At 35.4% G+C, this 141612-nt stretch overlaps 12 protein-coding genes, 1 long non-coding RNA gene and 2 pseudogenes across 29 annotated transcripts; 7 read left to right on the top strand and 8 right to left on the bottom strand.

Annotated features, from left to right (window-relative positions):
- Positions 1–14248: 14248 nt before the first annotated feature.
- LOC144566273 (putative membrane protein At3g27390) lies at positions 14249–20575 on the top strand. 3 transcript variants are annotated; one of them, XM_078316259.1, is made up of 9 exons: positions 14249–14739; positions 15883–15991; positions 16079–16275; positions 16637–16773; positions 17393–17681; positions 18213–18455; positions 18906–19104; positions 19434–19674; positions 20109–20575. In XM_078316259.1, exons 3-9 carry the CDS (start codon positions 16216–16218, stop codon positions 20362–20364), a joined length of 1425 nt encoding a protein of 474 aa, XP_078172385.1. In that variant the 5' UTR covers positions 14249–14739; positions 15883–15991; positions 16079–16215; the 3' UTR covers positions 20365–20575. The 3 variants fall into 3 exon arrangements, with proteins under 3 accessions (XP_078172385.1, XP_078172383.1, XP_078172384.1); XM_078316257.1 differs by having other exon boundaries at positions 14255–14739; positions 16083–16275; XM_078316258.1 differs by lacking the exon at positions 18213–18455 and having other exon boundaries at positions 14482–14739; positions 16083–16275; positions 20109–20477.
- A 556-nt stretch (positions 20576–21131) lies between these two features.
- On the top strand, positions 21132–21987 carry LOC144566545 (translationally-controlled tumor protein homolog pseudogene; annotated as a pseudogene).
- A 2862-nt stretch (positions 21988–24849) lies between these two features.
- On the bottom strand, positions 24850–34061 carry LOC144566230 (uncharacterized). 8 transcript variants are annotated; one of them, XM_078316194.1, is made up of 13 exons: positions 33841–34061; positions 33379–33446; positions 32908–33295; positions 32215–32568; positions 31666–31770; positions 31261–31584; positions 30302–30691; positions 29439–29618; positions 28794–29087; positions 27904–28089; positions 26156–27388; positions 25773–25839; positions 24850–25202 (listed from the first exon to the last, which is right to left on the bottom strand). In XM_078316194.1, exons 1-13 carry the CDS (start codon positions 33938–33940, stop codon positions 25067–25069), a joined length of 3825 nt encoding a protein of 1274 aa, XP_078172320.1. In that variant the 5' UTR covers positions 33941–34061; the 3' UTR covers positions 24850–25066. The 8 variants fall into 8 exon arrangements, 7 of the variants coding, with proteins under 7 accessions (XP_078172320.1, XP_078172321.1, XP_078172316.1 ...); XM_078316195.1 differs by having other exon boundaries at positions 24850–25183; positions 25763–25839; positions 31261–31770; XM_078316190.1 differs by having other exon boundaries at positions 31261–31770.
- Positions 34062–43044: 8983 nt separating this feature from the next.
- Positions 43045–45673, top strand: LOC144566856 (very-long-chain 3-oxoacyl-CoA reductase 1-like). Its single transcript, XM_078316894.1, has 4 exons — positions 43045–43454; positions 44334–44597; positions 45052–45121; positions 45280–45673. The coding sequence occupies exons 1-4, from the start codon at positions 43087–43089 to the stop codon at positions 45559–45561; spliced, it is 984 nt and encodes a 327-aa protein (XP_078173020.1). The 5' UTR covers positions 43045–43086; the 3' UTR covers positions 45562–45673.
- Positions 45674–48987: 3314 nt separating this feature from the next.
- Positions 48988–60003, bottom strand: LOC144566734 (transcription elongation factor SPT6-like). The gene is made up of 18 exons (XM_078316754.1): positions 59680–60003; positions 59478–59570; positions 58684–58801; positions 58510–58597; positions 58274–58427; positions 58025–58175; positions 57152–57410; positions 56500–56688; positions 56163–56264; positions 54812–55204; positions 54531–54641; positions 54221–54445; positions 53215–53760; positions 52912–53047; positions 51594–52750; positions 51092–51301; positions 50260–50683; positions 48988–49622 (listed from the first exon to the last, which is right to left on the bottom strand). Exons 1-18 carry the CDS (start codon positions 59711–59713, stop codon positions 49201–49203), a joined length of 4812 nt encoding a protein of 1603 aa, XP_078172880.1. The 5' UTR covers positions 59714–60003; the 3' UTR covers positions 48988–49200.
- A 1754-nt stretch (positions 60004–61757) lies between these two features.
- Positions 61758–66754, bottom strand: LOC144566733 (uncharacterized). Its single transcript, XM_078316753.1, has 10 exons — positions 66429–66754; positions 65896–66012; positions 65234–65449; positions 64410–64592; positions 63686–63907; positions 63411–63527; positions 63115–63258; positions 62650–62751; positions 62468–62536; positions 61758–62201 (listed from the first exon to the last, which is right to left on the bottom strand). Exons 1-10 carry the CDS (start codon positions 66618–66620, stop codon positions 61968–61970), a joined length of 1596 nt encoding a protein of 531 aa, XP_078172879.1. The 5' UTR covers positions 66621–66754; the 3' UTR covers positions 61758–61967.
- A 5927-nt stretch (positions 66755–72681) lies between these two features.
- LOC144566159 (very-long-chain 3-oxoacyl-CoA reductase 1-like) lies at positions 72682–75856 on the top strand. Its single transcript, XM_078316068.1, has 4 exons — positions 72682–73288; positions 73747–73941; positions 75154–75223; positions 75408–75856. Exons 1-4 carry the CDS (start codon positions 72825–72827, stop codon positions 75663–75665), a joined length of 987 nt encoding a protein of 328 aa, XP_078172194.1. The 5' UTR covers positions 72682–72824; the 3' UTR covers positions 75666–75856.
- Positions 75857–78333: 2477 nt separating this feature from the next.
- Positions 78334–79355, bottom strand: LOC144566688 (zinc finger protein ZAT5-like). The gene has a single exon (XM_078316713.1). It carries the CDS (start codon positions 79269–79271, stop codon positions 78387–78389), a length of 885 nt encoding a protein of 294 aa, XP_078172839.1. The 5' UTR covers positions 79272–79355; the 3' UTR covers positions 78334–78386.
- A 9623-nt stretch (positions 79356–88978) lies between these two features.
- Positions 88979–97809, top strand: TNO1 (TGN-related, localized SYP41 interacting protein). Of its 3 annotated transcripts, none has more exons than XM_078315900.1 (8): positions 88979–89293; positions 90223–90423; positions 90899–94525; positions 95135–95669; positions 95960–96540; positions 96877–97012; positions 97273–97354; positions 97467–97809. In XM_078315900.1, exons 1-8 carry the CDS (start codon positions 89150–89152, stop codon positions 97570–97572), a joined length of 5412 nt encoding a protein of 1803 aa, XP_078172026.1. In that variant the 5' UTR covers positions 88979–89149; the 3' UTR covers positions 97573–97809. The 3 variants fall into 3 exon arrangements, with proteins under 3 accessions (XP_078172026.1, XP_078172025.1, XP_078172024.1); XM_078315899.1 differs by having other exon boundaries at positions 88991–89293; positions 90145–90423; positions 95984–96540; XM_078315898.1 differs by having other exon boundaries at positions 88992–89293; positions 90145–90423.
- Positions 97462–97965, bottom strand: LOC144566044 (uncharacterized). Its single transcript, XR_013515107.1, has 2 exons — positions 97853–97965; positions 97462–97821 (listed from the first exon to the last, which is right to left on the bottom strand). It is a non-coding gene; the product is annotated as an uncharacterized LOC144566044 (long non-coding RNA).
- A 530-nt stretch (positions 97966–98495) lies between these two features.
- Positions 98496–104990, bottom strand: LOC144566168 (Galactose oxidase/kelch repeat superfamily protein). Its single transcript, XM_078316078.1, has 20 exons — positions 104723–104990; positions 104421–104507; positions 104231–104299; positions 103654–103786; positions 103529–103575; positions 103342–103428; positions 103196–103257; positions 102882–102924; positions 102699–102779; positions 102235–102351; positions 101960–102065; positions 101772–101835; positions 101571–101607; positions 101246–101485; positions 100611–100772; positions 100298–100450; positions 99541–99687; positions 99175–99261; positions 98885–98953; positions 98496–98796 (listed from the first exon to the last, which is right to left on the bottom strand). Exons 1-20 carry the CDS (start codon positions 104852–104854, stop codon positions 98689–98691), a joined length of 2031 nt encoding a protein of 676 aa, XP_078172204.1. The 5' UTR covers positions 104855–104990; the 3' UTR covers positions 98496–98688.
- A 2187-nt stretch (positions 104991–107177) lies between these two features.
- Positions 107178–111584, top strand: LOC144565975 (C2H2-like zinc finger protein). Of its 2 annotated transcripts, none has more exons than XM_078315828.1 (10): positions 107178–107411; positions 107833–107858; positions 108001–108085; positions 108540–108749; positions 109137–109259; positions 109855–109912; positions 109999–110072; positions 110321–110409; positions 110517–110622; positions 111379–111584. In XM_078315828.1, the coding sequence occupies exons 1-9, from the start codon at positions 107328–107330 to the stop codon at positions 110584–110586; spliced, it is 819 nt and encodes a 272-aa protein (XP_078171954.1). In that variant the 5' UTR covers positions 107178–107327; the 3' UTR covers positions 110587–110622; positions 111379–111584. The 2 variants fall into 2 exon arrangements, with proteins under 2 accessions (XP_078171954.1, XP_078171955.1); XM_078315829.1 differs by having other exon boundaries at positions 107181–107411; positions 110517–110610; positions 111378–111584.
- A 123-nt stretch (positions 111585–111707) lies between these two features.
- On the bottom strand, positions 111708–120313 carry APC2 (anaphase-promoting complex/cyclosome 2). Of its 4 annotated transcripts, none has more exons than XR_013515090.1 (17): positions 119980–120313; positions 119613–119702; positions 119179–119410; positions 118280–118533; positions 117821–117892; positions 117040–117281; positions 116187–116603; positions 115515–115716; positions 115077–115191; positions 114892–114974; positions 114494–114613; positions 114326–114414; positions 114161–114242; positions 113174–113356; positions 112696–112764; positions 112390–112611; positions 111708–111862 (listed from the first exon to the last, which is right to left on the bottom strand). XR_013515090.1 is itself a non-coding variant. In XM_078315827.1 (16 exons), the coding sequence occupies exons 1-16, from the start codon at positions 120199–120201 to the stop codon at positions 112489–112491; spliced, it is 2595 nt and encodes an 864-aa protein (XP_078171953.1). In that variant the 5' UTR covers positions 120202–120313; the 3' UTR covers positions 112140–112488. The 4 variants fall into 4 exon arrangements, 1 of the variants encoding a protein (XP_078171953.1); XR_013515089.1 differs by having other exon boundaries at positions 112426–112611; XM_078315827.1 differs by lacking the exon at positions 111708–111862 and having other exon boundaries at positions 112140–112611.
- A 4612-nt stretch (positions 120314–124925) lies between these two features.
- On the bottom strand, positions 124926–127168 carry LOC144565943 (desmethyl-deoxy-podophyllotoxin synthase-like). Its single transcript, XM_078315791.1, has 3 exons — positions 126233–127168; positions 125580–125886; positions 124926–125346 (listed from the first exon to the last, which is right to left on the bottom strand). Exons 1-3 carry the CDS (start codon positions 127124–127126, stop codon positions 125009–125011), a joined length of 1539 nt encoding a protein of 512 aa, XP_078171917.1. The 5' UTR covers positions 127127–127168; the 3' UTR covers positions 124926–125008.
- A 9719-nt stretch (positions 127169–136887) lies between these two features.
- Positions 136888–139274, top strand: LOC144566407 (desmethyl-deoxy-podophyllotoxin synthase-like; annotated as a pseudogene). The gene is made up of 3 exons (XR_013515186.1): positions 136888–137811; positions 138281–138587; positions 138839–139274. The product of XR_013515186.1 is annotated as a desmethyl-deoxy-podophyllotoxin synthase-like (transcript).
- Positions 139275–141612: the final 2338 nt, after the last annotated feature.

The raw sequence follows: 141612 nt of genomic DNA, 5'->3' as shown, positions 1-141612 counted from the left end.
TTCTAAATGCCCTATTATCTTGCCATATAGAGTCACTACAAGAGTGCTTCACACACATTCAATTGGAGTGTTCTATTAGGGTTGTAAATGCCCTATTATCTTTTTATATGGAGACACTACTAGAGTGTTGCATTAGGGTTGTAAATGCCCTATTATCATGTTATAAGAAGACACTACTAGAGTGCTCTAAACACCTTCAATTGGAGTGTTGTATTAGGGTTGTAAATCCCCTATTATTTCGCTATATGGAGACACTACTAGAGTGCTCCAAACACCTTCAATTGGACTGCTTTATTAGGGTTGTAGATGCCCTATTATCTTGTCATATGAAGTCACTAATAGAGTGCTCCACACACATTCAATTGGAGTGTTCTATTAGGGTTGTAAATGCCCTATTATCTTTTTATATGGAGACACTACTAGAGTGTTGCATTAGGGTTGTAAATGCCCTATTTTCATGTTAGAAGAAGACACTACTAGAGTGCTCCAAACACCTTCAATTGGAGTGTTGTATTTGGGTTGTAATTGTCCTATTATCTTGCCATCTGGAGACACGACTAGAGTGCTCCAACCACCTTCAATTGTAGTGTTGTATTAGGGTTGTAAATGCCCTATTATCTTGCCATATGGAGACACTACTCTAGTGCACCAAACACCATCAATTGGAATGTTGTATTAGGGCTGTAAATGCCCTGTTATCTTGTCATATAGAGTCACTACTAGAGTACTCCGCACACCATTAATTGGAGTGTTGTATTAGGGTTGTAAATCCCCTATTATCTTTTCATATGTAGATACTACTAGAGTGCTCCAAACACATTCAATTGGATTGTTGTATTAGGGTTGTAAATGCCCTATTTTCATGCCACCTAGAGACACTACTAGAGTGCCCCAAATACCCTCAATTGGAGTGTTACATTAGGGTAGTAAATGCCATATTATTTTGCCATATAGAGTCACTATAAGAGTGCTGCACACACCTTCAATTGGAGTGTTGTATTAGGGTTGTAAAAGACCTATTATCTTTTTATATGGAGACACTACTAGAGTGCTGCAAACACATTCAATTGGAGTGTTGCATTAGGGTTGTAAATGCCCTATTATCATGTTATAAGGAGACACTACTAGAGTGCTCCAAACACCTTCAATTAGAGTGTTGTAAAAGAGTTGTAAATGCCTGATTATCTAGCCATCTAGAGATTCTACTCGAGTGCTCCAACCCTCATTAATTAGAGTGCTGCATTAGGGTTCTAAATGCACTATTATCTTGCTATCTGAGGACACTAATATTGTGCTCCAAACACTTTCAATTGGAGTGTTCTATTAGGGTTGTAAACATGATATTATCTTGCCATCTTGAAACACTACTAGAGAGCTCCAACCACCATCAATTGCAGTGTTGTCTTAGAGTTGTAAATGCCCTATCATCTTGCTATATAGAGACACTACTATAGTGCTCCAAACACCTTCAATTGGACTGATTTATTAGGATTGTAAATGCCGCATTATTTTGCCATTGAGAGACACAACTAGAGTGCTCCAAACTCCTTCAATTGAAGTGTTGTATTATGGTTGGAAATGACCTATAATCTTGCCAAATTGAGACATTACGAGAGTGCTCCAAACTCTTTCAATTGGAGTGTTGTATTAGAGTTGGAAATGCCCTACTATCTTGCCATCAGGAGACACTACTAGAGTGCTCCAAACACCTTCAATTGGAGTGTTGTATTAGGGTTGTAAATGCCCTATTTTCAAACCACCTAGAGACACTACTAGAGTGCTCCACACACCTTCAATTGGAGTGTTGTATTAGGGTTGTAAATGCCCTTTTATCTTTTTATAGGGAGACACTACTAGAGTGCTGCAAACACATTCAATTGGAGTGTTGCATTAGGGTTGTAAATGCCCTATTATCATGTTATATGGAGACACTACTAGAGTGCTCCAAACACCTTCAATTGGAGTGTTTTATTAGGGTTGTAAATGCCAGATTATCTAGCCATCTAGAGACTCTACTCGAGTGCTCCAACCACCATTAATTGGAGTGTTGCATTAGGGTTCTAAATGCACTATTATCTTGCCATCTGAGGACACTATTAAAGTGCTCCAAACACTTTCAATTGGAGTGTTCTAACATGATGTTATCTTTCCATCTAGAAACACTACTAGAGTGCTCCAAACACTTTCAATTGGAGTGTGTATTAGTATTATAAAATCCATATTATCTTGCCATCTGGAGATAGAACTAGAGTGCACCAAACAACATCAGTTAGAGTGTTGTATTAGGGTTATAAATACCCTATTCTCATGGCATCGAGAGACACTAGTATAATGCTCCAAACACCTTCAATTGGAGTGTTGTATTAGGGTTGTAAATGCCTGATTATAATGCCATATGGAGACACTACTAGAGTGCCCCGACCAACATCAATTGGAGTGCTGTATTAGGGTTCTAAATGCCTCATTATCTTGCCCGATAGAGTCACTACTAGAGCCCACCAAACACCTTCAATTGAAGTGTTGTATTAGGGTTGTAAATGCCCTATTATCTTGCCATATAGAGACTTTACTATAGTGCACCAAACACCATCAATTGGAGTGTTGTATTAGGGTTGTAAATGCCATATTATCTTGCCTTATAGAGTCACTACTAGAGTGCTCCTCGCACCTTCAATTGGAGTGTTGTATTATGGTTGTAAATGTCCTATTTTCATGCCACCTAGAGACACTACTAGAGTGCCCCAAACACCATCAATTGGAGTGTTACATTAGGGTTGTAAATGCCCTATTACCTTGCCATATAGAGTCACTACTAGAGTGCTCCACACACCTTCAATTGGAGTGTTGTAATAGAGTTGTAAATGCCCTATTTTCATGCCACCTAGAGACACTACTAGGGTGCCCCAAATACCATCAATTGGAGTGTTACATTAGGGTTCTAAATGCCCTATTATCTTGCCATATAGAGTCACTACAAGAGTGCTTCACACACATTCAATTGGAGTGTTCTATTAGGGTTGTAAATGCCCTATTATCTTTTTATATGGAGACACTACTAGAGTGTTGCATTAGGGTTGTAAATGCCCTATTATCATGTTATAAGAAGACACTACTAGAGTGCTCTAAACACCTTCAATTGGAGTGTTGTATTAGGGTTGTAAATCCCCTATTATTTCGCTATATGGAGACACTACTAGAGTGCTCCAAACACCTTCAATTGGACTGCTTTATTAGGGTTGTAGATGCCCTATTATCTTGTCATATGAAGTCACTAATAGAGTGCTCCACACACATTCAATTGGAGTGTTCTATTAGGGTTGTAAATGCCCTATTATCTTTTTATATGGAGACACTACTAGAGTGTTGCATTAGGGTTGTAAATGCCCTATTTTCATGTTAGAAGAAGACACTACTAGAGTGCTCCAAACACCTTCAATTGGAGTGTTGTATTTGGGTTGTAATTGTCCTATTATCTTGCCATCTGGAGACACGACTAGAGTGCTCCAACCACCTTCAATTGTAGTGTTGTATTAGGGTTGTAAATGCCCTATTATCTTGCCATATGGAGACACTACTCTAGTGCACCAAACACCATCAATTGGAATGTTGTATTAGGGCTGTAAATGCCCTGTTATCTTGTCATATAGAGTCACTACTAGAGTACTCCGCACACCATTAATTGGAGTGTTGTATTAGGGTTGTAAATCCCCTATTATCTTTTCATATGTAGATACTACTAGAGTGCTCCAAACACATTCAATTGGAGTATTGCATTAGGGATGTAAATACCTTATTATCATGTTATAAGGAGACACTACTAGAGTGCTCCAAACACCTTCAATTGGAATGTTGTATTATGGTTGTAAATGCCCTATTATTTCGCTGTATGGAGACACTACTAGAGTGCTCCAAACACCTTCAATTGGACTGCTTTATTAGGGTTGTAGATGCCCTATTATCTTGTCATATGAAGTCACTAATAGAGTGCTCCGCACACCATTAATTGGAGTGTTGTATTAGGGTTGTAAATGCCCTATTATCTTTTCATATACACTACTAGAGTGCTCCAAAGACATTCAATTGAAGTGTTGCATTAGGGTTGTAAATACCTTATTATCATGTTATAAGGAGTACTAGAGTGCTCCGCACACCTTCAATTTAAGTGTTGTATTAGGGTTGCAAATGCCTACTATCTTTTTATATTTAGACACTACTAAAGACTCCAAACACATTCAATTGGAGTGTTGCATTATGGTTGTAAATGTCCTATTATCTTGTTATAAGGAGACACTACTAGACTGCTCCAAACATATTTAATTGGAGTGTTGTATTAGAGTTGTAAATGCCATATTATCTTGTCGTTTGGAGACAACTACTCAAGTGCTCAAAAGACGATGAATTGGAGTGTTATATTAGGGTTATAAATGCCTTATTATCTTGCCATCTGGAGACACCACTCGAGTTCTCCAAACACCTTCTATTGGAGTGTTTTATAAGTGTTGTAAATGCCTTATTATCGTGCCATATGGAGATACTACTCTAGTGCTCCAAACACCTTCAATTGAAGTGTTGTATTAGGGTTGTAAATACCCTATTATCTTGCCATCTTGAGACATTACTATAGTGCTCCAAACAACTTCAATTGGAGTGTTGTAATAGGGTTGTAAATGCCATACTATCTTGTCATCTGGAGACACTACTCTAGTGCACCAAACACCATCAATTGGAATGTTGTATTAGGATTGTAAATGCCCTGTTATCTTGCCATATAGAGTCACTACTAGAGTGTCCCGCCCACCTTCAATTAGAGTGTTGTATTAGGGTTGTAAATACCCTGTTATATTTTCATATGGAGACACTACTAGGGTGCTCCAAACACCATCAATTGGAGTGTTGTATTAGGGTTGCAAATGCCCTATATCTTGCCATCTGGAGACTCTACTCGAGTGCTCCTAACACAATCAATTGGAGTGTTGTATTGGGGTTGTAAATGCCCTATTATCTTTCCATATAGAAATACTACAAGAGTGCTCCACACACCTTTAATTGGAGTGTTCTATTAGGGTTGTAAATGCCCTATTATCTTGCCATTTGGAGACAAAACTACAGTGCACCAAACTCCTTCAATTGTATTGTATTAGGTTTGTAAATGCCCTATTATCTTGCCATAGAGTGCTCCAGACACCTTCAATTGGAGTGTTGCATTATGGTTGTAAATGTCCTATTATCTTGCCCTATAGAATCACTACTAGAGTGCACCAAACACCTTCAATTGGAGTGTTGTAAATGCCATTTTATCTTTCCGTATAGAGTCACTACTAGAGTGCTCCACACACCTTCAATTGGAGTCTTGTATTAAGGTTGTAAATGCCCTATTATCTTGCCATCTGGAGACAGAACCAAACACCTTCAATTGGAGTGTTGTATCAGGGTTGTAAATGCCCTATTATCATGCCATCTAGAGACACTTCTAGAGTGCTCCAGACACCTGCAATTGGAGTGTTGCATTAGGGTTGTAAATGCACTATTATCTTGCCCTATAGAGTCACTACTAGAGTGGACCAAACACCTTCAATTGGAGTGTTGTATAAGGGTTGTAAATGCCCTATTATCTTACCATCTAGAGACACAACTAGAGTTCTCAAAACACCATCAATTTGAGTGTTGCATTAGGGTTGTAAATGCCCTATTATCTTGTCATCTAGAGACAACTAGAGTGCTCAAAACACCTTCAATTGTAATGTTGTATTAGGATTGTAAATCCCCTATTATCTTGCCATATAGAGTCACTACTAGAGTGCTCCACACACCTTCAATTGAAGTGTTAAATTGGGGTAGTAAATGCCCTATTATCTTTCCATCTGGAGACACTACTCGAGTACTCCATACACCTTCAATTGGAGTATTGTATTAGGGTTATAAATGCCCTATTATCTTGCCATCTTGAGACACCACTCGAGTTGACCAAACACCTTATATTGGAGTGTTGTATGAGGGTTGTAAACGCCCAATTATCTTGCCATATGGAGACATTACTAGAGTGCTTCAAACACCTTCAATTGGAGTGTTATATTAGGGTTGTAAGTGCCATGTTATCTTGCTTTCTGAAGACTCTACTCGAGTGCTCCAAACACCATTAATTGGAGTGTCGTATTATGGTTGTAAATGTCATATTATCTTGCCATATAGAGACACTACTAGAGTGCTCCAAATACCTTCAATTGGACTGTTTTATTAGGGTTGTAAACTCCCTATTATCATGCCATCTGGAGACACTACTAGAGTACTCCAAACACCTTCAATTGGAGTGTTGCATTAGGGTTATAAATGTCCTATTATCTTGTCATCTAGAGACACTACTAGAGTGCTCCAAATACAATCAGTTGGAGTGTTGTATTATGATAGGGGTCAAATAAGTCACTATTTTTCCTATCACTTAGCATATATTATTGTCATTTATCAAGTTACAATTGCTTATTTTATAGAGAATCAGATTTCTTTTTGTTATTTCACTTAATTTTAGAGAATTGCAGATTTTCAATGATATTGGAGCAAAAACAGGCATAAAACACGCAATTCTGATATCTCAGCTTCAAGCGCACGGATGCCTTCATCTGCATGCTACTCGAAAGAGCTTTCGCAGGAGGTTATAACCGCACGTGCAGATCTCAACCAAACCGCATTCTATTTCGGCATCCGGACGCGAAAACTGCCAAAACAACAGTCACAGATCTAACTTCCCAACCAAGGCCTATTTAACCAAATGGACGCCTGGGAAGAAGTCCCTCTCAAAATCTCTGGAATAATACACATATGAGAGCACTTAGAACTAGGGTTTCACTCTAGTGGAGGCTATGCAAAGGAGAAATCACTAAGGAATAGCAAGGTCTCTACTAGAAGAGGAGGAAGGAACAAGGCGTAAAGACGGCGTGTATGAGATAAAGGAGAAGCATAGGTGTTCTCCCTCCATCTCTCTTTATTGCTCTCTTTCTTTATGTCTTTTGTTTCTTCTTTTGTTGTTGAACCCGCCATGAGCGGCTAAGCAACCTTATTCTAGGGTGAAGACATGTAATCTTGAATTCTTATGAGTAATCTAGTTGTTCATTTATATTATCTTTGCACTATGATCTGAATTCTTACTGAGATTTTATGCCTTGTGTTCTTGTTTATTGTGTGCTTAAAGTGACCTCATATGGGTGGAGTGTGCAATCCATTCATACATAATTATGGTTAACCAATATCCGAAGAATATAAGTTATCCTAGATACAAGTAGAATAGACTGACTGGTTGACCGCTTGTATTCGAACCACAGTTAGGGACCTATTAGGAAGTGGTTTAGCAGACAAATATCGCATTTCATTACTAATAGTGGGCTAATCCTAATTATTATTATTACCAAAGGTTAGAGGAAGGACCGACCAAATGAACTTGACCCTTTTGTAATATTAGTAATTAGGACTTATCATTAATCTACATGCAATTATGTTAAGTACCCGACAAGTACTTACTCAGTTAGGGTGTTATGAGACTGACCAGAGATCAAAACTAAAATAGGATTAGCAGCTCTCATATCGCATTGATACTAGTATAGTACGGTTCAGGCCAAACCGTGTGCGATTCCAACTGGAGTTGAAACCAGACTTTGTACGGTTTACCCAGAACATGTGCGGATGGTGACAGAGCCGCATGCTACTGAGTAACTTTACAACTGACAAGTATTAGTAGTAGCATGCGGTTGGTGACAGACCGTGCGCAATTGCTATGATAACCAGAATCTAGATTAGATGAATAGGAATGATAAATAGCATAATCCCTAGAATCCTTTATTACCTTTAACCCTCTACTACTTTGATTGATCACCTTAAACACAACATAACTCAACCAAACAACCAAACAACCAAACAACCCTAGAATTAGTGAACAACTTAACCTTAATACACTATCCCTACGGATCGACACCCCAATCTACACTATACGATAGATTCATACGCTTGTGGATCGATAGTAGACTAGACATTAGAGTTATAAATATTATTAGCATTGATTTCTACCCTATCATATTAGGGTTGTAAATCCCTATCATCTTGCCATATAGAGACACTACTAGAGTACTCCACACACCTTCAACTAGAGTGTTGTAATAGGGTTGTAAATGCCCTACTATCTTGCTATCTAGAGACAGAACTAGAGCGCACCAAACACCTTCAATTGAAGTGTTGTATTAGGTTTGTAAATGCCCTATTATCATGGCATCTAGAGACACTACTAGAGTGCTCTAGACACTTTCAATTGGAGTGTTGTATTAGGGTTGTAAATGCCCTATCATCTTGCCATCTAAAGACACTACTAGAATGCTCCAGACACCATCAATTGGAGTATTGTATTAGGGTTGTAAATACCCTATCATCTTGCCATATAGAGATACTACTAGAATGCTCCAAACACCATCAATTGGAGTATTGTATTAGGGTTGTAAATGCCCTATCATCTTGCGATATAGAGACACTACGAGAGTTTGATAGGGTGAAAATCAGTGCTAATAAAATTTATAACCCTAATGTCTACTCTACTGTCAATTCACAAGCGCATGAATCTATCGTATAGTATATATTGGGGTGTCGATCCGTAGGGATGGTGTATTAAGAGATCTAAGATGTAAACTAAGGTCTAGGTTATCTGTTTCTTTAGGTTGGTTGATTGTGTTTTGGTTGTTTGATTGTTGGTTACTTGGTTGTAATGTTAGATTACAACAGAGGAGTAGTACTAGGTTAAGTGTTTAGAAGATGGGTTTCTACGGAATCAGACATTCTATCATTCAAACTCGTTTAATCTAGGTTCTGGTTGTCATAACAATTGCACACAGACTGTCACCAACCGCTTGCTATTGCTAATACCTGTTAGTTGCAAAGTTACTCAATAGCATGCGGCTCTGTCACCATCCACACATGTTTGGGTAAACCGTACAAAGTCTAGTTTCAACTCCAGTCAGAATCGCACACGGTTTGGCCTGAACCGTACACGCCCTACACTGGTATCTCTGTGATCTGAGAGCTGCTAATCCTATTCTAGTGTTGATCTCTGGTCAGTCTCACAACACCCTAACTGAGTAAGTACTTGTCTGGTACTTAGCACAATTGCATGTAGATTAATGATAAATCATAATTATTGATATTATAGAAGGGTCAAGTTCACTTGGTCGATCCTTCCTCTAGCCTTTGGTAATAGCAACAATTAAGATTACCCCACTATTAGTGATGGAATGTGACATTCGTTTGCTAAACCACTTCCTAATAGGTCCCTTAACTGTGGTTCGAAACAAGCGGTCAACTGGTCAGTCTATTCTACTTGTATATAAGATAACTTATATTCTTCAGATATTGGTTAACCCTAATTAGGTATGAGTGGATTGCGCACTCCATCATACAAGGTCACTTTAAGCACACAATAAACAAGAGCATAAGGCAAAAAAATCTCAATAAGAATTCAGATCATAGTGCAAATATAATAATAAATGAACAACTAGATTAAACTCATAAGAATTCAAGATTACATGTCTTCACCCTAGAATAGGGTTCCTTAGCCGCTCATTGCAGAATCAACAACAAAAGGAACAAAGTACATAAATAGAGAGAGCAATAGAGAGAGATGGAGGGAGAACACCTATGCTGCCCTTTATCTCATGCACGCCGTCTTTACGCCTTGTTCCTTCCTCCCATTCTAGTAGAGAACTTGCTATTCCTTATTGATTTATTCTTTGCATAGCCTCCACTAGAGTGAAACCCTAGTTCTAAGTGCTCTCAGATGTGTATTTTCTTATGTGGTTCGAGAGAGAGAGACCTTTCCCAGGCGTCCATTTGCTTAAATAGGCCTTGGTTGGAAAGTTAGATTTGTAACTGCTGTTCTGGTAGTTTATGCGTGCGGATGCCGGAATAGCATGCGGTTTGGCTGAGATCCGCATGGGCGGTTATAACCTCCTGCGATAGCACTTCCGAATAGCATGCAGATGAAGGCATCCGTGCGGCTGAGGCTGAGATGTCAAAATTGCGTGTTTTATGCCTGTTTTTGCTCCAATATCATTGAAAATCTGCAATTCTCTAAAATCAAGTGAAATAACAAAAAGGAATCTAATTCTCTAAAAAAATAAGCAATTGTAACTCGATAATAGAGGCTAAGTGATAAGGAAAATAGTAAGTTATTTGACCCATATCAGAGTGCTCCACACACCTTCAATTGGAGTGTCCACACACCTTCAATTGGAGTGTCCACACACCTTCAATTGGAGTGTTGTAATAGGGTTGTAAATGCCCTATTATTTTGCCATATAGAGACACTACTAGAGTGCTCCAGACACTTTCAATTGGAGTGTTGCATTAGAGTTGTCAATGCCCTATTATCTTGCCATATAGAGACGCTACTAGAGTACTCCACACACCTTCAATTGGAGTGTTGTAATAGGGTTGTAAATGACCTACTATCTTACCATCTGGAGACACTACTATAGTGCACGAAACACCATCAATTGGAGTGTTGTATTAGGGTTATAAATGCTCTATTATCTTCTCATATAGTGTCACTACTATAGTGCTCCACACACTTTCAATTGGAGTGTTGTATTATGGTTATAACTTATAAATGCCCTATTATCTTGTCATAGAGAGACACAATTAGAGTGTTCCAAACTCCTTCAATTGTAGTGTTGTATTAGGGTAGTAGTTGGAACGTAAATACAATACTCCGATTGAAGGTCTTTGCAGCACACTAGTAGTGTCTCATATAGCAAGAGAAAATGGTAGTTAGAGAGACGTTTGAATTTATATTTTGGTAATAATAATGATAGTAAACCTGAACCCTAGAGGCACTCTATTTAATAATTTAACTTAATACTTATATTCAATTAGCACCACAGCATCAAATCTAAAGAAAACATGTATAAACCAAACAACCTAACTAGTGAAATTGTTATAACCTACACTATCCCTGTGAATTGACACTTCAATCTATACTAAGCGGTGAGATTATACGCTTGTAATCTGCTAGCAAATAGAAATTAGAGTTAAAAGGTTTATACTAAAAGTAGCAGTCACGATTTTGACTCATCATCATGTCTTTGAAAAATCAATTATGTACGTATATTATAAAAAGATGAACTCTACAATGAATAAGATATGGATGCAATTTTTTAAATTATAGTCAGCATCTCTCAAAATGTTTACAGTTTTTTATGCCTCTCTCTCCACTGCATTTTGCTATATACACTTATATTATTTAAATCAGGCTTCCACTTATTTTACCTCTGCATGTGTTTTTCTCTCTTATTGTCTATGCTTAAATTTCAAATTTTAATATGGTTGGAATCTGAATGTCTGGCTTTTAGATGACAAGGCCGGACTTTATAAACTTTGGTTCACATTTTCAAATTTTTATAATTTCATTTTTCTAAGTCAATTCGTACAAATTTTAAATGTCGGCGATGGAATATTATATTTTTGAACATTATATTTCAATTTTTTTGGAAAGAGGGAAATTATTAAATAATACCGTTATTAAGGCATTCAATGGATGTGTTTCCAGACAGTTTGAACCAAATTGGAGCCATGTTCTCACGTGTTGATTTCGATTTTATGGCCCACTTGCTAATATAATATGATAAAAACGTAAGTGGATTTGGTGTCACTGTTTTGTACATGTACGCTGTAATCCGTATAAACAACGACAAGTTGTATCCATTTACTTGGTACATTGTCTTTACTTTAGTTTATTTGTAGAAAGGCTTGTTGTTGTGCTGTTAATGTTAAGTGAATTAATGAGCTGCAAAGCCTGCAGTTAGCATGGAATTAATAGTTTCATAGGTGAAGTTGCGGTAGACGGTAGTTAGGTAGTATTTTTTGAGGAGGGTTCAAATGTTTTTAATTTTTGTGTCTCTATTATGTCTCTATTTTTTGAAAGGTTCAAATGTCTTTAATTTGAGTTTTTATTTTTTAAAACTTTAATAACTCAAATTTAAAACTTAAAAGTTAAAATAAAACCGTTGGATATTATATATATTATTTTCTCTATGCGCTCAAAAAAATTATGACATTTCAATTTTATTTTAGTCGTCATCAAGAGCTTATAAAAAATGTACTAATGTGGATAATTTCTAGACGTTAATTTTCAACTTATTGATTCACATAAAAATAAAATTGAAATGTGATAATTTTTTTATGAGCACATAAAGAAAATAATCTAAGTATCTATCAGTTTTATTTTTGACTTTTAAGTTTTAAATTTTGAATTATAACAATTTTAAAAAATAAAGGCATGATGAAGACACAAAAAATGGAGGCATTGAACCCTCATTTTTTTTACTAACAAAAAAAAATTGCTATTTATTTTTTCGGAGTTATAATTATTATTTTTGAGATAGAAAAAATCTAGCATTCTAACTTTTATTTAATTTATATAAAAAATTAATCTGAATTTCAAACCCACGACTTCCTACATAAAATGTGTTGCACGGGCAGATTTGTTAAAGTCTAGGAGTAGACACTCTTACCTACTCCTGAATTTGAAACTTTTTGTTGACCCAGTGTATTTTAGTCCATGTGTCTACCCTAGAGAAGACACATGGATGCTTTGTTGTTACCTTTGGACTGCTTCGTATTTATAAAGTTAGACCTGTGTTACCGGGTCAAATCGTAGATCAGGCCATGTAATGCTATCCCGAGTAGAGAAGACACTGTATGGTAGTTAATAAGGGTCTCGATTCTCGAATCGTCACACCTTCTAATGTCTCGTAACTTCCATAGAAATTATATCTAAATACAATTTTTTTATTTAAAATGGAGGTCAATTGATCACCATATTACTTCAATCCACCTCTAAATAGATATGAACAGATGATTTAAATAAAATAAATAAGCAATCATTTGACATACACATCTAAATATGTATTCTAAAAGAGAGTGAGGCTATAATACTATGTATAGTACAGAATGGTCCGTAATACGGATTAATTATTATTTTTTTAAAGATCAAATAGTTAATGTGAATTTTTAATTTCTAAATGATCTCCATTCATATGAATATACTTGAAAACTAAATTTTATATTTTTAATTGTTTTTTACTATAAAAGACACTACTTTGAATGATCTAGAATCATTAAATTAAGTGAATCGCCCAGAGCTGCACCTACTGTCATAGTCGAATTCAGGCAGGATAATAATATTCTTAGATAATTACATTCCTTAGAAAATATCATTATAGTTAGTGAAGTAAAGACACATGTCACACGTCTATTAAAAAGTTAAAAAGGACAGATGATAGCATTAAATGTTGAATTTAACGTTAAAAAAAAATATAAAATTGTTGGATGATGTAAAAGAATTGCTTCCTAGTTCCTATACATTGGATTGATGCGCAATTGACTACCAACTCCACATCCGCTTGCTTCAAAGCAACAATTTAGAAGCGACGTGCCTAACATTTGGGGGTTTTATTAAGTGCCAGATGTCATAAACAAGGAGCTGAACCAAATAAAGAAGTGATTGCCACATTGCCACTTATGCTAATTAGAGTGTTACAGAGAATCCAAGCATTTAATTATTGTACTCTTTTTTGAATCTTTCCCATCAGTTCCCAAATTTCCTCTTTTTACTTCAAAGTTTGTGTATGGAATTTTTGATAACTGAGATCTGATAATGGACGGCGGTCCTTTTTAGTCCAATTAGATCAACTGTCGTGACATCTGGTGCAATGGTTTTGGTTCTTTACGACGCATACTTTGTAAATACCATGTGTCATATCACTGACATATGCAACTATTATGGTTCCCGTCTTCCCGATCTCAGTCATTGCAATGTCATACAGTTTTGCCACATAAGATCAGAAACTTGTCGGCCAGATTAATAGATAATAACTGCTCAGAAAAAGCAGGAAATAAATCTGCTGTGATTCTAAATGGATCGCAGGAGTCAGGACCCTGTTATTCCATATCCATTCATTTATCTGTTTAGAGATTCGTGCAAAAATAAGTATTATTGAGATTTGTGCATTTCAAAAAGTTAAAGGTTAGATTTGGAAACACAGGTCCTGCGATCTCTTTAGAATCACAGCAGATTTATTTCCGAAAAAGCAACGAAAACTAAACGAAATTGTGACGAAAAGCCTCGTTTGTTGTCAGTCGGTTACAACTTATAACCCACTATCTCTTCTGAAAAAAAAAAAATCAGAAGCTTCATTGTACACTCTAACGCAAGCATCTGGTTCTCTCCATCATTTTCATTTCTGATCTTTCTCTATCTCTCTCTATCTTCTCGGAATCTAATTCTCTCCCCTCTTGGCTCCTCTCTGTTTTGTAAGCGGTTCAGTTAACCACCCACTAAAATCATTTGTTTGGCGCAACCACCAAAAGAGTAGTTTTTTGTACGCAGTAAGAATAGTGGGACCCACTTGCTCTCTTCCAGTTATTTTTAGTGGGTTACTGCCAATCTGCCATACTGGTGCTTTGCTTTAGTAGAAGAAAAGGCGCAATCTTCTCTCCATCGAGGTCTTGACTCCTGGTCAAATAGGCGTCAATTAAAGAGAGACTTTGCTGAATCGAGTCTCCGATTGGGTTTCTCCTGTTTTTGTTTTGCGTGAAATCGAGGCCGAATTGAGTTGAAAATGGAGCCTCCAAGGGGGTTCTGTCCTACTCTTTGGAGCTTTCTTCGCTTCTTACCTTTCTTCTTTGCTTTGTTTCTTCTGGGTGCCATTAAAGGTTTGTGCTTTCTCTAGTGAGATTTCTTTTGAATCAGACGACTTTAATTTTGGGATGGAATTTGAATGTTAAGACCGTGTGTTTGTTTGTTACCACTTTTCCCAATTCTTATTTCGTGCATTTGATTCGGACAAATGATATATGGTTAGATATTATACCGAAATACTTAATTTGTTTTGGGGTAACTGTGAACTGAATAGTATTTGTTGAAGGAAGAAAAATGGAGTATGATTTTAGTGGGTGACATTATGCCATGATAAGCGACTTGTCGTTTTGATGTGTTTTCTCATTGCTTTGCTTCTTTTCTTTTTTCCTTCATTCCTACCTCAAAATCGGATTTTCCCCTAATGAATTTCAACTTTTTGAATGAATAAATTCGCTGTTTCATGTCATTATGTCCACATGGGCCATGGTATGCTTCTATCAAAGATATATGCTGGTGGACAGTTTTTATCAAATCGCTGTCTGCTTAAATTATCAAACCTGCATTTCTTATAACTAATAATCATTGAATTGGACCAAATTTAACAAAAATATCTTGCCTCTGCTCTAGACTAGCAGGACCTCCATAATTCCCTCACCAACAAGTTAGGCATTTAATTCAGTATGCTCCAATGTGTCTTTACTTGATTTCTTAAAAACATATTACTTGTCTATTTTTGAAAGATCATTACAATGAATAAAGTTAGATCTTTGCTGCCCCCATTCTTAAGTTCTTAACCTGGTGTGCCCATGACCATAGCTGGCTGTTTGGAACTTGCTATAATGTATGAAACACCACTTATTTGATTGAAATGGAACAATGCATAAACTGAAGATGTGATTTTGATGTGTATCAATTATGGTACTATGACTTGCAGTTGTAGAATTGCTGATGGAATTGTTAAAATGTTATGAGATTATATTTATATGAATATCTAACTAATGTATAACTTGGCAATTACTGATGAGCTAATGACTGTTTACTGAAATGTCATATTGATTATACAATCTGACAAATAACTTAGTAGTGGTTTATTATATAGATAATGTAATCTTATATGGAGTGACATGTATGTGATTTATAAAGATGATATTTGACAATACCTGTTTCTGTGCAACTGTAAGTATGCCTGATTTATGCTAACTTTAAATGTTGGACAGGCCTTTTACTGTTTCCATGGGCATGTCTTATCATGACAATTGGAAATTCGGCTCTTATACTTGGCCTTTGGCCAGCACATGCAGTTTGGACGTTTTACTGCTTAATAAGGTATATATTCACATCCAGGATTGTCAATATAAATAAAAACGTAGAATCAATAACTGCAATTTTATGCATGGTATCGTTTTTGTGAAGGTAGAACCAAGCAGTTAGGCCCTGTTTTGAAGCTTGCTCTTTCAATTGGTGTTTGCATTGCATTGGTTGTTTGGCCATTGGCTGGTATATTGGGAAGTATTATAGCCGGTATAGCGTATGGATTGTTGGCACCAGTTATGGCTACTTTTGATGCAGTTGGGGAAGGAAAGTCGAATCAATTTCTCCATTGCTTTATGGTACATTTTTTCTCATTTAAGTTTTGTTTCGCAATACTTCTACTTTTAGCAATACTTGATTTTAGTTTGCTAATACCAAAATAACCCTCCACACCCCAAACCTAGAGACAGTACTGTATAGAGTTCTCCTACCAAAAAGATAGAAAAATTATTAAATAAATACAAACCAAAAATATTACTCTTAGATATCCCAATTTATGACAAAAAAAATACTTAAAATACCCTTCTGGGCCTTTAAATGTAAGGGAGAGTCTATGCCCATCTTTGTATAGTTACAAAGTTGAGCTTAGTAAATGAAGAAGGGGTTAATGAAACTCTTCTACATTAGTTTAAATTTTGTTTTACTGCTTTAAATAAATAGGATGGAACATTTAGCACAATAAAAGGGGCGTGCACAGTTGTAAGAGACCTAAAGGATATGTTGTTTCATTCATACTTTTCAATTATGGATGACCTTCGCCTTCAGAGCCCACCAGGTGGGAAGCCATATGAAATAAGGTATGAATGTTTGCTTGTGCAATTTGTCTATCCTGGTGTCATTTTATGGAAAAGCTCAATTTATGTAAGTTTTTGTATGGTTTTGTGGCAAATTTGATATATGTTCCAATTATGTGAAACTAAATTTGTTCCCTCCATTGTTTTTGTTCTGTTGAAATGGTTTGTATTGGGAAATTTATAGTTTCAGGCTTGCCTAATCAACCCAGACCAGAACTTGACCTGACTCGAACCCGAGTTATTTAAAGTTTGAACCAACACAAAACTTGGCTAATTTGGAAACAATAGGACCGGCTCGAGAATAAAAACCAATAAAAATTGAACCAAACCAAATTGACTTAAACTAGCACATAACCTAACTTAAGGACTCAAGAGAAAGAGAGAGATTTTCAAAAACTTTTTAGGGGTATTATATTGGTAAAGGTATGTTGATACATTTTTTCTTTAGCATTTAGGTTGTTGATAAAATTATAGTTTTCACCAGCAGAATGGTAGCTTCATATCTTCTTTGGGGGACTAATAAAATATTTTTGCATTATTTTGCTCTCTGTTCATTTAAGATCTGGCACTGCCCCGTCTTTTTCTATAGATTAAGAATTCAACTTTTGTCACTACCTTGTAGATTGCTCTCCCTTCCTGGCGCCTTTGTGGTCGGTGTATTGGGAATTGTGGTTGATGGATTTATGTTTTCTCTTATTGCACTTTGTAAGAGCCCAATAATGCTTTTCAAGGGGTGGAAACGGTTGGTTCAGGACCTGATAGGCCGGGAGGGTCCCTTTTTGGAAACAGCATGTGTTCCATTTGCGGGTCTAGCGATCCTTTTATGGCCATTGGCTGTTGTGGGTTCCGTCATTGCTTCCATGCTTTCAAGTATTCCTTTAGGTGCATATGCTGCAGTTGTCACTTACCAGGTTAGGCAATTTTTGTAAATTTGGAAGTTGGAAACCCTTGTGGTATTTCCTCTATTGGTCTTTACTCAGTTTTATTATGAACTGATAAAGGGTTGGTCTGATATAATGTTGCATGATCTCAATTAGTGTAATTTGGCCATTATGATCTGGAAAAACAATGTCGAAAATATTTTACTTTGTTGGGGTCCATTTTTGTCATTTTTCTAATACTGAATCCCAACACTGAAGTTGAAATCTAATTAATTTAAAAACCCGGCTATTAGTAGGTGATTCTTTTAGTTTCTTTTAAAAATTCAGTTTTGCGGGTGACCTCCTGGGAAGTCCCTGTGTTGCATCCCCTTTCTTCATCAAAAATTGAGATTCACATGTGAATATAGGAAAAAAAAAAAAAAAAGCATATGTGCTATTTCTTTATGATTGGGATCTCTGTGGCTATGTGCAAATTTCTCTTTCAAGTAGACCTCATGTGGCCTAATAAATTATCCTACCTTTTGTCTGTCGTGATAATATATATTTTTTTTCATACATCAGGAATCGTCAATTCGATTGGGGCTAAATTATGTCATCTCTTCACTTTCAATATTTGACGAGTACACAAATGATGTGCTTGATATGCCAGAAGGATCTTGCTTTCCAAGGTACCAATATAGGAAGAAAGAACCAACACTTAGCAATTCCTTTTCTCGGCCTGCTTCTTTTCAGAGACAGGATACAAAGAACCTATCCCATTCTACATCATTTAAGAACAGCATGCATGATTTGAACCCCTTTAAGGTAATAACATATTCACTTATCATTGAGGGTAAATAGTAGATAGTTTATTTTGCTTAAGTTACTATATGAAGTTTGGCTAATATAAATTCTTGTATAAATAATAGAAAAAAAAAAAAACCCTTCATGAGAAGAATAACCTCAGTACTGGATTTGGTATTTAATTAAATATTTATTCTTCCCAATAACAGAAGACTTTTTTCTGTAACTACTTTATGTTTGATTCCATAGTGCAGGCACAATTACTTTATTAGAGTGTTATATATTTATTTATTTTTTAAATAAAAAGATGTCTGAGCCACTAGCTTCTATTGAATGAGGAAGCATATAATGCCTGAGTCGCCATTTCATGACCAAGAGCTGAGAAAGGAAAACCATCCAATAACTATTAGTTTTTACTATAGTCTGAAAGAAAATCGCAACAAAGCATTCACGTAAATCAAATTCTTGCAGCTGCTCGATAACCTTTTCTCAGAGTGTAGACGCTGTGGCGAAGTTTTGGTTGCTGAAGAGTGCATCACCCGTGAAGATATTGAAGAAGCAAAATCAGGAAAAATCGGGCAAGGGGTACTTAGTGTCGGTTTACCAGCCTATGTGATCCTTAAGGTTCTCCTCCGGTCAGCAAAAGCCAATTCTTCTGGCTTAATCTTAAGTAAGTTATATATTGCTTGTTTTACTGGTTAGACTGTCTCAAATCAGTCAAGATGTAAATTATCCATCAGTTTACTAGCGTTGATTGCAGTCAAATTCTCAGCTATTTCCCTAAGAGAATTTGGCATGGATCATTGATGCTTTCTAAAACAGGCAGAGATGCATAAAAAGTATTGAACCAAGTATAGATATGTTGTTTATCAGTGATATCTTACTAGCATGATCTTACCATAAAGTTTTTAAAGTTTTTTATCTTTTCTGCGTATTAGTAATGTATAATTTATTCAATGGGTTTTCAACTGATTTTTATTTTTCTAAAATAATTTTCAGATGATGGTTCTGAGTTAACATCTGACAACAGACCAAAGCATAAGTTATATGACTGGTTCTTTGACCCATTATTGGTCATAAAAGAACAATTGAAAGCTGAGAACTTTTCAGAAGAAGAGGAGAACTATCTGTGCAAATTGGTCTTGCTGCTTGGTGATTCTGAGCGAGTGAAGAATCTTACATCTCTAGTGCCACCATTGAATGAGCGTAAGCGTGCCGAAATTAATGCATTTGCACGGAGGTAATGAGAAACCTCTTCTTGAATAATTGCTATACTTTGCAGTGAACCAAATATATTTCTCAGGATTCTTTTCTGGTTGCAAGAGAATTTTTTATTAGAAATGGCCATTCAAATCTTTTTTTCTTTTCTTTTTTGCAGAACACATTCATATTTAGGTCGTAAATCTAAAGCAAACTGTTTTTTTTTTCACTTTTTTGCTCAGTTTTTTTTTTATTTTCATTCTTGGTGAAAAATTAGTTTTTTAATAAAATTTGAGGATTATCCAGATCTAAAATTATGATCAGAACTTTTATTATAACTAGCTGTTAAAAATGATTTCCCACCAATGGAAATATGTGGCAGCTTTTTTCTTTTCTTGGTAAAAATTTTAGTCATGCACCTCCTCTTGCAACATCTGTTTTTGTTTATTTTCCCTATTATTTTGTGTTTACTAGGTTGCAAGGAATCACAAAGTCGATATCAAGGTATCCAACAGCCAAGCGTCGTTTCGATGGGCTTGTTAAATCTCTATCAGAAGAGCTTGAGAAGAAAATTGGTATCATCATCTCTTCCAACGGTTCATCTCACATTCGACGATTGAGGAGTGGAATATCGAGAATGATAAGCCAGAAATCTATAGGAAGAACAATAAGTATCCAAGGTGAAGATAAAGGGGAGCAGCTGGATAATGATGTTATTTCCCCGGTCTAATTAATTTACTTCTTGGTTAGAATTTAGCAGGCGAAATAGTGTAAAGTTTTTTTTGGTATGTTGTAAAATTATTTCTCTCTTCCGGTTCCTTTTTAATTTGTTTGGTTCTCTTATATATAGTTTTTGAATGCAGTAGATTAAAATTTATTACCTGCCATGTTTGTTGGTTGTAATGGCTAGTTATATTTAGTTGCTTTACATCTTCCTCAAATAATTTTGCACTTTTTTATTTTTTAACAATCTCCAAAAAAGTTGTACTGTTTGTTCTTTCTCGGATGGCTTATATTTGGAGTCCGCATTTCTACATTAACTCAAAAAAAGAATCTTTTGAGTTTATTGCATCTCAGCCATCTGATCAGGATCAGAACCAATCTGGTCCACGTCTATAACACACAAGATCCTTTAATATTAGTGCATATCTCAATCTATAACACACAAGGTCCTTTAATATTAGTGCGGATCTCTATCGATCTATTAACGCACGTCCCATTAATGCAGAAGATACGAAATCTTATATTTGTGGGTATTTGATTTAGGAAAGCGAATTTTGGGAAATTTAAATTTAGCTCTGAAAAATGGAACATCTTGCATTGTTAATACCATGTTAACATTCTTAATTTTAGCATTGCATATTTGCATTGTTTTTCTTGGATGGCTTGTATTTGTGGGTATTTATTTTAGGAAATCGGAACATTTTGGGCAAAGTAAATTTAGTTCTAGAAAATATTATCTAATTTTTGCATTGTTTTTTCTTAAATAACGTATTGACATTCCTAATTTTAGCACTTTGTGCAGCTTTATAAGCCCTTACCTATTCCATCAGAAGCTCATCCCTGTCTTTGTTCTCTTCTCTCTTCTCATAATCTTCATCAAATAAGTAGACATCAACTTCAAAGAAGAAAGATGATAGTTTACACAGATCTCCTCAGCAACGACGAGCTTCTGTCCGACTCCTTTCCTTGCGAGGAGATTGAAAATGGCATGTTATGGGAAGTCAAGGGGAAGTGGGTCATGCAAGGCGCACTTGACGTGGACATCGGGGCCAACCCGTCAGAAGAAGGCGGAGACGAGGACGAGGGAGTCAATGATCAGGCAATAAGGGTTGTTGACATTGTCGACACCTTTCGTCTCCAGGAGCAACCGCCATTTGACAAGAAACAATTCCTCACATATATGAAACGGTACATCAAGAATTTGATGCTGAAGCTCGATGCAGAGAAACAAGAGGTGTTTAAGAAACACATCGAGGGGGCCACTAAGGTGCTTATCTCTATGCTCAAAGACCTGCAGTTTTTTGTCGGCGAGAGCATGCAGGATGACGGGGCAGTGGTGTTTGCGTATTACAAGGATGGTGCCATCGACCCGACTTTCTTATACTTGGCTTATGGCTTGAAGGAGGTGAAGTGTTAAAGATCGATGAGTAGATGACGAGCCTGGATTTTATTTACTTGATTTGTATTTGATGTTATTTTGAGTACTGTTGATGTATTTTGTATGTTTTTATCAATGTATCGTGTTAGTTTGTTTAAGCAGTTCTGTCATTTTTTTTTTTTAAATTGAGCATATTATCATCATCATCGGTCGTAGTTGTTATTTTTGTATGATGAAAAGTTTAAAAGCTCAATGCGAGAGACGAATAATTTGTTTACAAAATTAGTTTCATTATTAATTGTGCGTATTTGGCCAGTAAATAGACAGTTTTTTATGAATCTTACCCTCCCTTGTTTTGGGAACAATATCATTATACTAATTGGGACGTTATTGCTGAGCAGGGCCAAAGTCAAAAAATACTTGTATTTTTAATAGGATGAGTCAAAATTTTATAATGAGATATTTAATTTTTTTAAATAATAAGCATTTTGTGCTTTTTTCTCTAAAAAAGGGATAATTTTTGTTGAAGTATGTTTGGTTGGATTGAAAATGAACTATTTTTGGAGTTAGACTATTCGGAATAGCCTATTTGGTGTTTGGTTGTGTTAGAATAGTTAGAATAGTGAATCCAAATTTTTTATCTTATAGAATAGATTATTCTTAAGGTTTGAGATTTGGCTATTCTAATAAGACAAATAATAATTATTCTTGATTTGACTATTCTAGTTATTCTTATTTTGTAACTAAACATTAGGGTTGAAATTCGAGTCACTCAACATTTTTTTCAAACCCTTACTTATTATAACAAAGAATTTGCACAATTGCATTATCTGAATTTTGAACTCGTGACCTCTCATATCCAAAGACACGTGTCTGTCTTTTAAAAAAATAATAATAATAAGAAAGCATATTGTTCTGACAAATTTTAAACCAGCAGCGAATTTTTTTCATAAACCATAATTGAAAAATGGATTCTTAGGGAACCAATATGATTACAACTTTTTTTTCAAAAACCATAAGAACCGTGGGAACGTCACGGTCTGGCATTTTTTTTTTCCAGACCGTGTGCTTCTCACGGTCTTGCCAAATTTTTTTTTTTTTTTTTTTTTTTTATAAAACAGAATTTTTTTTAATTTTTTGTATTAAAATATTAGAAATGTTGAATATGTTTCTTTGAAAATAGATGAAATACAATATAATTTGATTTATTAGAAATACTGCAATAAATAACCCGGATCAATATTTTTCAGGTCGGATTTTTTGCGGCTGTAAGAAAAATTAATATATTTATTTATGTGTTATTAGAAAAAAATAAAAATGCTTAGATTCTGAGTTATTGATCCCGGTTCAAAAGTCACTTCTAGGTAATCCAGAAAATATTGTGATCCCTCTAGGACATTTAATTTATAAAAAGTTATATCTATTTTGAGAATTCTTTTTGAATAACAATTATTAAATAACTTAAAAGTTATTATTATTTTCAAAAATATATACAACTTTTCATAAATTAAATTTACTAGAAAGATCACAATATTTTATAGATTACCTAGAAATGACTTTTGAACCGGGATCAATAACTCAGAATCTAAGCATTTTTATTTTTTTCTAATAACACATAAATAAATATATTAATTTTTCTTACAGCCGCGAAAAATCCGACCTGAAAAATATTGATCCGGGTTATTTATTGCAGTATTTCTAATAAATCAAATTATATTGTATTTCATCTATTTTCAAAGAAACATATTCAACATTTCTAATATTTTAATACAAAAAATTAAAAAAAATTCTGTTTTATAAAAATAAAAATAAAAAAATTGAGACCGTGGGAACCCTACGGTCTGAAAAAAAAATCTGTTTTTTTAAAAAAAAAAAAAAAAAAAATTTGTCAAGACCGTGAGAAGCACACGGTCTGGAAAAAAAAAAAATGCCAGACCGTGAGGTTCCCACGGTTCTTATGGTTTTTGAAAAAAAAGTTGTAATCATATTGGTTCCCTAAGAATCCATTTTTCAATTATGGTTTATGAAAAAAATTCACCAGCAGCGGTAATGTATCACGGCCACGGGGCTCCGCCATCGATGGATAGTTGCTCATAATATCTTTGTTGGGGTCATGCATAAAGTTGGATTGATATGAATTTCATGACGACATGACCTACGGAGCAAAACCTATTTCTTGCTTTCGCATCGCTCACATATATATCCCCACGCAATGTTTTGCTTAAAATAACCAAAAAGACCACAATCTTTTAGCATGTCCCTCCAGAATTAATAGGAAAGAAAAAACTTATCTGCCGAAATGGGTATAAATTATAATATAAAATATGGTTTTACCTTAATTTAAAATATTGGAAGAAAGTAATCATCCAAAATAACTCGTACTTGGTACTTTGTAACCTTTTTTAACTCGTTAATCTCCCTTCTTTAATGGGAGAGGGAGCATGCATGGCTAAAATGCCAAGGTCTTTACACACAATAGCACAAGTTCAATAGAATTTTGTAAAATGATCACATAAATTGAATAGAAGATAACCGAATACGCTGAAGAATAAAAACTCTTAATGATGATATTCCCATTTTTAGGAGAGAAGATTGATACTCTTTTCATTAGTACTACTAAATATTCTATTATTTTCAACTTTTTCACAAAGTACATTAATTGTGTAAATGCATATATATTTTATGCTGTTTTGTATTATATTGTTTAAGCCACTGAATAAAAACAAGTATATTGAGACTATGACTTGAAAAATTACATGCTAATAATAAGAGAATTTGAGGTCAGGTTGAAGCAATTTCTTTGGCCTGCATGAGGAAAGAGAACAGATGATATACTTGACACAAACGAAGTGTATGAACTCAGATAAAAAAATAATAATTATTATTAGGCCATTGGTGGGACTATTTTTTTATCTAATCTATCTAGCAGAGAACCTGAACTTGTCAGCCGATTCCAATTAAGACTTCGGAAAAAAATATTCAGTCTACTATTTGGTAATAAAAAGTCATTTTTTCTTTGGAGACCTTCACTGATAATGCAGTTCTTGTTTTTATGCAACAAATTAAGCATTTTAGTACCAAATATGCATCCCTACAAACAAAGTTGCTTCTCGCAAGGATTTGAACCACAATAAATTTTACAAAAACAGAATAAAGTATTTTCTCACTAGGATACAAAGAGGCAGTATTGTTGCAACCAAATGACTTGCGTGGTGAATAGGAAATTAAGATATATATGTTATAATTTCTATCAGTACTACTGCTAGGCAAAACAAAATTACTGCAAGCAAGCCAGGGACCTCTCATTGTATATCTAAGAACCAAAGCCCGGTTAAGTCATAAAGACCACGTCAATAAATTCACTATCCTCGGCTTGTGATTGCGACGCAGAAATTTTGGCCTTCTTGAAGCTGCTTGAACTTCTCAAAATCGAGCTTAAATTCACCTTCTTTGTCCTGGTTGATTCTCTAATTAATAACAAAAAAGGAACTCATTACCTGTGATAATTTAGACAGTAGATGCAAGGGTAGAAGCATATACTAAGTAAATGATTAATAAGAAAGAATAGCAATCCACCAACAACAGTAATAGGTCACTATTTTAGTTTTCAGAAATCAGAAGGAATAAGATCTGCCACACATTTGGTACCTCCAAGCACACTCAAATACTGTTAGTCGTCTACTGTAAACTTAGGTGATGCAAACATTGTACCCTTGAATTAAAGGGATCACCAAAAAGTGTTGTACACAAATCCCGGATCTATCATACTTCAGATAGGGTCTTCCTACCCAAAACCATTAAAGAAGAGACTAAATGAGTGTTTTGTTTTGTTCAAACTTCAAAGTAGAATACCACTTAAGAGAAAAATACAAACTGTTAACTTTGTTTGGAAATCTGTTCTACATAAGCTGGTCCTGTGGAATACCATACGAGTAAAAACCAACTGCTACACACACACACAAACACACTTAATCTGAATACCCAGAATGTCAATCCTGTGAGAAACTAGTGAGAGAATCAAGTTCACTTGAACCTACTGTGACATAGGCACGTCATCATCTGCAACTCGCTCATCCTTCCGACTAGAACTGGGTGACATCATAGCTGGATAAAAAATATTAAAGGTAGGAATTATTAACCCAAAAAGGAAACGAGGCTAAGACGATAAGTGCCATTAATAGGGTTGTCATAAGAATCAAAAGGGCATACAATACCAGTCATACCCGCAGTTATGTAAAAGCACGATTTTCAGCTCAGGATCAGTGTTCAGTTTATTTTGTGTTTGGTTCCTGATTTACAATCAAATTTTAAGGTTCATTGATGATTTTAGGAAAAAAACTAAACATATAGCATTACTGAAACATAAACACAACAACAGTGATTGGTTGGTATAATAACATCAAATACGAAAATAAAATACCTCCCCCATTCTCTTTTCCAGGAATTGGCAAACCCCGTTTTACACTCTTGCTTTCATCTCTAGTTGAAGTGTCACTTGCCACGTCATCATGATGACCGCCAGAGGAGAAAACAGTTGAGGTTTTTCTGGAAGCATCCATTTTTTCACCAATGGTCTTGCTTGCAACCTTCCGGACTGCAACCATTAGCTTCCTCGGTTGACTCCTCACCTCTTCCTCATCCTCAGTGCTGACATCACTCATGACTGCCATGTCAGAGAGTAAACGCTTCATGTTTTCATCTCTTTTTGATACACCATCATCCATACTAGTACAAGCTCTCGACTTGTCATTAGAATTTTCACTCGGATTATGCTCTTTGGAAATCTTCACCGGCTTTTCTGTGGTTTGAAGTTTATCAATAAGTTTCTTGGTTTTCTCAGATACTCTGGTATCAGCTGAAGCACTGGTGCCATCTTTTGAAAACAAGTTGTTTTGAATTTTCTTGCTTTCTTTTGTCTCTTTAAGGGGAGCACGTGTTGCATCAGCAGGTTGGTCAGAGCCTTTAGGGAGGAAGTAATCATGGAAGTTTATCTTTTCTGTGGTGGGAGCATGTAGAACTTCAGAGCCTTTAGCTCGGACATCTTCAGTAAAGGCTTCTTTGTTTCGATTCTCAGCCCAAGAATTGTCCCCAGATTTTTGCACCTTCTCTGGTGTATTAGGTGCATTTTGAGTTGTTTCATCAATTAGAGAGGCATCACTGTGCTTATCAGGGACTCCTTTCGCTTTGGACTTGCCTTTGCTAGATTTCTTGTCAACAAAGGTCAGGTCACCTGGTACACTATCTTCTTTTAAAGACTTCTTAATCTTAGTTTTGGGCTTTTTCTTCCCACTTGCATCTGTTTGGGGCACAGAGTTTTTAACAGAACCATTTGCTTCATCTGCTGCCCCATCAATTGTAGCTTGAGTTCCCAAGTTTGTTGCCTCTTGTTTTCTTTTTTTCTTTTTCTTGCTATCACCAACTGAATCTTCTACCATATTTGAATCCAGTGTTTGGTTTCTTTCCAAAACAAAGGTTTCTCTACTTCCAATTTCATTGTTTGTAAAACGAGCATCATCAGCCTCCTTGCTTGCTTCTTTCTCTTTGCTTGCTTCTTTCTCTGGCATGAGATTGCTCTCTCCCTCCTTTGAAGAATCATTCCCTACTGCAGACAGCTCCTGGGGCGGCACATCTGTATTGGCAGCCTTGTTTCCACCTGTTACATGTAATCTAAAAAGGATAAATACCTCAGAAGAATTCAATGATATCTGCAGGAGTGAATTAGTGTTTCAACGTCAAGTTCAGAGTCTAAACACAATTTGAAATCCAATGTGTTCACAGATGTAGCTTTATTTTATCTGATATGAATACACCTACAGATTAGCTTTAATTTAGCTAATATGAAGTTTAACTAGGCCATTGCAGAAGATGACTCTTATATCCTGGATATCATTATTACAAATTTTACCCCACTTTTCTCTGATTTTTTTTTTTTTTTGCTTACAACTCCTTGCCAACATTATTATTTTTTTAAACAGTCTTAGTTGGTAGGAGCAAATAAGGCTCACTAGATTCCTTGTACAACTTAGATTTTGAGTATATCAATATTAGCTAGTTCCACGTATGAAATACTCTAAATTTCCAGATACATACAAACTTTTCCATTGTTGCCAAAAGAAAACAAAAGTTAAGCTTATTTCAATTATATTGAAAATTTTCACCAATGCCTACCCGTACTGTTTATAGCATTTCCCATTTTCTGGCTTATTTCTTTCCCCAGATTAAGATTACTTCTGCTCTCTTTACAAGATCCAATCTCTTCAGTGATAGGCTTCTGGCCCAACCCGCCAGTAGTGGCAGCCTTAGTTTTCTTGTGCCTTTTTTTTTCTACAGAAACAACTCCAGGATCACTTCCTGCTTAATATTATCAGAAAAAAAAAGTCAGAAAGACTCTGAAAAAAAAGATTTCATATGCTTTGTGAGGTAATGCTTAAAGTTTAAACAAGATTTCATATGCACTAGATGTCCAGATCCAATTTCCATAGCTCATCTCAGATGGCTGGTTTGGTGGCATGGAATAAAGAAATTGTTGCGGAATGGTGTGGGAATAGGTGCAATACATAATTGGAATTCAATGGAATTGTGTAACTTGTGGAATTGGGCCAGAATCTGGCAGTCAAACCTCTTACTTTTGCACTCATGCCCCTCATCTATTCCAATTAGATGGAATAGACAATTCCATAGGGAAGGTCAAAGTGTGAAATTTTCAAGGCCGCACAATTGTCTATTCCTTACCTATTCCAGTTGGTGCCAAACAGGACCTACAGAATACACCAAGATTTGAAATATCCTAGAGAGTTCACTGTAAGCAGACCCAATACCCTGGATATTACATACTGGCCCCTGCTGACTTGCCTTTTCTGAAATGATAATTTTGCATACAAACTTACATAAGCAGCACCACATTACGGTCAATTCTGGCAAACATAAACTATAAACTTACATATGCAGTACTACACTACATTACTTGAGCATATGTTAAAAAAAAGGAAGTTTCTGTGGTCATCGATGCACAGTAAACTTATTTAATGAGATTGAAACCTCCTCATTCCCATGCTTACCTGCAATGTTGATCAGACCTGTATCTACAACCTCCTTAATTATTTCTTTCTCCAAAATGAGGTCATTCCCCTTTTCTTGACCAGATTCATTCTCCATAGCCTCATGGGCTAACCCTTCAATAGAGGCAGCCTTCTTTTTCTTACGCCTTCTCTTCTCTAGAGAAAAAACTCCAGGATCCCCACCTGTCACGTTATCCGTCTCCTTTATAACCTCAATGACTTTTCCTGAATCTTCCTTACTATCAGGCTGACATGGAACTGAATTGTCTGCTTCGGCTGCACCACCTACAGCAACTTGAAAAAGATAATAGCATTTCATGGAGGATAGCCTATTAAGAAATAAGGAAATAAGGCCATACTATCAATTCTGGTTCATCAAACTTCAGCCAAACAGTGCAGTTTTCATATTGAGAACCAATATTGACATATCTTAACATCCAATGAGGGGTAATGTACTTGTAGAAAAAAAACAAAGCCGAGAACCCCCGCCTCACCCAAAACATAAAACAAGATATAATTAAAAAAAGGTGAGTAGATATCATTGTATTGTTTCTCTTTGCATTATTAGCTGGTGCGGCCTGATCAGTGGATGACAAATGATCCTTTAATTTTTGCTTTTTTTTTCAAAAGCCCCAATGGCAATACCTGATTTTTGTGGTATCTCGGAATCTCTCTGTTTCTCTGCAATTTGATTGCTCTTATGCACTTTGTCATCTGCTTTTTCAGAATCATCCTCTCCAATTGGCGGAAGCTCATGTGGCATGTCCGAAGAGGAAGCCTTCGTTTTCGTACGCTTCTTCCTAGATCTCTCCTTCACTGCTTCAGCTGTCAAATTTGCATCAACAATTAAGAAAATAAAGTTTTAATAGTCAAAGATTCGTATTCAGTAGCAGAGTTATGATTTCCATTTTCATACCTTTTCGGTAGCAACCGATCAACTGTTCTTTCTATTTGATAAAGTATGTTATTAACTGCCCAATTGAGGAAAAATTAAGGCTGGATTGGATATTTAAGTGCTCATAACTGTACAAAAACTTGAACGGTGTTATTAATAAAGGGCCACCTTTCAAATTTGGAGAAACCAGTAGTTACTCTGGAAGGGGCCATTTCATTACCAGTAAGGGCTGACTGTAGGAATGCAAACAGAGAGAGGCGGTATGTGCAACTAAAAGAAAAGATACATTTGAACATGTTGTGCTGGAAAAGATAAGAGAACCTGCATTTTGGAATATCTGAATACATGGAACTTGCTAAGTTTTGCACACATGTTATTTCACAAGTACGTTACATGATATGATTTATAGCCTTCAGATTTGCCCATGCATCCTTACATTTTATGAGAGTAAATAATTGGCATACAAATACCCCTTAATAAGCAATATTCAGAACAGTCAGTAACAATCAATCACCCTAGCCCCTGAATCTCATCATGGACAAGACATCTACGGTTTGCATGCATGATTTCCTAGTACATAAAGTTATTAATGAGATCTAAATCGTCTGGTTACCTGCACTGTTTCCAAAACTGGCAGCTCCGACCTCGCTTGTTTCTTTCTCCAAAACCAAGTTTCTTGCTTTCTCTTTACAAGATTCATTCTCTCTAGAAGACGGCTCATGGGTCAACACTTCCGTAAAGGCATCTTTGGTTTTCTTGCGCTTTTTCTTCTCTCGAGAAACAACTCCAGGATCTCCACCCACAACATGAGCATAGTCTTTTGAAACATTTTTGTTAGCATCCTCTTTCCTGCATTCCTCCATGTCATTGGCCACTGCATTTTGATCATTTTGAGGTTGATTTTTTGACCCAATGTGTTTGTCAGCTCTAGAATTTCCTTCTGGCTCTTCTCTGCTTATAAAGTGCAGAGATGGAGTTGGATTTGGTATCTCAGCAGTGCTGCCTACAGTTTGTCAAAATAGATAATTTAACATACATATCTGAAAGGATCACAATGGAGCTAACAATTGTTCAGCACACAACGAAGCAAAATGCTCACAGTTTCATTTTTTTTCTGTTTTTTTCCCTTTGTAACTGTATAGGTTTTTTTTTATGGTTCTTTGTAACTGTATAGGTTATATTTAATTGAATGAAACTGTTGGTTGCCTCTGCACCATCCAACCTTCAGAAAAAAAAAAATGGACCGCATTTTAGCTCATTACTTTTCTTACAGACCTGTTAATAATTAATGCCCTAATTAGACTAGTACCTCAATAGGTTATATTATCAGTAATATTACAGCATCATAACCAGTAATGTTTCTGTATAGCTGCCCAAACAGCTTAGGAAAAACCCAACCACCCCCTGCCCCCCAAATCCTGTACAAATGATTTTTTCTTTAAAAACAAAAACCAAGAGAAAGGTACAGTGCATCAAGTAGTGAACTAGAGTTAATTATCTATAGGGGGGCTGATCAGTATAGAATAGACATTACTCCTAAGTGTTTCTTGTTTTCAAAGCCCTTGTAATCACCTGGTTTCACTGGCACTTTGGAATCTTTCTCCACCGAAATTTGAGTGTTGTCTTCTACTTGAGGTTCATGCTCTCTGATGGGTAGGGCCTCAGATGGAACATCAGAAGAGAAGCCTTTTGTTTTCTTACGCTTTTTCTTCTCACAAGCAGCACTGCCCAAAACTGCATCAATCATTTGAGTCACCTCTTTTGTAGGCTGAACCTTCTCTGTGTCATCTTTTCTAGCGTTTTCCTCCAATGATTCAGTTATACCATAGTTTGTACCACTTTGGTTGGGCGCTTTAGCTGGATCTCCATTTTCTGCTGTTCCTCGGTTAGTATTTCCTTGATCAGAAATTTCATTAGTAACAGGTTGATCATTAAAAACAGAATCTCCTTCAGCCTGAGCATTACACTTGGGCTTACCTGCTCCCTCATTTGGATACGGGTGGATTGTAGATGAAAAAAGTTCTTCATTTGGTGTATGCTCAACCAGATTTGAAATATTTTTCTCCATCAAATTTGCATTAACTACAGAAACCAATAAAAGATGCAGTTTTTTCAGAGTCACAGATCAACTATTATTTATTTTTTGGTTCAAATTGTGATCAATAGCATAACTCAGGAAAATCAAAGCCAAATTGGAGGAATCAAGGTGAGTAGCACAATTCACACATCAGTGCAAATAGAGAAATGAATAGAATTTGCTGGATACAGCGTAACTAAATGTTAAGTAGGATTAACAGTTGACAGTGGTTGGGAAAATTGCAAACTGGAAGAAACCAATACCCAACTGTCAAAGTACCATTTTTCATTACCATTAACAAAGGACTTTGGCATATCAAGAAAATACAGGCAAATTTGAAAAAGAAGTGTAACTTGCAACAAAATGGACCTAGACTACAAAAAGAGGCAGAAACGACTCCACAATTGACCCAACACTGGAAAGCAATTCTACTTCAGAACAATATTTACCTGGAATTTGTGGAGACGCAAAATCATGTCCCAAATTCTTCACAGATAGATCTCTACCTTTATCTAACCCGGCCTCATGAGCTACTTCTTTCATATTGTGAAATTCATCAACCGCTCCGACTGCATCATTAGCTGGTTCCGGTACCTTTGCGTTCTTTCGTCTTTTCCTCTTGTCAGATTTATCTGCCAAACCCCCATCCTCTATACAAATCTGTTCGCCTTTCCCAGATTCTTCCCTTTTAATTTTGCCACCATTAGCACTTTGATTTTCACCACAAAAATTTATTAAATTGGAATCAGCTGGATTGCTGGCCTGAACATTTACTTTTCTTTTCTGTTTTGAAGTCGTGTGACCTGAACTCAAAAAAGGAACTCACTTCAAACTGATTTTCAATTACTAAACAGAAATGAGCATATACAAACAAATTAGCATTCTCGGTCTACTTTTACAGGGAAAGCTTCTAATTCTATTAAAAAAACAACAAAATTAAATCAATCCATCTATAGCAATTCTGAATATCAGTTTTTTTAACTTATTTCCTTTTGAGATATACACAGGGTAATATAGGTCTTTTATATATGCTATCCACAGAACACCTTTCATATAAAGATCAGTAAAGAGACATAATGAAATGAATTACTGAACAGTGCACAAATTTGAAAACATCATGTTTCTTCTTCTAGTTATTATACCTGGTTCCTTCTTAACACAATTTCCTTCAAATCCTTCATCTTCCCTTTTTCTAAATTCGGATAACCTCATAGAAGTATCTTCAAAGGGTTTATTTTTCCTGTGCCTTTTCTTCTCAGTTTTCTTCAGCACACAAGCAGCAGCCTCAGCCAGGTTATGAAGCGGGTCATCCAAAATTTCTTCATCAATGTGAGACACATTATCTACCATCAAATCTTCAATTCTGCCTCCCATTGGTACCTTTAATTCCTCATCAACCCTCCCATTTCTTAGATTCCTCTCATGATTTGTCGTCACTGCTTCTACGTAGCACAAAATATTCCCATGATTGTGTAGAGTAGAAACTGGCATGGAGTCTGATAAGTTGAACATAACACCTTTCATATCAGTCTGCAATGCCAATTCTAGTGTCTAGTCATACTCAGAAAAAATTGATTGCAATCATAACTTAGGTAAATAATTATAAAAACTACCTTAACAGCTCGTACAATGATCTCTCCAATAACTGGGAAGGCAACCGGATGCTCGGCCACAATTATTCCTGATAAAATATAACACTTTAGTTCAAAAATAATTATCGGAAACAACAGATAGATAGATTGATTGTACAGCAACTCAACGAAATAATAACAATGAAGGATACAATTAATCGAAAGTAACTGAATCCAAAGGTGATGACATTTAGTCACATTACATATACAAGTAAAACTATATAAAGTGCTGGTATGATAATGGTACAATAAGGATCATGATACAGGCTTAGCTCATACAATGATTTAGCTAATATAAGACCCAAAAAAATGTAAAACAACTGCTAATGCATGAGGAGCTACAAGTCCTTAGAACTAAACAATCCTAGCGTCAATAAGTAATACAAAAATCAGAAATAAGATCGAAATTTAAAAATGAATAGAGATTGAGAGGTGAAATCGTACTCTTTAAAGATGCAACAGTGTCATCCGAAGAGACGGCCACAGCGAGACAAGTGTCGAGCGAGGTCTCGACATAAACCGGAAAACAATCCGTGTTCGCCATTAGTATTGAAGCGGCGACGCGAGTGGCTTCTTTCTCCGGAGGCGCGAGTGGCTTCTTTCTCCGAAGCGGCGAGCGGTCGGGCTTCCTAGGGAAGAGGCGGCGCGAGTGACTTCTTTCTCCGAAGCGGCGATCGGGCGCCCTTTTTTTTTTTATACAGCTTCTCTGTGTCACCTGAGTTGAGATCCACTGAAGTAACCTAACTTTTGGGTTTTGGATCCAAACCGTCCGATTCTAATCCGTGATAATCCATCCGAAGTGGAGCGCACACATCTCAAGTAACGAATCCGAATTCTGAAGTGATCCGAAGCGACAGAATCCAATCGGACGGTCCTGATTCAAAATCCAAAAGTTAGGTTACTTTAGGGGATACGGACTAGTGTGACCTTGGGACTAGCTTTTTTTTTATAATATAGTACTTGACCTATAAATAAATAAAATAGATTAGAACAAAATTGACGGAAAAAAAAAAAATAAGAGTTTAAGCCTTCAAGGGCAATAACTTTTTATCGTGGGTTTTGTTACACTCAAATATAAAACAATGATAAAAAATCACAACAAAAATACTAGAAAAAGAAAATTTTAAAAGGTGAAAAAAAATTACGTCCTTATTGAACTATGGATTAAAATAAGTTAGTCTCTTGATTGTTAGTAACAGTGTTCTAAATAGCGCGCTATAGCGTTTTTGGACCCTAAACACTGCGCTATAGTATCAAAACGCACTATTTGAGTTATGGGCGCTATAGTGGTCCGCTATAGCGCATAGCGTGTAGCGCAAATAGCGCGCGCTATGCAACATGAGCTGTTTTTTTTTTCTTTCTTTCTTTTCAATTTATATGGGTTTTAAATAAAGGCTCAGATTGGACAACCCTAAACCCTAAACCCCAAACGAAATCAAATAAGGAAGCTACAGCGCGCTATGCAACATGAGCTGTTTTTTTATTTTTCTTTTCAATTTATATGGACTTTAAATAAAGGCTCAGATTGAATATATTAAGATATTTCTTGAAGTATCAAAATGATACTTACTATATGGTAGTTTTAATATTTTGAATAGATTAAGATAATTAATTATGCCTTGATGTCTAGGTTATTTTGAAATTTAAATAGAAAAAAGATAGATTATGTCATAATGCTGAATATATTTTAAATAGAAAAAGATCAATAGTTTATGATATTAGTATTACTATGGATATTTTGAGTCACAATTTGGACTTTGTATTGGTTCAATATGAATATTATAATTTTTTAATCAATTTGATGTTATTTATTGTTATACGAGACTTAGATAATGTTGATATTTAGTTCAAATATATGATATAATTTTTATAAAAATAAAAAAACGCTATGTGGCATACCTTTCGCTATAGCAACGCTATTCGTTATAGCTTTTTTTTCGGCTTCCCACTATAACGCGATAAACGCTATTTAGAACCTTGGTTAGTAATAATATTTTGTTTATAGACGTGATTGCTTATAAAGAAATTCCTCCCAAATATGATGCTATTTTTGTCGGATAAAAATAAAAATAATAAGAGGAGAGATCTACTAGTAAGTTACAATATTTTACAACAATTTGATTTTGTAATTGTAAAAGTTTAAACAGTTGATTCAAATTGTTTAATATGATCTCTATATTAAAATATTCTTGGAGATCAAAATTTATATTTTTTTAATTTTATAACTATTTATTAAATATTAAAATTATTATTTTTTGATAATTATGGACTAATAAAAATAGCAGTTTTGTAAAATACTTAATAAATAGTAAAAAATTCAAAAAAAATATATAAATTTTGATATCCAAGCACATTTTAATGTAAAGATTATGTTAAACAATATGGATCGACTGTCTGGACTTTCAAAATTATAAAATTAAAATGTTTGTAAAATGTTGTAATTTATAAATATTGCAAGTAGATTCCTCAAATAATAATTCTGTTTTATCTTTGTATTCACAAATCACCAGTGTTGCAAAATGCGGTTCTATGCGGCGCATATGCGGCCGCATATGCGTATGCGGTTGGAAACCGCATAGGAAAAAACATATGCGGTCTAATATGCGGTTCCGCATATGCGGTTCTATGCGGTTCCGCATATGCGGTTCCACATATGCGGCCGCATAGAACCACATATGTTTGTATGCTATAAAATTTATGTATTATGTTGTGATAATTGACTTGTGATATGTTTGTATTATGTTATTTTATGTTCTTTGATATGTTTGTATTATGTTGTTTGTGTTTTTATGTTTGTATTTTTATTTTTGTTGTGAGATTATGCATATAATGATACAAATTATATATGAATTCTGATTTTAAAATCCGCATATATTAGTCCGCATAAAAATCCGCATATGCGGCCGCATACCGTATATGCGGTATGCGGTGCCCTTCCGCATACCTTCCGCATACCGCATTTTGCAACACTGCAAATCACAACCAAACGACTCAAATGATTTGCTTCTTTTCTCCGCATCTCGAAACTCTTTTTTTTTTACCATCTTCTAAAATAATAAACCGAGTAACTACGATTTCATGATAATTCTATTTTCACCATGTTCACAGCTTCAAACTGCAAATTAAATTAGGCAATCACAGTTTGAATTTGCGGACTATTTTTTTGTCATAACACCATTTCTTTGTTGTTGTTTTTTTTTGTCAGAACGCATCTTTCAAAGGGAATGCTAATTTCAAGATAATTTAATGATCTATTAAAGATTTACACTGCTAGAGACAACAGTCAATCCTTCACCGTCGAAAAAAAGAAAAAAAAAATGGGTCCGCAGCTTCAAACTGTGGATGCCTATTTTTGGTCCGCATTTTAAACTGAAAACATGATGAAAATAAAAAAAAATTTAGGAATTGCAGTTGTTCAATTTATTTTTATCATTTTAAAATGGTAGAAAAATAATGAAACTGCTGATATCCATTTTTTATCCACAGTTTTAAATGCCCACGTGGTGAAAATATTTTTCTTTAAAAAATCGTAATTATTCGATTTTTTTTAAGATGGTAGAAAATAAATTTCGGCTCCGCATCCTTTTACGCTGCCCTCATGCAATCATGCTATGTTCTTTCTCGAACTTGTAAAAAAAAAAATCACTGTTCTCCAAATCAAATGCTTACATTTCTATTAAAAATCACTATTCCCTAATATTCTGTAGAAGACCAACCTCAACTTTCCATTTCTTCATTCTATTTCACTCTTTCTAAGAATTTTATCAAACCAAGTTACTTTTTGAAGATCTCTCAACTCGGAGAAAAATAGTGGCAAAACTACGGCAAAAAAAGAAAGAGGATCTCTACTTGTAGCAATGTTTGTCATTTGGAGAGAGAGGTGTGCACGCATCTTTAGAGACACAACAAAGTTCCATGAACAGTTGATACAGAAAGTTGAGCAACTGTTACACAGCCGAAATCAACAAACGGGAGAAGATTGACATTCCAGCACCTTCGCTTCTTTATATTTAATTTTTCATTATGCTTTATATTACTATTTCTATGTGTTTTCTTTAGCTTATTTATTTTACTTCAGCTCAAGTCTGTTTGAGCAACATGTATCTTCTTAATTTTGCAACTACAAAACTTTTGTAACCGCAATGATCAATGAAATATGGGCTAGAACCTATTTTTTCCACACAAAAAAGAGAAAAATAGTGCGTCTAATGTCTATTGGACTTAAATTTTAAGTCCGATAAGTTTTGTTTCTCTCTGATTTGTTTTAAAATACGTGCACATTTCATTCGTACAAATATTGAAACGGATGCACACAAACATTAAAATAAACGTGCACAGATCTTAAAATGAATCGAATAAAAACGGAGCCAATTGAACTAAAATTTAAATTCGATAGACATCATACACACTCTTTTTTTCCCTCAACATAAACCTCACTTTTTCTGGCTGAGTCCCAAAATAAATAGATAAAAATCCTCTATCTTGGAAGGTTAATATTTTGAGACCATCATTATTGAAAAATGAATAAGGGAGCAACACAGAGCTTGAGTAAATTATAATTTGTTTCTCATACTTTTGTGCTAAAAGTTAAAACTGAAATTTTGAAGTGGGGAATTTAATTTGTAGATTTTACTTATAATTTATATTTCTGTACGTCTACAAGATTTGAGCTTGAGCTTTGATTTAGACGAAAACAGTGTTGTTGTTGTTGCAGTAGTAGTATCTAGGGGTGTTCATTGGGTCCGGTTTAGTCGGTTTTAAATCGAACATAATTAGTTTGGATCAAACGGTTCGATTTTTTTGGTTTAATGGTTTGATTCGATTTGCTTTCGAATTATAATTTTGGTTCGGTTTGGTTTGAAAATTTTAAAAATCGAAATAACCAAACCGACCGAACTTTTATATATTATGAATTTGGTCTGGACCGCCCCGGTATATTTCTTAATACCTCAGTTTAGTTTTTAATCAATTGCTTTAAATATTTTGGTTTATTTCTTAATACCTGATTATTTTTTTAATATACTTCGATTTATTATAAATCAATTGCTTTTAATAAAAAAATTAATATATTTCGGTTTGAACCGAACAAACCAAAATAAAACTTTGGTTCGGGTGCAATGCTAAATCAGTTCGATATGGTTCTATTTTTAAAACCGAATTATAACTTTAGTTTGCCTAATTCAGTTCGATTTCAACCGAACCGAACCGAATTGATGAACACTGCCCCTAGTAGCATTGCTAATTGTTTTTTCCAATGTTATCAGAACCGGACCGGACATCGAACCGCTAAAGCTTCGGTTCAATGGTTCACTGGTCGGACCAGTGGTTCAACCGGTTTAATTGCTGATTTTTTAATAATACTAAATATATTAATAAATAGACATGTTATTGTCCAAATAAAATGAAAGTATTGTCTCTTGATTAATTTAGCTAAGTGCAAGGATATAAAAATGTATATTTTAAACTAATACATCAAATAAAAGTTTAATTTGTCTAATGAATAAAAAAATCACCAATAAAGCTAAATGACTAAAAATTCAATTTTAAAGCTAAATAAATTGACATTCAATAATCAAATTTGTATCTTTTAACATTTTTTTCTCAATTTTTCTTTATAGAACCTAAATCTGTCCAATTAATTTAGTAAGATACATTCTCATATACAACATCTTGATTTTTATTATTATTAATAATTGAAGATTTTAAAAAACACTAAACAGGAAAGTGAAAACCAACTCTAAATTTAATGCTATCAAAATGTAAGAAATATATTTTTGTGAAGCTTAATATCGATTGAGCTTATTTCTAATATTATATAAAAAAAATATCAAAGAGATTTTACAGTTTTAAACCTTTATTTTAGAATTAAAAAATTAACATCGTAAAAATTCTTCATTTATTTTTATACAAAAATTCGTCAATGATCCATATTAAAAAATTTTGTGCAGTTTGAATTTTATTTTTTATAAAATAATGTCACGACGACTATAGAACACATAATTGTTTGAAAGATGATACCCTGTAGCAACACAAAAGACAACATAAAGTTGTTCACAGATTAACCCATGTTAGTTGCTTTTTGCTTTTTTATTGGAAAGGTAAAAGCAATAAATGACCCTGGGAGTTCACGCAAGGTTCAAATTTTAAAATTTTAAAAACAAAGGAACTAACTCAAACCGGTTCACTAATTTTTGTGAAAACCGTCCAGTTTTTTTATTTTCTTTCAGTCTATATGCATATGCGGTCCTTTCCGGGTCCGGTTTATTCTGGTCTATCCGTCCGGTCCGGTCCGGTTTTAATAACAGTGGTTTTTTCGGATGAAGATGAAATGTTGGTGTTTTTATACTCAAATTGTATTCCTTGAACAGTGCTCGATAAATGCAGTTTAGAAAGTAATTCAATGTAAAACCAAAATTATATGCAATTATTTTCGATTTTTTTTAAGTACCCTAAAAGAAACAAATATAAAATATTATAATTAAATTAAAATCAAGAGGTAAAAAAATAAAAAATGAACGTATTATAATTAACTTGTAAATCTTATGTTTTTTTACCACTTTACTGTATACTAAATTAATTTACAAATTTAATATATAAATACATTATTCATAAAGTAGATTGATTTCAACTATTTAAATGAGTCATTTAAAGTTATTCTGACAAAATTTTGAAATTAAACTCGCTGAAGAAAGGAAATGAAGTTACGAACAATAGTAAATGAGAATGTCTCTTGAAAACACTTTTGGCTCGAAAAAATAATAAAGCAAATGCCAATCCGTAAGCGTTTTTAAAGGAAAAAAAAATTCAAAAGATTACTGAATTTTTTTTTAGTTAGCACCCATTAAATCCGAATTAAACAACACTACCCATTTAATCATATTTAAATTCCTACCACCCATGCATATTCAGTCGGCACATCAAATTAAAATAGTGCTCAGACTGGAGATGCACACTGATTTGGTATGAGTATGCGCACCATTTTTTTTTTGGAACCGGATTTTCTGCCCCCCGGGGTGCAGAAAATTCCTGCTCCCAGAGTTACTGCGGGGTGGAACCGGTTACTGTTAAAAGATTTAACTACTGTTACTGTTTTTAAATAATGACCCACTTGCAATGACTCTGGGTGCAGGAATTTTCTGTCGGCTGAGGATTCGGTCTCTGTTTTTTTTTTTTGGTATAGGTAAAAATACAGAGGATACGGACTGAGTCAAAGATTTAATTGACAGGTGTACACTGATTGATTGGTTGGTAATCTTTGTACAAATATAAAAGAATCAAAAGCTTGTCGCATGAATATAATATGGATATGATAAAATTCAGGAATGGAAGAGCAGTGCGTACAAACCAAACACCGATTTTTTTATTTATATTCAAAAAAATATATAAATTTAAAAAACTAATCAAACCGTTTGTTTTTTTCAAAGACCATCCAAACCGGAAAAAAAAATTTCCGGTTTCAATACCAATTTCCGGAAAATTTTTTTTCGGAAATTGAATCCTAAATCCGGAATAATTTTTTCTGGATATAGGATTTCTTTTTTTTTTTAGAAAAAAAAATTTTCCGAAAATTTTTTTTTAGAATTTTTTTTTTCATTTTTCAGTTTTTATTTATAATTTATTTATTTTTTGTATTGAAGTATTACAAATATTTAATATATTTTTTAAAAAATAGATGAAATACTATATAATTTGATTTATTCGAAAGACTGCTACAAATAATCCGGATCAATATTTTTCATGCCGGATTTTTTATGGCCGTAAGAAAAATTAATATAATATAATATATGTATATGTATATGTATATGTATATGTATAATATATGTATATGTATATGTAATATATGTATATATAATTTGGTTTTCAATTTTTTAGCAAATGGTGCGCACTGGTGCGTCTCCTCAGTACGTGCACTGGTTTAATTTGATACATGGACTGAGTGCGTGTAGGTAGTAACAATTATGATTTGATTAAAACAATAGTGTTAGTTTAATTCTAACTTGTTAGGTTCTATCTAAAAAAAATTCGGCAAAAATTACTACGGCGGTTTCAATACAAATAAGATTTTTTTTAGTTACCACTCTGATAAATCGAAATTAAATGATTATCATCTGATTAGTCATAATTTAATTTCTACTACTTTCACAGACTGCATCCGCGCACGGATCTCATTCTGTTCGTAGGCCCAATCTGCGCACCGAATCCATTCGTAGATCCAGTCTGCGCACACACCTAATCCATTTGCAGACCCAATTTGCGCATAGTTTGTGAATCGATTGAGATTTATGTGCGACGGAGTCTGTGAATTGATTGAGATTTATGTGTGAGGGTAGTAGAAATAAAATTCTGACTAATCAGATGATAATTATTTAATTTTGATTTATTATAATGGTAAATAAAAAAAGTTTCGGCAAATAAAAGGGAGCCGGTAATCCGGTCCACGATTCGTCTATGATTTTGTTTGAAATATTTTCTCGAACGTTTCAATTCAATTTTTTTATGAATAAAAATATCAGGAAAGACAGCAACTACTTGCACACTTTTCTATAAAATATTACACAAAAATACAAATAAGATTCCCACTGGGGTCACCACTGCTCAGAATATTTTATATTTGAAATAGTAAAAAAATGATTTTTGAAAATCAGAAAAATGATTAGAAGAACAGCAGATACATTTTCTTTTGCAAGAAACCGTAAAACTGATACAGTTTCTTAATATTTTATACTGTTATATACTTAGCCACAACAATTTTTTCATTCTCTGAAAAGTTTCAAATTTATTGTGGTTTCTTATAGTTATTTCTAACTTAAATTATTAAATTTCCACATTCTAACAATTTTATTTAATTTAGAATTAATTAAAAAGTAATCAAAATATTTTATTTTAGTCAAAATAATTAATTTGCAGAAGAAATTCAACGGAAGTGTAAATAAAAATTCAGACTTTAAATAGGCGTATTTTTTTATGGTAAATCTAATTTCTTATTATGTTATGAGTCCAAATTAAAAACTTGCAAAAAAGAAAAAAAATCTACAGGAGTGAGATTGTTAAAACCTTAACAACTGGATTCAGATCTAAAATAATAATTCAAATACCCAAAAATTGAGTTGAATTTTTTTCTATTTAGCAATTAAGTATTTTTCTTAGAAAATTAAAATCACGATAAAAATTTAATACAATAAATTAATAATCAAAATATGCAATTCAACACTTCTAACTCTTCACATTCTAACAATTCTATATTAATTTAGAAATTAAATTTGGGAATTAATTTGAGAAGTAAAGGTTTATGGTATGCAGTTTCTTTACAAATAGGTTTTGTAATTATTCGTTGTGTAACATTTTAACACGTTAATCTTTAGAAATAGGTTGTGGTGTGGTGGTCAATAGTCTCCGCCATCAAAGATAGGTAGATATTATTATTTATTTTCTTTTTGCAAAAGAACATTTTTGCATTTTGACCGTCTGATTTTAAAGGATTCAATCCGGCCACATCTTATAATTCAGAAGCCTTCTAATATTAGTATAGATTTAGTCTACACGAATCTTAAAGCAGATCGGACGGTCCATATACATTAACTCTAAAGATTTTTTTTTTAAGTTAATGCAAAGGATACGAATTGAATATTCACAACTTTGGCAATCTAGATAGGAGAGACGAGAAATTAACAAGCGAACAAGCAAAGAAAAATGAATTCCATTGAATTCATCCTCTCTCAACCCTTATGGTATCTCCTAGTATTCCTCTTAGGTCTTCTCTCTCTCACAAGACTCTCTGTTTTCCTTCTGAACTCCATCTACACTTTCCTTCTTCGCCCCGGGAAGAACCTTCATCACTATGGCAAATGGGCAATTGTCACTGGGCCGACATCCGGCATCGGTCAATCCCTCGCATTCGAACTCGCCAAGGACGGAATGAATTTGATCCTGGTTGGCCGTAACACTGACAAGCTTGAACAGGTCAAGTTGGAGATTTGTGGGCAGTATGAATCGATTAAGATCAAAACTGTGCTCTTTGATCTTTCCGGTGATTTCGCAAGCGGAATTCAGAACCTTAGGTTGTGCTTTAAATTCTCTAGAATTAATATCGGTTTTATTTTCTTAAGATTATTGTGCAGTCAGAAAATTTTCATTAGTTTGTTAGCAATACATAGGTTATTCAAAAGGCCTCAAAAATTTTGGTTTGAAAGTTTGTTTTGTTGCGTTGGTGCAACTGAATTCACATCCTCTCCAATTCCTGATGAGGGAATATTTTACAATTACTAGATTTGGACCGTTCTTTTTAACTTGGCACGAATCTCAAAGCCCAAAAATACTGTCCCCCATGGTGATCAAAATTCCAAACCGGTTGAGATTTAATCTCAAACCATAAAGTGAGGGTATTCCTCTGCAATACCTGAGAGGATATGGATTCGGTGCAACTGGCACCTTTTTACCTTGATTTTTCAATTATTACCCACTTCCATTGTTTTTTCATTTTTGGAATCTATGCAGTACTACTATGTTTTATTTGTAATGTCTATTTGTTAATTTTTTTTTTTTGCTTTTTGTCTGATGGAACTTGGATGGCAATAAATTGAGCATGGAAGTTTATTACAGCCAAGCTTTTGTTATTGCATAAAAAAGGTTCCAAAAAATAATTTACTAGCATTACTAGACTCTTTGGAAAATATAATAAAAGCCAACCAAGTAGCTCACACGTATTTATTATTTTTTAGTAATTTTGTTTGTTAGTCTTACCTAATTTATTTTTTTGGGGAAGCAACAAATTCAGTCTCCTTCAATGTAAATTAAAAAAAAAAATCATTCAGGTGATGTTCATTTTAAAAGCAATCAGCTCTTCCAATTTGTTATGACATTACTTTTGCCCTTTTTTTATTTTAATTAACTTAGCAAATCTGTCCATCAAAATCATCTAACAGCCAAAACATTTTCAGGGAAGCTATACATGGATTAGATGTGGGTGTTCTCGTCAACAACGCCGCCACAGCCGAGCCACATGCAATGTACTTCCACGAGGCTGATATCGATTCCTGGATTAAGATGGTAAGAGTTAACCTTGAGGCAGTGGCAGAGATCACACACACAGTGCTGCCATTGATGCTGAAGAGGAAGAAGGGTGCTATAGTGAATATTGGGTCCGGGTCGTCAGTCGTTATCCCTTCTTATCCTCTCTATGCCACTTATGCTGCCACGAAAGCGTACGTGGATTATTTCCCTTGTTATTTTGCATTCTAATCTTTTGATGGGCAGGGGCAGATCCAGGTTTCTGCGAGAGTCGTAAGACAAGAATTGGATTCAAACTCATTAACTAATCGGGTAGTAGATAAAAAACAACACTAATATTCTCTTACATAATAAAAAATAACAAAAATATATACTTACATAATAAAAAACAACAAAATAGTATTCTTTATTATATTAAAAACAACAGATGGGAGGGAGGCAAAATTAATTTCCAGAGAGAGGCAAATTAATCCGGGCCAATTAAATCAAAATTACTTTTTAAACTGCCTCCTTCCTCGTGGTATACACTAGATCCGTCCCTGTTGACAGGTAGTTCAGATTCAATTTCAATCTATCTTATAATTTTTTTTTATTATAGTTTTCCGTTTACTTTGTCAATAGCAGGACTAACAGTATCTAAATTTTCAGCTTTGTTGCTCAGTTCTCGCAAAGTCTATATGTCGAATACAGGAGTCAAGGAATCGATGTTCAATGCCAGGTTAAACAGTTAACTTTAAAAAAAAAAAAACATTGTTGTCGATTATGAGCAATTAAGCATCAGCATCCCACAAAATAATAAATGAATGAATGAATTAAAAGGAAATACATAAGAAATGTTGTCACTGTATACTGACAGCAATGGTGTGTAATATGTAGATACCCATGTATGTTTCAACAAAGATGACGTCCGAAGTTTTCAAAAACAAACGTTCATCTCTTACATTACCAGATTCTGACACATATGCTCGTGCCGCTATACGGTGCATTGGTTATGATCGAATATCAATGCCTACCATGGGTCACTTCCTTCAATGGTGCGTTTTGAGTTTGTTCCCCGATTTCCACATCAATAGTGACATGCTAAAATCGAATCTCAAGCACAGAGAGATCATGAGAAAGCAAAGAGAAAGAAAGAACATCTCTACTACTGCTGATTAGTAAAGAGCGCACTTATCTGATTATAATGTTTTGGTTATTCAGAACTCGGCCATATATATTTAAAATGTGCAATTAAACCTATATATTTCATTTGTAGTTGTTGTATGCAACATTGAACAACAAGTGTTGGTTAACTCATCAACACTGACTGTTTTTTAATAGAACAGTCGGTGAAGGGTACAAGTGAACCAGTGGTTTGCTAACGGGTTACCCGTGACCCGTTCCGGGTAACCCGTTAGGGGTAACGGGTAGGGCGGGTAGACGGGTACAACCCGCAACGGGTAGACGGGTACAACCCGCAACGGGTAGACGGGTAGTTTTTCCAAAACCTCTACCCTACCTGTTTATTACCCGTACCCGTTGCGGGTTGACGGGTACGGGCGGGTTTTTTTTTTTTTTTTTTTCTTTTCTGTTTTTTTCTGAATTTTTATGCTTTGAGATTCGTGCCAAGTTAAAGGACATATCCCGGATGGAGTTTAGATATAGGGGTCCGTTTTGAGATTCATGCCAAATTAAAATTGATGACTCAGATCTCATTCTACTCAGTCAGGTATTGCACTGGATCTGAATTCTATAGGGGTGCCGCCAAAAAAATTTTGAAATTCAAATTTTGTAACGGGTCAGGTACGGGTACGGGTAGACGGGTACGGGTAGGCGGGTACGGGTTGGCGGGTAGACGGGTACGGGTTGGCGGGTAGACGGGTACGGGTACAACGGGTTTTTTTTTAAATTATGTTATCCGGTCCGTTTATTACCCGTATCCGTCTACCCGTTTGTACCCGGGCAACGGGTACGGGTACCACGGGTAACGGGTACGGGCCGGACAAAACGGGTTCAACCCCTAACGGGTTTAGCAAACCACTAAAGTGAACAGTCGGTGTTGGTTCACCGACGGTTGTTTACTAGTGAACAGTCGGTGTTAAAATTCTTCTTATTTATAATTTTGCTATGCAGTCTCTACACTGACTGTTATATATTAAAACTGCCCTGTGATTAAGAGCCAGTGAAGGGTTTTTTTCTACTAGTGTGATTAGATTTCCGTGAAGTTTCTACATACTGTCTGATGGTTTTTATTTGGAACAGGGAAAACTAAAAAGCTCAATCTAATTTAACAAGAAAAAAAAAATGTTCGGTTTAACATATCTAATTTTAAAAAAAGCGGGGTCCTGTCTGATACGAGTCTTTCACCAAACAAGTTGCCTATTTTATTATGTACGTCCTGAACTGTTAGAAATAATTGAACCGTAAGTTGGAGACACGCCACAGTGATATACCGAATGTGTCCCACTGATTCACAACCGAAGTATCTAGTCATTGGGATTCTCTTTTTGCTGAAATTTCTGTATGTGTTTCTCTTTATTTTAGATTATATGTTAAATAAGAAGTATGACAACCTATTTATAGATGATGAAGAGGCTCTCTTACGAAAGGACACATATTTTCAACGCATCTCTTCGTCTAAAGAGGCATCTCTACGACATATCTCTTTGACGTATCTCTTCGTCACATTAAATTAAATAGTTTACATACCAAAAATTTCAACATAAACAAAAATCAACGGGCATCCGAAGCCATATCAGGATTTTTTTTCAGCTGTAAAATTACGGGTAATGATTTTAACAGATCAGTATTGGCTTCATACAGCGCACGGACAATAGAATTAAAACATCGCTGCATATAGATAATGCGCTGCATGGAGCCAAAACCGCTCTGTTAAAATATTTACCCCGCACGGATCGTACCATTTTTCAACTTGGAAATTGTGTTGCACTGAATTAAGTATTTTAATAACCGATCATACCATTTTTTCAACTTGGAAATTAAATTTATGTACTACAAGCATTTTGAAGGAAACATTATTCGAACTTTGTGGGCACCTAGTTAGACGTCCCATCAGCTGATCAGAAGTAAACAATTTCTTGCCGATTTTTTTATTAATAGAAAATAAAAATAAAATATATCGTTAAAGGGTGACATTGATGTGGAAAATCAAAATATTAAAAAACGGAATGAATTATCTCGTTCAGCAAAACGGTACAAACAATTTTGTTCCGAACTGTAATTAACAAATAAAAAAATCTGGACAAAATAATCCATTCCGTTCATAGGCAGTGAAAAAAAAAAAGCTGAACGGGACAAACCGTCTCATTCAAGGCCAGCAAAAAAATATATATATATATTTGCACGGTACAATCACCCTATTCCTTCGCTGAATTCGCATCGTGTGAGATATCTCATATTTTGCGTGACTTTTCGGGAAATCTCAACCTAGAAAAAAATTTGCAACCTCTCCATTTGCATTCTCACATCTTTCGTTTGTCAATTTGCATCAGGTTATCTCAATCAGGGTTTATTTCCTGTAGAAACTGTTTTGGGTTGTCTTGAACCCTGGGGACTGTAGTTAAAAAGTGTGCAACTTGAGGCATGAAGAGGAGTATGTCAGAAAAGGGAGTTAAGCTTAGTGAGTTGCTGCATTTGCTAGGTGTTTCATCAACCCGAGTTTTCTTAAATTTTTATTTTTTTTTGCGTCTGAGACGGGACGTGATGGCTGACATCACAACGTCCCGGGTTTTCTCTGGATTTTTTTTCCTGAACGGGACGGATTTCAATGTCCTTAGTTAATTAGCGTTGTGAACTTGAGATTTTGGATTAAGAGGTCGAGATAAATTGTCTCGTCCATAGAAACGACACCCTTTTGCTAAGTTAATTAGCCTTGTAGGGCTTGTTCTAGCTTAATTTTAATAATAGGTTCATTCGAGCCATGTTTGAGTTGAAAACCAATCGAATCAAGTTTGGACTAATTTGAACTCAAATGAAGTTTAAGGTCTACAACATATATTAGACTTTTTCGTATTTATATCAAGTGTGATTATCAAACATAAATATTTACTTGCTGAGGTCACCGATGAAGATCCTGGTTCTATGGATCATGCTAATGTGTTATGATAATTTCAACAATTGAGAGTACGTGGCGATGAAGATGAAATAATTTCAACGTTCGCGATTGCATGAAGAAAATAGAAGAAATTAAGCCTAGTAATTACACCATAATTTCGCACGATACATTAGCACTATAATTTCGCATTGTGTTTTTGACTTGTTATTTACTTATTTCCCTATTGCAAATCTGTTCCCAAGTTCCAACTGCGCTCGTTGCTACTCATCCTGTTACAGACTCGTTTATTTTCATCCAGCCTCAATGCCTCTAAGACTAAATCCTGTCTGACACATTTTTTAAAACAAAATTACAGACCTAGCTGTGTTGTCTATTTCCTACCACAGCCGGACGCTTGCTGCTTGCTGGTTTTTCCATCATCCAGTCTAAAATTGAATGAAAGCACTGTTCTTTCGAACACGGGAGTGAGTGAATTTCACTCACGTTCCCTCCGATGCTCCCTGCAGTTAGTAATGAACACCAACCGAGCATATAAGCAAAAACAGGTTACTAAAGATTGTATCCAGACGCCACATGTTACTATCACTACCATCATAAGAAAACAAAATAATGATGATGATAAACAACTAGAATAGCAACAGTACTCCAACAACAGTAGATACAAAAGGCTTGAGTCCTCACATTTCACTGGAAAAGAGGGAGATGAGGGTAAAAGTAGAAGAGAAGGGGCATTTTTAATCTTGTTACCATCCCCCACCACTATCTCCACCCCAGCCACCAGCATCTGACTGAGGGGGTACCAATTTTTGAGACTGCTCTGTCCCGCCCCAATCACCACCACTTCCCCCATCTCCCCATGAGCTCCCACCACCACCCCTAGAGCCACCGCCGCCGCCCCATGAACCACCACCACTATCTCTCCGACCATGATCATTTCCACCACTGCCCCATCTGTCCCCACCTCCACTGCCTCCCCAGCTCTCAGATCCTTCACCATTGTTGTTCCTTGAGCCAGAGCTCCACCTTGAAGATCCAGACTCATGGTTCCCATCACTCCCAAAATCACTGTCCCTACTTCGTCCCCGTCCCCGTCCTCGGCCCCGACCACGACCGCGGCCACCAAAGCCATCTCTGCCATCACTATCCCTTGAATCATATCTCCCACCTGCTTCCAAAAATCCAATATGAAATTAAATAGCTTATGAAATAGACCTAGTTTTCAATGTGGTACCTTGTATAAAATGGGTACTGAAAGAATACAAAATTGTATAATGCTGTAATGCACTAGTAGAGCAATTGCTATTTTAGTTGTTTGATTCATCCTTCTTTTATCAATCTATCCGTTATTACTTCAGTTATTCTATATAAGCTTGTATTAGCCTGAAGCCTGTACACATAAATTGAATAGAAAGAAAGAATCAGCTCAAGTAGCCAAAGGGGTAAGAAATTGGGTAACTGATGTACCGCCCCACGAACACACCACAAGAAGTTTACCTAGCTAGTATTGTAATTATCACAAGCAGCCAAGTGCCAAAATGGATGTCAGAAGTCAGTTTAGTTATGAAGGAGACACTAGCACAAACTCAGTTGGGGAAGCTGGAGGTGGGGGCAAATATTCCTGATTAGATTGTTGGCAGTTACCATAAAATGCATGTACCAACAACCCAGGACTTGCACTTCCTGAGACTTCCAACAATAGAAGTATAATGGCATGACAAGAGATGCACTTGTATCAGGTGCATCCCTATCAGCTTGAACAACAAAACACAAGGCTTATCTTAAATAAGAGAAGTGTTCATTACCTCTTCCACCCCTGTCACTCCTCCACCCACCATCACCTCCATTTCCACGATCTGGATTCATCGGCACCAAGGCCGCGACAGACCTAACTGACATAACAGGATTTGGGGGCGGCTTGTCAATATTCTTCTGGAAGTATGATACCAGCCGGTCAATATCCTCAAAATCCCTCTGGCGGAACCTGAACCCCTTTGGGAACAGCCCAATGTACTCGTGGTGTGGGTTGGAGCTGCGGATATATGTAAGGATGAATGTTCCTGGATGCTCATGGGAGATGCTAAATGCATAAAGTATTCGCATAGGATTATCAGCCTTCTCAGCACGGAGCTGATCGTCGATTTCAGATTTTATACCCTTTCTGAACTTGCGGTATGCAAGCATATTCTTCAGGTGCCCTACCAAGGGATCAACATATCTATCCATTACCTGTAATACAAAAAGAAGAATATTTAAAATGGTCATTTTCCAAAACCAGAATAGCACACCTTGAAAAAGGGCATTTTCAGGACTTTTTCCCTAAAGATGTTCAGACAGTTATGTCACATATTCAGAGTACTGATTTTCAGCATGAAACATTAACTTTAGAATTTTCACAAATTACTAAGGTTTCCTTTTATCAAAAGGGCAAAAAGGTAGAGTAAATGGTCTCTAACAAGTTAACTGTCCAAATTAACAGATCTAACCACATTTTATTACAAAAGCATCCAAAAACTAAACTGAATTTATTGAAACTTGACAAGTCAGACAAGCTACTAGCAGTAAATTTCTGGCTTGCAATTTTTCAAATGAAATACCTCCTCCAAAAGCAAAGAAAACTAAGATAATCCAATTTACCTCATCGAGATCTTCAAAGGTGTCCTTATCGATGGTCAGAGTCTTGCCAAGACGAAGCAGGCTAGCGATGTCCTTGTGATCCTTGTTACTCTCCACTATCTCTTTGTGTGCATAGACACCATCAGATATTTTGAGAGTTAGTGTGAGAAAAGATGGACCCTTTGAGCTTGGCCGGATTATGCTTTCTCCCGGGTCCTTATCTGAAAGTAACTGTTACAACATAATCAAAAGTGCAAAACAAGAATTAGAGACGTTACAATCTGATATCTTTGGGCAGCAAAGCAAAATGAAAGTACATTTAGATCCTAAATTTATATTGGGTTTCAACTTCTCTGAGATAAATTGCATGCCCTACATTCCATTTGAAGAATTTTAAAGTACAGATTTTGAGGCATCTCCATTGAAGGAGAAGAATAGTAAAGTAAAGATAACTCTGTATTGTGATAGCTAATCCTCCAGCAGACCAGTAAAACAAATATTTTAAAATCAGTCAATAACACACCTCAATTGCTTCATCAGCGGTCAGGTTCTGAAACCGGGGATGAACAATCATCCTTGGCTTGAAATGCTTCTTTGCAAGCTCCTTCTTCTTCTGGGCCTTCTCCCTCTCAGTGCGTGAACTGACATCATTCTCATGGTAATATGGATCAAGCTTAACATAATGTCTTCTCCTCATATCCTCCTTGGTCGTCAGGTACACTAGGCACCGGGCCTTGTTTACGTTCTTGATCCTCGCAGTAATTATGTCCCCCTCACGAACCTGTTGACGCTCTGGGTCCGGATCATACCCCTCAAAGTCCTCAAACATGATAAAGGCTTTTAGACCTGAATCAAACCCACACACATATCGATTATCTTGCACAGCCCGGACCGAGACTTGCACAGTCCTACCTTCTGCAATGGACTCATCAGTTTCACCAGATAGCATCAAGAACTCTTCCTCAGAGGTTGGATCTCTAAAAGGTGCTCTCCAGTCCTGGAAACCATGCAGAAGCTCCATTTTAATATCATATAGAGTTTCTCTCTTACTTTTACTCTCAGGTAAGCTCTTCATGTACTCGTCTATATTGAGGGCTTCAAGCATGTGCGGTTTCTTTGTTTTCACAAGTTCAATCGCCATCATTGCCTCATCTTCGTCCAATTCATTTGCATCTTGAGCTATATCCTCAGCATAGACGTCCTTAGCCATGTCTCCTGCCAGTTCATAGGACTCGGGATGTATCCTTGTGTCATCCAATACATCCACTGCCAAGGCACTGCCTGCTGCACCGGTGCGGCATACCCTTAAGAAACCGATGCAGTTGTAAAAGACCTTCTTTCGCAGGAAACCAGATATCTCCTTTCGACTGACCACAGAGCCAGCACGAACAAATGCCTTCTGCAGGCCCGTCGCCTTTCGGGGACCCAATCCTGCAACGAATTGCAAAGGTGCAAATAGCCACTCGTGACTTGATGCTAGGTTCACATCAATGCCAATCTGATTTGTTGCGTCAACCATTATCTGTTCCACCATTTCGAACTTCTCATCAGGTGTCAGGAACTGCTCAAGGGGACACAATTTCCAGGAGAGTATTTCTCTGCCAGGACCACAGAGAGTTGCAATCATAGCAAGGGGGTTCTGTAGGTATCGACCTAGTGCCACTGCTCGTTTTACTATGCCTGCATGTGGGACAACAGAGGTGTATTAATTAAAAGGCTACAATTCTTTTAAAAGGTCCTATCAGATAATTAGAATGCCACCAAACACCAACACTTGCATGATAAACAGATAAACCAATTAAAAAGATTAACTCGTAGAACAAAACAAGTTTATAACATACCTTGCTGGCTAGGCACTTGATCAGAAGCTACTCGCGAGTTCTCATATAAGCGGGGCAGTGACTCGTCACACAAAACAATGTTCATACAATCCTCATTTACATCTTTCGGATGATCTTCAATAATTTTAAATATAACCTAAAAAAAAGGTACCAAAGATATTGAACACAAGGCAGAGAGATGCGGAAGTTAAACATAATTGGTGGTTATATTGCAGCTACAGACTATCTATGCAGTTACAGACTATCTATGTTTCGCATTTAAATGGCTTTCAGAAGTCGGACGTTCAGATGATTTTACATTACCTCATAGATATCATCCTTGAGACCCTTGCACATGAGATTTGCAGCCCCAACACAAACAGCATCTGGCTTGTGCTCAAGCGCAAACCTGATCACTCTTTGTTCATCGTTCTTCTTCTTCTGCTGTTCAGTCACACCTTGAGACCTGTTACATATCGACCCGGCATATAAGACATCAACCATCTCCCCAGCTGGGTCAAGTGCGACAAATGTCGTGGCTGGCCTGCCAGGCCCCCAACAACAAGCCATGACCTTAACTTCTAATTCATTGCGACTGTTGTCCTTTCCCCTCCAAGGGGCAACAGTCACCTTGGACCATAGTTGCTTTCCGTACTCCATGAGTAAATAGCTCTTGGCACGTGCTGTTAGAACCGAACGTGCCTCCTTCTCCATTGAAGGGAGGAGGATAGAAGAAAAGGCATCCTCTAGAATCATCTTTCTCTGCTCGTTCCATAGCTGTGCGGTTTTACTGACACGGTCACTAAGGTAGAACTCGCTTGCTTCTGACATAAGCCTATCCTGCGCCTCTTTTGTAAGCTTTATAGTGACCTTGATATAGAGATGAAATGGATGCAAGTTAAACATGGGTTCACATGAAACTGTAACCAAGTTGAGCACAAAAAAGTATTTGAAAAATGTGACCACCCATATTCATTTTTTATGCTACCATTCTAACCAATTAATAGAATATATTCAGTATGTTCATGAATATTCGACCAATACAGTGTATAAGATCCTAATAGAATGTCAATACAGAAGAAATCTACAAAACAGATAAATGGACCTATCTTCAAATTTAAAATATTTCCAAATAAACTTTTACAAGTCATATAGACTCAGGCTGTAATTAAAGTTGCTCAGGATTAAGCAGCTTAAAGGTTAGTAATTAACAATTTAAACACAAAAGGATCCAATGACCTAACACTAATAACCACCTCGGAAGTTACTGATACCCCATTGGATAAGTAATCAAACGGTCAAGTTTTCATTCAAGAAGTTTTCCAGTTACCTGGAGCAGCTTCTCTTCTTCTCCCTTCTGGATCAGCAACCACTGTGAGTCGTCAAATTTTGATATAGGTTTTTTCTGGAGCCATTTTACACCAGCAAGTTCATGGTGCTGATCGATTGTCTGGATGCCCTCAGGTGTAGGGCTTGTACAAACAACGCCATGCTCCAAGAAAATGCCACGTACATGCTTCCTAACAATTGGCTCACACCCAATCTCCACGGCCGCCTAAAACATGAAAAGAAAATTCAATCTCAGGATAGGGGCAAAAAGGAGAAAATGAGATTACAAATAAAGAGAGAGAAAGAGGTACCATGTGTCTAGCGCCTTTAAGGACATCTTGTGGTTTTTCAAACATTGCACACGTGAAAGTCGCAGCAATTTCTTCAGGAGTCTCTTTTATATCTTCAACATCACCAATTTCCTATGCAAAAGCAAAGGTTTCAACAAATACAGATTTCTCATAATTAATAAAGCAATTACTCGAGTTAGATAGGACAGCGATTAGAACCACCACACATATCCCTGTTTTCACATCTGAGTAAGATACAATCATAGAACATAAACAAAGTAAATGGACATCACAATATATACCACAGAAAGCTTCGCAAGAGTGAGAAGCTGGCCAAACTGCTCAGCGCTGTATCCAAACTTGTTAGCAACCTCCCAGAGACCAGCCTTATAACAGATACTGTATAAAGACTTTCTTTTAGGCCGCTTGAACTGGCCCTCCTCAATATCAGCCTCACCAGGAGGGAAGTGGAGGTTAAACTTCGCATCTACATCGTCAACCTCTCTTTCAGACTTTGCCTCTGCAAGAGCCTGGGAAATGGAATTGAACAGCAGACGGTTTCGTGCAATTCTTGTTTCATCATCAACCCTTCTGAATTCCTCTTCAAACCGTCTCTGGTAGTACGTATCCAGGGCCATCTTCCTTTTTCGGAGCAAAAGCCACTTCTTGTCGAGGTTGAACACCGCCCACAATAACTGAAAAGAGGTTTCAATTTTGAAAATTGCAAGATGCTAAACTATGATAGTACAAATTACAATGCGGTTCTCTAGCAACAATACCAGCTGGCGTTTAGTTCGCAATTAATTTGTTTTACAACCAGGCTACAAATGAATTAAACACATTAAATACGAGCTTTTTTCGGAATACAACTCCAGGTTTCTGATTAAAACAACTAATAAGGTCATGTGAAAAGCTACATCATTTGGCTACTTCAGAAAAAACATTGGCCTTTAGCAAATCAGGCAGGACCATTTATCACGTGCCTTGTCCCTTTGACCATCTAGCTAAAAAACACTCAATTTATTTACAAAAGAACCATCTAAGAGCATCTCCATCAGTAATTGCTAAATCCTCCATGTCACTTTCTAATCTTTATTCTGGGCTGCAGGACAATTGCTTATTTAGCAATTTTTCGCTCCATTTGCTTATTAATAAACCAATTGCTATCTATCCCTATTGGCTGTCTGAAGCCATGCAAGATTTTTTCTTTTCTGATTGATTCATAACCCAAGCGAATAAACCCAAACTAATTGCAGGGATGCAGGATGTCGGAAATTAAATTTGAATTAATTTCTTTTCGAGCCTATTCAGCTATAGTAAATTTCTTTTTGATTGCAGCATGTGGGATGCTCTAATACCAACAGATTTTTTGGGATCTCTTGTGGCGTTTAAATGGTGACAATACATGTTGCTTCATATATTTAACAGAAACAATTTTTTCCGAACTTATGTGAATAATACCCAAACCTTAAAAGGATTACGTAGGTGAATTATACTCAACCATACTAGTACTACATATCTTTTGAAATACAATTATGAATTTCAACTTGTCATGCGTCTGTATTCAAATATCAAGAACCTACAATATAGTTACGAATTTTAACATAGAAGTTTATAATATAATATACACAGGTTCAAATATAAGATACATACTTTGTGCCACCTCATCTTCTCAGGCTTCTCAGATGAATTCATATCAGGGTCTTCGAGAAGACTACCACATAATTCCTTCCTGTATGTGGCAATAAAAGGTACCTGAAAGGGCAACAAAAAAGCCAAAGAAAAATATTAGCAGCTAGACAGTTTTTCTTGACTTCTTGTACAACAGAAGGACACATTATCCTCTCAGAAAGCCAGCCTTTATCTATTTAAACTCAAAACTATTGATATATATCTCAGAAAACTTCAACAATCCATTGGTCAAAACAGACACTGATAGTATTATCCAATGGCAATATAGATACTTGATGTGATGATACGGAGCACTTACATCAAGCCGATGGACGTGCAGCATAGTCAAAACATTTCCAATATCTTCCTTGGTAACAGCTCTGACAACTTCGTCACTGTACGAGGAGGAGACCAAACTATCATTTAGAAACTGGGTATGGATCCATGCACTCTCCTCTGCAATACTCTGATCATCAATTGGAGGCGGACCAGTAAGCTCCTCAATTAACTGCAGTAATAAATAAGCAGACATCGTCAATCTACTTGTATAAACTTATAATATGCTCGTGATTTTATCTGCATTCAAAGGTACTCATCTAAAATAAGTGAAATGATACAAATCATAGTAAACCAACTTTACAAGATAGATTTCTTTTCTGTGGAAGCAAACATAATTATTTAATGCATTTAGCAGGATAACCATATTACTTTAATGCCTTTCAGAATGCACCAGATCTTTCTAACTTAAAAGTTAATAGGCACCCCACCAGACCCTCTTCACAAATCTGTTTCTGGTGTGAAAAGCAAAATCCTTTTATTCCCTTCAACCAATTGTAAGCAGCAAACCATCAGCAACATAACAAACAGGTGAGCTGATATAACAGGAAGTTTGTACCTTATCCAATGGTGAAAGTCAAAGTTATATTCTTTCAGCCACCAAAAACTAACAAAAAATATGAAAGTAACACTACCTGAAGCCTCTCAGGCACGTCAGTTTCACGAATTATGTCATCCTTAGGGGTCATGTACTTCTCAGAAAGGATAAACGGCTCAAACTCATCTTCAATCTGCTTTGGGGCGAAGCGGCTTGCGTCATCCCTCTCAAGGTCTTGCTTCCTCCGAGACAGCAGCTCATCCACATCACCAAATATCTCCTGCGCCTCCATGAGAGCAGTCGAAGACACTCCTGGAGCCTGCCTTGGTTTCTTTTGTTTCGGCTTTCTCCTCCTCCTTTTTAATTCAATAAAAATACACAAGATTTGATAAAAATACAAATCCAGACCTACAAAGCTAGGCTCAACTTGAAATTGAGTTGAAGCCAATTTTGACCTAAACTCTTACAATTAGGTTGTTTGGGGATTAACATACCGACAAGTAGGAAGCAACAACCGAAGTTGCTTCCCTCATAAAATGCTTTCATCTACTTAATCATGCATTCACCTTGTTATGACTGTCTTCAGTTTTACTCGCTAAAAGGGTTTTTATGCACATTCTACTGTAGCTTGCGAGATGCAGCTGATCTTTGCTTTCCTTTCATTTTAATTTCCACTATTTTTGTTACTGGAAAAAAATTTGTTCAACTCCAACAAAATAAAGACAATAAAGGCATTAAAACATTACAAACCCAAAGAACAACAATTACAAATATCAACAATAAATGGCAAACAATGAGGTCTAAGCACCACTGTAATCTCTACATGCTAAACGATCGTGACCAGCTCCCCTTACTGAATTATTCCAGCTGGATTTGCAGTTTTATATGTAGGTGTACCCAATACACAATACAGTTGATAACAGTAAATTAAGATCAACTAAATTGAATAAAAAGAAAGATATAATAATACCTGACAACTTCACCAGTCTCCTCATCAATTTCCACATCCTCCTCATCCTCATCCACAATAAAATCAGCCATCTCATCCTCCTCCCCTATCATATCAGCGTCTTCTTCCTCTGGTTGTTCCTCTTCTTCTCCTATATCCTCCAATTGTGCACCTGCACAGGTTCAACAAGTAATAGGTTACACAAACCCTTAATCCTAGACCCTATTTTTGTAGACTAAAATGGCTTATGCAAAAAGCTAGGAGAGTTACCTTCATCATCACCAAACAAACTGCGCTTGAGTTTTTCTTCAGCTGTATGGCCTGAGGCCCTGTTCCTGTCTGATTTATCTTCGTCAGAAAACCCTGACCTCTCACCAGCCTCACTGCTCCTTCCTGCCTTCTTTAATCTCTTGAATTTGTTTCCCTGCCAAGGCATCAATTAAGATGATTACATGTTATGCGTAACCAAATTGAAGTTGTAAAATTCTTTAACAGACAACACATACTGGTTTTGGGCGATTGATGCCTGTGATATTGTTATCTTGGAGCAACTCGTAATCATCTTCATCAAGTTCAAAATTCCTCTCTGATTCCCTGACAAGCAGTAATGTTATAGAACGATGATTAGTCCCGGGAAAAAAGCCAATATGAAAAAGAAAAAAAAAAGTCCTCATCTTTACCTTTTCTTCTTTTTCTTCTTTTTGTGTCTCTCTTCATCACTTTCTTTTTCCTCTTCCTCACCCTCTTCCTCTTCATCGACTATGAAACCATCTTTTTCATACTCATCCTGGCCATCTTCTGTTTAGGGTAAAAGACAGAAGAAGTTCATTTCGTAAGCAACCCAACTATTGCTTGATTCCATAGTGAATATAAAAATATGAAATTAACAGTTGTTACTTACACCATAATCTAAATTCTTAATTTACTATAAAAACTGTTCGGTTTACACGGTCATGCATTTATATGGTTATGCAAAAACCAATTTTAGTTGGCACAGCCCCTCAGATTCTTTTTTTTTTTTTTAAATTTGTAGCATAATTTATATGCACCCTTAGAAAAACCTTCAAGTGCACCATTACAAATTAACTTTCAAAAATACAACTTTGTCGCTATAGTTTCCAATCTGAATCATTGACACAGACCATTAAAAATACCATGCGCCTCGTTTATTTGATTTTTATGGTGCAATATCCACTCAACTCCAATAATTTACCTCACTAGATATCATAACCTGATGTTACATCTATTCAACCAATCCCAAGGATCACACTATTGTGATGAGGAAAAAGCAAAATCAGACAAAAAGAGTAAAAAATTAAAAATAACTTTAAAATAAGAAAACTAACACAAGCCTCGAGGGAAAAAAATCACAAACCAGCAGTGACAGATATCAGCACAAAAACATATTTTCGAGGATAATGGCAAACAAACAGAAAATACATGTATGAGAGAATAAAGAAACGAAAAACCTTACCTTCTTCATCTTCCTCCTCTTCATCATCTTCCGCCTCATCTCCATCGTCTCCTTTACCAACAGCTCGGGGTTCCTCCTCTTCGTCGAGCTCATCTAATTTTAATCATTCACGACGACAACAAGAAAGAGATTAGCAAGTTGAAAAATACATACAATGAGTATCGAAAACGAAAAACCCACCAACAATTCATATTTTTCTCACCTTCTTCGTCAGATACGACGGTTCGGCCGCCCATTTTTGCAACGGAGAAACCCTAACCCTAACCTTGCAATACACAGCCGCAAAATGCCAAATCGGAAACACGAAGAGATTAAATAAGCTCAGAAGAAGACCATAATCCTTGATAATTTAGCTGGAATGAATAGACACAGCTCTGAGACAATCCTTGCGCGAATCGCACAAGACAGTAGTGTGAAAAATGGCGTGTATGCAGAGGAACGGAGCTTTTAAGAACTTGGACGAAACTGGACAGACAGAGAGATTTTATGTGATGTCTCCTGTCCCAACAATAACTGGAGGTTCAAGTCGGCGAGAATTTAAATATCAACGGTTTAGATTTCAGAAAGGAACCGACAAGTAGGGGTGTTCATCCGATTGAAACCGAAATAAAATAGGCAAACTAAAGTTTTATTTGGTTTTTAAAATTAAAATCGAACCGAACCGAATTAAATCCAAAGATAAATCAAAACGGGCGAGAGAAAGAGACATAGAGTAGGTAAGAGAAAGAGAGAGAGAGTAGGAGGGAGAGAGCAAGGAGATCTGCAGGGGCGGATTTACTGTAGTGCAGGGGTCAGTCGCTCTTTTTGGATGATTTATTGGTACCGATCGACTCTGTTCCTCCCTAAAATTTTTTTTGCCCCCTTTTGGGTGTTTGAGTTGTAATTCGAGTTAAATTTAGTATTAAAATCAAAATAAATTTTTTAAATTATGATTGATAATATTAATTATAAGTTATAGAATCAGAAATTATAAGTCAAGGTGTTGAAAAAATAAGTCAAAACATTATTTTTTTATCGAGTACTCAATTAGTTAATGGGTTTAAATCCGATAAGCTATTTAAATCCGATTCGATATTTGTTTGTCCCTCCCTGGCGAAAATCCTGGGTCCGCCCCTGGAGATCTGTCAAGTTTTTTACAAAGGAAAAAAAAAGAGCGAAGAGAGGGAGAAATAAAGAGAGTTTTTCTATCTCCGCGGGGGCTAAAGAATTCTTGATGTTGGATGGGGCAGAGAGGAGGAGCGTAGCAGCCGCTACTAGGTTTTCAAAAGAAAGGAGGAGAGCCAGCGAAAAATAAAACTGAACCGGATCAGTTCGATTGGTTCGGTTCATTCAGATTTTTAAAGTGTTAAACCGAACCAATTAAGAACAACCGAAATAAATCAAAAATCAAACCAAACCGATCCATTTTAACCGAAAAACCGAACCTTTTAATCCAAAAAATTTAGGTTCTGTTAAAAACCAAATAAATCGGACCCAATGAACACCCCTACCTAAGGCTGCTAATGAGTCAAGCCGACTTGCAAATCAATGAGTTGAGCGGCTCAATATTTCATAACGAATCGGACTCGAAACTAAAAAATGCTCTAACTCGACTCGGCTCACTTTTGAAAAAAAAAACTCGGTTCGGCTCAACTCATATAAACACTTGGCTCGACTCGCGAGTCGGCTCATATTACATGTTAAAAAAATGATCATTTAATTATTTTAAAGAAATGATTGAAGTAGGATAGAGATATTCTTGTGACTTAAATTCCATGTTGCAAAACTTTGATTATTTTTTAAAGAAATGATCTAAAGAAATTTGAAAAAAAATATCATTTTTTTAAAATAATTTTAATATGCCGGTTCATATTATAGAGTATGGCTAATATAACATTAGTGTCATTTCAGTCTATATAACACCAACTCCAAAACCTATCAAATCGAGTTTAAATGGTGAATCCAAACCGTTCAAACCAATTTATTTTATGAGTGATGCGTTTACATGCAAACTTTTTATATTTTCGAGTTATTTTAGTATCAAATCAAGTTAATCAGACACATTCACGGATCAGAATATCACCATCGAATGACTGAGATTTAACACGACCTAATAACATATTAGATCAAAGCCACCCAGATCAAAGAAAATTCAACTGTAATCGTTGCACGATCAGGACACAACATGCTTAATATAAGAGTAGAGAAGTGATAAGATGAAGGGCAGATGACAGAGTAAATTAACAATGAAGAAAAACATGACACAATAAATCCAGCAATTATTATCAGAACAGCCATATGTAAAAAGTTAGTTAACTAGAAGCCTTCTAAACTAGAAAAAATATTTCCAACCCGTTTGCTCAACTCGGACAACGTTCCACATTATTAGATATTACAATCTGTTGTCAAATTCAACATATATTAGCCCTGCTCACAACAAAATTGCAGGTAGCAACAGCTGAATAGCCAAAAGGTTCACATATAACAGAAGGTTTCACCAAACCATAGCATTTAGTCTATTTTAAATCCTGCGAGCGCACTCAAAACCTCATCTATTGACTTGGCCAAATTTTCTGCCTCTCCAACATACAAGTGTGGAGTTAGATTTGAAAGATTTAATTTTGCTTCTTCCGGCAAATCCAGATTTTGTACAAAGGATTTTATGCTCTCTTCGTCAACAGCTCTCCCTCTTGTCAGCTCCTTGAGCTTCTCATATGCTTCAGGTACAGCATATCTCCTCATGACCTAAGAATATTTATGAAAGTCATTTAGTTATCATGATATATCAGCTAGTTACACTTTCTGCAATTTGTTTAACGATAATGTGGTAAGCCCCCATAAATTAACCCTTATATCTAAACTAGGAGTTGGACATACTAGCTATGATGTTAATCATTAATCTAACAATGTTTGTGTGAGCATGTGAAAGTCTTGAGTGTACACGCGTTCATGCACGCGGATGTGTCTGTTGTGTGTGTGTGTGTGTATGAGAGAGAGAGAGAGAGAGATACAGTTTGGATTGGCTCTGCAAGAACCTCCCAAGTCAGTTCCAAGTCTTCAACTAGGCGCAATTCATTCACCTGGCATTCAAAGATGCATCGAGCGTTTAGCACAAAGTGCTTTCCTTTGTAATTCAGAAATTTTCAAATAAACATAAATGCTTCTCTCCATTATTGGTTAAATAAACCTGTACCTGGAGCTTCTTAATTCCTTGAAGGGCATTTTTGTAAGCCAACAGAGAATGTCCAAGTCCAACCCCCAAGTTTCTTAAAACTGTTGAATCTGTTAAATCCCTCTGCATCATGATCATTTAAATTAGATTAGCTTCTTTTGGGTGATTAGTGGTAAGACTTCCTCATCCAAAACAAAAGGTGCTATAAATTTTGTTATCAGGGTATTTGATTTATACCCAATAATTTGTCATATTTGCAAAAGACTCCCAGCAGATAAAATCAAGATTAAGCTGAGGCAAAATTTATTAAACTGCTTTGTTTTCTCAATTACTCATTCTCATTGCTTCCTGACTTGTCATACTAATATTATAACGCATTAAGTTTAATTGCAAAAGAAGTAAAAATAAAAAATATAATAATTCTGATACACAAGAAATCAGTGGACGTTAAATTTTATTGCAAGAATCAGGTAAAATGAGAAATACCTGCATACGAGAGATGGGAAGCTTGATGCTAAGAGCAGATAAAACAGCATTTGCTAAAAATAGATTACCCTCACTATTCTCAAAATCGATGGGATTTACTTTGTGAGGCATTGTAGAGGACCCAATTTCTCCCGCCTTTGTCATCTACAAATAATTCGGATTAACTTAAAAATTACAATAATATAATGCCAAAAATAAAATAAAAGTCTATAATAAAAGTTTTAACAGTTTGGAATTTAGATACAAAGGATTTCTAAAAAAGATAATTAAAAAAAAAATTTACAATGATGGATTACCTGCTTGAAATAACCAAGGGAAATATAACTCCAGACATCCTTGTCAAAATCAGCCAAGATATTATTAAACTCTACCATGTTATGGAAAAGCTTGGCCATGTAATCATGCGGCTCAATCTACACAATACACCCAAATAATTCACAATACAAGAAAAAACATATGATTATCTGTACAAGATAATAAAAAAGATGCAGAAAATACGAAGTGCAAAAGAAAGGGATAAAATTAGTAGCATACATAAGACAAGATAAAGATGAGTAGAAAGGAAGTTTGCCTGAGTGACATAGGGGTTGAATTGGAGGCCCAAAGAAGTAACAAATTCTTGAGCAATGTAAGGCCAATCTATCTCAGGATACGCAATTTTATGAGCATTGTAATTTCCTACAGCACCGGCAAACTTTCCAAAAATACGAACGTCACTTAAACACTGAGCCTGGTAACTCAGTCTAAATGCAAAGTTTGCCATCTCTTTTCCTAGTGTAGTAGGCGATGCTGGCTATATTTTAAAAAAAGACAAAGAAGAAGCGAACATCAAAGATTAAGTTGATGTTTATAAGATAAATGGGGTCAATATAAATTATAATTAACTATCTGTTTTTTTCTTTTTTCTTTGTGTTCGTTAGGGGTGGTACTTATAGTTTTAACTCAAATGGGGCTGTTTTGGTTGCAATAAGACAAGTTACCATTGTACTCCTTTTTGGGTTCTTGTTCTCATGGTTGAGACCTATAGTCGGTAGTCCTATTGAGATAGACTAAGTCCAAATAGAGTCTTATATGAAGTTAAGTTGACGCATTGGAGTCTTAATTACAGCATAGTCACACAGTTAAAAAGTTAATAGCAATTGAGACTTACAATGTGAATTCAGTATTATTTGGGTCTTAATGGACACTATTATCTTAAGTACAGTCAATTTCCACAAAGCCTCCATTCAAGGACCCGGTACTGGTACATCAAAACTTTATTAGAGGTGCCAGAATTCAGAGAAAACAGCTGGTACCTGGCCATGAGTGCGTGAGAGCATTGGTACATGTGCATTATCTTTTGCTATGGTGCACAAGGCTTTGCATAGGTCGGTCATGAATGGAAACATTACACTATTCATGGCTTCTTTAAGCATTAGGCCATAAGCTAAGTTATTTATGTCCTCTGAAGTACACGCAAAATGGAAAAATTCAAGGACCTATCAGAGAATTAAGCAAAGACATTAACTTATAGAGAATTTGGATATGATTTTAAGTACAGTAATTTACTAATTTTCAAAAACACGCTCATGTACAGTAAGGTCTCAGCAGTTATTGTATTGCGTGCAGTTTGAGTACAGGTCTAAGTAATGAGTTATTCTATTTTTTCGGAACTGGCTTAGTAACTTTTTTCTACATTTACCGGTAAATCAATGCTTATTTGGATTAAACAATTACAAACTACTATTAGTTATAAAGTGATTCTTTTACCAAGGCATTTGTCGGGCTAAATTGAGGGTGGCTTGAAACAGATGAGTTGAGTCGGATTCTTCTTAGCTTAAACCAGTTTTGGTCATTTTTTCAGTTCAGATCAATTTTTTGGGCTGGCTATTTCAGGTTCATGTTACTTCAGATCTTGTAGGTAGGTCAGATTAGCATTGAACTTGATAATTAAGATCAAAACCAATTTGAGGTTCGTTCAGATCTCTGGAGTTCGAGGGAGAGGTCAGGTCGTGTATCAGCTTCCGGGTCAGTTCGAGTCATCGTAAGAAAATAACTTCATTTGAGAACAACTGTTTTGGGGGGTTAGATTAGAGTATGTTAGGTTTAGGAAGGGTCTATTTAAATAGAAAGAACTAACCTTTGAAATCTCAGAGTGGCTTGTGCATTTCTGCTTGAGAAAATATTCAACAGCTTTTACATCATGGTTTGTGACTTTCTCTATCTTCTTGACTTCCAGCGCATCACTTGCACTAAATTCGCGGATTATGTTTTCGAGGAAAGTGCGGGTCTCCTGACTGAAGCTTGGGACCTCTTTCACTTCTGGGATGTCCGACAGCTTCAATAACCATTTAACCTGCAATATTATACTTGTCATCCTTTTTGTTCATACATTAACATGAAATAATCATAAAAAAAGATGTAATGTGCTGAGTTGCCTTTTTTTTCTCAGCTTTGTTTCAAGGGTACAAAAAGAATATATATTTGTGAAAATTCCATGCAAATACACGGTGAAACTAGTAGAGTGGCAGGCGTAATAGCTCTTGTCATTTCCTTTATGTTATAACTGTCAATTAAGTGGATCTGAACAAACACGACACCAAGTTACCAACCAAAACATATTATGCCTGATTGGTATATATACTTGGACAAAAGCTATCAAATAAAGCTCCGAAAAAGATATGAACTTAGAACCTAGCATTAGCAACACTCAAATGGTATAGTCGGGTACAGACCACTATAACAGTATGTAACACTATAAAAGTAGTAACAGTATGTACCAGTATCTAAATCTAAATATACCTCAACCAGAACTCGATAGAAGATTAAACCATACTCGCTGAAGAAAGGCTGTAGCTCTTTGACCTTTTGAGCATACCTTCCATCCAATGGTGACAATGCCATCAAGTTAAAAAATGCCTTCATGTACGGAAAAAAAATTAAAAATTAACAAGATTATTCATAGTTTACTAGTTAACAGAGCACACCATGTGCTTCTAAAAAATTCTTTAGGATACGTCGAAGGAAAATGTATGAATAAACTAAGTTGTGCAGAGTCAACTAGAATTTTTACTCTACATACAACTTTGAAATTTTGAATTGGCGGTCTCCAAATTTGAAATAATACAAAGAACAATGAAAATTGTGGAGTTCCATGGTTGATACAAGTACCTAGTACACTAAATTCTAAACATCATAAAAAAAAAAAAAATAAAAATAAAACAATTAACCCTATATATTTTACATAACACGCGACGAGTTTGCAAAATTGGCTAATAGAAAGTGGAAAAAGAGAGCGAGCAAAAGCTAAAGATCAACAAATTAAGCTAGGATACCTCATCAATTGGTTTCATTTGAGGACCTAAATTGCACGTGAGATCACTTCCGGAAACTGTAGGTGCCGCTGTAGAAGCCGAGCTCAGAGCAGCACAACAATGGCGTCTCGTGTGGGAATAGCTCGCGATAGAAGGGTGAAAACCTGAGAAGCGGTAAGTGCCTCTTAGAGGAACAAAAGTGGTAGCCTCCATTGGAAGGAGGGATGGCAGCGAGGGTGGATGGAGAAAGTAGAAGAGAAGAATGGCGGCCGGGTGGCTCCGGTCGAGAAAGGAGAAGAGAGCAGCCGCTGCTTTCTTAGGATCCGATTAGAAATAGACTCCTCTAACAAAAATAACAACTTTATTGGGCCCGATTTATGTGTTGGGCCGGGCTACTACATTTTTTTTTTTTTCGCTGAGCAATTATTTTTGTTCCCTACATTTCAGTACAATATGTCAATATGATTTTTAATCATAAAAATACGTGCTTCAAATTACTCTTTACTCCATCTATTTTAATATATTTCTAAAATCACTTCTAGAAAAATAAACGGAGCACCTTAGAATTTTAATATACTAGAAGGATCACGATAATTTCTTTATTTATTTAAAAGTGACTTTTGAACCAGGATCAATAACTCAGATCCAAAACATTTTTATTTTTTCCAGTAACACGCTAATAAATAGTTTAATTATTTTTACAGTCGAGAAATATTCTGCTTGAAAAATATTTTGTAGTGCTTCTAGTATATCTAAATTGTAAGATACGTTATCTTACAATTGTAAGATGATATCGAATATAAAAAAAAAACAAATAATAATAAAAATACGAAAGCATTTGGCTGGTCCATGTGCCAGCGAGTTAGCTAAAGAGGAGAAATAGATGAACATCAATAAGAAATAATTTTGTCATTTGCATATTTTAAAATTGATCTAGGTTATTCTAACCCGAGGAAATATCAAAGAAAATCAAATTTTGATGGGTAAATATATAATTTCAATGCTCGGATGGATAAATATCTAAATTGAGAATATGTACCCAATTTTCGCTCGCTTGATCTCTATACTATTTATTTGAAAAATTATATCAAAAGAATTGTTGAACAAACAAGCCAAACAAAGGAGCCCCATTTGAAATCTTTAGCAAACACTAAAAAAAATATAGGATTATAAAATAAGTTCATTGATAAATCAACATCACTGCAACAAAATCAAGTAATCATTGAACAACAATCTGGTTGATACATTAATGAAAAATAATATTGTTAGTTAGGAAGAGATTGCTGTGTCTATTAATTGCGCATTACTTGTACCAGCTTTTTAATAAATGTAAGTTAAGATAAAAACAAAAATATAAATAAATTTCAGTAAATACTGATGGAATTGTGAATTAATTAACTAAGATTATAAGAAATCTGTCTTATTTTATTAAATTTTCTAATTTCATACATTATTTTATGTCAAGAAAAATTTGAAGCATCATAAACTATCTATCATGTTTCATTTTCTTCATTTTCTAAATTAAACAATGTAAGAACTATATTGTATTGATTCTTTTTTTTTTCTTGGAAGTAGAATACTTTCGGCTGACTCAAAATTAATTCGGCTATTTAAAATCAGATCTCATACTGGCAATTAATGTATTAATTGCAGCACTGCATCTTGAATTCGGGGGAGGAGTTGGGGTGTTTATTTGGATTGGTTAGGTTAAAACTGAACTAAAATAGTTAAATCAAAATTTTATTCGATTTTGAAAATTATAATTAATTCAACCAAATAACAACCGAACTATAATAACCAAAGTAAATTCAGTTTGTTTGGTTAAACCGAAATAAAAGAGATTAAATGTTAAAAGAGCAAAATTCAATATATACATAAATACATTTAAAAATCATAGAAACACATATGAATATATATATTAGTTGTTGACATCAGTGTTGTAAATAACGGTACGCGGTCGTCGGACGGACGGAGTATCGCCAAGCGATTAATCGAGAATAATTTGTCATAATCGGAAATAATCAACTGATTAATTAATCGGAAAAATTCATGATGGTTTAGTCACCGCCAACGACTAATCGGCCGATTAATCGGCCTAAACGGACGTTTTTTACAACACTAGCTAACATTGCATACATTGTTCAATTTCAGACAAAAATATATTTATGTTTTAAAATATTCAAACCAATTATTATTTTTTCATTTTAAGTCCAAACACCGAAACATAGATTTAAACTATATAAAGTTCAGTCAATTATCTTTTCGATTTTGAAAAATCTTAAACCAAATAAAATATAAAGAATTTAAATTTCAACCGAAACCGATCTACTTAAACTGAAAATCAAATCATTTAATCTAAAACTAATTTTTAGATTCGAATGTAAACCAAAAAAATATTAACCCAATCAACATCATAGGAAGGAGGGTGGGGGACTACCAGACTGGAAGCGTATCCTCTGCGGAGCCCATTCCTGCAGAGTTTTAATTTGGTCCGTTCGTTTCGGATCGGACGACCCATATCAAATCTTGCAAATTTTGAGAATATTTTTTTTTCAATTCGGATAAAATCTGATCTGATCCGTCCGATCCGAAATGAACAGACCAGATTAAAAGCTCCGCAAGAATTGGCTCATAGGCTTCCCTACCAGACTAGCGACTCTTTGCAATCTTCGTCCGTAATAATATCGTACATAACACAACCATATAGCTGTAGCTGTGAACAAATTTCTGATTTTTTTTTTGTTTCCTATAAAGAATTTTTGTATATATAAATTATAAATTATAAACCACTAACCTTAAAAAGGAAAAAAATTTATGAATTATACACGATTCTTAAACAATATATAAATTGATCCTCATCGTAAAAAACTTATGAATCCGACCGTCTATGCTAACTGTAAAGCAAATCTGGCCTGGCAATTTTATTTTCATTTAAAGTCCGACTTCTCACTTTTATAAATACAATTTAGAAGTTTCCAGAGCCCGCATAAGAGTAAAGAAAAATGAAATCCTACTACTCGGTGACTTGGTCAAAGTGAGCATGGGAACAAGCAAGCACAGAAGATGCATGCGTACCATGAACAATTTTTTTATTTTTTTATTTGAACAATAGGTAGAGACGGACAGCCCTCCGACATCTCAAACTGGATTCATTTTGTGGCAACTTACATGTTGTGACTACTATAAGGAGTCACTCAATTCTTAGAGTAGAACTAGGGTGTTCTTAAGCTCAGCAAAGTGTTTGGTGAGCTTAACTTCAAAATTAATTAAATCGGTTTAAATGACGAATCCGAATTGTTGGAACCCGCCTACCTTACGAGTGATGCGTCTATATGTGAAAATTTTAAACGACATTCGAATTAATTTAGTATAAAGTCAATCGGTCAAAATTAGAAGGTTAATAAATTAATTTTATGCATTCATTTTTTGAACGTTTTTTGACCGCTTGACTTTATACTAAATTAATTCGAATGTTTAAAATTTTTGACCGCTTGACGCATCACTCGTAAATTTTAACATTGAACTCATTTTGTTCATCAACGTGAAATGAGTATTTTGAAAAAAAATCATCACAAACTGATATATGTATAGAGAAATATACATGTTTAAATTAATTATAAAATTATTAGTCTGTAATGACATTTTTCAATTTAAATAGTTTCAAAGGCTACACAGCAAAACTACACTAACTTTTTTTTGTAAGGAGCAGAATCAATATTTGCAGCACTAATTTTGTTATTTATTGTGTTATAAATAATAAATTAACTAATATTATATGACAAATACTTCTTAGTATTGGCACATCATAACTGGAAGTCGAAAATATGTGAACCTCACCTACCGCATGCACTATCCTTATGCGATTCTGCGATAATATTACAACTCTTTTATATTGTGAAATTTATAATTGCAATATGCATATGCATTATTTACAACACAATTTAAGTATGCATAGTTACTGTCGTATAAACTTTTTATAAAAAATTTAGGCAAAAATAAAAATCATAGAAAATTTAAAGAGAAGAGAATGTGCCCATGATGCTGCAGATTGTATACATAATTAACTTTAAAATTTAATTTACAATCATAAACATTTCATCTCTTCTTTTAAATTGAACTGAACTCTTTATTCTTATACACCATTGTTCTCATCCGATTCTCACTCGCTTCACTTAGACCAACACAGGATAGAGATTAGAGAGAGAGAGAGATCTCTGTAGGGGTGTCGACAAAGCTATATTAACTTCTCTGTTATCAGCTCATCAGCTCCCAACCACCCAACGGATTCAGTACCGGACTCTTCTCCAGAGATCAAGGGTAGTGAAAAGCTGAAATAATTTCTATGGTCTCGGTCTAAACTTTACTTTGCAAGCCAAATTCTACATGCCACATTATTAAAATACAATATTCAAAAACAAAAGTTAACTAGTGGGATATTAGATTGTGCTCCACATTGAGGATGTAGAGAGAAGGAACGACAAATTCACTGTGCAGAGATGAGAGCTCGCGAAATTAGGACTGATCAGACGAGCTCATCTGCTTTAGAAGGGGAGAATCGGAGAGAGAGCGAAGGGGAATAGAAGGGAGTGAGTACTGTTCGGAGAAGAGCCATAAGGAGATTTTGGTGAAATATTACCCCCCCAAATTTGAGTGTAAGTTTTATTGTTTGAATGATTGTCTCTTCCGTCGTTGTCTCCTTCCTTTCCTGCCGAGGGGTTTTTCCTCTGATGCTGAAGCACAACCTTAGGCTGTGCTCCACAAACGCAGTGTAGAGAGGAAGGGAAAGGAAGAGGAAGGAAGAGCCCGATCGCAGCTCCTCTTGATACAGTGAAACCTACACCCCACATCGGGTTACGTATTTTAGAACTTTGTGCAGTGACTTTCTCTCGCCACAGTAGTGCGTTCTTCTCTTTTCCTCTCCGATTATCTTCTTCTGAAGCAGAGTCGTGACGTGGACATACCGCATTTCTCTACTTTTTCCCTTCATTCTCTTTCCTTCCCTCTAATGAAAGAGTTTCTACCTCTATTTGAAACACACCCTTAGTCTCAAATTTCAATTCAGATAATGAGAAAACCATTAACACATTAACACCTTTGAGCCAACTATTGGCAAAAAAAAAATGTTCGCTTATTTTTAAGAATAATTATTTTTGTACCTGCGCTACTGTACCCGTGCTACAGTATCCGGACTTAAAAAAATAATGTGTTATGGTCCCCACTAATTATTATTCTAAAAATATATTATATAGTCTCAACTAATTATTATTCTAAAATCTCAGCAGTACTCTTTCTCTATGATCCCCACTAATTATATGGTTCCCCTTTCAAAGTCCTGGCACTAATTTCACGTTAATCTTTCTCTAACAAAAATAGTTGATCTCATAAAAATAAATACTTCAATGCATAGATATAAAATATTTTTTATGTCTAAATATTAATATTTTCTGTGTCATATGTAAAAAATACTTAGATATTTATACCTTCGTAGATATAAATACTTATAAGATAAGATATTAGCATTTAAAAAAGTAAGATGTTAATACTTTGATGCGTAACTTGTTATGATAATATCTTTTCGAGTTCCCCAATCATTTCCGCGTCAACTTTCCTCTAATAAACATAGTTGACCTCATAGGTATAAATACTTCAGTGTATAAGTATAAATACTTTCAATATTTAGATATTAATACTTTCAGTGTCATATGTAAAAAATACTTGCAAGTGTAGGTATAAATACTTGTACAACGAGGTATAAACACTTGCATGATGACGAGCCTGAAAGTACGTCGTCATGGATCTCATTTGAAAGAGAAAATTGCATAAATATTAATACTTTAAAAAAAATTCAAATTGTGGAGTTTTTGTAGTTCCCATAGGAAGTTATATTTATACATTTAATTTTCGGTGGTCCCCGGGTACTGTAGCGCAAGTAATGTGCGGGTACTGTAGCACGAGTACAGTGAGGGTACTGTAGCACGGGTATTGTTATCTTGGCACTACATAATCCACACAATAAATAATTGTTTGCATTATAAGTATAAATACTTCTGTACGTAGATATAAATACTTCCGTTCATAGGTATTAATACTTTAGAAAAAAAATTCGAATTGTGCAGTTTTTGCAATTCCCATAAGAAGTTATATTTTAACATTTAATTTTCAGTAGTCCCCCTGCGGATACAGTGCGGGTACTATAGCGCGGGTACTATTATCAGCTCCCTATTTTTAATCGGTGCACTAAGCGCACTCAAAATGCGTCAAGGCTCACAATACGGATTATTCAGTGAATTAATTGTTCAACTCCCACCGATCCGATCCCCCACACCTGTAAGCTATAAAACACTCCTTCCACTTCCTTTGTTTGGAACTCGGACGAGCAAATTTTTCACGTAATAAACCCCGGAAAAGGTATCTCAGATGGGATCCTCGTGTCCCCACGTGGAGTACGTGGAGTTCATCCAAGCTCAGCCATGGTGGGCCCTCTTTCCCGCCATTATCGGTCTCTTGTCTCTCCTCAAGTTCTCTCTCCTCCTCCTCCGATGGATCTACATCTCCTTCCTCCGCCCCGGCAAGCCGCTCCGTCGCCGATACGGACAATGGGCGGTGGTCACGGGCTGTACCGACGGTATTGGTCGCGCCTTCTCATTCCAGCTCGCCAGACGCCATGGCATGAATCTAGTGCTTGTGGGGAGAAATCAAGAGAAGCTCTCGCAGATAGCTGAGGAGATCAAGCAGAAAAGCCCTAAAATTGAGACTCAGACTGTTGTGATCGATTTCTCGGGAGATTTGGTTGAAGGAGTCACCAGATTGGAGAAGGCGATTCAGGTACTCGATGTAGGATTGCTGGTCAATAGCGCTGGAATTTCTTATCCGTATGCAAGGTTTGTTCCTCCTTTATTCAGATTTTTATTTGTTGTGAATTGGTGGAGTGAAATTTGTCTCCATTTATCTGCATATTTTTATTTCTTAAATTTTATATTTCAGTATTAGCTTTGATGTGTACCAGTTTTTCAAGCATCTAGCGGACTTAGTAAAATAAATGCTTTCAATATAATATCAGAATCTATTGTCAAAATTATTAACGGTACTTTGTGGTAGATTCCCAGTGAAATCAGCTGAGACCAGTACTAGCGTGATAGAGCAAAAGCTTAATATTTGAGCCTCAATTATCCAATAGTCAATCCATTAATCTCAACTTGTAATGTACTGAACAAAGCAAAAGCAAAAACAAAAGTTTATTAGCCTAACCTGACAGACTGATACAGTACTGAGATTTATGACTGGAATTTATTGTTTAGTAACTCACTTGAGATCTTCTTTTTTATTTTCTATTGATTAGGTACTTCCATGAGGTGGATGATGAGCTATTGAAAAACCTAATCAAAATAAATGTTGAAGGTGTAACAAGGGTTACACATGCGGTCCTTCCCGGCATGGTAGAGAGAAAGAGAGGTGCAATTATAAATATAGGGTCAGGGGCAGCTACTGTTATCCCGTCAGATCCATTATACACTGTCTATGCTGCCACAAAAGCGTGAGTGTTATTAATGTAGTTACCTTACTAATATGTGTTCATTTCAGATGCACACCTTTATCACCTTGAAAATTACATGATAATATGAATCCTGTAATCAGAATATTAGGCCATTTACCCTTTTGAGTGGTGCTGTGAAATTTGCAGCTTTTATGGAGGTACCTAATATATTTTCCATTATGTGGGTACGAGGAAGATTCAGACTCGATTAATTCTGTACCTGTTATGGTACGATTAATTATACTACAACTGTTTTGCTACATACTGAAAATTTTCTCATCCCTATTGGGCTGTCATTGTTAACTCCTGCCCTTGCAAATAGCATCTTTGAATGATATTGTTTGTGAGTTCACTTTTCTTCACCAAAGGCTTGTCCAAAAAAATACATAAATTGACCTTTTCAGATTCAGAGGTTTTAAGTTATATATGATGGTGACTATTATTTCAGTAATACAGAGATTGTCCTTTACTGTCACTATCTAAAGATTAAATCTGGTTAATCTTTGTGGAAACTTGCTGGATGCACTACTAGTTTTGTTTTAAAATTATATTTATTGAAGCTAAATTTGCTTGGTGGATTTGATTGGTTATAATCCTATTGTGAAAGGAATTGTCCATGGATCCACTAAGTTTTGCACAATTCTTCTCGAAAGAACAAATACTGAAATGTCTTGAAATAGCGGGCCATTCATGATCTAATTTGTCTACTTCGTTAGGATTTAGCTCAACATCACTTTCACTTTTTCTAATATTTGAAATTTGATACTAGTAGGTGATCTAAACAACTACCCTCTTTATTGAACCAAAAACTCGTACCCGATGTGTCAACTGCAATTATTATAACAAAAGTTCTAGACACTTATATTAAAATAAAAAATAAAAACAAAATATTCAACTTATTATTTTTTTGGGAATTTGAGGCAAGAAGGTGATCAAAATAACTAACCTTATTCTGAACCAGACTCAGTCTGTTAAATGCAATGGTCTCATTGGTCCCACTTTCACCATGAAATTAAATGCCCTATAATAAGTTCTAAGGAACTTATTAGAAAACAAATTGATCTTAGCATCTAATTTAGCTAAGCACTTAGAAATCCGAAAATTGATCTTAGCAACTAAATCTTCTTAAATTTCATAACAATCAGCTGATGTTCTTGCTACCGACATTCCTTTTTGAGTGCTAAAGAATCATAAATCATTCTTATTTTTCAGGTACATTGACCAATTCTCTCGCTGCCTTAATGTGGAATACAAGGCCAAGGGTATCGATGTCCAATGTCAGGTAATAATAATTTCATTGCTTAATATTCCAGCCTACCTGTTTCCTTTCAAGTTACAAAAAAAAAAAAAAAAAAAAAAACGATGGCCTGGGAACTGAATACAGTCCTGTGAAATATTTTAAACAAACCCTATCTGTCACCTCTACTTTTCTCCTTGATCTAATGTGACATCCTCTTTTGCCACAGGTACCTCTGTATGTGGCAACTAAGATGGCCTCTGTAAGAAAATCGTCCTTCTTGATTCCGTCGCCAGAGACGTATGCAAGCGCCGGACTAAAGCACATCGGTTATGAAGCTACATGCACCCCTTACTGGGTACACTCTGCCATCTGGTGTGTCGCCTCTATCATCCCTGAGTCGGCCATTGATTGGTGGCGCATCGGCTTCAACCTTAAAATTCGTAAGCGGGGTCAGGTCAAGGATGCCCGCAAGAAGGCCGAGTGAATATTGTAATTCGACCAGATGGTGGTTTGATTTGCATAGGGCACAGGGTCTTAATTAGTGTCTTTAATTTTAGAAGGTCTTTTTATCTGTTGTTTGTGTCTTAATGGAATTCTTTGGTTTTAAATGTGGTTTTCCTCTGTAATTTTTATTTATGAATATTTTCACATTTAAGAGTCAAAAGGATAAAACCATGATGCTCCGTGTACACCATTTACCAACAAATAGACTTATGGCTTGTTCTGCGGAAGTCAAAAAAATTTCATTTTATTTTTCAAATGCGATATATGCCTCTTAGTCATGATTCTTTTACAAATACGTATGGGGCCTAAACAGTTTCTTTTTTTTATTAATTTAACATTTATCAACAATATTCTTTATCATTTGATACGACCATTTGAATGACAGTTAACCGAGTAATTTCTTACTTTAACGGATGATATGAAGGACATTTGTCACTTTTGAAAACGTGTGATTTCTCCAGGGGGCGGATTAGGGATTTTCTTCGAAAGAGCAAAAAATTATCGAATCGGGTTTAAATCCATTAACTAATCAGGTACTCGATAAAAAAATAATACTTGTGATTTATACTTTTTAATATTATGATCTGTAATTTATGATGCTCTAACTTATAATTCTAATTACCAATCATAATTTAAGAAATTTATTTTGATTTTAATTCTAAATTTAACCCAAATTAAACATCTAGAGAAGGTAAAAAAAATTCAAAAGAGATAAAGTCAATCAGAACCAATATATCATCACTAAAATTCAAAATCCAGAAAGGATGACTGCCTCCTGGAACAACGTGGATCCGCCCCTAATTTGTCATACGAAAAGCATTGCTTTTGTCATAAGGTGTAGTAGCAAAGGCTGATTCTCTAACTTTTCCATAAAGATAAAATTGGTTTCGTTACATGTAACCATCTTTTATCAGCAGATGATCATTGTTTAGGAATTTGACTAGTTTCAGAGGAAATAATGTGATTATAGATTTGGGCCTTCTGAGGGACAGACATAAGCGTTCTAAAGATTTGTAGAGTGCACGGGAAAGGAAAACTTTGTGTAATCAAATAGGTGATCGCCTTCTCCTTATTAAAAATAATTAGCAAATCAATAATGATGAGGTCAAAAAAAAAAAAAAAAAAGACTAAACAAAATGATACACATTTATTAGAGTCCACTGTCCAGCTTATTGAATCGGTGTGCATTAGGGCCCAGTTTACACTGAATCAAGATTTAGTCTATCCTGGTTTTTAATATGTGGTCCATATATATTTCCGTTTCATCAAATATAGAACCCAATTCCTACCTCCAAGGTAGGGAAAAACCTTTTTCATCAAAGGACCAATTTTCTTCCTCCTTAGAAACAGGGCAAAAAAAAAAAAAAAAAAAAAAGGTAGAAAAGCGATTTCCCCTACAGTGCATTTTCAAGTTTCAACCGTTGGACTATCATAATAAAGACGACCGCGATTGTTTTATCTCTAGCCTATTGCTTTAATAAATTATATGGCAACAAATGTTCATTTAATTTCAAGTAAGAACAAATCTGAAAGCAAAATTGTATACACTGCCTAAGAGCCCATAATCACCAAATCGCTGATGTGGTATTAAAATGCAATTAAAACTCCTTTCAGCGATGCAGCGGCAGTGAAATTGAAATCTCAGAAATTTCAATTTCTTCTTTTGACAGCTGTTTAATTACAGCGGTTTGCAATTGCAAGTCAATTTCACCAATAGAGATGTTGCGTTGAATTACCATAAGCTTCATTCCAGAAGTTGATGAGGCTGAAATAGATTTATCTTAGCGGCAATATATTGCCGCCAACCTTCAAAAAATAAAGAAAGAGATAGATTTATCTTACATAGGCGTATTTGTCTTTATTAAGACAAACACATCTAGCTACAAGAATAAGACAGTATCCGCAAGAGTATACCGAGTACCGACATAAAGATATTTTTTCTATAAGCGATGGTAACATCAACGACAGTATCCCTCGCAGTTACTACTTATAAGTAGTAACCGCTTTGCTGCTATTAACATCACTAAACAATTAAGCATCTTTGTCTGGCTAATAACTAACACTAGCTCACGTGACTCTGCATTTGTAAATTGCATGGCACATTATTACATAGGCTGGAAAAAAAAAATGGGTGACTGTTGACGGCATCTAATTTATAGAGTTTCAAAGGACTTGCTACTATATAAAAAAGAATGAAAAGGTTATGATTAGTTATATCAATCACACCAAGTATATCATTTCCGAAGTGTTTCTTTTAAAGAATTAAATAATACAAAAATGTTTTATACATATATATATCCAGACAGTACTTTGTTTAAAGTTAAAAAAAAGTAATAGTACAACGATATGAACATGAGCTTGGTGAACTAACTGGTTAATGGTGAAAAGCTCTAAGAGAAAAAATTAGTAGGGTATGCATCTTCTCAATACTCATCGATATTAGGGTGGGCCTCTTCAAAATTTTGTACACCAGTCGGTGTGAAAATAAAACGTCGAAAAAAATATGTATTTACAACTACAAGAATCTGTCACTGTTCGTGAGAGTAAAAGTGTCTTTTACTGTTAGTATCATTGCGGATACTAATAGTGATGCCCTCGAGAATAACAATTTATGTTGGCTTATCCTCGGCAATAGCCATTTTTTACCTTCGCGGATAGTGCCAGATTCTTGTAGTTAATTGCCTCATCTCTCCTGCTACCATCAAAATCGAAAATCCACCTCTGGCAAGAGCAACGGAGTAGTTGTTCGTTTTTCCTCGATAGGTGCCGGAAGGTTCAAATCAAGAGCCAATGGACTGGATTGATTTTCCTTCAATGTCTCGTCTTCTTGCTTTACTTCTACATTTACTTCCATATCTAGTGCAACCACGTCAGATGATGCTGCTTCAGGGGCCATGGCTGGATTTCGATGCCGTCTCATGTGACCACCGAGTGCTTGTCCAGAGGGAAACACCAAGCTACATATGGTACATTGATGAGGTCTTGACTTGATGGTAGGCATAGGAAAGGAATTTATGCTCAGCTTCAGCATGTCTTCTTTCTCATCCTCGACAACTTCTTTAATTTCAAGCATACTAGTCTTGCCACTATACTCATTTTTGGGTTGAGTTAACCGCGACTTCTTGTGGCTCGCACGGTGTCCACCAAGTGCTTGAAAGCTAAGGAAGTCTCTTCCACATGTGAAACACCGGTAAACAGGACGACCATCTGGACCAATAAATTTGCTCGTGTTGCTTTTAGACTTGGCCTCGGCCAATTGAACTGGAGGTGCCTTGTTAATTGGGATCACATGATGGGGCGATTCGTGACAATTGGAAAGTAAAAGAAGGTATGATGCCACTGCCTGTTCTTCCTCGGTATGCTCACATAATGATTCATGTGATGAGGGAGATGATGGGGGTGAGAAAGAATCAACAACTGGAGATGAGCAACCAACAAGCGGTGATGGAGAACCGTTAGCTTGATAGCAAGATCCACTGACTTGAAGAGTAGGGGGAAAGGGAGATCTATAGCGCTTTGTGCGTCTCCCTTTTGGTATCAATCTTGCCTTGCCTTCTTCTTCTCTTCCTTGCTCTCCATGTTCCATTTCACTATATTGTTTTTGCACAACATGGATATCTAACAAGATGGGTAGGGGATTGGGGTGGGGTGTGTTCTAACTTACAAACAGTGGCTGAAGTATTAGATAAGGAAAAAGAACACTATTTATAAAATAAATGAGAGGCACAAATAAAATCAAGGATAGTGGTAGAGAAATGCCTATTTTTAGAGTGTTTTTCGCTTGTTACTTAAGTTTGTTAAAGCTAAAGAAAGTTGGCTGGTTTTGCACAAAGTTAGGATTGTCATAGATAGCCAGAATACTACGTACCTAGGTGGTATGAGGTTGCATAGTAATTAGTAAGGGTTGGCTCGCTCCATCGTCTCTCTCACACACTAAAAATGGAGAAATAAAGTGACCACACATATAGAGGGTGCATGGAAGCAAGAGTGCACCAGATCATTGATGCTTGCAAATTTCAGATGTTATCCTAATAAACTATAATAGTTTGAGCTAGTCTGTTATAATAAATCTTCGTTTCTCAGTATGCGAAGTGAACGGGACAAGGTAAATTCGAGTTTGATGGGCTTTATATGCTTTTAACAGAGGATAAAATGAGTATTTTAAAATTTTAGAATGAGTTTTAATATAAAATACAATAAAATGGGTAAATTTGTGAGTTTTTGAAGTTTAGAAGGAGATATACGTAATTTTAAATCTTAGAAGGAAAATATGTAATTTTGAAGTTTTTGAGGGGTATACGTGAAATTCCCTCTAATAAAAATAAACACGGACCGGAGATTTAAAATTAACCGTGCATATTTAGATATCTTTCGTCTAACTTGATAATAAAAGATCACTTTTTGTTAAATATAGTCTAATTAGTTTAATAAAAGCAAGTTCTTTAGGCAGAATAGAAGTTGCGCTTTCCCACAATGATTACTGGAACAAAGCATGACAGTACAAGATTCCATAAAAAGTTGGGGTATCAGAATATCTCAATACTCATGCCGGGTATACTAAAAATATTTGACTACAAATTAAGAGGAAGGAAAGGGTGGAGGGGAATTTTTTAAGCAAACACCAACAATTTTAAAGCACGTTTAAAGCATGTTGTTTGCAACACCTTGTAAAATTACATTTATTTTTAGAATGTTCTCTACCACTTTTATTCCAAAATTTTCAATTATGAAGCAAGTTTTGACAGTCTAGCATCTCTGCTGTCTCCCCTTTCTGACCTCCCCTCCCTCCTCTACTCTCAATTAGAGCACGCAATAAAGTGTTTTATTATCAATGGGCTGCTAATTGGGCAGGTTTGTCCTTGAACAAATCGGGCTGAACAAAGTTTGGACGAGTTATAATACGAACAGGCTCAATGTTCAGTTTAGGTTCAATATATTTTTTTATGAGTGGATCAATCTGAATAGGACTTTGAACAAAGTTTGATTATGTTTATTCAGCAACTCATTTGCGAAGCCCGTTTGGACAGGTTTTGAGCAGCCCGTCTGTAGGTTTTGAACAGATTGATTTCACTCAAGACCCTTGCGATATCGCCTCTCACCTAGTCTAAAATCTCTCTTTCTCCCTTCGCCGCTAGTGTCCAACTCTCAGTCCGCCTCTCTCTCTCCAGGAGCGGATCTTAGTGTATCAAAAAGGTGGCTAAGCCACCTGTATGAGTTTAAAATTTTAGTTATATATATATTAAAATTTAATTAATTTTTTTTTTCAGAATATTCTATATAGTCTAGCCCCCCTCAATAATAATCAAATGTTTACTTGTAGTCTAGTGGTTTAAGCTATGTCTTGTAGAAGAGAGATCTTTGTTTAAATTTCACTCGTCATATTATGCATTTTAATTTTCAATCCCCTCCATCAAAGTTTTCTAGTTCCACCCCTGTTTCTCGCCAACACCACCTCTTCTCCATCGTGCCACATCTCCTCTGTCGTGCCGCCTTTGCTGCGTCTCTCAGTCGCTGCTTCTTTTCACACACTGCACATTGGTAGGTGTCTCTTCTTCTCTGTTATTCTTCAACAAACTATGGAAGGACAAGGCATGGAACAAAACATAGAGGATGCATGGCTCCTAGGTCGCAGAACATTACAGGGAAGGACAAGGCATCGATGGGACATGGCCTGGGCGGGAGGATGTTGAACTCTATGGAAAGAAAGGAATAAAATGATCTTCTCTGGGATGAGCAAGACAGTGAGAATATTAATAGATGAATCCACAACCGATTTACGAACTATTTATATAGATATAGGAGTGCTAGAGGATTGCTAGATCATGCGGGAGCGTACTGTATACTCCTTGTAGCATTATTTACTAAATAGCTTAGGGTACAAATAGATAAGGTGTATTGTAAATACTTTTTCATTTAATATATTTCGTTGCCGACAAATTGTCGATAACCTTCAAAAAAACAAACAAACTATGAAATAGATGAGATTGTTTTAACCTTTGTAAGCTTCGTTATTGATAACTGTTTATAACCTTGATCGGTGTCTCTTAATTGAGAATCACCTTTTTAGCGAGAACCATCTCTTTTCATCAGTCCCACATTTTCTTTACCATTTTTATTTATTTATTTTAATTTTGGGATTTACTATTTTGATTTTAATAGAAATAAAGTTGTTTTGTTTTGTTTTTGCACAAGTATTATGCTTATCAGGTGTTTGAGAAAATGTCTCTGTGAAAAGTAAATGAACAAGGAGTCTATTAATATTTTTCCATTTTGGTATGCGCCACTCGCTTCTTGGATTAATCTTGCATTACTCTTGAGTTTTTTCCATCAATTATCTATTACTTACTGTTACAAAATGAGTGATGTCGGTTGCAGTCATTAAAGTAAACTGAGAATAAAATTGTTCGTAATATTAAATTATGATTTCTGACTCTCAATCTGAGAATACTGAGATTTGGGTGAATTTGGTGACATATATATTTTTTCTTTTATTTACCATTGTATATATTTGTAGTTGTGTACTGCTTTACTTTGAAGAACCTAAGCCTTCTCATAGTCATTGAGCTCTACTTTCTTACATTATAATTTATTTTAAATTTTTGTAGGGGCTAGATGGTGGGATAATTGCTGGTTCAATTTATTTTAATTTATACAAATGCACAATTGTGTTTAATTGCTGGTTCAATTTAGTAAAATTAATATGTTTTTTTTTTTTAAATTTATTGCAGCAAAAATTTGTAGTGAAGTTGTCACTTCATCAGGCCACGGTCGGTACTAGCTATAAGATGTTCAATTAATGAATCCTCTTGACAGTTTTTACAAGTTCATACATATAAACTATCATAGATAAAGCTAAGCTGTCTTATAGACTAGTTGTGACTGTACATAAGTTTTATTTTGAAAATTTTTCGTATTTGTTATGTTAATCACAATAGATTAGTAGTGATTGTATACATTTTCTAATTTAAGGCTTCTTGTTCGGCCTTACTGAGTTAATATGAAAAGTTGTTCATAAGTTGTCCAAAAAGGAAACAAATCTGCTCGAATCCATGGGGATTTCAGGTCCTGAAATTTTCAATCCAACCATCTATATATTTCGTGATTTGTGCATAAAATTATGTCTACTTTGAGATTCGTGTATAAAAAAACTTAAATAGTTGGATTTGGAATTTCAGGGTTCCGTAGATTTCATTTCATCCAAAAAAAGGTCCGATTAGTTGTCCACGGTTCAGCCATGTTCACTGAACCGGGTCTGTTCTGAACAAGACTCAGTTGGGCTAAACATGGGCATCAAGAATTTTATTTCGGGTCGATCATGAACAAGGCCCGTTCCTTTCAATTTTGATCTGGACCGGTCATGAACAGAGCTTTTTGTTCATTAGCAGCCCTATTTAAATCATTTTCTTTTCTTGGACTTCAAATTCTTAATACTATTTAAGAGTCAAACTAGTGCATCAATACCAAAGTGTGGTGAAAATCTCAGATTGTCTCCAATTTGCTTGGTAAAATTTGGATGGAACAATTTCACTAAAAAATATACTAGTCTCAATTTGGGATATAAAACCTCTCAACACCTTAAATTCATTTGTCAAAATTTACAACAAAAATGGTACACGTAATATTTGGACCCTATTATGTGCTAATTAATAACCACGTCAGAACAATAGCATGTAAAGGAGAATAGAACATTGTTATGATAAAATCTAATTAAGAGAAAACAAAAACATCTTTTTGAGAAGAAAGCATTCTCTTTGCTGCAGCTGTACCAACAATCCTTTCAAGCTGCATAAGATGAAAATTAATAGTCGGATATGATTATGGTCCCAAATAATAGTCTGAAAATAACAATACCATTTTCTGGTACAACCTTAGATTCGCACGGATCAAGGTATTATTGGCATCACTCCACTGTTACTGTAGTCTTTTCATTCATACTTTAATTGTAACCTTTTAGTTAGCACAATTGAAATTGTGCGAAATTTGATTAGAATTGATGAATTAGAAATTTATTTGAGCCATTTGCACAACATATACGGGGCCATAGTAATAATCTGAAACGGAAGGACCGAAGGAGCGGATAAAACCAATTTGAATTGGAGCTACACTTGTGCAAATATCATTCTAAATCTTGTTTTTTTTTTTTTTTTTTTTTTTTTTTTTTTTTTTTTTTTTTTTTAATGCTTGATAGAGATTACCAAGTATGAATAATATAAATGTGTTTACATTACATTCCTACTCAAATATACACAAATATATGTTACTCTCTCGTAATTTCTGTACCCAACATAAATCTATAATCTGTTGCACTAGTTCTCCTACAAAACTGAAACTATAGTATCATTTTTTCAATAATCTTAAATGCGAGTAGTGCCGGAGACATTATCGAACCTCTAAAGATTCTCATTTCTTTGTTTACACACATGCCACAATACCAATATGAATTTTGTTGCCCATACCCACTTTACTCTTGCCCCTCCTGTACCTGTGCATGACGATAGAAGCCATGTTTGCACAAGAGAATCATCCCTCACCAAAATAGATTCTCCAATTCTAGTTGATGCACTCTAGAATAGCTAGAATAGCTACTATTTCAAAATAGTAGATGGAAATAGTGATTTTTGGAAGAGTGTGAAAATAGTCTTGATGTGGTGCTATTTGGAATAGCGAAAATGTTGTTTGGATTTAACATTTAGAATAGTAATGGAGGGATTGAACATTTGAAAGAACACCAATTACTATTCCGACTTTTTATAGGAAGAGCGGAACAACGCTATTCTCGCTGTTCCAAATAGCAATTGAGTATGTTTTGATGGATCGGAACAGCGCTATTCTCGCTATTCTCAGTACATCCAAACATCAATCATTCTGAATCTTGTCACTAGTTGAAGTTGCTCGTCTTTCTTTTTCCTTCTAAATTAGTATCGAAATTTGTCAATTTCAAATATTTGCTGAACAAAAAGCTTCTTGTGATATATGAACAGTATTCTTTCGTTGACGACGTACTTGTATATATTCTTCTTTTCTATCGCCTTTTGTACGTAATCTTTGTCATCGTTCAAAATCCTGACACAAATATTTATTCTGTAAATTGAGAAAACTTTACGGGTAATATTTCAAAATTACTCTTCGAAGAAAAAAAATGTTCTGATCGTATGATTTCATTTCAAATCATTCTTTTTTTTTTTTACTACATTGATATGAAATCTTGTTTCGATTAATTTAAGGCGTAGCTATTTTTGGACAGAAAATTTTATTTATAGGAAAATGAAAAAAGAAAAAAAAATTAAAAATAGAAAATGTTGTGTAGAAAATTCAAAAATGAGAAGGCACGAAGGAATCATGGCATCCCTGCAAGACACCATAAGACATCTCAAACCGGAATAAAAACAAAAATTAATAATAAATTACTCATAGGGCGCCATGACCCATCCAAACTGGAAAAAAGAAAAAAAAAAAAAAAACTTAGTCACCATGATCTATCCATACCTATGAATTTAATCCGAAATTTTTAAATATACCATACTCCAAAAAAAAGATAAACCAAACAATCACGATTTATGAAAAATTCGAATTTTGACACAGCCGCATCTAGGGGATGCAGCCAGGGCCACACCTACAGGATGTGGCCACCCCTTTTTTTCATTCAGATTGAACAGCCGCATGAAAACAAAAGGTGGCCGCATCCCCTAGATGCGGCCTGCAGAAAAGTGGCCGCATCTAGAGGATGCGGCTGTGTCAAAATTCGAAATTTTCAGGAAACGTGGTGGTTTGATTTATCTTTTTTGAGATTATGGTATATTTAAAAATTTCGGGAATTTAATTAAATAGATGATAGACATGATAAACATGATAAATTTCAGTAACACAAGTAAAGAAACTCATGAAGTAAAAACTTCGTGGATATAGATGGCTCATGGAGGCTCATTTTTTTTTTTCTTGGTTTGAGATGTGCAGGGATGCCATGATTCTTTCTTACCTTTTCATTTTTCAATTTTTCATGCAACATTTTTTTATTTTTTTTTCCTTTTTTCATTTTCCTATGAATAAAAATTTCGAATCTTTGGACATACTAATTGACATTTAATTTTGTGCGAACCTGTGCCACTGGAATTTTATCAATAAATGTAGTGCAATGGTACCGTAATCTCAGACTACCCCTTCAAACGGACATCCTCTCAAATATTGTAAAAGATTTCCTTCACTTTACGGTTTGAGATTAACTCTCAGTCGCTTTGAGATTCGAACACAGAGGTAGTATTATTGGGCTTTGTAATTCGTGCCAAGTTAAAAATAACGGTCCAGATCCAATAATTCTAAAAGATTCCTTTTTTTTTTGGTTAAAAGTCCGTAGGCAGGCATTGATTCAATTATTTACAAAGTAGCTATTACATAGGTTTCTTTTGTTTAAATTAAGAAACATTAAAACCTATATATTGAGCTACTTGTACAATCATTTAATTTGCTATGTCAGAAAATAAAAGATACGTGAAGTCAGAGAATGCGAATTGGTATATTCGCGCTCAAATAGCAAGTAGGTGGGCCTTCCGATTTTCTTCTCTGAGAATGTTGACACAGCAGTAATTTCTTCGAGTTGCATAGCTCGCGGACTACACCGCGTCAAGCCCTTCCTTAAGGACACTGCCCAGAGGAATTCACAGTCGAGAGGCACTGAATCAAACTGGGTCGGGACAGTCACCACTCAGAGAGGAAGAAGAGCACCACCCAGAGAGAAGGAAGAAGAAAAAAAGAGAGAAGGAAGGAGACAACTCGTCATCAGCAACAACCAAAAAGAACATACCTTATTCACATATAGATATAGTAGTAAATACGGGATGGAATGGATTCACAAACTCTCAGTTGAAGCCGAAGAGTCAAGATGAACGGAAAAGACAACAAATGGTGAAATCTTTAACGGAGTCATCCGCCCAATTGAGACAAAGCAAAACGAACTGAACAGACAAAGAGACTGAACAGACAAAGAGGGACAGATAAAGAGGCGGAGTAGAGCAACCGGTCACAAATCGACTCTCAAACCTCCTTTATTTTCACCTTCAAATAAACTTTTTTTTTTTTTTTTACGAGGAGCGGAGTTTGTGGAGTCCTGATTCTATATAATTCTAAAAGATTATCTATTACGGTACCGGAAGGATCTGAATTCCCTTCAAACACGTCAGATGTTACGAAATACAACTGCAAACTTAATATAGCAGCACGAATTTTCGTCATTATGCAAAAAGACACACGTTCATAACTGCGAGCTTAACCCAAGTTTTCGTCTATCCGCAAGAAAGTATACGTTTCAAGTCTATGAGGAATAACATCTAACAGCACCAAATACAGAGCCTTCGATAAAAGAAAATGTTACGAAAGTACGAAATCATAGGTAGCCGTTTCGAAGTCGCCGCCACAGAAAAACCGAGGCGGTCGAAATCCCAATTTTTTTTTTATTAATAGAATAAATAAATAAAAATATTGAAATAAGGATACATTTTATAAAATATTAATATATAAGATAATAAGAACAGCGGAATAATGAACTATTCCGTCCGCTATAGTATCCGTTTGTTTCATTATAAATCATTCAGAAAATAAAAAAATAAAAAATCTGTAACGGACATTGTAGCGGATAAGATAGACCGATTCTTTTTTTAGTTAGTACCTCGAAAATTAGAATTAATTACCACCCAATCAGTCATGTTTAAAATCATACCACCTACGCATATTTAGTTGGTGCATCAAATTGAAATGGTACGTAAATTGACGAGGCGCACTGAAGTTTTTTTTTTTCTTCTTCTGTTTTGCAATAAATTCATATACAATTCATTCATTTTTGGAAGTATGCACGATAGGGATTTTTTTCTTTTGTTCCGATTACCGAGGTGCATGTATTCACACCGAATTGTATATTTTTGTATGCATATATATTTCTCTTCTAACAATTCTTTAATGTGCATCATTATGAATGTCTCAAGGTGCATGTGTTCACCTCAATTACCATGGTGAACACATAATTCTTCCAAAAAATTCATTCATTTACACATATTTACACATGGTGTAAAGGACAGAGAGACATGTGATGTGCACTATTATTGAGGTTCATAATTCATTTATATAGTGAATTTATTACAAAATAGATAAAAAAAAATTTCGTGCGCATATCCAGTCAGCACACTGAATTGGCGCACATCCCGAGTCTGCGCACTAATCCAATTTGATACACCGACTAGATCCATGTTCGGTGATAGGTTTTAAATTACAACTTGAAAGATGGTAATTATTTAATTCTGATTTTATGAGGTTATAACTAAAATAATTTCGGTAAGATAGACATATCACGTTTTTGGTATATATCAATATTTCGTAATAATATACTATTATTTTGATATTCTTAACTTTTTTTTTCTATTAATAAAAAAATCGGTCCAAATCAGGAGTGCGTATCCTCTGAGATATCTCATATTTTGCGTGACCGACGTGTCCGGTGCCTATTCGGGGATACGGATACCGCAGGAGCCAGTATTATTTTAGCTTTGAGATTCGTGCAGAGCGTATTTTGAACGGTTGGGATTTTCCAAAAAGTCACGCAAAACATGAAATATCTCAGGGGATGTGAATTCCCAAATGAGACCAACCTCGTGGAATTCGTATCCTCTGAGATATCTCAAACTTTGCGTGAATTTATGGAAAATCCCAACCGTTTAAATACGTTCTGCACGAATCTCGAAGCTCACATAGTACTGACCCCCTACATCACCCCCGAATAGGCACCGGACACGTCGGTCACGCAAAAGTTGAGATATCTCAGAGGATACGCACTCAACCTCGTGTTGTCGGAAATAAATCTGCTGTGGTTCCAATGGAATAATAGGGTCCTTTAATTCCGATCCCAACCATTCAACTTCGATAAGATTAGTGTACAAAAAGTTTGTTAATTGAGATTCGCACATACAAAACTTTGAATGGTTATGATCGGAATAACAGGACCAAGTTATTCTATTGGAATCACAGCAGATTTATGACTTAAGTTGTCATGTCGCTACTCTCTCGCTATCTGTGTGATAATTTAATCTGAACGCGGCTCATTCCTCGATAGCATATCAACCGAACTAACTAGTGGGTCCCCGTGTAAAACTTGCTTATGTAATCATTTAAAAGGTATATCTCCCGCCTAAACGATACACACTGGTCGGGCTGTACACCGTCTCACAGACAGTGAAGTCGAGCAACTTAGGGTCCCACAAGTCATTTCCGGTTCATGAATTAACGCCCTTTTCGCTCGCAGGACCTTGCTTCTTTGGTCTATTCACTTCACATTGCAGCGCGAGCTAACCACGCCTTCTGCTATTGTTCTCTCTAAAATTGTGAAACGCGCTTTTTTCTCCATTTTTCTGACTGGAATTGGATCTCATTTTTATCGGATTCGCTAGATCCAGGCATTCCGGTTGGAGTCACAGGCTCGCTTCAATGTCGGATCACTCGGATTCGGATTCCTCGCCAAAAGGGTCCGATTCCAGTTCTGCTGTGGGAGATTACGAGAAGAAACACTCTTCCGACGAAAGCGCGAGTAGCGATGGAGTCCTTGTCGAACTACCAGCAAACCCTGATCAGGTTTTGAAATATAACTGAGTTCAGTTTTAGTTTTTGTAGATTAAACCGGAATTTAGTTTTCTGCCCCTTTAAAAAACGCAATTGCGGAGTCACCCTATAAAATGGTGAAATAACGGTTCTACAGCTCCAAAAATGGCAATTTTTATAACCTGGGATTAGTTTTCCCTTTCTCTCTCTTCCCCTTAAAAGTTCGGCTACATTGTCTCTTACATCTCTGGAGGACATTGTAATTACAATTTTAACCTACTTGATTTAAGAATAATACGCCAGAGATAATATTCTAAAATTGCATACAGACTGTTTTTCTAATTTTTCAACCAAACTATCTTTGCTATTCTCTTGAAAAGGCGAAAAACAAATAAGAAAATGGTTGCTGCAAGTTCCCAATGCATAGGTCGCCTTTATGAACATAGGAGAATGATCAGGTGAATAATTTATCCAAATTTATTTTGCGATGACCCTTTTTCTTACAGAATTTGTCTGGTCTTCAACCTTTTTTTCCAAAAAAAAAAAAAAATTTGAATTTCAGAAAGATCTATGAGATTTTTTCAGCTTGTATTGGATCTCTGAGATTCATGTGGATTCCTGTCAGACATTAATTTTCAAATAAGGAATGCCTTTTGCACCCAGAGTGTTACTCAGGGTTCGCATGCCAATAGGAATGCGACATGTCTCCACTAGGTCCAGAACAAGTTTTGTTTATGGTTTGCACTTATTCTTGGTAAAACTTGACCTTATCTGACCTACATGACCTGACCTCATCAATACCCCCCCAATTGAATTCCCGCAATCCCCTTGAAGTTATAAATCAAAGTTCATAACCTGGGGAGGGGGGTTGGGATTTTTGCCAGGACGAACCAGCACCAATAGGGTTAGGTTTGGACAACCCAGACAGTGGCATTCTTGTAAATATCGACGGGTCAACGCAGGACGACTCGCGGGAGGATATGTTTGAGGATGCAACTGATGAGCCGGCAACACCAGGTGACGCCATGGAGACGCCTAGAGGCCTTGAGGAATCCATGGCCATGATTGAGATAGGCGAGAGCTCGGCTAGGAGGGATGCTGAGGAGCTAGCCAGGATGCGGGCTCGGCTTGATGATTCCATAGCTGAATGTAAGAAGTACAGGGTAGGTTCTCTCTGATTCAATTTATTTTTTGTAGGTGTAGTTCTTTTTATTGAAAGATCTGAACTGTTAGGTGTAAAACCGGGGGATTATATTATTGAAGGTACTGAATATAATTTAATGTCGCAAAATAATTTAAATCATAAATTTTATTTTCTGGTTGAAGTTTACTTCTGTGACTCTGGTTGGGTTTCATTTCTAGCCTACCCCAACTTGTTTGGAATAAAGGCTTGGTCGTTGTTGGTTGAAGTTTACTTCGTGCATGGATTACTGTAATCTTCGCAAAAGAGAAAACTTAACAGGCCTTAGTTCTACCAGTACTAGTTGGTTCAGTTGTAAAAACTCTTTACTGCTAATAAAAAGAATTCTAAATCATATTATAGTGAAAAATTAAATATTGTATAGTTTAAAGAAAACAAGTTCACAATAGTGTATGTATTTAATTTACATGACTTACAGTTCCTTTCTTTCATTGCAGGAAGAAAGGGAACTGTTTGGGAGAGAAGTTGCTAGCCTGAGGCAAAAACTTTTAGACATTGCCGAGTGCGAGTCTTTGGCCACCTCGAGTGAAGAAGTCGACACCCCATTACCCACACCCTTACATGCCATGTTGGCTGATTGCTCCAAATATGCACTCCAATTTAAAAAGTCCTATGACAGACCTGATCTAAAAGACCTCCTCCTTACAAAGGAACAAGAGCTCGAGGATCTCAAAGTGAAAAATATCGAGTCAGTTGTGTCTCACGATGTCATCTTTTCTTACTTGGATACCCTGCATGACTTGTGGTCTGAAACCCTAAAGGAGAGATTATTACCTTCCCTTAATACCATAATTGGAGAAGAAGGGTCTACAGATGGCACAGACGACAATGCACTGTCTTTAGTGGAAAAAAAAACGTTGTCACTAGTTGAAATTCACAGACAGTTTATGTCTGAGATTGACCAGCTCAGGCAATGTTTGGCAGGGGTCATGCCTGAATGTGAGAACTTGGTGTCTGCTAGCTCAAATAGTGTTTTGACTGCCGCTATGAAAGGGTTAATTGAAGCCAAGAAAAGAGAAGCTGATGATATGGATGTGTTGAATAAACTAAAAATTGAAAATGAGGGGCTTCAAAATCAAATAGAGAAGCTGAAAGCAAGTTTGGGTACAGCAAGTGCTGAGATAAGCAAGGTAAAAGGGGAGCTTGAACAAGCAGAAAACAAGTATGTCGCAGTTAAAGAAAAACTTAGTATGGCTGTTACAAAAGGGAAGTCTCTGGTACAAACGCGTGACTCATTAAAACAGTCATTGGCTGAGAAAACTGGTGAGCTTGAGAAGTGCACAGCTGAGTTAAAAGAGAAATCAAATGCACTTCACTCAAGTGAAGTTAAAGTAGAGGAGTTCCAGAGGTTGTTGGATGAGAAAACAAGTGAATTTGAAAGTTGCAGGCAGCAGTTGCAAGCTAGTGAAGCTACATTGGAAGAGTTGCGGGGGTTGATTGCAGAAAAGTCTGGTGGGTTTGAGACTTGCTTGCAAGAGTTAAAAGTAAAATCTGATGAGCTGAGAGCTAGTGAACTTACAGCAGAGGACTTGCGGAGGTTGCTTGAAGAAAAGACAACTGGGTTTGAGGCTTGCATGCAAGAGTTGCAGGCAACTAAAATTACAGTAGAGGAATTACAAAGGTCATTGGAAGAGAAGAGTAGTGAGTTTGAAATTTGTGTGCGAGAGTTGAAAGAGAAGTTGCAGGAGTTGCACACGAGTGAAGTTAAGACGGGAGAGCTGCAGGAGTTACTAGAAGAGAAGACGAGAGGGTTTGAGAATTATGTAAAAGAAAATTCAACAGCTCTGCAAGATGTACAAGAGTTGTTAGAAGCAAAATCAAGTGAGCTTGAGCGTTGCATGCTTGAGTTGCAGCAGAAGTCAGATCTATTGCAAGCAGGTGAAGTGCAAGTAAAAGAGTTGGAGAAGGCAGTAGAAGAGAAGGTAGGTGAGCTCGAGAGGCTTTCGGTGGAGTCACAGCAGAAGATTGGTCATTCCCAAGCAACTGAAGGTACGGTAAAAGAGTTGTTGGAGTTACTTGAAGAGAAGAAAAGCGAGCTTGAGAGGCGCGAGCACGAGTTGCAAGAAAGTGAATATATGGCGCAAGAGTTGCAAAAGGGCCTAGAAGAGAAGAAATATGAACTTGATAGGTGTGTACTTCACTTACAACAGAAGTCAGACGTCTTGCAAGAAACTGAACTTATTGTAAAACAGCTGCAGCATTCTCTGAAAGAGAAGGCAGATGAGCTGGAGAAGTGCACTCATGACTTGCATACAAGTGAAGTTACAGTAAAAGAACTAGAGAAGTTACTAGAAGAGAAGGAACTTCGTTATCAAGAAACTGAAATAACAATAGCAGAGCTGAAGAAGTTACTAGAGGAGCAAAGAGGTGAGCTTGAGAAAAGCTTTAAGGAATCAAATGAAAGATCTATTGAACTCGAAACATTCAAGGCTGGTATGGGTGAGCTGAGTGACACACAAAGTACACTTGCTTCAATCCAGTTATCTCTCTCTCAAAAGGAAAACAAACTTCATGAAATAGAGACAGTTTTGGGTGAGTTCAGTTTCCCAGATGAATTGGGTTTGTCAGATGCTGTAGGAAAGGTGTGTTGGATAGGTGATCAAAAGAAATCTTTTGACAGTAAAGTAAAAGATGCTTTAGCTTCAGTTGCTTTTCCTGAAACAGTTTCATCTATTGAGATATATTCTCAAATTCATTGGTTGGTTGAGTCCTTGAACCAAGCTAGAGAAGATGCGAGAAAGTTGGAGGAGGAAAGTTCTCTTGTAAAATCACAATTAAATGTATTGGATGAGGAAATAAATCGTTTGACCGAGTCCCTATCAGAAGAGAAGAGTGGGAGAGATGTTTTAAGAAATGAGGTTGCCGAATTGTCGGCCAACTTGTCTGCGATTTCTTCTGAAAAAAGAAGATTGGTTGAGACTCTAGAGGAGGCCTTTCAGATCAAGTATGATTGTGAAAATCCTTCTACCGAGCTAGTTGTTGATAAGTTTATCAGTAGCATAAGAGAGACGGCTAAATTAGCTCTAATCGATAGTGCAAATCTGGAAAAGTTGCAAGCTTTGCTTTACGAAAGAGAGCAGGAGCTGAATTTGTGCAAGAAGCTTCTAGAAGAAGATGCGGCTGGCAAAACTGAGATAAAAACGCTAACTGAGGAGGTTGCAAGACTAAAAGATGAGAAGGCTTCTTTACAAAAGGAGCTTGAAAGGGTGGAAGAGAAAAATGCCTTGGTAAGAGAGAAGCTGTCTATGGCCGTGAAGAAAGGGAAGGGGTTAGTGGCAGAGAGGGAAGGATTTAAACAAGCCCTGGATGAGAAGAGTGCTGAAATTGAGGCTCTCAAAGCTGATCTTGAATCAAAGGATTCTATTGTTAAAAATCTAAGAGAGAAGATTGAGCGACTTTCTTCTCAGCTGACACGTGTCAATGAGCTTGAGTTGGAGGCTGTTTCCCTAAAAGAGAAGTTGGATGAGGCTAAGAACTCTATAGAAGAATCAGAGATTGCTAAAGCTCATCTTCTGAAAGAGCTGTCTGAAGCCACTTCAACCAGTCAGATGCTAGAGAACGAACTTGGCAAAGAGAAAGAGATAATTTCTACTATTATCAAGGAGAAAGAGGAGATTTTGTTTAAAAGGGACACTACTGAGCATGAGCTGGAGAAAGTAAAACAAGAAGCCTCTACCAGTGCTACTAAATTGACCGATGCTTTTGTCATGATAAAATCGTTAGAGGATGTGCTGTCTGAAGAAAAAAGGAATTCTTTGTCGTTAGATAGTGCAAAAATGGAAGCTGAGGCAAGGCATGAGAAAGAGATTACAGATTTGAGGTCAAAATTAGCTGATCGTGCAGAAGAATTGAAGGAAACTCGAGAGAGACTAGAAAGGAGCTTGTCAGAAAGAACTAGCGAGCTTGAGAAAATCAAAGAGGTAATGAAGGATGAGACTTTATTAACTATGGTGAAGGAGGAATTTAGGAGGAAGATTAATAGCTTAAGAGGCATGGGACTTTTGATGCATGATATGCACCAACAGTTTACTGCAAAGGGATATAGCATTGATCCTAGCATAGAGGTAATATTCTACTATTTCCTTTTTCTCATTATTTAAGTGTTGTTCCTCACAAATGGATAGTTTTGGGAGCTTGGAATTTCGCTTTGCTAGTGAGGAAAAGTTCTGTCCCCCTTCAGTGGAAAAAATCCAACATTTCTTTTGTTACTGCAATAACCCAAACTAGTAAAAATCTATGGTTGAAAATGGTTTGCTCAACAATTCTCCAGTAGCTCAATCAAGGGACTTGATGACTTGATTTAATTTATGTTCTGTATCCTATGTCTGAATATTTTTTGGCTTGATTTCAGTTGAATTTGTGCCATAATGCATGAAACAGATAAAGGGAAAAAAAGGCACAGTTGTCGGCACATGTAATGTTTGGGTTTCATATTTATCACAAAACATTTAGGGTTGCAAATAAGAGTCATAGTTCATTGGTTGAAAACCCTTTATACAATAGATGCAAGTTAAACTTGAATCAAAACAGAGACATGCTTCTTACCTTCGTTACTGTCAGGAATGTTAGAAAAGAAAAGGAAAGAAACTATAATGTCAAGAGAAGAAAAGAAAATATATGATAGGCTTGTAGATTCATGAATCTTGGACTATAATTTTCTCATTAAAATGCAGGTCTCGGGCTTTGCAAAATTCCTCTCTCTTCCAAGCTACGACAAGTTCATCAATGAAAGAAACGCCCGTAATAATTCAGCTAGAAGAAACCCTAGCGAGGTTAAGTCCGTCAGTTCAACGGCGGAAGGTTTAGTTGGCCGATCCGAGCACATAAGTGAGTACTTTAAAGACCTCTCTAGCTACATGGATGATCACATAACACTCATGTCCCAAGCACTGCAAGCCACAAGCGAAGAATTCTTTCACATGATGGATAGTGACGATAACCAAAAGCTTGAGTTGGAGAAATTGGAGGACCAATGCAAGGACCTAGAAGAGAAATTGAAGAAGGCTGAGTCAGGCTCTGAGAGGGCTTTGGAGGATCATCAGTTTTATGAAAAGAGAATTTCTACTTTGGAAAAGGATTATTGTAATTTAGAAGGGGTTTGCAATGAGATGAAGAGCAAGATTGAGGACTATCAGGCTAGAGAAAGCTTATTAAAAGTTAGAGAGGAAGAGCTTGCTTTGTTACAACAAGGCTCGACTAAAGACCGAGGTAAGTCACACCTGATAAGATTATACATTGATTATCATCTTATAAATTGCAGTTTAAAAATCAAATTATTTGGCGTTGTTTAAATTGTTTTCGGTAGTAATTGCTTATTTTTGGTTGAATTTAAAACACAGCATGCGTTGTTGACCAGATTGGTATACCAAACAGATTTTTGTCTGGTACTAATTAAGGCCAGTACTGATACATACAGTTTCACACCTAAACATTCTGGCTGTATCACAATAATCCTTAATTGAAGTCTTAATGCCATTGTTTTTTATACTTTATTTTAGAAATGTCCGGGTTATACTTCTCAGAGGATGAAATGGAAGCTCTTATTGACAAAGTGAATACACTAGAGATTTCCTATACCGAGCCACAATTAAGTGCTGTTGAGAAGCTGTTGTACATCCTAGATCAATTCAGTGAGCTTCAGGGGAGGGTCGATCTGGTGACTTACCATAATGAAGACTTGCAGTCAGCACTTTCATCTAGCACTACAGAGACAGACGACCTCAAGAGAGAATATGAGATTGTCCATTTGGGTTTGGAAAAGATTGTTCAAAGGTTGGTTCAACTGGGAGGAAACGATATTCCACCAGATCAGAAACAAGCAACAACAATGGCATTTTTGTCATTCTTGGAAAAAGCTGTGGTTTCTTTGGTACATGATTATGAGAATTCAAAATCAAAATTAATGGAGATGGAAGGAAAGCTTCAAACCCGGGAGAAGATGGTAAGCGAATTATCCAGTCGTGTTAAGATGCTAGAGGATTCGTATCAGTCCTGGGCTGCTCAAGCAGAGGTTGGTAGGGAAAGAAGCTTGGTTGACGCATCCTCATCTTCAAGACATTCTGATGAGATCGAAGATCTGGTATGTTTAAACTGCACCTTGGAGTTGCTTCCTTAGAACACTTTCATGTGTCCTCATTAAAATAAAAAAGTCATGGTCATGTATACCACTAAATTAAAAAAGGTTGTGTAGACCCACTGAGTAAAATTCTTACATCAAACTCTGCAAAGAGGAGAAACATGACATTTCCCAAATTTTTTGGGTTATGCATCAAAATTCTCAATTTGCAGGGATATTCATGCCAATTTGATGATGTTACGAGGTTGCACATGAAAGTGCCCCTTTCTTTTGTGACTTGTGCCTGCTAACCTAAATGTTGATGGCTTTTCGGGGAATTTCTGTTTGTCAATTTTACAGGGACCTATAGGTAAAGGTTCCATATCTTCGACTGCTGCCAGAATGACTACCAGGAAGGTCTCAAGTGACCATCTCATCCTTAATATGGATGCAGAAACAGAACAACTTGTTACTGCTCAAGAGAGTGAGGATAAAGGTATGATTTTTTTCCCCTTCTGCTAGAATAATTTTGATTCGTTTCCATAAAAAAGTAAACAAAATGTTGTAAATCAGCCCTCATTTTCTTGTTGATTACATTGGTGGTCCTTTCTTCTGTGGGGGATGGGTGGATGACGTTTGTTGTTTTCAAGGGGCATAGCAAAACATTTTGCAGCGGATACATAAAAGAAATTGACTTTTGTACAGGGAATCTGCTGCACTCCTAAGCTTTTAATTAAATTTTCTGTGTTTTTTCAGGCCATATATTCAAGTCATTGAATACATCTGGGTTGATCCCAGCACAAGGGAAATTTATTGCCGATAAGGTTGATAGTGCATGGTATGCTTCTCAAACTTCTTCAACCAGTTCACCAGATTTCTCAGTCCTTTATTTTCCTTTTCCTTTTCCTTTTGGTTTTTTTTTTTTACACTTTCATGTTATTTTTCTGCAGGGTATCGGGAGGCCGGGTACTGATGAGTCAGCCACGGGCGAGGCTAGGTGTGGTAGCTTATTGCCTCTTTTTACATCTATGGTTTTTGGGAAGTATAGTTTTATAATAATTGGTGTTACACATTAAAAGTTATTATAGATCACAATTGTACAATAGGTATGTATAATAATGGTTCCTTTTGTTATAGTTATCTTTTGGTATTGAAATTAGTCAAGAGTTCTTCAAATATTCTTTTAATTTTTATTTTTTTTGGATCTGTAACTTTTATATGGATCCAGAGATTTATTTAGATTCGATACAGAAGGGACGTAACATAAAAATTATGGGAGATATCTTCTTTTCTTACACCAGCTAGCTTGCATAATATTGATTTTGTAATCGAGTACTATTTGCGATCATGGGAACCACAGGTACGTTCTAGCACCGCATAACCTACATGTTTGCTGAAGCATGCAGTCGCAGCTGTTTTGTTGACATTAGATTAGCATGTACTCTTATTATTGCTCAAGGTTTTAGCTCTATACACATCATTGGTGCGAACATTTGACGTCCATATTGTTGTATGATATTAAACAGTATTGTAAAAAAAGTCCATTTAGGTCAATTAGTCATTGATGGTGATCAAACCGTCACAGATTATTCCGACTAATCAGCCAATTATTCTCAATTAATCACTTGACATTGACAGTACCCTTCTAGTTCAACAACCCTTCCAGTTCAACCAGGGCATACTGTTATTTACAACACTGATATAACAACAATTATTAGTGTGAAAATAAAGCTGCTCATTATACTTGCATCTTTTCGAATAACGTTTATATCATAATTACAACTATTCAGCTATATTTGGGGTACGTGTTATTTTAATGACTATTAAAGTTGAATACATGTTTGCAAACATCAAGTACGAGCTCATAGCATCCCAAATCAAACTATTACTCAAGTGATTACCCTTTATAGCAGTGATAAATTTAGCATTATTCTCTATAACAAAAAAGTAATTACCCTTTACAATCAGGCGACGAGATCTGATTTGTAAATTTTTTTATCCATAGCAATCACGAAGATTGATATTAGGGCATCTAAAAAAATACCACATCTTACATACTGTTAGTTCAGAATAATATAATTTTAAAAAATAAAACAATAAGAATTACAGTACATATGAAAAGACCACAGAATGGAAGAACAGAAGCGAGAAAAACAAAAGAGTAATAATAGGCTACCTCCCTGGTTTTTTCTGCTTGGTCTTTCGAATATCTTTCATTTTATAACTTGTTTCTGCACCTGCCTCCTCTTCTGCTTTTTGCTCTGTTTCAAGTACAGCCAACTGCAATGCACATGGCGAAACAAGATACAGTAAGAACAAATTCAATACAAGTTATATTTCAGACGTATGCTCAAACTGTCAAACATACCTCGTCGAGTATGGGTTTCAGCTCCTTGTATCGAGCCTCAGCAAGATCAAAGCCATCTTTTCTCAACTCCTGACCAATTAAACCAAATACGACAAAATTTCAGCAAATGAAGCAACCTGAGGTTGTAAAGTACCAATTTTACCATAAATTAATCATCAATCTGCTCTTTTAAAGATTTTTTTTTTTTAAAAAACATGCATTTGGACATGTATATATAATTATATATATATATTGAAGTTGAACAAAAGGATTCAAGAGATTCTGTCTATAAATGGAAAGAAGTTTCAAACCTTTCCAGTATGCTGAGTATGCTCATGTGCAGCCATCTGCCAATACATGTTTGTTCTCTTGTAAAAGTCTCTCAAAGTCTCCCCAGGCTTCAACATAGAAACAGTAAAAGATAAGGATAGAAAAAGTAGATACAATTCAGTAAAACAAGCATCATAATTCAAAACACATGATGTATTAAGAATTTGACAGTAGTGCTCTACTGGTACACCAACTCTGACACAAAATCATAGTATAGTAGAATAATGAATTTAAAGTTTTAAACTAGTTACCGCAACATGCATGTTTGCTTAATAATGATGCCATAATTCTGAGCTAACTTTGTACAAAATATTAGAATAAATCATTGAGGAAATAATAAAAATTACCATAGGTGTTCTTTGTGAATCTGAAAGGCCAAGGGTGATCCTAATCTGTTCAATTCTTGCACGCTTCTCTTTTCTCCGCAATTTTTTCTTCTCACCCTTCAGCAGAGAAACAGCACTGGCCATATCCAATGCCTTCTTGTCATCAGTCTGTCAAATTAAGATTTTGCATATTGTAATAAATTATTAGGAGCATTTTTGCAATTGATATTAAAATAGATGTGTGTTCAATTAATCTATTTGTATCAATTATAGCTAGATCCCTACGTTCTGCTGACTTGGTTGACTCACCAAAAATATTATCTTCTTTCTTTCAATTAATCAACCAATTCTTCTGCTCATATTATTAAAACAAAAATTAGAACTAATAATTAAAGCACAAGGCTAAAGCACCTAAACAATAACTGAATTTCTTCAGAAGTTTTTAGGTTAACTCAACCAAGTAGATCCAAACAGATCCTGCAGCTTTCTTTTCATATTGATGGTATAATATAAAACACAACATCTAAATTTCTTGGACCAATATCAGTGTAATTGAAAAGCCATATTGGTATATCAATGAACTCTGAATAGATCTCCTTTATATAAAGTAAACATTTGTTTTGCTTCTTCCAAAGGTCTTAAAAAATGCTGGATATTAGTTGCGCACATGAGAAATATTGACTTCTGGGCAAATATTATAAAAATTTTGCGGTGTAATTGGAAAAACTAAAATACCAAAGCAAGAGCAACAGAACCAACAGTCATAAAATCACAGTACCTCCATCATGACGTCATTATTGTCATCATCTTCATCCTCATCATCCTCATCCTCATCTTCTTCCTCTTCTTCCTCATCATCATCATCATCATCATCGTCTTCATCATCTTCCTCGTCTTCATCAGATACCTCTAACCACTCAGATTCTGAAGCCTGAAATTGAAAATTTATAAGCTAGATTTAAGTATCAGATGGCACTTGGGTCTTAAGACCTTTATTTTTTATGATGTAAATAATGTAGTCAAATTAGATTCAGAAAAGGTCCTTACAATAATTATTATCACAAATAAAAATATTAAACATAATGTTTTACCGGAATGATGCACTTCCATTCATCAAGCTTACTAAGGTTGAGTGAATAGAGATCATCAAGTGTAATCTCTCTATCTTTAACCTCCATTGTACCTCCATACAAGTAAAGGTTATCTTTACCAACCGCAATGCAAGAATTTATCCGGCCACACGGCCTAACTATCTGTAAATAAATCCAAAAAAAGTTAGAAAATCAGTATCCATCTCCCCAGCTGCATGAAAAATGACAGGGAACATGTGTTGTGCAAATAATACCAAGTCTTTTACAGTAAATGCAAATAAGACCCATCATCTCTTGCATTGGAAATTGACACTCAAAATTTTTCATATACTTAAACACCAAATCATTTGGTTAGAGCGATAAAAAGAAGTTTATTTCATGAAATACTGACCTCCTAGGTTTCCTCTCAAGCTCAAATTGAACTAAACCAAGCCAATCAGATATACATGATGACTTGGAACATATATGAATTTTTTTAATTAAGAATCTGGTTGAGATAGTACATGAAGCTAAAGAAGATTGAGCTATTTGTTGATTAACTGAAGCTTAGTAATCTGGTTAGGTATTAAGTGTCATGCAAATAGGGAAAAATAATTAACAAAATAATTAGAACAAAAGAAATTTATGAAACTAACCTCTGATTCTGGGTTAGTAGAATCGCTAAGTAGCCCCTGGATTCTTACATCTACGACCTTGGCTGAGCTTGATTCACTGAAGGAAAGGTTCTTTGACATGTGACTTGACACGCCTTGTACATCTGTTATTTCTTTTTCTTCTTCTTCAAGTTCTTCCATAATCTCATCATCATTTGCTGAAGCCATGTCTACATCTTCTTTAATGCTCTTTGATGGTTCGTTCCTCTTTCGATCTTTTGACTAGGAAACAATGCACGCCACGAGATAAGACAATTAACTCCTAAAGTATACAGGATATATTTGAAGGAATGACCAGTATGTTTACCTTAGATGATTTATCCTTCCGTAGCTCCAGAGGATACCTGATATTTTAAATATGTAAGCATTAATAAAAGATGAAAACAACAACATACCACCACATGCTTGCAAAGCTTTTGTCATCGTTCTTTTCTTGCCCAAAGCTTTTTCTACGAGCTCATACAATCTATTAAAAGAAATGACAGAAACATGAACAAATACGACATACCAGCGCTGTGTATCTAACTGGAAACCATACAACTCATTCAAAAACATGCTTAATAAAACATCACCTGCAAAATAAAAGACATCAAAACTATCAACAAACAAAACATTTATTTTTGTCCCAGAAATATTAAAGAAGCAAATATTACGAGTATCTATTGAAAAGCCTATAACGTATAAGAAAGAACAAACCTTCAGCTTCCATGTCAACAACACCACCAAATAAAACAGCTCTTTTTTTGTGCACACACATAGAAAATCCTGCACGGGGCCCAGGTGGCATCCCATTCTTCTTTATCTAACTCAAGAAAAAACAATAATATGAAAAAATTCTGCTTATATAAAAAAGCTTGTGTTTATATTTACAAGATACCAAGCGTGATGTATAAACATATCAGATAGGTGTAGCCCATGTATTGTAGTCATGGTAATAATATAATTGGGAAAATTCAGAGGATAAGCTAAACCTTATTCCATTCCCATGTACGAGGATCAAGGGACCACATGTCAGAATGAACTATGCCTTTCTCCGATCCCTTTTTGTCAGCATTAACTTCTTTGGAATAACCACCATACATGTATATCTGCATATGCAACAAAAGGAAATGATGTTATAATCCATTTAATGAGGATATGACTTACAATTAACGAGAGAGTTATAGCAACAAGTACAGAGTGTTATAGCAAAAGTAAATCTTACAACACAGAAGTAAAAAAAAAAAAATCATCACAAATTTAACTTCAAGAAAGAAAATCATATATAAAAGAGCAAACTAAAAGGGTTCAGCCAAGAGGAATTTCATAGTTGAAACATCTTGCAGACCAAAAACTTACGAATATAACTAAACACAGATAAGATATAACTTGCTCTGTCAAAAAAATATTAACAGAACAGGAACCACAACTGGACAAACGAAATGCATATACTTACTAGATCTTGAAAAACAAAAAGCTGGAATCCGCTTCTTGGGCTTGGCCAAAGAGCTCCTGGTCGAGGTTTTATTTCTTCCCACTATATGATATCCACAAATACAATCATACTCTGAAAGTGAATAGCTTGGTCTAGCAGAGGAAATTTATCATACCCAAGATCAATTTTGAGCAACGTGCTTACCTTGTAGTGATCCAAATCAAAGACATGAAGGTCATTATAGTACCTGCAAATGATAGCACACCCTTCAAGTCGAATTCCAGATTTAACTAGTACAATTATTAATGTTCCATTTTCTAAGAAATGCCGCATATCATCTAGGGGACGTTAAAATTTAATTGAATGCTTGAATATAAATAAGCAGAAGAGCTTTCAACAGGTTTACAAAGATATAATATACAGAAAACTACAAGCTACATAAGTTTCAATTAATGTGCAAGAAAAGAGAGAGATTAATCAACAGAAGGACGACTTTTTGACAAGTCAATGTAACCTACCTTACTTCCCTTAGTGTATCATAAAATCCACCAAAAACAATCAATTTGTGCTTGTACAGGATCTGAGGAACAGGAACAGCATGAGCATCACCTGTCACATGAAATTCAAGAAATAGAAGAAATATTACAAACAAATTAATTATTACCATTCTATGTCCAGATCGTGCACTTGGACATCCTTTCAAATTGAGTTGCTCCCATTGATTTGTTTTCAGATCAAACACCCAAAAATCCTGCAACAAGATTCACAGACCATTATTATAAATAAATGAAAGAGGCCATATACTATGAGAAAAAGAAGAATGTCAACAAAGTAGGCTATGTTAATGTTACCTTGTAATGATGAAACCGTTCCTGATTTGGAGAGGTGAATTCGCCCCCTGTGCGACACAAAATGATAAGCCTAAATATATTGCTTATATGGCCAAGTGCATACAAATTAGAGGAAGTTAGTATACCAAACATGTAGATATTATTTTTCCATGCAATAGCTTGGTGAGCACTACGTGGAGGTGGGCTATTAGGGCTAGATACTAATTTCCATTCATTCTTCTCTACATCACATCGGTAAAGATCACCATAAACAAAAGTCTGCAAGAAGTTTTTGTAAAATACATCAGAAAAGAAAAAATATTCCCAAATTAAAAGGTTTAGTATTTGCATAATACTTCTGTTGGAGAAATTAAAAAAAAGCACTTGCTGGGAGTCTGCCATTTGCCCATTCACAAATAAAGGTTGAAGTTATACATGTTTAGTGTTGAATAACTAAATCTAAAAAATATAGCGATTACTCTTTTGAAGAATTGAATTTGCCACTATCACATACTCGTAATTATATTTTGAAGAATTTCACCAACAACATCCCAAGACTAATAGCAGTGAATTTTCTTAGACTTTTCTTAACAAATTAGAGTGTCTCTTATGCACGTACTGTAGAAGGAGCTTATTTGCACTTTCGGGTAGTATGGGGTCTATTTTACAAAAGTCGCACTAAAATATGATGATACTGAAGGATATGCAATTTCAAAACCTCACCTTGTTACCATTGTAGAACTCTCCACCATAGAAGATCAATTCAGTGTCCTTTAATGGGTTTACTGTCAACTGAGAAAAATTATGAAAAATAAACGGTCAAACACACACACACACACACACACACACACACACATATTTCTTCACCTCTTCTTTATATTTTTCTAATGCAATGAATTTGTGTTTCAAATACCGAGCAATTCGATCGGGGGGAAGGAGCAGGAACATTCTCCTCAATATGCACTTCCTTCTTCTTAGCCTCTTCCTTTTGAATGTTTTTCTACAAATATACAGAAAATTACAGTTTAAGGATAATGGTTTGCACATGTATTTCACTGAGATTTACTTAAGCAATTTATTGCTTTTGCCTTTTAGCATGGGTTACTTGCACCATTGCTTCCAAAATTTTCAGCTCAGTTTTCAGAACTTTGCCACAAAAAAAAGTATTGATATTTTTCTCCTATTTATAGAGAAACAAGACGAAAGGACGATTACAAGGATCGCATCGATGTCATCTTCCTCGGAGACTTTACGGCTGTCGCGGCGAGCTCGCTTCTCCTCGCCTTTCGCCGTCTTTCTTTCCGTCTTCTCCTTGCCCTTTCCCGGTTTCTTCGTCTTCCTCCCCATTAACGCAACTATCACTCTCTCTCACGCTCTGGCTGTTACTTGCGCGCGAGCTGAGGTTTTGGATACCGTGCCCCGATCCGCCGCTACGCAGGGCAAAGAGAGGGTTTTAGAGAATCAGGAAAATGAATTTACTGCGGCATTTGTCGACACGTACCAGCATATAATTGAAGAGTAATTTGGATATATACCCATCACAACTTCTTTAATTAGATATTTGCCCATCCAAAATTTAAAATTAGATATTTACCCATCTAAACATAACATATTTATTAATATACCCATTTTTAATTTTCTTCACCAGAAAACATAAATTCATATTAATTAAATATTTAAGAGACCATTTTACCCTTGACTTTGAGCGCTGATCTTTTGACCCTTCCTCTCCCGAATCCATATCCTCTGCATTAACGCCACTGTCCGATTAAATTTACGGTTCAGATTTAATTAGTCCTGCCCGAAGACCCTCAGTAAAGTTTGACCATTTATCCTTCTCCAGTCGCGAACGAAGCTCGCTCTTTTCTCCCTCTTCCCTTTTACCCTCTCCAGGCTATATACGCACCTTCCTGCACACACAAACTCTCTCTCTCCTTCTCGCTGCTGGGTTCTCCGTCTTCCTTCTTGCCTTACTTTGGGTCCTAACTGTGCCGTTAGATCAACCACCTAATCCCCATCCCATGGCGGGGGCCAGGCCCATCTTCGTGCTCTGGCTTCACGGGCTCGACGATTCTGGCACAACCAACGAGCCAATCAGAAGCTTCTTCTCTAACTCTCTGTTTAACCTCACCTAATGGGTCTTCCATTCCTCTGACATTAGAAGCAGTTGTAGTTCTTGGACTTCTATTTTTTCATCCTTAAATTTCTATATTACTTCAATACTTAAGTTTAGCATCTTAGAATTTTATTTATTTCGCAATGCATATGGTGCCATAATGCCCTCTTGGTTTGAGATTTGTAAGTTGAATTAATTATATAATCTTTGCATGGGAGGATAAGGGTTGGCTGGGGAGAGGGAGGGCGGGCGTGGGGTGAAGAAATATCATGCAGGAAATTAGAAAAGAAAATGATATATGAAAGGAATGATAAGGGTAAAATAGTCTCTTAATGTTTTATTAATATTAATTTATAATTTTTTAGTGAAAAAAGTTAAAAATGGGTATATTGATAAATATGTTATGTTTAGATGGGTAAATATCTAATTTTCAATTTTGGATGGGTAAATATCTAATTAAAGAAGTTGTGATGGGTATATATCCAAATTTCTCATAATTGAATTCACATCCCCTCAGGTTGAGTACAATTGAAATCAGACGGTCCAAAATTGTTCTATTTAACTTGGCACGAATCTCAAAACACAAATAATACTGATCCTCCGTCATCCCAAACAAGGACCGGCTAAGAGTAATTCTGGGCCGTCCGTTTCAACTGTGTGGAGTCGGGTACCTGCAAGGATATGATCCTATAATTTAGGGGGAATTTCACCTTTCACGTATAGTCGTATACCTCAAAATATTTTTTTTCAAGTATGTCTTATATTTACCTTTTAAAAATTTAAATATTCACAAATTTATCTAATTTATTAATTTTTTAATTAAAACTTATTTTAAATTTATATAATACTATTTGTTTCTTTATTAAAAAAATGTAATAAGGTGAAGAGAAACCTGCAATCTTCTGATTAATTGGTTTAGAGAACAAATGATTATTTTTCTTACTCGTCACAGGCATACAAACATATACTTAAATGTGTATGCATCACAAATATTTGTCCTAAGAAACTGATAAATTAGAAAAAATATTTTTCTTACATATATTATATATTTTTATTTGCCAATAAATAATTAAAATAATACTTTATAATTTAAAATGAGTTATATTCGAAAAGTCAACAAATTAGATAAATTTGTAAATTTGAAATTTAAAAGGGTAAAAATAATATTATAAATTTTTTTGGGGAACAATCACAATTTAAAGGTTCCTGGAGGGTATATTTGAAATCCCCCTATAATTTAAGGATCCGTATCCCCCAGGTAACTGACTCACCACAATTAAAATGGACGGCGCAGATTTAATTTTAGCCGATGCCTGCTAGGAATGGCGGGTGGGGACAGTATTATTTGTGCTTTGAGATTCGTACCAAGTTAAAAATTCCAGCTTCAAGCCGTCCGATTTAATTGTACTGAGTAAGGTAACCTGAGCGGATGTGAATTAATAATTTAAAACCTGAAAGGTGGGTCCACTGTCGGATTTATTTGACCTGTTGTATAAAGCTCCTCCGTAGGCCGGGCCGGGCCGGGCCCTTAAGAGTCTGGGGAAAAAATTGAAAGATTGAACAACTGCATAAACGCAAAGATCGAATTTATGGAGAAAGAATAATTAATCTTCGACTCGGCCTGTCACACTGTTCTACTTTCGTCCCTCGGCTCCTATGAACTGACAAAAAGAAAAACAAAAAGAAAAGAGGAAACAAGGGAGAATGGCAGCTGAGGGGGTAGTACGGATCTACTCCTTAGCTGTTATATTATTTTCGCTAGTTCTCCATGGACGGGCAGCGAACCAGGTAAGCTTGATTTGATTTTTAAACTTTGTTAGAATTTTCTTGAAAAAAATTAATTAATAGGGAATTTCGGTTCTTTATTTGATCTTTCAAATTCAGTTGAATTGTGTCGTTGTTTCTTCTTGCCCTTCTTGTAAATATTAGGTATTGAATATAATTTTAGTTTTGTTTGATTAATTATAGTTTTTGTTATACAACAGTTAATCCCATCGCTGAAGAAGTTCAAATAGTTTAGTTCTTACTGGTCTGAGGACAAGTACTATGTGAATTTGGGTTAAGAATTTGCAAGAAGAACCTTATTGCTTGGTCTCCTTAATTTTGTTATTTTGCATGAGTTGCAATGATTAAATAATTCACTTAGATCATTTGTGATTTCTTACTTTTCTTTGTATAATTATCTAACTTTGAATTATCCTTTGACTAGGGGTTTCAGCAAGATTCTGGAGCTAGGTAACCAATAAAGTTAAACTTGGTTCTTCCTGTACAAATTATTTCCTTCATGATCGTTATAGATAAATTATTAAATGTAAAAACTCTAAGAAATGTGTAAAAAAACAAAGTTTGAAGCTTTTGAAAACTTTTTCAAATATAGAACTCTTCTGCAAGATAGCTTGCACAAGCATGAAGTACATTGTTCTAGAGAAAGGAGTCAAGCAGCATGGAAAGTCATTGAAGAGGTGAAAACATTTTACATCTTGAACCATACACTTTTATCCATATGAATTTCCTTTCCAAGAGTAGAAGAACTGGCTGGTTTGTACTTTTACCATATATAACCCAGTTCATGTCAGTCGATGAACATATTATCAAGAAAGATTCTTATCTTGGAGGCTTTATTCTCCCCCAAAAGAGAAAGCCTTCTCATAAATGTATGTATTGGAACTATGAACACCGGTGACCCTATATGCATAGAGAATCATGGATGTAACAATTACAAAAACTTGGCAAAAAAATGTAAAGTGATTTGTTAAGAAAGAATGTGCCATGGGCAAAATCAGTTCCAAGTTGTGCCTCCCTATATATGCTCGTCAGATAACATGTACCCTGTTGGCATGAGTAGGATAGTTCTACTTACAGTAATATCTACCATTTATCAGTTTTCTGATTCCTCAATGCTGACACTTGGTGCAGTATCTGATGCCTTTTGTAGAGAAACAGCAATTCCAACTGCCAAAAAAATGTCGGCTGAATCCACAAAATGACATGTTTCGCGAACAAGACGAGCACAAGATCCATGTTGATATAAATGACTGGAAGTGTGGTTTTTGTAAAAAGACCTTTCGTGCAGAGAAGTTTCTAGATAAGCATTTTGACAATCGGCATTCTAACCTAATTGGTGATGTAAGTAAATGGTTTTCTTTTCAATGATATTGTGTTTTAGTGAAGTACTGTAGCTACCAAATGTTTTGTACCGACTGCACGTTGTTTTGCACTTAAATAGTACCATTAGGGGTTCCCTTGATTTTTTTTTTCTTTATTCTTTTGAGGAAAGTAGGCTTCACCTACTTGGAATTTTATAAACAGTAAAGTTCCCTTGATGCTAATACTACCAAACAATAAGCATCGGAAAAGGAAAATTAATGAATGGTGTTTCACAAATGAATCTTCTAAGAGGAAAAAGACAACAGATTCTTTTTAGCTGTTATGTTTCACAAATGAATCTTTGGTTTTTTTATTTATTGTTTCCTTTAATATACTATGGAATCCATCTTCATGTGATTATATCAGAGTCAAGGAAGATGTTTGGCTGATTTATGCGGCGCATTGCACTGTGACCTGGTGATTGAGTCGAAAAAAACAAAAGGAAAATGCAACCCTGCTGCTGCTGCTAGAAATCGACACCTTTGTGAGGTTCTTATTTAATCAAGATTGTACAGATTATAGAGTGATATTTACTTCTTTTGAGCTATGGAAAAATATGATCTTTCTTAGTATTGTAAAGGACACCCATGATTTGTGGTATTTGCAAAAATCACCCATAACTAGCATCAAGACTAGCTAAATAGTACCAGAAAAAAAAATTGACCACACCTTGCCCTTAGCATGATTATTGTGACATAACCTTAAGTTTCTAGAACCATGTAGGTATTTTTCAGGAGGAAAAAAAAACTTTAAAAGCCTTATTTTGGAGGTTGAAGTAATCTTTACCCTGGAACTTGAATAATACCGGTCTAATCCCTTCATTCTAGTTCCATCCCATTTTCTGAACTTGAAATTTAATGACAAGCATATTGAAATAAAAATAAAAGGGCCTCATTTTTCCAATAAAGAATTCTACAGAAAAATAATCTGCTACATTTTATTTTGTCTGGAAATGAGTGTTTTGCAATTAGAAGAAAATTGGTTGTTTTCTGCAAATAATAAACAGGTGTTTTATCTTTAAAATCTTTTCATCTTTTTTGCTATTATAATAGATTATCTCACAGCTTAATTATGCTCGTCACAGAGCCTTGCAGATAGTTGCTTTCCAGTTAGTCAAGGTTTAAAAGAAAGCCGTCTTCATGGTATGATGATATTTTTAATCCCTGTGCATTTATAGAAACCATATTCAGATTTTAGGAAGTGTTCATCATAGTGTTATTTCTTGCAGAGTTTTTCTTGCACCAGTTTTGCAACGCTCATACATGCAGTGGCGGGCCTAAACCTTTTTCTAAAGGAGGCAAGGTTTGAGCATTTTCATACACTTTGAGACCCAATAAAAGGCTTAGGTGTTTTGGATCACTGAGCTTTTGATTTGACCTTAGTCTAAGAAATCTGAATCTGTTTTTTCTGGCATCGACTATCGATAGGCCAAGCAATATAAAATTCCAATGACTAAAGCCCCAACTTGTTGGTTAAGAGGTCTAAAACAGGGCCTAGAAAATTATAAAGTACCAGGATTTAATTGGAGGTCTAAAATTCAATATTTACAGAAACGGACAAATGTATATTGGCTTGCGTGTAGCATCTTGATTATATTGCTGCTGCCGCTGTTCTATCTATTGGTATACTTGCACCAAAGGTATCTTCTGCTTTAATAAAATGGTTCTTCCGTCTGTTTCTTTGCTTATATTTTCTGCATTGTTTGGTACATTGATTGACATTAACCAGCTCTGTTTCTCTTTGTAGGGAAATGAAAACAGATATTAAATTCTTCAAACGAATTGCAAAAGCAGGACGCAACAAAAAGGCCTCATAAGCTGTTGTATTAGTACAAATGAAAATTTTGTTGCAGGTAAGTACATTTACTCTCTTTCACCAGATCAATACTGGAGTGGTACTGCTTAGTTCATATTTCTTTCCAGACGGCTTATCTTTGGTTTTGATTTGTGTTTTGTTGGGAGTTTATGGCTGCACTAGGGTTAAACTTGAATTTTCGACATAAATTGAAGCATTATTGTCAAGCCCTTGGTCAATTTTTTCACAGAAATTCTGTGATACCCATCCAGTTATAAGTTGCAGAAGAAGTTGTAACCTTCTCTGTACTTCAATAATTACCCCACTTTGTTGGAGAAGTTAAAAAAAAATTGAATGTTATTGCTAGCTAACATCTAATGATACTGGCAATTTACTTTGGTTGATGTCATTAGGAACAAGATAATGACTAATTTTATAATTGGAAGAGTTGGTTAGGGGGTTTCTACAGTCTTAATATAACATTTTTAAATTTACTTATTGCATTTTTTTTTTAATCCTGTCAAATGAGTATGTGGTGTTAAATGATAACCAAATTGTGTGGAGCATGTGTCGACTCTAGTTTCTTTAATAGTAAAAAGGCATGGCTCTCCACTTTTGTGTAGGTGCTCTTTGTAAATTTGAATGCTTTAGGATCAAAATTTTGGGTTTATTGTGCTTATTGTGGTGCTCTTTGTAAATTTGAATGCTTTAGGATAAAGTTTTTGGGTTTATAGTGCTTATTATGGTTCATATGCCTGTAATGACTTTATAGGTTTGTTTTATCGTGTCAACTAACTCCTGACTGTACATGTAGGAAACATATCAAGATCGTGATTCCAACTCGCGTTAACAAATAGGTGGAACCAGCAACGTGTACTTGTTTAAGTGTAACTCAGTTTAGATTTCTTTTTTAAGTCAACTTTGTTGTAGTTATTAAAAGAAAAAAAATGTCGTAATTATTTTTTTGACATTTTTTTTTATTGTAAACATATTGTTTTATATTAAAGTAATAGCATTTTTTAAGTCAACTTTGTTGTAGTTATTAAAAGAACAAAATGTCGTGCTTTTGAAGATCGATAAATAGTACTTTTACCTGAAGCATGAACTTATTTGTATACAAATAACTAGCAAGTTAGAATTAAATGACAATATGACATCTGATTATATTACGAGCTCATAATTTTTAATTATATAAGAAATGTCTACATTTATGGACTAAGAATTTTTCAAATTTGACTTCCCAAGCCGCACTGTCAATAAATCATGATAGTCTTTGTGCTAAAAGGAACAGGAAGTACCTGAAATAACAAACCAGACATCAAGTACTATTAGCAAATACTGAAATATTTAAATTTAAAAAGAACGTGTTTTACCTATACAGAAAACGCATAGTTGCTCAAGCTCTGGAGGCAAACTTTTGACACAGATATACTAATTAGTTCATATTTTACATAACACTTCATTAGATCTTAAAATTGACATGTCAAGTTGCAATATTTACTGAATATTTATTCTTAGGTTAGTACTTTGTTTATGGAATGACAGTTCATTTTAGTTGAAACCGTCGAAAGTTGCAACATGCAAAGATTTGATGTGTGTTAAGATCTCCAGCAGAAAAATATCATTTATTCATGGTGATAAAAATCACAGTACCCTGATCAGGAGATTTTGATCATACCCAAAGAGAGGCAATAGATGTCTTTATTGGCTTTTCTAACTTCATATCTATTGTACTTAGAAATTATTGATCATTTGGGTGCACATCTAAGGACAGAAAATAAAGTCGGAAATTAATGCAGAATAGAGAAGAAAAGGTAGAATTAACTTGGTTGTCATCAAAATATCTCCTTTTTCTTTCTACCTGTCATTTGAACCGGGGGATGATGAAGGTCATGATTCAGGTTGGTATAACTGCATAGCATTTCTACTTCTTTAAAGAGTACAATCCGTCCCTCATTTCTATCTTTTCCTCGGATATGAGATCAGACAGAAAGCTCTGCAATTGGTGGAGCGACTTGTCGTATGTTGGTTCAGAGATGCAAAACATCTGAAATATATCATTTTGTTAGAAGCTTAAAGATAACTAGATTACATAAGATATGTTGTAGCATGAAAAATTGAGCCAACTTACCTTTAAAGTGTTGTGTATTTTGTCAAGTGTTGCAGTGCCGTAATTAGTGAGCAATCCCATGATAAATTTCTGCAATACCGTTGGAAGAGTACATGATCATCCAATACTAAGATTGCTTCTAATATAAAAACGGGGATTCAAAGCTACTTGAATTGGACAAATTGTGTTTGTTGCCCAGAATGCATAAAATATCCCCCATAACTTGTCAAGATTGAATATCCCACCAAACCGTACAAGGTCCTTCCATTTTTCGCCCAAGGATCCCTAATGTCTAGCTCATCAAAAGAATAAGAAAAATGGGTATCTTGAGCACATCCTGAAGCATGATGTACATAAAAAATTGCAATTCTTAGGACAATGAATTTTAAAGATTTTGTTGGATCAATAGCAAAATTCTATCCTTTAATATATGACAAAAAAACCTTGGTACAGGCCTTTTAGCCTGCCTTCTGTATCAGATAAAAAAAAAGGCTAAAACCTCAAACACCGTCATCTCTTTAATCAGTTGCTCCTCTACAGAGGCTACAGATCTCTCGGATTCTTCTTCCATCAATTGGCAGCCTTCACTTGTAAGGCCATTCTTGTTCAAATCTGCCATGCTGTCTACTATGGTAAAACTCGGGTCGTCAGGTTCCCGCCCTGCTGACTCTGTCAGGATCCCCTAAAAGACATTAAAGTGAAAAAGGAATGGTTACTGTTAATTGAGGGTTAAAAATGCAATTTAAGATCAGAGACTCCAAGTCTCCAACTTGGTTTTCTAATGCAATTGATTTGTATGGAGAGTCGATCATATTTCATGCACTTGCATAATAATACCCATACTCTTTTAAAAAATAACTACTACTAGCACCCAACAGTTTTTCAATTATTTGAGATAATACCCAGTAACTAGATTGCTGCAATGGAAAACTTATAATCAGCTACATGTTAACAATTTCATGCATATTACAGCAAATTTTCATCGAAGTTAAATTTTAAAACTAATATCATACCAAAAAGATGTAGATGGATTTTTTTTTTTTTTTTGGGCATGGGTAGATTATAAATCGATTTTGTAGAATTATATGAAATTTTTTAAAGGCAAGTTGGTAGCAAATCTCAATTTTGTGCTACTTTAATCAAACAAGCTATCTAGTGCGGTAAATATCAGCTTATCAGCTGTTATCACCTGACTCTGTCAAGATTCCAAGCTAGAAGAGAAAAAAAAAATAGTTAGTATCAGGGAATGGATAATTTGATAATAAGGCCTACTTGAGTTTATGCTACAAAGCACTGATTAGAAAGGAAATGGAAAAGAAAAACTCCATTATTAGTCACAGCTATGCTGGTTGCAAGTGCTATTTTTAATTTTGTCTTTCTTCTTCCTTTTTCTTTTTCCGATTATTAACACAACCTGCTTTACAAAAGCTATCACATTTTCATGAATTAGAAGCCTATAGAAACATGATAAAATTTTGTACAATACCTTACTAATCCAAAAGCTTATTCTCCTGTTTAATGTATCTGCAGGCATCCCAATTTCTGCTGCAAGGCTTTTAGAACTCCAACTAAACAAACCATAAAGCATTATTAAAATTATGCGGCATATAAAGAGAAGTTAGACAAGTAACCAATGATTAATATCCAATACCTTGGTTTCTCCTGAAATTGCATTATAATAGCAGCATGAACAGGTGATACAGTGAATCGCATACTCCTGTCTTCAAATTGTAGTTCCAGCTGATAGCAGAACTTAGTGAGATTACATAAAATAAGTTTAAATAACAAAAAAAAAAAAAAATTAGGATGCTCTCACAACCTTTACTGTTCCCAGGTTTTTCTTCCACATTAGCTTTCGAGGGGTTTTTATCTCGTGGAACCTCTTGGCATAATCAGATAATAACTGGTTGACTGAAGAAGGAATATTGAGTTCTTCTTCCTAGAAAATAGTAAACTAGGGTAATGAAATAATATAACAGACTTTAAAAAGAAATTTTTACAAGTTATCTTTTAGTTTCACAAAAAATGTAAGATTAATTTTCGAAGTAGTAACCTTTAATTAGAATATAAAGAAATAAGAATATTACTTATTTCAATAAATATATTCATTTTTCATTAAAATGAGAGATTATGCTAGTAGTTTCAATAATCATGATCATTTTTCATTTAGGAGCTCCCTGAAACTATCAATTCCAAATAAATAAACCAACAAATTACTTGAATTGGTGGCCAGAAGTTTGAAGATATAATAGTAGCATCAAGAATGTCAAGTGAGATGTTCATTTCTCCTTGCTCAGAACCTTGACAAAAGAAAACAAAGAAATAAGTAAATAACTATTATGCACTTGGATTTCACGTCCAAAAGTAAATTGAGCTAATGAAACCCCAGTTTTTCATATTACCAGGGGCTGCAGCTTTTCCCAGAGTTGCTTTGATGTTAGCATTTGTCCTCTTCGAATCAATCAGATCATTCAACATAATTTCACACTTCTGCATGCTGCTTTCCCCAAAGTGTATCTACAATTAAGATAAACATAGTAGGAAAAGCACATACATAGCAACACAAAGACACAGACAAACAGGCACACAACTTGGTGGTGGTGGTGATGGTAGGAGGATACTGGACTAGTCCACATTGAAAAAAAGGCTTTTGAACTTCTTACATGGTTAATTATTCTACCTACTTATATAAGGTTTTTGAGTATATCAGGACTTGCATGACCTGATGACCACCTTAAAATAAATTAAATGTGGGCCCTTTTCTCCAACAGAAAAATAAATAAGTAAAAGAAGCAGAAAAAAGAGTTCAACACAGCACAAGATTACATAGATAACAAAACCTTAAGGAGCTCCAAAGTGCGAATCTCAGAGTCAATATCATAATCAGATTTGTTGAGAAGTTTCTCCGCCAACATTACTCGGTATTCATTTACAAGCTGATCCTTTGAGCCAATTATACCCACCATCAATTCGAGTATGTCAATTTTCCGTCTGTTTCGGCTTCCTTTTAATGGATCAGCTTCTACAGGGTCAGGTTCCCAGCTGCCAGAATGCAACAGTTGCATGTCAAATTGCAAAAATAAAAATAAAGAAACAGAGGAAAATAAATATACATATACTATTCAGATTTGGCAAGAAACTGAGGACATGACATTTATTTGTTTGCTTGGAACAAAGATCTAGCGTCGGTATTTGCTCCTGAATCAATCTGCTATGGTAAAGGTACTATTTCAATCATGTTTTTGGACCCCTAATTCCTTTAAATGTTACTGGGATCATTAGGTGCTTAGTTTTTTAGACTGAGGGTAAACTAGAGACGTGATCCATTAAGTTCAAGATTGAATGCACAGTTGAGACTTAAGCAGAAAACTGGGTCAACATGAGGATTAATCAAACATATGATGTTTAGTAGGGGATTAACTGTATATTCTGGGAACAGGTACCACATGAGTTAGGTTCTGCACCATACCAATTTATGCTATACAAATATCAATACCACGTAAATGACATACCGCTCGGCATTTAACCATGCCTGCTTCTCATCAGTTCCACCATCCTCCTCAAAATCTGCACCATCCTGGTTCTCAGCATCTCTGTTCAACTCCTCCAAGAGGCTGTCTCCTGCATTCCCTGAACCGCCACTGTTACCTCCGGTACCATCTGTCAGCATAGTAACAATGCACTTTATTGTGTCCTTTCTACCCCTCAGATAATCCCTGATTGGCTCTCCTACTGCTTCTAGAAACACACCAGCTGGGTCGATTGTTCTTAGCGCTTTTATGGTAGATACATATTGGTGCAATATGTCATTGGTTGATGCACCGGCTGTCAAAAGACGGTATTTTAGAGAGGATATGAAGGAGTCAACAAGTTTCGAGTGTTGGCCGGTGTACTCAAGGCATCGTTTCAGGTCCTCTATCGCAGGAGAGCTAAAAAAATTCCAGCAAGATTGTAAAGGTGTAGTTACAAAGAATGGATAATAAAAGATAAATTTGCAACAGAAACACCTCAATTAACTTGAGATTGTAGAACAGCCCCCTCTTTTTATTAATTGCAAAAAGTCAGTTATTATTTGGCCATTAATACATGCTACATGCTAGCACAACAGAAAACAACAAGTTATTAGTTGGGAATGATTTTCATTAAAACAGATTGCCCATTAATTTTAGAGTAGAAGATTAAGTAATCTATATTGTACTTCTTATATCAGTTTTAAACCCAGCTATCCTTGTCAAATACTAACAGTAGGGGCTATTTTGCAAAAAAAAAAGAAAAGAAAAGAAAGAGTTTTCTACAAATTCATAATAAGTTGGGGAATGTTTGGAGCTTTCTATGAGTAATTGTTGTGCAAATGAGAATGTCTACCTGTCTGGATAATCTACAATGATTTCAAAAAGTTTCCCAATCCTCAAGTCTTGCAAGGTCTCATAGGCAAAATATTCGAGCCGCAGTTGCCATCTAACAAGGGCTTCAGAAGGGATGCCAATCCCTGGAAAGGATGAAGGTTGAGAAGCTAAAGGCGACTTTACATTCAGTGATTCTTTTTCATATTCAATGGAGTCTCCTAGGTATCCCAGCAAGTCATGCAAGAACTGAAGAGGTACAGCCTAGAGAGAGAGAGAGAGAGAGAGATGGTGAGATCAAATCTGAACAATTAAGATATTCTGCAAGCAGTACTGTGTCAATGGTATTCAACATGTATTGTTTTGTAGTTTGTAATATCCTCCAATTCTATACCAATTCGAATTATCCCATACTCATATAACTCAAATTGTAATTTGAGTCTATCAATGAAACTGTGATAATGCTGATGGATTGGATTGAACATAAAACAGTACTGATTGAATACAAAAGTTGCCAGCTCAGCACCAAAACACCAAATTTGGTCAAGAAAAGGCACCAAAATCAACACAAGTTATACTGGGACAAGTAAGAAAATGTGTACCAGTTTATTAATCAAAAGGTACACAATATCCAAAAAATTATAGTAGATCAAATGATATACAGAATCAACTAAGGTGTACCATGAATAGCTTGAAGATGTTTGCTTTGCTGGCATAATTTGAAGATAGATTAAAGTAAAAGAAGATTTAACTAAAAAAATATTCAGCTACAAATGCTAACAGAGAAGGGTCAAAAACTTTACCCGAATCCACTTCTTCAATGACCAAAGAACAGGAACCCTGTAATCATCTCCCGCTAATTCATTAACCTTTGACTGCTCAGAAAGTCATAGAAGGTACAAAAGAATGCTTCATTAATTAGTTAGGAAAATTTTCATGTGTGCCTAAATCCAACGAGTGGCATGATACTATTCAAGACAAGATATACCATGCATACCCTTTCAAAACATGGAAAATATTTTCTCAATAGTTTGTAAACTACCCCTTGTATTTTCTCGTTTAACTAATGGAAATATAGATGAGCACAGAGGGTTTGTTTTAGCATTTCTTTTACAACATAGTAAAGGGATGAGTTGAACCAGGATTTATTTGTTGCTTTATACGATTAATATCTTTTGAGATTTGGAAGGCAATACATAATATCGTCCAATTAAATAAGTAATGAAATTGCTGTAATTCATAATTACATAAACCTCACTTACCTTTAAAAGCAAAAATATGGCAAAGGAGTAGGCATCTTCAGCCATGGAGGTAAAACCAAGACTCCTTAGGTCACTGACGACCTTTCCAATTTGCATAACCAAACCATTGCACTCACACATGGAGGTATCCATATGATAAAAATCAGCATCGTTTTGCGAATCATGAATGTTGGTCGCAAGTTCATAATTATCACCATCAGCTATCATAGAGTTTAGTTCTTCCAGCTTTTTCTTGAAATATATTCTCAGTATATCTATAATTGAGGGGAATAACTAAAATTAGGAAGCAGATTATGCTGGTTATTTTAGAGAGGACCTTTGTCAACAATATATAAGACAATCATCTGCTTGGCACCAGGCAACTATCTGAGTCAACTAATGTGCTGCATCATATAATTAGCATAAAACCTCATCACAGCCCTTACAAACCTGTGCCAACCATCTGAGTGAATTAATATGTTGTGTCATATAATACCAGAAAACTTCATATATACATACAGGCTATGAAAATTGTTACTTTTGTATACCTTATAGTCATTATAATATAAATCATCAATTTATCTTAGTTGATCAAGTATATTTATTACGAAGTTATTGCAGATGCAGGTTTGCATCAAACTGTTGCTTAATAACCCCCACAATTCTACTGTTTGCTTTAGACATCTAGAAACTTGTAAAAATTGTTACTTCGAATCAATGAGCTTTCTAGCCAAGCTGTTGATGGTAGCGGATTAATATTAAGGGTGGCAGCAGTATAACTAGGGAATATCAAGTACCATATTGCACCTATGCAAAGTACAACATTTCAGATTGCATATGCACATTGTAAATCTTTTAGGGAAAATATTCAATACTGAACTTCACAAGGGAACAAATAATATTATTTTATTTAATATGACCTGGAAAATCCCAAGGCAGTGTTGTGAGAAGAACTGAAGACACCATCAACTGGTACCTAGACATGAGTTGTGAACTAGGATGCTCTATCTCTGACTCTCTTTTTGCAATTCTGTCCTCATACGACTTCAAACTTTCGACCAGAACCAAAAGGCAGTTTTCCTGGGATCTCTTTTCTGAGCAAATTTCTTTCAAAGACTTGCTCAATATCTCCTCAGGCCAGTTATCTTGTTCCTATAAAAGTTTGGTTATTAGGAATAAATAACATGACAGTCATTGAAAAATCCACTGCTAGGCGCCACTCTTTCTTCAGCATGATACAAAAGATGATGACACCAATTACATTTAGACATAGAAAAACCCAATCCGGGGATGTAACCCATCATGTCCAAAAACTAAGAGGGAAACACAAGAAAAAGCAAATTTGATGGCTTACATGAAAATTAGCCTTCTCAATTGCAGAGGCATAACAGTAGGAATGAAATTGTTGCCAAAATTTCTTGACTGCTGACTTCTTGAATGCTTCCTGCAAGAAATTACAAAACAAACTAAAGATTATATAACTACTACAAGATGAAGCAGTTGCTATGTACTCTTTGAGTAAATTGCTGATGTGTTTTTCTTTTTTCTTTTTTCTGAATTAGACTTTAGCAGGGCTCTGCATAATGGTCCTTAAACTGTTTACCTTCTAGGAAAGCTTATATTGAAATGTGAAACATACTGGCAAAAATATTACATTAAAGGGTACATTTGCAAAAGGTCAGGTACCTAAATTAAGAGAGCAAGCACACAACTGAAATTACCTCCAAAGACAGAAGAAAGTGGTCTTGGAGGAGAGAGGCGAGGCCATGGTCGCACAGCGTTGCGATGGTGGGTCCCAACTGGGAATCCAGACCGCAGCTGGGGACATTTTGATAAAGGAGAGAGTCGGTGAGGTCGCAGAAGTGGGCCCAGTATTGTAGAATGCCTGCGATCGCATCTTCTGAAAGTGAATCCAGCGCTTCTGGATCGCATAGCATGGCCATCGGCTCCGGCGCTCGGGGTGTCAGACTGGCAGTGTGGTGACAGCGCAAGAGCGGGATTGAAGGGTTTAGAAGGCGCGAGAGAGAAATTACATAACAGCCCTCCCAAAATCCCAATTATTATTGATCAAAGTCCTTCTTATATCCTGAATTATTGACTTTGGTTCGAGTTAGAATTTTTTTTTAATTTAATGAAGTTTCACAAACTATTGATTTGGTTCAAACAAGTCTCTATTTTATCGTTCATCAAGCATCTGAATTATTATATTCAGCTTAATTGAACAATTTTTTAACTGTAACTATTGACTCAATGTAAAGTATTATTCACGGTATGATCTACACCGTTCGATCTATGTAAAAGTTTGTACGGACGGTTTAGATTTATGAAATCATTTAAATTAATTAACTTTGAATTCGTTCACACGAATTTCAAAACAAATTGAACGGATCTGACTTTGAATACGTTTTTTTTCCAAATCCTACGAATAAAACTCAATCCCACGAATTGTATCTTTTTCTTTATTTTTTTTCCTCCAACACTATGTTTGAATGAGATAGATAGATGTAATAGTGAAAATGGATCAAATACGGATCAGATAGTAGTAAAGCTATATCATACACAGATTCGATATTTATTTAATTATAATGATACATATTTTTTTCGTGATATATATTATATATGATGAGAAGGGTTCAAATGCCTCTATTTTTTGTGCCTCCATCATGCCTCCATTTTTAAAATTTTTAATAACTCAAAATTTAAATCTTAAAATTAAAAATAAAACCATTGAATATGAACTATATCATTTTATCTATGCACATGTAAAAAATTATGACATTTCAACTTTGTTTTGATTGTCATCTTGAGCTTGTAAAAATGTATACAAATGTGGATAATTTCTAGACGTTGATTTTGCAACTTATTAATTCATATAAAAGCAAAATCAAAATGTGATAATTTTTTATAGGCACAAAGAGAAAATAACATAGATCACATCTAACAGTTTTATTTTGACGTTTAAGTTGTAAACTTTGAGTTATTTAAGTTTTTAAAAATGGAGGCATGATGGAGACACAAAAAATAAAGGCATTTGAACCCTCCTCATATATGATTTATATTTACTATTCAATAGTTCTAGACTTCTAGCCCAGTTAGTTGATTGGATGCCAACTAGTCTGTGTCAACAATAAATAATAGCAAATCAACATGCGAGAGACTTGATTGAAAAAAAAGAGGTTCAAGGGCTCATTTGAACCGAAAACAATACTTAGGCTGTGCTAGGAGAGAAATCCTTCATTAAAGAGAAGGAAGAGGAGATGCTCTCAGACTGGAGCTGTCACCACGTTTACTCGCTCTAGAAATGAAGAAATCAAAGAGGAGAGGAAATGAAACGCTACTGTGCTAGGAGGAACTCTACGTACAAAGCTTTGCACCCCCCCCCCCCCCCCCCCTCCTATTCAGGATGTAGACAGAGTAACAAGAGCTCGCGTTCCTTCCTTCGTCTTTTGTCTCCTTCCTCTGCGTAAGTGGTTTCTGGAGCACGCCCTTAATTAAGGAACTCAATTAAACATAAAAAGTTTTAAGAACTCAATTCAATCATAGACAGTAGTCCATGAGCCGAAAAGACTTTGCCGATATTTAAAAAAAAGAAGAAGAAGTTATATCCAAACTCTTCAATAAAAAAATTCCTTGTCATTTCATTTAAATGCAAGAACCTCCTGCGTTGGTCCATTTTTAATTTAGTAATCTCAATACAATTACAATGTACTTTATTCCTAACTAATCATTGAATTTAGCCATTATGTAAATTCATTTGGAGCTTAAAGTAAGAAAATGGAGAAAAGAGGGCCCACCAGAAGGCATATCGTTATGTTTTAACTGAAAAATGAGCTATTAGGGCCGTGTCAATGTACCCAAAAAAAAAAAGGATATGGATAAAATAATACATATAATTATGTTTAACTAAAAAATGCGTTATAAGGGCCGTGTCAATGTACCCAAAAAAAAAGGATATGGATAAAATAATACATAGAATTATGTTTAACGTTTAGAAAGGCTAAGATGGAATATTGACTATTCAACAATCATACAAAAAACCTCTCAAATAAATCAGTATACACGTTCCGTTTACAACTTAGAAGCAGGGTTCGTTTGATGGGTCGGATGCCCACTTCATTCTATCCGATTTGCTTCATGATACGTAATGATACTTTAATATTCATGCAAATTAAGCGTGTATATATTACGAAGCGAATCGAATGAAAGAGAGCGGGCATCAGATTTAGAGTTCTGGGATAAAAAGTAAGAGGGAATTTTATTATACCCTTTGAAATTATATATTTCTTCCTCGTTATATCATGTTTATTCTTTTAAATTTCAAAAACTCACAAATTTACTCATATTATTTACTTTTTTCTATTAGAACTCATTTTAAATTATAAAACACCCGTTTTACCCTTTATTTAAAATAGAAATATATAGTATGTGCAAGAAAAATATTTTATCTTCTAATCGATATGTTTTCGAAGATAAATGATTAATTTATTTATTTGTGACGCATACACAAATGTATACCTAAATACTGTGTTGTATGCATCAAGAAATGAACTATTTGTCCTCAGAAATCGACTAGTTGAGATATGAACATTTTTATAAAAGAGTAAAATATGTATTTTATAAATTTAAGATGATTTTTAACTTTTAATAGAAAAATCTGTTGTTCGAGCAATAATCTTTTTCATCTATTTGACTAATTTGCAAAAACATACAATTATTGAATTTTATGATTTCTTCTATTTTCTTGAAAGATATGTAGGTTCAAATCAAATGGAGTTACATTATGGAGTGCTTGGACTGAAGAAATCATGAAGACTTTTATCAAGAATATAAATTGTAAAATCAGATACTTGGTAAAGTAAGTTTGAGGCTGTTTAACAGAGATAAAACGTTAGTAACGTTTATAAAACGTTGTAACGTTTTGAACCTGTCAGAAACGTTGAAGTAACAGCTTAATCAAACTCAAAAACACCCTAAAACATTATAACGTTTTTGTAAAACGTTGTAACGTTTTTGTAAAACGTTGTAACGTTTTTGTAAAACGTTGTAACGTTTTTGTAAAACGTTGTAACGTTTTTGTAAAACGTTGTAACGTTTTTGTAAAACGTTGTAACGTTTTAGGATTGTCAGAACTAATAAAGCACAGCTGTACAAAAACAACTTAAAACGTTGTAATGATTTAGAAATTATCAGAATGATAAGTACAGCTATATCAAAGCTAAAATTCAAATTATAAAAGTTGTAACATTTCCATCAAACGTTATAACGTTTTAATTAAATCTGAGCTTCAAACAATTCCTGTTTTTTATGAAGATTTTACAGAGTAAAACGTTATGTAATGTTTTGGATCGTTTAAGCTGAGCTATCAGACAATTTGAAAACCTAAAAATCACAAAGGAAAAATGTTGTAACGTTTTGTGAAAACGTTGTAACGTTTTGTGAAAACGTTGTAACGTTTTAGCTCAATTAGCTCATTTTTGAGCTAACTCGATAAATAGGGGATTGAGCTTTCTTCCCTAATTATCTCAACTGATCATAATCTTCTAAAAAGCGATTTTATGAGAGCTTAGCTTACTCCATTGTTGTGAGAGCTTAAAACTTCAAAATCTCTCAAACAACCTCAAACCCACTTCACTAATATCAAATTAGATTAGGTTAGAGTGATATATTGAGTGTTTCTCTTGAGTAGCTTGAATTAAGAGACCTTGTTCTCATCTCTTTTAATTGGTCGTTTGACTTCCCGCTTGGTGTGTAAAGACTTAATGGTTCACAAGTTGTAATCCTTTCGTATTGGGTAATAGAAATGCGCACCACTTGAGGTTGCGAAGCCCCGGAGACGTAGGCCTTTATTTTGTCGAACTCCGTTAACATCCCGCGTGTCAAATTTCTCTAAACTCATCTATTTACTTTCAATTGCAATTTAATTTCAGTTTTTGAGCAATTAGAGGTGCACTTAGTATAACAAAATCAATAAATTGGTAAATTTATGAGTTTTTAAAAGTTTTAAGGGTAAATATGGTATTATGAATTTGAGAAGAAATACATAATTTCAAGGTTTTTGAGGGGTGTACGTGAAATTCCCACAAAAAGTAAAAGTAAAATAGTAATTTTCTCCCGGTGTTCTAGCTAAGGGGTACTTCATCAAGGATTTCCATACGAGATATGAGAGATTGACAGCGGTTATTTTTACAAGGAATTCTATTTCTTTAAGTGCACGGAGCATTTCAAATCCTGCAATTAACCAAACAATGCCACCATTGTTAGATAGCGAGTTATTTTGCTTCAACTCAAGGTGCGTGAACCTCGAAAACCACTTGGAAATATCATGTTTTTGTGTATGTGCTGTATTGATTTCATCTTTCTTTCATTGGTTATTCAAGTGCTTAAAGTCATGTTATGACTTGTTAGTGAATCCACTGTCATAATTTGCTTTTGCCTAATGAAAACTCTTATTTCATAATCTGGCAGCAAACATTTGCACAAGGCAATAATAATTGTACTTTTGTACAGGCACTCCTATATATTGCAGCTAACTTGGGAAAATCATCAACAAATATCCCTCCTGCTTTTTTTTAGGAGGAATTTAAGTAAACTTTAGAAAACATGAAAATAGCTGATGTATCCAATATAGTTTTTCTTAGGAACCTGAAGCCCAACAAAAATGTCATTGAAACATTTCATCAAACACGTTGTGTGCGCTGCTTAAAACACATCGAGAAACAACTAAAAGAAAAATTGTTTTTCTGGTTCTGTCTAATGAGCCGACCCTAACCCATGTATCCCAATATTTGTTTCGTGTGGCACTGCATACAACATAAGTGGTGTTTTCTTTCTAGCTGTGATACCAAGTGACTCTGACATGTCAATTTCTTCTGGTTTCAATCCATCAGGAAGTTTCCAATCAAAATGATAAAGGAGGCTAGCAAGAGGCAATTCTATATTGGCAAGGCCTAAGGACACACCAGCACACATCCTTCGTCCTGATCCAAAAGGTAGAAACTCAAAATCATTTCCTTTAAAATCGGTGCTGCTGTTCATAAATCTTTCTGGCTTAAAATCCTCTGGATCTTCCCAGTATTTTGGATCTCGGCCTGTAAAAAGTGTATAAATAGAATTAAATTTTGATTACAATTACCTTCAATACTTTCCAACTTGCTTAAATTACTTTTAGAAATTGATGCATCACAACCAAACCAAAGCTTTAAGTATCCCTACCATATCGGCTCATTAATTACTAGAAAACCTATTTCTGATAAGAAAAGGCATTGGTTAAATAGTACTTTGGGGCTTTTATTTTTAACTTTTTAAGTAAAAACAAACATACCTATTGCCCAAACATTTATTAACACAGTCGTTCCCTCGGCTATATCATAATCAAAGATGCGGCATGCCGTTCTGCACTGTCTTGGGAGAAGAAAAGGAAGAGGTGTGTGCAGCCTCAGTGTTTCTTTGATGACTAAATGCAAGTAATTTAGTTTGTCTAGATCTGACTCAGATACATGTGTGCTTCCCTTGAGAAGTCCGCGTACTTCTGACTGTGCCTTTTTCATAGTTGTGGGTTTCCTAAGGAGCTCTGACATGGCCCATTCAATGGTTGCTGATGACGTCTCAGTACCTGCTCCAAAAAGATCCTGAAAATTGAAGAAAATGTCAATGGATGTGGTAGATAGGATGTACTTGTGATTTTGTATGTACCTGCATTAGGTTCCTAAAAATTTTACATAGACTAAAATTATCTTTGAAACTTGTTAGTTGTAGTTTGTATTTTTTTAGTTTCAAAAGATAAATTTATTTCATTATGCTGTTTCCACCAAGTATTGGAACGGTAACAAAATTCAAAATAGCTAACTCCAGTTTGCAAATGAAAATTTTATTTGAGTAAAAAGTTTGTAGATATGTAAATAAATGTTAGTATTGATCAATTTAAATCAGGTATATTAAATGTATGCATGCTTTTGTACCAGTAACAGAGCTCACCAAGATCACAGCTTTGACGGTTTCCATGTCAAGAGGATTCGTAGGCGTGTCGTCGTCGTGTAATCTCAGCAAAACACCTAGCAAATCCTCCACCTCACCCTCTCCTATGGCAACCTTTCCGTCTCTGTGCTGCTCAATTACCTCATCTAAGAAGCCACTTCTTGCCTGATGGCACCTCTCTGCCTTTTTCGCTGCTGTGCTTACCAATCTTACTAGCAATGATGATGGAAACAAGTCATTTAAATTAAAGCCTGAGGCAAGCTTCACTACGTTGTTAAGCTCCTGTAAAAACATATCTTGATTCTTACACTTGCTTCCAAAAATGGCCCTTGCAACAATATCATTTATAAGTGATGCTAGCCTCTTGCTAAGGTTGACTGGTTGGCAATGAGATGAGCTTGAAGAGAGAGATTTTATCAGATTGGAAACTTCTTCCTCCCGTATTGACTTGTATGACTGGACCCTTCTATTGCTTAGTAACTCCAGAGTACATATTTTGCGCACCTGTCGCCAGTATTCCCCATAGGGAGCAAAACCAATACCCTTCCCACCAAAAGTTAGGATATCCATGGTAGCGCCGATCGGACGAGATGCAAAATTGATGTCATGGGTTTTCATGATTTCTCTGGCAGCATCGCGTGAGGAGACAACAATGGTCCGGGTCTCGCCAAGGTGAAGTAGCATAAGTGGTCCAAACTGCCTTGATAACTCTCGCATCCTATGATGCGGGAGTGACCCGATAAGATTGTGGATGTTTCCAATAATAGGGAGAGGCCATGGCCCTGGAGGAAACCTTTGACTTGGTTTTGAATGATATGTTTTGGACTTGAAAAGGAGAAGAATGAGGAGAAGAAAAGAGAATAACAGAATAGGAAAAGAAAGATAATAATCCATATGTTAAGAGTGATAAAAGATCAGCTTAGTACCGGTAGATATATAGAGTAAAGGATCAATTTAAGTATAGGGGAATTTTATGTATACCCTCAGAAACCTCGAAATTATGTATGTTCCCTCTAAAATTCATAATATCATATTTACCCTTCTAAGTTTCAAAAATTGACAAATTTATCCAATTGATTACTTTTCTATTCAAACTCATTTTAAATTTATAAAGTACCCATTGTATCCTTAACTAAAAAATAAACAATATGTAGTTTGTGTACGAAAATGTTCTGTCTTCTAGCTGATTGATTTTTTAGGACAAATGATTTACTGCTCTACTTGTGATGCATACATTGACATTTAGGTATATGCTTGTGTGTGTCACAAGTAGGACTGGCAAAAAAGTTCGTGGCTCATGGCCCGCTTGGTATTCGTCCGTGACTCGATCGGTAACAGTTCGTTTGTTAGTGGATCGAGTTAAAATTAGCTCGCTCGCTACATATTCGAGCAAGAATTAATGAGTTTGAGTTTGGCCTGGCTCGGCACGAGTCAGCTCGATTGTTAACGAGCTATTTAATATACATAGTTTAATAGTTTAATCAGATCCGTTCACTTCAGATTGGGGATATTATGGTCTATAGATGTTATAGTCAATGTTATGGCAATTGCACTTTGGACTGTGTTTAAGTTAATTGGTAATTTTGTATGAAATATGTGTGAATTAATTATAAGCAATTAAGTTAATTTGTATGAATTTGTTTGATTTGGTATGCATGAATTTATTATGTGGATATGTTTGTATGAATTTAGGATTTTTGATATATTTGTATGTATGAATTTAGCTGTAAAGTTAATTTATAATAGTTGATTTGCTTAATTATAATTGAATTAAGAGTATTCCTCAGTAATTAGTTATATAAATATTATTTTGTTTTAGCCATAATTGATAAGATGTGTTATGAAAATTTAAGATATAGCAGGAAAAAAAATATATAAATTTATAAATCTGCCAAGCTTGTAACGAGGTAGCTCGACTTGCTCGGACAAGCCACGAGCCGGTCTTGAGCAATAATTTTAGCTCGGAACCTAAAATCCAAACTCGCTCGCTCAGCTTGATACACCAACAAGCCGAATACGAGTGTGACCTAACTTGCTCTTTAACAACTCGTTGCCACCCCTAGTCACAAATAAGAAAATAAATAATTTACTCTAAAAATTGATCAATTAGACTAAATATTTATCTTAAAATGTTACATATTTTTATTTTTTTTAATAAAAAGTAAAATGGGTACTTTATAAATTTAAATTGAATTTTTAATAGAAAAATATTTTATCTTCTAACCGATATGTTTTCGAAGATAAATAATTTATTTATTTATTTGTGACGCATACACAAATAAATCCGATTTTTTTATTTTTATCCAAAATTTAAATTAAATTTTAAAAATTAACCGAACCGGTTGGTAAATTATAAAACTACCCAAACCGCTAAACGGTTAACCGGACCCTAGGTTCGGTTAACGGTTTAGCGGACCAAGGGTTCGGTTAACCGTTTAGCGGACCAAGGGTTTGGGTCCGGTTAACGGTTAACCGGATTCGTTGGTTCGCTGAACCGTTAACCGAACCCAATTTTTTTTTTTTTTTTTTTTTTTTTTTTTTTTTACTTTTTTTTAAAACAGAAAATTTTAAATTTTTTTATTTTTCTATTGAAAATATACATGAAAATTCGTATTTAGATTTATTAACCGGAAATATGGTTTTGGTCCGGTTATCCAATAACCGGTTTTTTTTTTTTTTTTTTTAAACTCGTTTTTTTATAACCATATTTATATGCATATGTATATGTGTATGTATATTTTTCTATAATTTTAAATTTTAGATTTGATTTACAAATTTTTTTTGTGTAAATTTGATAAATCTAAATACGAATTTTCATGTATATTTTCAATAGAAAAAAAAATTGAAAATTTTCTGTTTTAAAAAATATTAAGTGAATAATTTGATAGAAAAATACACATACACATACACATACACATACACATAAATAATATACAGTTACCAATTTTTTTTACTTTTTTTTTACTTTTTTTGAAATTATAAAATTATTTATTCTGTATCATGGTTAATTTTCAGATTTAATTTACAAATTTTATTCGTAAATTTGATAGATATAAATACGATGTTTATTTTTGTAAATCGTATTTAATTGAGATTCATTGTTTTGGAGATTTTTTAAATGTATCTTTTGGAGATGCATTGCAAAACAATAATCTTGTATAGTGGAAATGGGAGATGCAAAGCAAAACCATGCATCTTTAGTTGTTTACGGATCTTATACAACTGGGTTGGACATTTTTTTGCTCCAAATTAATCACAACCATTCAAAGAACCATTTTTTCTCAAGAATTTTCAGAAGTTGCTGAATTTAAATTTTTTCGAATTTGATGGTTCATGATTAGTGTTTTCCGGATTTGATGGTTCATGATCAGTGTGCACCATTTTTATACTTCTGGATTGTACATAATCCATTTCTGGTTCAAATGGAGGCAATGGACATGTCCATTACTTTAGAAATGGAGGGGTCTATGAACCGGTTCAACCTAAATAGACTTGGTCCATACCTTACTCATGAACTGCGAAAAAAGAGAACTTCTTTTGCTCCCACCGGGGCTTGAACCCATGTCACTTGGGTGGGAGCCAAGTACACTAACCGCTATACTAGATTAACTTTCTTGTTACCATCTTGATTCTTGTTTATTATATATACGACTTGTATAAATTTTCTAGTCTATATAATTTCAATGTTTCTTGTATAGTGAATAATTTTTTTTTTTAATGTAAACTATATATATTCTGTCGGAATATTTATTTTATTAATATTCTATATAATCTATATACACTAACCCTAAACCCTAAACCCTAAACCCTAAACACTATATATTCTATATAATCTACATATACATATAAAATAAAATTCGTATTTAGATTTATCAAATTTACACAAAAAAAATTTGTAAATCAAATCTGAACTTTAAAATTATAGAAAAATATACATACACATATACATATGCATATAAATATGGTTATAAAAAAACGAGTTAAAAAAAAAAACAAAAAAAAAAAAACCGGTTATTGGATAACCGGACCAAAACCATATTTCCGGTTAATAAATCTAAATACGAATTTTCATGTATATTTTCAATAGAAAAAAAAAAAAAATTTAAAATTTTCTGTTTTAAAAAAAAGTAAAAAAAAAAAAAAAAAAAAAAAAAAATATTGGGTTCGGTTAACGGTTCAGCGAACCAACGAATCCGGTTAACCGTTAACCGGACCCAAACCCTTGGTCCGCTAAACGGTTAACCGAACCCTTGGTCCGCTAAACGGTTAACCGAACCCTTGGTCCGCTAAACCGTTAACCGAACCTAGGGTCCGGTTAACCGTTTAGCGGTTTGGGTAGTTTTATAATTTACCAACCGGTTCGGTTAATTTTTAAAATTTAATTTAAATTTTGGATAAAAATAAAAAAATCGGCAAATAAATAAAACAAAATAAATATTACGTAAAACAACAATTTTACGGGAACTGAAAAAAATACAATATAGTTGTTTTACTGAGATTTCGATGGAAACATCAATCAACAAAGTATATGCCAGACACACACACAAGTATTTCCTTTCTCATTTCGCATCATTCCTTCTTATTCACGCGCACACTCAAAGAGAGAGAGATATACAGAGAGGTTTTTGATGGAGATAGGGTAAAACAAATATGAGCAATTGAGATTTCAAAATGTAGAGAATAAAAAGGCGAACTGAGATGATATCGGTACGACGTAAGATGGCTGGAAACACGAGACATTTGATCGGAGAAAAAGCTTTTTTTTTTCGTTCTTCTGGGTTTGAATTGATGGGGATGAGAGAGGGGTTCCGAATTTGATGGGGAGAGAGAGAGAGTGATTGAGACAGTAGCTAATAGAAATATAGGATTTTGCCAGCGTAGTATTTAGAAAGCGTTTGCTTTTAAAGCAAATTTGCTTATTTAGAAAGTGCCATGCATTCTAACAATTCTATTAGCAATTAACACGTCAGACTAAGCAATCCGAAAACAATCTAAGTTGTAGATGCTCTAAGTTAGAATAATCAATTTAAGCCTCCTTAGCTTTAGACCACAATCAAATGGGAGATTGGATTTAAAAATAGATCTGATATTACCTACCACTTTTAGTACGAGAGAGAAATTGTACCTTCTCGTTATCATCCCATCCCCCGCCCTCGGAAGGGAATTTGCTCCTTTTATTGAGAAAAGGAGGATTCTCCTATTCTTCAATCCGAACTGTTCAAAATCGATCAAACGACTTTAATTATTTTTTCTTTTATATCAATATAATATATTAAAACAAATCAGATGTAATTGAAGTCATTTGATTGATTTTGAACGGTTCCAATTGAAGAATAGGAGGATCCTCTTTTTCTCAAGAAAATGAGCATATTTCATTCCCCCTGCCCCCCGGTGCTGCTAGATCTACAAGAATTTGATCGGAATGACGATTATCCCTTCCAAATCTCAAATGTGAATATTTTTTTTTTTTTGCGAAAATACATATTTTCTGACCAAACGGTGGTAGCAAGATGGAGACGATGCAATTTGAACCACGATAATATTGTAGATTTATTCTCTTCTTTCCAAGTAGTGATTTTGTTTTATATTTTTTCATATTTTCTTTTGTTCTAAAAAAGAAAAAGAAACTATACCTCTGATTTTAATGACACAATTAATGAACATAAAGAAATATAGGGATAATTTTAGAATGTAGACTGAATTCTCATAAAATAAACAAAAGCTTCTTGTGTCAAGTAACTTAAATTCTAAATCAAAACTATTATATTCTATTCCAATAAATTAATGTGAATTTTTGTCTTTTGATCAGACTACCTATCATATTCTAGTGTCTTTTTGTGATGCCATTTTGCTCTATATATACTACGGAGGTTGATGAAATATGTTTATTTATTTAGGAAGCGTCTAATTGTCCACAGCCTTTTGTCCACCATTTGTCCACAGCTTTGACTTGTCCGAATACTGTAAAATTACTTCTACATGCTATACAATTATACAACATATCACATAAAATATATCAGTTAATCATACAACATCCAGCAACTATTTGAAGTGGTCCCAAAATAGTTAAAAAAAGATTGCAACTTGCACAACAGGACAAAAAGGTTGTACTTTCAGACTGTACTTTCGAAAAATACAGTTATAGGAAGTTATTGGCAGTTAGAGTTAGTTATTAGCGGTTATTAGCACTGGGTTGAATCTTGTATACTGTAAAATTGAATATTGTATAATGTAAAATTGAATATTGTATACTGTAAAATTGAATCTTGTATACTGTAAAATTGAATCTTGTATACAGTAAAATTTTCAATTGAATCTTGTGTACTGTAAAATTGAATCTTCTACATAGTAAAATTTACAATTGAATCTTGTATACTATAAAATTGAATCAACAGAACTGTAAAATTAAATCTTGTATACAGTAGAATTTTCAATTGAATATTGTTCGGATGAGTAAGAAGTCTTTCTATCATATTTTTCTTCTAGATTTTCACAAGATGAATACTGTAAAATTACAATATGAATACTGTAAAATTACAAGATAAAAACTGTAAAATTAACAAATCAATACTCCATATCGCATTTCTATCATCTCTTTTCTCCAGATTTCCACAAGATGAATACTATAAAATGACAAGATGAATACTGTAAAATTAACGGGGCAATACTATAAAATTAACAGATCAATACTCCATATCGTCTCTATCATATTTTTCCTCTAGATTTCCACAAGATGAATACTGTAAAATGACAAGATGAATACTGTCAAATTAACGGGGCAATACTATAAAATTAACAGATCAATACTCCATATCGCGTCTCTATCGTCTCTTTCTTCTAGATTTTCATAAGATAAATACTGTAAAATGACAAGATGAATATTGTAAAATTAACGGGGCAATACTGTAAAATTAACAGATCAATATATCGCATCTCTATCATCTCTTTCCTCCAGATTTCCACAAGATGAATACTGTAAAATGACAAAATGAATATTGTAAAATTAACGGGGCAATACAGTAAAATTAATAGATCAATACTCCATATCGTCTCTCTATCATCTCTTTCCTCCAGATTTCATTTGAAATGCTAGATCTGTTACTGCATACAACGAAAACAACATATTCAACAGAAATAACTTACTAGATTTGAATTTTGCCGTGCTCTTCAACAAAAACTTCTATTCGATCGCGCTCCACGATTGAAGGTTCTATTGCGATCATGTATAAAAAACGAGATCGAAACAATATTCTAAAAAAGAAAATGAAATAAGAAGAGGCAGATCGAATAAGCAGAGGCACTAGTCGGAGCAAAGGTGGTTGACTTCTTCATTCTTGTCAGCACATAGAATCCATAGTAGAGTGCATTGGAGAGGTCAGAACCCTAGTCGGAGAGAAGCAGAAAAGCGCGAGTGTTAGCAACGGAGAACTTCGACGGTTGAATTTATATATGCAGGAGATACATAGATATATTGGATAAGAGAGAGAGAGAGGTAATTAGAAGAGAAGATGAAAGCGATTTGGTTGTTCGGGTTATTTGCTCGACCCGTTGTTTTGAGAGGGAATTGACGGGGTTGTCGTCGATCTGTTTAAATAGCAAGACGAAGTCGGAAGGTGGAGACCGACAGTTAAAACGGAAGTTGGATAAGGAGGCTGTGGACAAATGGTGGACAAATGCCAGTGGACAAGAACATTTTCTCATTTATTTATTTATCTGATTTAGTGATGTATATGTACAACTCAACAAAATAAGTCATTGTCCTAGAAAATATGAAACCGTACAACCTTACCATCATACCATGTAATACTACATATTGTCGAACTGTATGGAGGTATTGAAAGTACCGTATATATAATATCAATTGTCAGTAATCTGACCCAGTGTTGTAAATAACGGTATATGGTCGTCGGACGGATAGAGTACTGCCAAGTGATTAATCGGAAATAATCGAGAATAATTGGCCATAATAAAAAATAATCGGCAGATTAATCGGGCAAATTAATTCATGACGGTTTAGTCACTGCCAATGACTAATCGGCCTAAATAGACGTTTTTTACAACACTGATCTGACCAACTAATTTGGATGAATTCAAGAATACATGTTGAATCATGCAAGTGCATAGTGAATTATGTTTATGCATAGTGATTTTTCATAAAATACAGTCAAAATATAGATTGAAGGGACAAAAATGGGCTGTTATTCCATTTGTTTTGAAAAATGAATATAAATTGTTGAAACTAATCTACTTTACGAGTGAGGCATGTACATGAAAAAATTTCAAAATTTCAAATTCATTTAGTACATAATCAAACGGTTAAAAATAATGAAAAATAAATGCATTAAAATAACTCATAAACCTTCATTTTCTTAACTGCTTGATTTCAAACTAAATAAATTCAAAAAATTAAAATTTTTACATGTACACAGATCACTCATGAAGTAAATCGGTTTCAACAGTTTAAATTTATCGTTTGAAATTAATCTAATAAATTTTAAAGTTATCCTCACCAAACCTTTCCCAATGCAATGAAAATGTGATACCTTCTCCGCATAATTCCTTTTGTTGTTGTTTGAGAACTCGATAAGAAATTCAATTAATTATCCTGATTGGGGAAGCATTTCTTTCAAGTACCAAATGATAGAATGAGCTTTCAGTTGAGTCACAACAATTTTGTTACCTATTTAAATTGCATAAAATTTGCTTTAAAATTCGTGCCAGATTAAAATGAACGATACAGATCTCATTCTAGACGATAGGGTAGCTCACCGGATCTGAAATCCCTGGTTGGTGCTGCTGTCTCGAGATAAAAAAAATAAAAAAAAGGCTGCTATATCCGAAAAGTAATAGTCAAGGAGTCAATGAGAGGGCTCCGGAATCAATGCAACCCTATCTTCGAACTATTCCGAAAGAGACAGTTCGTGATCGTGTGCTGCTGTTACCGGGAAAAAAAATTATTCGGATCTATCAGAAAATGGCTGTTGTTGCTTGGAAATTGAATGAATCCCATCTTTCCAAAAATCGAGGAATTCAATCCAAAAATATTGTCTTGCCAGATACAGCCCCAGTGAGAATGAATTCGTATCCTCTGCGTTAACTCAACAAAGAATTTTTTGAGTTAATGCATCTGGATCGTCCGATCTGTTTTAAGATCCGTACAGCTAGATCTGCACTAATATTAAAAGATTCCTAAATTATAGGTCGTGATCAAATTGGTTATGTTTAAAATCAGATGATTGAGATGGGTTAACTCAAAAAATGTTCTTTAGAGTTAATACAGACGATGCAGACTAACTGAGAATGCCCTCTTAGATATTTTTTTCCTCTTAATGAGTGTCCGGGATAGATGGACGAAGAAATATTTTTAACGATTTTTAATACTCTACGAAAATAAAATGTGCTTCAAACAAGTACTTACTGAAATAGGGAATGAAGTATTTCTGTATTTGACCATGCTAATGAAAGCGTTCAACGTGATTATACGTAGCTGTCCAGTGTCCAGTAATCGGTAATCACAGATAGATTTACATGCATGCACGCCCACTCGCCCAGTCAATTGTAAATGACGAAGATGGGATTCTACAATTAAATAAACTCAACACCTTTGCTTAACTAATTATCACAATTTCTAACTTTGCTTAACTAATTATCACAATTTCTAACTTCTTTCTCAGACCCACTAGCTACAGCTCATCTTTTAATTATATATTCACTTAGAGCACAACTTCTTACACCATAGTTGATCCTCTTCTCTTTTTCTCTGATCAAGCTTCCGTGCCCCTTGCACAATGGAATAAGGACAAAACAGACAGAAAACAAAAGCCATAAATGTTGGCATGTTTTTCAGCAGTTACAAAACAAAAAAGATCAATCATGAGACTGTATTTGGGACGGACCAAAAACGCTGTGGGTCTACATATCTCTTATTGTCTGGATCTGCAAGGATCATGATTTATTGTTGATCACACATAAATTAATTTTTTAAATTATAAGTTTCAACACTTAAGTATGCACTGGTTGCGCCGCATATGATCTCAGTGTCGCGCCGGATATGATCCCAATGCCCGTAGACCGCGCGCCGCACCCGTGGAACGCGCCTCTGAACCACGCACGACACTTGCGGACCGAGCCTATGCACCACACATCCTTTTTTTTCTGCTGAAGGCGGGATTCGAACTTAGTTGAGTTCTGTTGGTGCCAAAATTCTTACCACTACACTAGAGTTCACATGTGTTATTTTATAGATAAATATAATATTTAACTATTTTTCTATACAAATTTGATTTAAATTATCTCTTTTCCTTATTAAGGAGTTTAATGATTTCTACTACATAATTTGCTCCGTTGCACAGCAACGGACACAATTACTAGTAAATGATAATAGGTGGAGGTGGATCGGAGAGGAAATATTACTCTAGTGGTTAACATAAATGGAACAACTGTTTTTCTTGATAAGTTAGCAAGAGAACTTCCTCATAACCATTTCACTGTATATGGTTTTAATAGAGATCAGATAAAACACTCCACTAACAGTACTCTGACACCCCTACCATTTAATGCACTCAACTACTATCTCCAAATATAATACTATATATACGAAATAAGTCCTTAAACGGCCAAAACATATATATATATCCACCGATACTGAGCTGGTCCCTTACCAGTTACCACTTAACATATGGATTATTATCCTTCGTTTCCTCTTCTGCTATTCTCTCTTTTTCTCTGTGTCCTCATTCTTCTCCTTTTCAAGTCCAAAACAAACCACTCAAAACCTAGTCTAAGGTTCCCTCCAGGTCCATGGCCTCTCCCTATTATTGGGAACATCCACAATATTATCGGGTCACTCCCGCATCGTGCGATGCGAGACTTATCACGGCAGTTTGGACAACTTATGCTACTTCACCTCGGGGAGACCCCGACCATTGTACTCTCTTCACGAGATGCTGCCAGAGAAATCATGAAAACCCATGACATCAATTTTGCGTCACGTGCTATCACCCCTACACGTACTGGATATCCTAACTTTTGGTGGGAAGGGTGTTGTTATTACTCCCTATGGGGAATACTGGCGACAGGTGCGCAAAATTTGTGTCCTGGAGTTACTAAGCACAAGACGGGTCCAGTCATACAAGTCAATACGGGAGGAAGAAGTTTGCAATCTGATAAAATATATCTTTTCATGTTCATCTCATTACGAACCTGTCAACCTTAGCAAGAGGCTAGAATCACTGTTAAATGATATCATTACAAGGGCCATTATTGGAAGCAAGTGCAAGAATCAAGATGTGTTTTTGCGAGAGCTTAACATAGTAGGGAAGCTTGTCGCAGGCTTAAATTTAAATGATTTGTTTCCATCATCTTTGCTAGCAAGATTGGTAAGCACAGCAGCGAAAAAGGCAGAGAGGTCCCACCAGACAAGAAGTCGCTTGTTAGATGAGATAATTGAGCAGCGCAGAGAGAGAGAGACTGCCAGAGGGGGAGAGGTGGAGGATTTGCTAGGTGTTTTGCTGAGGTTGCACGATGAGGACACGCCTACTAATCCTCTTGACATGGAAACTGTCAAAGCTGTGATCCTGGTGACCACTATGTATTACTCGTCTAAAAGCATGCATACAGCATTTATAGAATAAACCTGATTTAAATTAATTCAATACTAACATTTATTTGCCTATATACAAACTTTTACTCAAATAAAATTTTCATATGCCTTTTCAAATTTGGTACTTTTACAATACTTTGTGAAAACCGCATAATGAAATAAAATTGATTTTTTAATACTAAACTTCGGGTAAATTAGGCAACAATATTTAATTTAGGAATCACTTGATCAAGAAGTTTATTTTAGTATATCACAAATACTATGGTAAACAAGATCCATGTCCTGAAATTTCTGCGATGGTTCAGAGTGGTAGTATTGAAAATTTCAGCTGACATAACTGAAATTGACCGAAATTGTATATATACATGGTGAACTTTGCAGGTACATGTACAAAATCACCAGTAGGTCATCTATCACATTTGTTAATATTTTTCTTCAATTTTCAGGATCTTTTTGGAGCAGGTACAGAGACTTCATCAACAACAATAGAATGGGCAATGTCAGAGCTCCTTAGGAATCCCACAACTATGAAAAAGGCACAGTCAGAAGTACGCGAACTTCTCAAGGGAAGCACACAAGTATCTGAGGCAGATCTAGACAACCTAAATTACTTGCATTTAGTCATCAAAGAAACACTGAGGCTGCACCCACCTGTTCCTCTTCTTCTCCCAAGACAGTGCCGAGAGGCATGTCGCATCTTTGATTATGATATAGCCGAGGGAATGACTGTGTTAATAAATGTTTGGGCAATAGGTATGTTTGTTTTAAAGTACTGTGCAACCAATACATTTTTCAAAAAAGCCTTAATTACCAGACCATATATAAGTTTTCTAGCAATTATTTAGCTGATATGGTAGGGACCCTCATAATGTCATACTCAATTCTTTACTTGTGATGCCTCAATTTAGAGATTGTAAACAATTTCCAAAGTACTTTAAACAAATTGGAAAGTATAAAAGGTAATGTAATCAAAATCTTATATTATATTTATACACTTCTTACAGGCCGAGATCCAAAATACTGGGAAGATCCAGAGGAATTTAAGCCAGAAAGATTTATGCGGCACCGATTTTAAAGGAAATGATTTCGAGTTTTTACCTTTTGGATCAGGCCGAAGGATGTGTGCTGGTGTATCCTTAGGCCTTGTCAGTACAGCATTGCCTCTTGCTAGCCTCCTTTATCATTTTGATTGGAAACTTCCTGATGGATTGAAACCAGAAGAAATTGACATGTCAGAGTCATTTGGTATCACCGTTAGAAGGAAAACGCCACTTTTGTTGTATGCAGTGCCTCACAAAACAAATATTGGGGATACATGAGTTAGCATCAGCTCATTAGATAGAACGAGAGCTCTTTTCTTTTGGTTGTTTCACGATGTGTTTTAAGTGGCGCACACAACGTGTTTGATAAAATGTTTGAACGACATTTTTGTTTTCTAAAGTTAACTTAAATTCCTAAAAAAAAAAGCAGGACTGATATTTGTTGATGATTTTCCTAGGAGTGCCTGTACAAAAGTATAATTATCATTGCTTAGTACAAATATTTGGTACCAGACGCCATGACATTTGGTTTGTTTTATGAAATAAGAGTTCTCATAAGGAAATCGTCGAACAGCTTCTGGGCAAAAACAAATTATGCAATGAATTCACTCATAAGTCATAACATGACTTTAAGCACTCACCCGGTGCCAACTAAAATAACCAATGAAAGAGAGATGAAATCAATATAGCATATACAGAAAAACAAGGTACTTTCAAGGGTTTTCCAGGTTTGAGATGCATTCCCGTACCTTGAGATGAAGCAAAATACCTGGCTATCTAACAATGGTGGCATTTTTTTATTAATTACGGGAATTTAAATGCTCCGTGCAGTTGAGAAATAATTCCTTGTGGGAATAATCTTTGTGAATCTCTCAAATCTTGTATGGAAATCATTGAGAAAGTGCCCCTTTCGACGGAAGCAATTGACAGCACTCTGTTTGTCATGTGCAACAACATCCAACATCATCAAGATTGGAACTCAGAGCATCTCCATCCCTAAAATTCTATAAAAATTTATTACAGCAGTCAAATTTAAATTAGAAATTAACTTCATTTTAATTTCTAAGTTCCTACATCTGTGCAATTGCTTCCCATTTCTTTTAGCACCACGGCAGCAACATATATATATTCTTTTTGGGTTTCACAGCGATACCTCTCTCGTTTCTCTCTTCACAGCGATGCACTATCTCTCTGTAATATCCCAATAGAAACAGGAATGAAAGAAATCAACGCAAATAGAAGAAAAAGACAAAAAGAAGAAATGGAGAAGAAGCCGTTTTTTTTTTAATACCACCCAAATAAATCGGAATAAAATAAATACCACCGGATTTCATAAATTTAAGATTCCGCCACGTTCGCAAAATGAATTTGCGCACCGACCCGTTCCCGAATGACCCGTTTTCAGACCCGTTCACAAAATCATTCTGCGAACCGACCCGTTTCCGACAGACCCGTTCGGACTGATCCGTTCACAAAACCATTTTGCGGACCGACCCGCGAACCCGTTTCCGACATGACCCGCTACCGCCCGACCCGCTCCCGATGACCCGTTCGCAAAATGGTTTTGTGGACGGATCCGTTCACAAAATGGTTATGCGCACTCATAACTTTAGCATATATATACACATCAGATCGATTATGTTTCCATTCATTCTTCACCAAAGGCAGCAGCAAAGGTGCGTTTTTTTCCATTCTTTTTTTAAAATTTTTTTTTTTTTTAGTATTATTTAATTTAGTGCATTATTTTGTAATATTAGGTTCATTAAATCGATTATGATTGGAATTGCTTGTTATTTTGGTGGTGAAGTATTACAAGGACCAAATGGCGCTTATTATAGCCACCAAATACCGAGAATGTTCAATATCGGCTTAGGTTTGGATTTTAGGGGTATAAATAGGGAAGTGTACCAACAACTCGATATTGACCACTGTAATTATGAACTGGTAATTTCCGCGAGAATCAATATTGGCCAAGGCAACCAAACATGGTTTCAACAGCTTCCGGTACAAGACGATAGCAGCTGGGGGTTATATATCAATATGACAATGAATATGACCACCCCTTTCAAGTTCTTAGAGTTATATGTGGTAGCCAACCCCAGACAAAACCCTAGACAGAACTCCAGACAGAACAACAGACAATTGTTGCAGTTGACTCAGGGTTTGGGGCTCGAGCAATCTGTAGCGGGTCCTAGTCAGGCCCCATCTGTAGCGGGTCCTAGTCGAGCGCCATCTGTAGCTGGCCCTAGTAGGGTCCAATCTGACAGGGGTCGATCCCCAATTCCATCCTCGTCCTCTAGCCGAGTCCAACCTGAGAGGGACCGATCTGAAACTCCAGAACGACTTTATTATGGTGATAATACGGACGAGGATCCTGAAGAAAGGGAGGCAGAGACTAATTGGGATGATAATGGGAACGGTGGAGTATCAGATCACAGTGATGAGGATCCGTACAGACCAGCTTTGTCGATCTATTTTTATACAAGTTGCGGTTATTTTTAATTCAATAAGAGAAAACAATTTATTTACAAAAAGAAGAGAAAGTATTTTATACCCGGCACGCAATGCATAAGGCTCGGTATAGACATGCCAAGACCGCTGCCCCCCAATTCATCTGTGGAGGGTCTGCCAAGTCCCTTAGCCACTGGAGCATACAAGCAGGGACGGTGTTTCCAGAGGAATCTGGAAACAACCAGCAAGAGAACAGCTCCATTATGTAAGCCCGTGTCCACCGATCT

This window comes from Carex rostrata, chromosome 15, assembly GCF_964058835.1.
Source record: "Carex rostrata chromosome 15, lpCarRost1.2, whole genome shotgun sequence".
Classification (NCBI taxonomy): Eukaryota; Viridiplantae; Streptophyta; class Magnoliopsida; order Poales; family Cyperaceae; genus Carex; species Carex rostrata.
Note: the sequence above shows the minus strand (reverse complement) of the source record. Positions and strands in the feature narration are given on the sequence as shown.

Excerpts from the sequence above, each read along its gene's own strand:
- LOC144566273 (XM_078316257.1), top strand. The coding sequence starts at position 14,646 with ATGGAGCCTCCAAGGGGGTTCTGTCCTACTCTTTGGAGCTTTCTTCGC. Across the intron at positions 16,276-16,636 it reads AATTTCTCCATTGCTTTATG|GATGGAACATTTAGCACAAT; the intron begins GTACATTTTTTC and ends TTAAATAAATAG. Across the intron at positions 19,105-19,433 it reads TTCTTCTGGCTTAATCTTAA|ATGATGGTTCTGAGTTAACA; the intron begins GTAAGTTATATA and ends AATAATTTTCAG.
- LOC144566856 (XM_078316894.1), top strand. The coding sequence starts at position 43,087 with ATGAATTCCATTGAATTCATCCTCTCTCAACCCTTATGGTATCTCCTA. Across the intron at positions 43,455-44,333 it reads AGCGGAATTCAGAACCTTAG|GGAAGCTATACATGGATTAG; the intron begins GTTGTGCTTTAA and ends AAACATTTTCAG. Across the intron at positions 44,598-45,051 it reads ACTTATGCTGCCACGAAAGC|CTTTGTTGCTCAGTTCTCGC; the intron begins GTACGTGGATTA and ends CTAAATTTTCAG.
- LOC144566734 (XM_078316754.1), bottom strand. The coding sequence starts at position 59,713 with ATGGGCGGCCGAACCGTCGTATCTGACGAAGAAG. Across the intron at positions 57,411-58,024 it reads GAGACTGGTGAAGTTGTCAG|GAGGAGGAGAAAGCCGAAAC; the intron begins GTATTATTATAT and ends TGAATTAAAAAG. Across the intron at positions 56,265-56,499 it reads TGCACGTCCATCGGCTTGAT|GTACCTTTTATTGCCACATA; the intron begins GTAAGTGCTCCG and ends TTGCCCTTTCAG.
- APC2 (XM_078315827.1), bottom strand. The coding sequence starts at position 120,201 with ATGGCCATGCTATGCGATCCAGAAGCGCTGGATTCACTTTCAGAAGAT. Across the intron at positions 115,717-116,186 it reads GCATGGTTAAATGCCGAGCG|CTGGGAACCTGACCCTGTAG; the intron begins GTATGTCATTTA and ends GCATTCTGGCAG. Across the intron at positions 113,357-114,160 it reads TAAGCTTTTGGATTAGTAAG|GGGATCCTGACAGAGTCAGC; the intron begins GTATTGTACAAA and ends AATGTCTTTTAG.
- LOC144566688 (XM_078316713.1), bottom strand. The coding sequence starts at position 79,271 with ATGGAACATGGAGAGCAAGGAAGAGAAGAAGAAGGCAAGGCAAGATTG.
- LOC144566230 (XM_078316190.1), bottom strand. The coding sequence starts at position 33,940 with ATGGCGAACACGGATTGTTTTCCGGTTTATGTCGAGACCTCGCTCGAC. Across the intron at positions 31,771-32,214 it reads TGCGTCTCCACAAATTCCAG|TTAATGCAAATTTGATGGAG; the intron begins GTAAATATTGTT and ends TGGTTTCTGTAG. Across the intron at positions 27,389-27,903 it reads AAATGCTATAAACAGTACGG|GTGGAAACAAGGCTGCCAAT; the intron begins GTAGGCATTGGT and ends TACATGTAACAG.
- LOC144566733 (XM_078316753.1), bottom strand. The coding sequence starts at position 66,620 with ATGGAGGCTACCACTTTTGTTCCTCTAAGAGGCACTTACCGCTTCTCA. Across the intron at positions 63,528-63,685 it reads TCAACCCCTATGTCACTCAG|ATTGAGCCGCATGATTACAT; the intron begins GCAAACTTCCTT and ends TGTATTGTGTAG. Across the intron at positions 62,202-62,467 it reads TTGCAGAGCCAATCCAAACT|GTCATGAGGAGATATGCTGT; the intron begins GTATCTCTCTCT and ends AAATATTCTTAG.
- TNO1 (XM_078315898.1), top strand. The coding sequence starts at position 89,150 with ATGTCGGATCACTCGGATTCGGATTCCTCGCCAAAAGGGTCCGATTCC. Across the intron at positions 97,013-97,272 it reads TCAAGAGAGTGAGGATAAAG|GCCATATATTCAAGTCATTG; the intron begins GTATGATTTTTT and ends GTGTTTTTTCAG. Across the intron at positions 97,355-97,466 it reads GATAAGGTTGATAGTGCATG|GGTATCGGGAGGCCGGGTAC; the intron begins GTATGCTTCTCA and ends ATTTTTCTGCAG.
- LOC144565943 (XM_078315791.1), bottom strand. The coding sequence starts at position 127,126 with ATGGATTATTATCTTTCTTTTCCTATTCTGTTATTCTCTTTTCTTCTC. Across the intron at positions 125,887-126,232 it reads CCGTCAAAGCTGTGATCTTG|GATCTTTTTGGAGCAGGTAC; the intron begins GTGAGCTCTGTT and ends TTCAATTTTCAG. Across the intron at positions 125,347-125,579 it reads AATAAATGTTTGGGCAATAG|GCCGAGATCCAAAATACTGG; the intron begins GTATGTTTGTTT and ends CACTTTTTACAG.
- LOC144566168 (XM_078316078.1), bottom strand. The coding sequence starts at position 104,854 with ATGGGGAGGAAGACGAAGAAACCGGGAAAGGGCAAGGAGAAGACGGAA. Across the intron at positions 102,066-102,234 it reads GTACATGGGAATGGAATAAG|ATAAAGAAGAATGGGATGCC; the intron begins GTTTAGCTTATC and ends TTCTTGAGTTAG. Across the intron at positions 98,954-99,174 it reads ATACTCAGCATACTGGAAAG|GAGTTGAGAAAAGATGGCTT; the intron begins GTTTGAAACTTC and ends TTAATTGGTCAG.
- LOC144566159 (XM_078316068.1), top strand. The coding sequence starts at position 72,825 with ATGGGATCCTCGTGTCCCCACGTGGAGTACGTGGAGTTCATCCAAGCT. Across the intron at positions 73,942-75,153 it reads GTCTATGCTGCCACAAAAGC|GTACATTGACCAATTCTCTC; the intron begins GTGAGTGTTATT and ends CTTATTTTTCAG. Across the intron at positions 75,224-75,407 it reads GTATCGATGTCCAATGTCAG|GTACCTCTGTATGTGGCAAC; the intron begins GTAATAATAATT and ends CTTTTGCCACAG.
- LOC144565975 (XM_078315828.1), top strand. The coding sequence starts at position 107,328 with ATGGCAGCTGAGGGGGTAGTACGGATCTACTCCTTAGCTGTTATATTA. Across the intron at positions 109,913-109,998 it reads AAAAGAAAGCCGTCTTCATG|AGTTTTTCTTGCACCAGTTT; the intron begins GTATGATGATAT and ends TATTTCTTGCAG. Across the intron at positions 110,410-110,516 it reads TTGGTATACTTGCACCAAAG|GGAAATGAAAACAGATATTA; the intron begins GTATCTTCTGCT and ends TTCTCTTTGTAG.